The sequence below is a fragment of the Corvus hawaiiensis genome, chromosome 7, assembly GCF_020740725.1.
Source record: "Corvus hawaiiensis isolate bCorHaw1 chromosome 7, bCorHaw1.pri.cur, whole genome shotgun sequence".
Classification (NCBI taxonomy): Eukaryota; Metazoa; Chordata; class Aves; order Passeriformes; family Corvidae; genus Corvus; species Corvus hawaiiensis.
Genome location: NC_063219.1, coordinates 13,730,261 through 13,835,946, shown reverse-complemented (window position 1 = coordinate 13,835,946; position 105,686 = coordinate 13,730,261). Strand labels below are relative to the sequence as shown.

Below are 105,686 nucleotides of genomic sequence, written 5' to 3'. Positions count from 1 at the left end.
TCTGTGCATCTCCTTCCCCTCTTGCCCGCCGGGGCCCTCCCGAGACCCGGCACCCTCCGCCCCCTCAGCGCCGCGACGGCCTGGCCCGGCTTCCCGGGCTCGGCGCGAAGAGCCAAGCGGGCCGGGGGCAGCGGCTGGAGGAGGAGGGCAGGCGGTGCCCGCGGTGCTGCTGCCGCTTCGCCCCTTCCTCCTCGGGCCCTTCAGCCCGTCTTCGCGGGACGGGGCCGGGGTCTCCCTCCGCCGTAACGGGATTGGGACGAACGGGGGCAAACGGGGACGGGAGGACGTGCAGAGGTCCTGGCCGGATTTGCCTTGCTCCGGCAATGGCACATCAGCCCGGGTACAAGGGGCACGGTAGCATCTACCGCCGCTGCCTCCCGGCGCTGCCGCGTCCCAGCTGCCCGGCGGGGCAGCGCTCCCGACTCCCGGAACGCTGAGCCTCGGCGGGAAGGGAAACTGTCCCTGCCCAGGTGCAGGCAGCTGCGCTACCGCATTCCTGGCCCGGATTCTTGTCGCCCTCCGCTCCGCCTCGGAGTCACTTCCCCAGCCCCTTCCTTCCCTCCCAGGCGGGTGGCAGGCGCTGGAGCGCAGCGCGAACCAACGACGAGACCGTGTCGGGGCTGAGGGCCTTGCCCAGCGCCCTGGGATCGCGGGGTCCTGCCAGGGCCACCGAAGTGGTCACGCTCAGCTGCCAGGAATTCCAATCCTCCAATCCATGCATTCACAAACACCGAAATTGCCAGCCTGATTTTCAGCTGCTTCCCTGAAAGCCCTGAAGCCCGCATGTTCGGGGCACACAGGGGAACCGACCTGTTTCAGAAGCCAGATTCGGGGGTCACAGACTGCAACTGCTATAGCAGAGCCTGTATTCTGGCCAAGGCAGAAGGCTGCTCCCTAGCCCTTGTACAGGAGCTGCTCACTCCACCTCAGTGGATGTCGATGGAAGGGCAATTTGGACTAAAGTACTTGCATCCAGCCCTGGATCTGCTAGTCAAGACATACCCAGAGCACATCACAGATACAGCTTGCATTCAAGGCCTGGTGCTAGGGAACACCAGCACCCAAAATACCCCTAACTGCACCCAGAGCCCAAAGCAAAGACTGAAAGCATGACTTAGCTCCTGCCTTCTTCCCAGAAGTGAAACCTGGCTTGTTTAATGCTCTGTGGCCAGTGGCTGATGTACCCACAGACAGAGATGGCTGCTGATGACCAAAGTCATCAGGGATTTTAAGGCGAGAGACTGTGAGGTCTGAAATCCACGTCCACCCAGCCTAGGCACGCATATTATTTGGCACTGTCAACTTTGATGCTTAACAACATTTTTCTAAAAAAAGGGAAAAAAAATCTCACATCCCAATACCTCCTTGCTTTACACTGTAAATTTTCCCTGTAATAGAGCTATACAGAAGAAAATTACAAGTCACATGTTCCTTTGGAAGACAGTGGCATATCCTTGTAGCAGGAGTCATAACTTTTAATTCTCCCCAACAATGAGTTTCTGTGAACTAGCAGCCCAGCAGAAAGCAATCACAGACAGTTTCATTATGGCTGTCAGTTGATTATCCAAATTATAGCTGAGAGCAGAGGGCAGCCTTTTTATTATCATCATTGCTGTACAATTAGAAAATGCTGATGAAGTTCCATAAGAGCAGAAATTCTCTTTTTTGTTGGCATTTTTCATTTTTATAAGCGTTCTCTTGGGCAATATCTTAGTTGATTTGACACACAATGGGGAACGAGTACATAGGTGGGAAGGGAGACGATAAGGAGAAAATGGGGCAGCTCTCCCTTTCAGTTAATCTATCAACTCTTGTAGCCTGGTTCAGGTTTTGCCACTCCTCCAGATGTATCTAATTCTTAGAGCCTGGCTGTAAATAATGTTGTATTTGCTACACTGGGGACACATAAAATCCAATTAAGAGCCAGGTAGACATCTGTTGGCTTGCTCTGTGCTTCTGTTTCCTTTTTGTTTTTTATGAATATGTAGCAGAACAACCAGAACAAGATTAAATATGGTGTAAGTGCAGTTGATATGTTTGTTACTTATCTCTTCAGTATCATATGAGAGTACAGTGCTTTATGTGCATCCAGCATATTAGTAACAGAAAATGTGTCTGCACAAAATTTACTGTGTCAAACCCTGCAGACAAAAAAGAGTTTCCTGGCCCTAAGAAAATACTTTTTGTTGTTAAAAAACTCTTAAATTATTAAAAATCGCTTTACCTTTTATCCATGTGCAGAAAGTGTCCATGAAGCTCCACCACGCTAGACAGATCTGCTTGGGAGTTCAGCTAATCCCTGCTCCTGGCTCCAGCCCAGAGGATACAGGCATGGACTGACGAGACGTGTCCTCAGAGACATACCTTCCACCCACTGAGGTATTTTCAGCTGGGATGCAGTCGTTCCTGGTAGAAGCAGAAAGTTAAAAGGTGACAAATATTTCTGTATTTGGTTCTTTCACTGCTGATTGTGAGCACACACTGTTTACCTGGACAAACTGCTTTTGTGAAGGATACCATGACTTTTAAAAGACTTTAGAAAAGGACTAAGTGGGTTTCCTTTGTAAAGACTGGCTATTGCCCTTGCCCTTGTTAGAGGACTCAGCAGACTTTCGCAAAGAGCTTTTCAACCCAGGCTTTGGGCAGGGACAAAGCCAGGGAGCAATGATCTCGCTCTTGGCTTTGCTGGTACCAAAGCAGGGCAGGACACTCCTGCCCCTCTTGTCATAGGATCAGAACACCATCCCTGGCCCTCGACCCTTCTTGTTTGAAGCGTCAAATCCTGGTTTTGTCTGCACTGCTGACAAGTCTCCAGCTCCCAGGAAGGGAGCGGTGGGGGCCCAGTGCAGGTGACTCCGGTCTCCTGGTGCCGGTGGGCAGCCTGCCAGTCACCCCAGCTGGAGCTGTGCTGGCTCAGGCATTGCTCGAATTAGCAGTGACCCCTGATAACAAACTGCTTGAGTGAGGGGGTGCTGGGGACCATAAGGTGGTTTGCAGCAGCACAAGACCGTGCCTTACTGCCTGTCATGAGTGCAGGCACAGACATCACATTTGGCATCATGGTGCAGCCAGCACAGCAGACCCACTGTGTACTGGTACAAAAGCATGCTGGTGTTCACCCCACACAGAGGACACGGCTGCACGCTGCGCCAAGGCAGGTGTGCTTCTGCTTCCACCCGTGGCAAGTGTTTGCCTTCCCACCTGAGAGCTGCAGCTCCAGGCTGCCTGTGCTGCAAACCCCAGCACTGAGACTGACCTTGCCTGGTAACAGCACCTGGAGCGGGGGACTCCTAAATAAGAGCAAGGTCCTTGCTGCTCTATAGGTAGGAGGGACCTGGCAGGCAGGGAGGCAGAGGGACTCTTGGCCCTTTGTGAGCAGGAAGAGCAAAGTGCAAATCACTGAGACAGAGGGACCCTGGCACGCAAATCCTCCTGAAGTGCAACAGTAGCAGGGGTGGACATTTCTCATGTGTCCAGATGAATTAAAGGCTGTGACCTGGGGACAGGAATTTAAATCACTTGAATGCTTTTCACCATGCCTTGTTGAAATTCCCTTAAAAATCCTAGCTTACATCAATACAATTTGTTTTTATATACACCTGTTCAATTACACACCTTAACATATTGCAGGAAAACAAAACCATGCCAAACTGTAGCCATATCCAAAAAGTTACATGGAACTTGAAAACTTCTGAGTGAATGAATCCAAAACTTGATTTCTAACAGCGACACAGACTTTAACAACACCTAACACAAGTGCTGAAGTTTGAAAAATGCCACCAGAAGTTCAAGTAGACCAAAGTAAAATCAGGAAGATGGCTGCACATAAAACTAATTTTGCCAAACTCATCACTTATTAATTAACTATACTTGTACATATAAGTGCACATAAAATTTATGTAATTAGTTTTCTTTGGTCTCCCCAGGCACTGAGAACCTTTCCATGAGCCACAGTTGGAATACTGAGGGGATATTCCCATCCCAGACAGTGAAGTTCCTTCCATTTTATTTTCTTGGGGGGTGTAGTGCAGCCTGAAACATCTGAAACTTTTCAGATATGTAGTTTTTGAAACACATCACATTATGCTTTTTTCTTTTTTTCTCATGGCCCCTTGAAAAGAAAACAGTCCCCATAGTGAAGTTGACATGATAAATTAGAATGGCCCTGGCAAAGCCCTCACTCTTCATTTGGCAAATACTTATTTATGGACTTTCAATTTGTGGCTTGTATAACAACAAGGTGAGTGACTTTCAAAAAACCTCCCCCATGTATTGACCTGATACAGCCTAATGGGTCCTTCAGAGCAATTAGGATTTATTGTGTTAGTGTCTACTGTGTATAGAGACCATTTTAAAAACATGTGTTATTTACCCAGAAAGCAGTAATGACTGTTTAAATACAGTGAAATTGTTTCTAAAACTCTTGCTGCTCTATACATTGCAAAGAAGTTACTCCAAATATTTTTCAGAGTTAAATACTTTACTCCATTGGGATTTCCAAGCCAGGTTATTGCATGGAACATATACTTGTATGCTTATAGCTGTAAGTGAACCGAGCTCTCAGGAAAGCTGCAAAATGAGCAGCCTTGAAACATGGAATCTGAGATTTTTTTCTCAACCAAGGGGCCAGTGCGTGGCACTCTAGTGGTCTGAGCAGCTCAGGCCTTTTCCTAAATTAGAGAGCAAGGCATTTCCCATGAACTACACGAGTATTTCAGAGTTAGGATGCAAGGCTGTAATGACCAATCCTCTGGAGAACAGACAAGCAGCCTGGACTGAAGCTGGCTATAACTTACAGTTTCTGTTTTGTGGAAAATTCCAACATCAAAAAAACAACGTAAAACACACCAGTTTGTTCCAAAGAGGGCAAGCTGCCCAGACTTCTGAGCAATCCTGCAGCATCAGGAAAAGCTAGAAGGTTTCCTGTCGAAATGTGGAGAAGTCTTAGAAGCCCACTGCCCAGGAAGGCCTTAGGAGCACAGGATGGGGGAGGACCCAGAGTGGGGGACATGGAAATCCTGGAGTGACAGATCTTGCTGGGAAACTGGGCAGACTTCAGGCAGGAATCTGCCTGGTGAGCATTTGTCTCTTAGGTCCTGCCTGATTTTCAGAGAAAGTTGGTCAGTCAAAACAGAAATGTTTCCAATAATTTTTCTGTCTCTGCTGAACGGACACTTTACAAAGAAACTGCTCTTAGTATGAACATCTGCAGTTATGGGTGGTCTCTCCTGGCCTTAAAATTAAAATTTTATTTAAAATAAGTTTCAAACACATAAGCCAGTTTGACTGCATTTCTTCACTAACCTCTCAAGACACTGTGATCAAGACTTTCCAGATGCAGTGATTCTGGACTCTCTTGAGGCAACCTTAAGGGATCTTTATTGCCAAAAACTGGACACCTTTGCAACATGCCATATTGCATTAAGATCAGAAGCAATCAAAAATTATGCATTTGAAAACTTTATCCTGTATGTGTACTTATCTGTATTACCCTAGAAGAATGTTCATATACAATACACAGATGCTGTGTTTTCATGTTTCCATGAACCAGAAAGTATTGAAGCCAGAGACCTCCTGAAACAATGTCCTCTACCTGACCTTTTAGGTATTCTTGCTAAGATCAGGCACTTCAGCTTTTCCCTATCTGCTTTTGACATCCTTGAAGTGCTTGACACAGAGCAAGAAGAATATTTGGAGCTAAGATTTAGTGAGTTGTGTCATTCACATCACGTGAATGAAACTACGTTGAAACACAGATTTAAATCCCTGCATAATCAACATTTATTGGACACAATAAAAAGAGCCAGAAGCAGATGAAAAGGCAATTAGCACTAGCTAGAACTATGCACATTTTGATTACTTCCTTCTGCAAGTCATTCACGGCATAATACAATACACAGGTCAAAGTGATTTTGGAAAGGACATTGCTAGCAACCTTCCCATTCAGGTATTAGTCAGATGTGAAAGGATTAACACATGCAAGTGACCCTTACATGCTGTAGTGGAGCAGAAACGGGGAGCAGCGTCTGCAGCAGGAGCCAGAATGGTCTTTTTCCAGCTCAAGGCTGAGTGGTTGATTTCCCAGCTCTCTGTGGCCATAAGGGCAAGGACTAGTGTTAACAGAATTGGAGCACATCAGGAGATTTGCTGGGCAAAAGAAGGAATCCATTCTCCAAATCCTGTACCTCACTGCCATGTACAGCAACATCAAGCACACAGTTATGTTATCCTGCTTGGGACATGATGTGGTGATGCAAGAAATTGCTCCAAAATACTCCACAAGTCCTAGCACAGAGTTGCCAAAAATACAGATGACAAGGTTGTGCAGTCCTCTTACAGGCTTTTTTTTACCAAACTGATACAATCAAACTGATTTTGTATAAGCAACAAGCTGACAAAAAAGGTAGCACAATTGCTGCAAAGATGTGGCTCATGTAGGCCAGCATCTTCCCTATGGCATGAAAACGCTACAGTAGCTTGGCTCAGCTTTTTGCTCAGAAAAGTCTGTCCAGCTGCAGAAGAATTCACGCTGTAAATGTATTTCCCTTATGCTGGTAAATTAACTGTCCCACTATTTGGGACAAAGGAGCAGCTGAGCCCTTCTCCATGTCTCCCAGACTGGCACTGCCAAACCCCCAGCCATTACACCATCACAAGGCAGACAGGATTCTACTGGGTGCACTCACAGAAATTCCTGTGCAAGCTTCCACCTGTGCCAGGTGCTGAATGTACCTGCAGTTCAAACTGCTCTTGGGCTGAGCAGACAGGGAACACAAAAACAGAGGAAAGAAAGATAATTCTCCCTGTTTTTGCAGACATGAAAGTTCTGTGGTTTGCTTCTATGGCCAGAGAGAGCTGGGAAATCAACCCCCACAGTCCTAAGCTGGACAAACACCGTTCTGGCTCCTGCTGCAGATGCTGCTCCCTGTCTCTGTTCCACTAGAGCACACGAGACTGACAACCTCTGGCTCTCTGCTGCAGGGAGGCAAGGCTGCACCTCCCTTCAGTCAGGGCCAGACTTACTATCCTAGAGACAAAATCCTCTTCTGGTACACAAGCAGTCTGGAGGGAAACAAGGCAGATTCCTTACCTGACCAGCCAGGCTGCATCCTGATGGGACTAAACATCCCTCTTTGAGGGAGGAAGGAATAGAGCAAGGTGAGAAGACAATGTAATCCTTTCAGCTGAGACTTTGCCAAGGATGTTGCTAATTAGCAGAGAGAGGATGTGCTGTGGCTGGTGAGAGACAGACACGTTCTGTGTTGCGAGACAGCACCTTCAACCAGCTCTATCTGTGAGACACTGTGAGCTCCCTGATTGTGTTTGTATTGCAGGAGGCATCCCAGCAACACCAGCTGAGCCCTTGATGCCCACTGTGCTGCCCGCAGCCTCACATGAAACCCTCGATGGGATTTTGGACAGACAAAAAGTCTTGGTTGTGAATCTTATTTTCACTGTTCTAATACAACCAAATCTATTTTGTATAGACATTCAGAGTGGCTGTGGCTTCTAGGTCATGGAAAAAGACTGGTACTGGAGCAGCATCTGTATTTCCTAAGCTTGCCTGGGTATCTAGGAGATGGGAGAGTGTTGTACTCGTAGCTACCAGAGGAAACAAGGAGGCATTTTCAATCTCTACCAGAAGTGAGCTGGTGGTCCAGAACTGTGTGTGTGTATCTCACATGCTGCAGTTTGGAAACATTTCCAGCTGAGACTACTAAATTTGGTCAGTTGGTGCCTGGTCTAACCATACTGAGTTTAATCTGCAAGAGCCCAGTTTAAATCTGTGGGATTGTGTGTGGTTGTGCTTGAGATGAGCACCTGTTCCAGCAGCCCTATACTCAAGGATAGATGAAACACACATCCATTAAGAAGAGCCAACCAACTAATCATCAGACCCTGCAGCTTTCTCCCATAGATTTTGTTTATATTCCCTAACAGCATAAAAGGAAATTATTCTTAATTTTGTACGTCTGTGTGCTTTCCATTGGGGCTAAGATGCCCTGAATTTCTCCTCAATACTTACCACGTTTATGTAAGGTCAAACCTGCCTTGTAGCTCTTTTAATTTCGCATATTACAGAGACACAGCTAACTCTGTTACACACATAGGCCCCTGACTAAACCTAGTACAAGAAGTTCAGGAGATGAGCTGAAACGGATAGCAGCAGCAACCTGATCTCTACAGAAGTAGGGATCAAACATATTCAGCTGCACGCTAATGCAGCTGCCTAAGACAATCCCAAGGTGTGCTGGGCCAAAATGTTCTTTAAGAACTTCTGTATGTACCAATGAAGGCCTTAGTGTGACTGAGAGCTGGCATAGATGTGAGGGGAGGCAGGTGGAGGCAAGTGCTGTTTGCACTGCACAGACTTTTGGAAGGATGGACAAGGTTTGGTCTTCAGCCTGAGAAGATTCCTCACCTTTACTAAGCTGACCAAGGTGCTATCAGGCCTTTCCCTAAATAGATCATAAAAACCTGTGCAGGTGGTTATTTTATGAGCAAAGGGGGAAACAACAGAAGCAAAACAACAGCAGTGGCCTCCAAGTCTCTGCTGGGGAAAGAGGGACTGGCCACGGACAAACACAGCTCAGCCTCAAGGTGTGTAGTGCCAGGCTGCAAGAAGGGACAGGGCTGTTTTAAAGGTCTTGGACACAGGCACGGTGCTGACTCTGAAACCAAAGCCCTGCCCTGGCTGCAAAGTACCTCCTGTAATTGGCTACGAGCTTTAGAGAATGAAATCCAATTTACCTGCCACAAAGAAGAGCTTGGTGAGGCCTCCCCAGAGCCGGTGGGTAAAGGAGGGCTGCCAGTTCCCACCCCCGAGCTGCTCCCCTCCCAGTCAGATCGGAGGGAAGGGGGAAGGGGCAGCTATGGCAGTAAGTGCAGGAACAATTCACTGGAGAGCCACGGTGCGCTTTGCAGTTTGCCCACTAATTACTATTAAGCCCTGGTTCCTTTTTGTGTTCCGAGGGGCGTCTTCAATGTGGCACTGCTTCTTGGGCCTTTCATGCGGCTGGGCTAACCCCTGAATAGCGGGCTCTCCGCCCCCCCCGCTACCTCTCCCTTTTTCTTTCCCCCTTTTGCTTTTCTGATAGTATTTTCTGTCCATGTTGTGTAAGGCCCTAAATGAATCTTGACTGCCCCTACAGCCGACTGGAGACGCACAAAAGCGGCCCATTCCAGTGGCCACAGCGCCATTGTGTGCCCTAACAATGCACTAATTGGCGGTGACAATTGTGCGGCTGGGGAAGAAGAGGGGGCCGGGCGGGGGGGGTGGGGGTGGAACACGGGACATGGGTCCTTTCCAATCACTGAGGCTGGTCAATAAAAAAAGAAAAGTGTGAGGAGCGAGAAACACACTCCGCGTTTCTCCCGCGGGCACGTCCCTGCCCGTCCCAGGCAGCTTGCTCCAGGCCCCCCCCCCACCCCCCCCCCCCCCCCCCGTATTCCCACATGGAAGGGTAAAGCGAATAATTTTAACGTGTGACTATGCAGAGCAAGAGATGTGCAATCTAAAAGGGTCATCTCAATCTCCCAGGCTGTCCCACCAGGCCAGAGGCTGAAGAACTCATGTGATGAGGACACCACTGAGATATTCATGGGAAAAGGTCGCACACAAAGGCAAGAAGATGCTGGTGCTGGGGCACTCTGCTCTGGGTACATATGGGAGACTGCTCACCTCTTTCTAAACTGAGCTTAACATATCAGCATTTTGCACCAGGACAGTGGGATGCAAGGACAGGGTGTCCTATAGCACTCTGCTGGGTGCTTGTGGAGTACAAGCTTGTGGTGCTGTTGGGAGTAGGGGAATGAATCTGGGCCACATCTCCAGCACCACTGAAACTGAGGACTGGAGGGATGAAAGGGACAAGTGCCATGGGACCGAAACTGTTTAATGCCACTGTGACACCACCCAGGACTCAGGAGGGACTCACTCAGTCTCACACTGAAATATGGCAAGAGTGACCCACGGACTTTGAAAGCTATCCCAGTATGAAGTTAGCCCTGGAGTTTGAAAGCTGATGTGATCTGACAAGTGAGGGACAGATTTCAGCTCTGTTCATTAGCTTTTAAGATAAAATCTAGGACAGGAAATGGCATGGACAATGCTTTTGAGAAAGAAGTATGGAAGGCTCATCCAGTTTCCTTGGCTCAAAATTAATTTAGACAGTTTACTGACATGGGGTCACATGCTGAAGCACTTAACACCTACCCATCTGTTTTCCAAACAGCTCCTATCAGCTCCCTCCAAGAACAGTGAAGACCAGCAGGTGTGGAGCACTCTGGTTCCTGACAGTGAAAGCAAAGCAAGCCAGGCTGGCAGCAACACTCAAGTTTATGAAGGGCTCTGAACACCTCTGACAGAGGTGCTTCTCTTATTTGAAGCTGACTGACCTTTGAGAAGCATTGTCCAGAGCAGGGTCAGGAAGCAGGTCATTCTCCTACCCCTCTCAGGACAGCTGTGGGGCTGCTGTGGTAGGGAAGACTTCTACTAAATGTTTTGATGAAAAAGTATTACCCCCTGCATCTGGAAAGAAGCAAGAAAACACCTTCCCATACAGTGGCATCTAAAGAGGGAACAACTACACAGGAACCACCTCTAGTGGAAGAGCAATACTTTTCTACTAAGTCTCATGTATCGGCATGGCTTGGAGAAGAAATCTTGCCATAACCTCATGAAGAGCAGACACAACGAGCAGGGAGGACAAACTGGAGCTACAGACCCATGGACAGGCAGGCACCATGCCTGGATCTAAACTCCCGGGTGCTCTGACTGATTGGGACTGGCATTTCAGTTTGGTCCACTACATATAAACACTGAGCTCAGCTGAGGAGTCTGGTCCTGCAGCCAAAATGCTGAGCGGGAGCCTACTGTGAGCCCAGTGTGAGCAGCAGAGTTGCAACAGCCTAGAGCTGGAAGTGTGCAGAGTCCAGGGTACACTGTGTAGAAACCCTGGGACACTGGACTCTTGCCCTTTTCCCTTCATGGCCACCTGGAGCACAGCAGTTCTCCTATTTGTAATCTCTCAAATTTTATGAGTCTTTGTCAACATTTCTATGAAACACCAAAGGACATCCCTGCTGCCAGGAGGAACCCTAATCTCTCTCCACTTATTGCAAGGTGGACTTATCAGCTGTGTTAGCTCCTAGAATTTGGTGGTGCCAAAATCCTCCCCAAGACAAAATCATTAGTTACCAGCTCTAAACATAGCAAATGTGCTTCTGCTTGCCCTCCCCTAGCAGGCCTCCACACAACTCCTGCCGACAGCTATGGAAACATTCCCATGGATTACCACAGATGCAGGAGAAGGGCCTTATATAGTGAGACTTCTCTGCCTCCCCTTTGCCTTAAGCCCTTCACAGAAGTACTTTATTGTTTTATGACAGCGCAGTTAACACTTGACATAAATCTCTAAGCACAGCTAACAATGTCGATACTGTGTAAATACCTACAGTAGAGACCTGTATTTTATTACGCTTTTGCCCTCTTTTACCTGTTATCACCCAGGGTTAACTCTGTGCTAGATGCCAATTTTATACACTGCTAGAGCTCCTGTCTTCAACCACTGAGAGCCCAGCTTTGGTTCTTTGACAAACTGCAGCTTTCATTGGAGCCAGTACATCTTGGATCTGCTTAAAGGATGGAACATGCTGTCTGTTACATCAGAAACAAGTGTCCTTCAGACATGCAGAGTCCAAGCCAGAACAGGACATTTTGCAATATGTACACAACAAAGTATCCACCAGTGTCACAAGCCATTGTGTGACAATGTCTGATGACAGGATGGTGTTGGGATGGGATCTGTTTTCCACACTAGCCTTGCTTTTGTGGGCATTTGTACCCCTCCTCCCAGAAATCAGTGCAGGGGAAGGTACAAACTGGGGAAGAGACACAGAATCACAGAATAAACTGAGTTAGAAGGGACCCACAAGAATTAGGGAGTTGAACTGCTGGCCCTGCACAGCACCATCCCCAGGAGTCACACCATGTGTCTGGGAGCATTGTCCGAACGCTTCTTGAGCTCTGTCAGGCTTGGTGCTGTGACCACGTCCCTGGGGAGCCTGTTCCAGTGCCCAGCCACCCTCTGGGTGCAGAACCTTTTTCTGGTATCCAACCTAAACCTCCCCTGACACAACTTCAGGCCACTCCCTCGAGTCCTGTCACTGGTCATCGCACAGAAGAGATGAGTGTCTGCCTCTCCTCTTCCCCTCACAGGGCAGTTGTGACTGCAGTGAGATCTCCCCTCAGTGTCCTCTTCTCCAGGCTGAACAGACCAAGTGACCTCAGTCACTCCTCATATGGCTTCCCCTCAAGGCCCTTCACCATCTTTGTTACCCCCCCTTGGATGTTCTCTAATAGCCTAATGTCTTTCTTATATTGTGGTCCCCAAAACTGCACGCTCCTTGTGTTTCATGACTTTGTTGCTGCACTTCAGATATTTGCCTGCAGTGTCAGTCAGAAACAAGATTAATTTATAATCTTAAATGCTAGGAAAGCACTTTGGACTGAACTGCTCCAGTCATGCTGATTACATCTATTACTTTTCTTACACTGATTCAGTAACGTGCACTTTCTTATTTTTAAACAGTACCTAACTTTACTAATAATTCCTTCTTATTTACCTCCAAATGCATCATATTGCACCTACATGATAAACATCCAAGAACTTTCAAGTCAATGAAAGTTCAGCCCTTAACACAAGCTCTTATCTTACTTGTCTTGCTTTCCAGATGAGCCTTACAACTTCATTTTTAATATCTAAATGAATGCTAATGCCTTGAACTAAATTATAGAAAATTGGAAGTCACTTACTATAAACAATGGAATGACTTTTTTTAGCATGTTTAGGCTTCAATGCCAAGTTTCATATTTGTCTACGCTTAAAATGGATGGAATTTACTCCTGCTTGTCTTGGAGACTTTGTCTGGTTTTAATGGTGACACGATTATGAGATGCTTTTCACTACCTTCTCATAGTGGTAGTACTCAGGCCTCTAGATGGGACCACTATTTTGGAGAGTATTTAGTTAAACAAGAACTTTTTTAACAAGACAGTCCAGAGCTATGTACACACACTCCCAGAATATTTTCACTTGCCCTCAGTGTGCTTTCACTGAAAAGGTATGGTAAGCCTCAGACCTGGAAGGTTCCCCTCAGTCCCTAAGGAAAGAAGGAGGATGCTAGCTCCATTCTTTCAGAAAACCAGTCGGTTTCACATATTAACCCAAATATTGTTAATTTTGATCTGAGAACTACAAGGGTAGCTTTTTAAAAATTAATTGTCCTGACTTTAAAAGAAGAGCTAGAGCTTGAATTGGCATGCTCTTTCCAGGGCTCCAAAGACCCCATGTCTCTGCTCTGCATGGATGCTTTTTCACATCTCTTACAGGGTGAAGTGAGGAGGGGACGTGGCAGTGCAAGGGGAAGGAGATGTCATAGCAGAATTTGCTTGCCTTGTAAAGCAAATAAGGATGAAGAGAAGGTCTTGCACATGGTTTCCTTGTGCAGCTTGTGTGGTCCCGGTCAAACATTAACTCATTGCTTTTGGCTGATTTCATCACAGGGATGAAGTCCAAAGGTTCCTGCAGGAGAGAGGACTGACATTCCTGATGGACTTCTGGTCTTTCTGAGGAGGGGCAGGAAGATAGTGAAGGAGGGGAAATATCCTTCTCTCTGAAAGCTGCCAGAGCATAGGGCTGGGTGTGGAATGCTCTGGGGAGTCTCAGGCAGGGGGTTTAGGCCCATGAACTCCACCACAGCTCAGTGCTGCAATCTCTAATCATCAAATCCAGATTCAAGGAGCGGCAGAAGCTCCTTAGCTGGTGCACTGGAAGAAATAACCAAGAGCAAGAACCATGCCTGCTCCTACATCCACTGGTGTGAAAACCCTTGTAACATGGGAAAAATCCTGCCCTTCCAGCCCCTCAGTGGTCCCCTCAGTCCACCTGGGGAGATGCCTCCCTCACTTAGAGTTCAAGGCCCTGACCTTGGACTCTTTTGGCAGAAGGCAGCCACACAGTAGGCAGCTCCTCCTGCAAGCCTCCCAGGAGCTCTGTATTCAAGGGTGCCTCAAAGCCACAGTAAGCTCCCCTGGGAGCACCATTAAAAGTCTAGGAATTTGTGGCTTTCCAAAAACACGAGATTTACCTGGGAATCCAAACCCCCAGAGACCCTCCTGGCTGAGATCTGGGAACCGTAAGTATCATATTTTCTTATATTTGGATGACTTTAACCAGCAGAGAAGTATTTTTAAGAAAACTATCACTCTTTCAAGGATTGCCTTACCCATGGTACCGTACCCACCAGAAGGCAAATTAAAAAGGATGAGTAACATTTTTTTAGTGTTTATTGAGAGTTGCCTTTATACAGGAGGGACTGGTGCTCTGATGCAGTCACAAGTGAACCCAAATAAACCCTGCTCAAGTGTCAACAAGCCATTCAACTCAATGGATTTAAATTATAACATCATTACACATCAATAATAAATTAAGACTATTGCCCAGTAGTTGCAGATAATTAAAAAAAAAATCCTTGTCAAAAGTAAAAAAAACCAAAACAACAATGCAAACACAAGAACAATGAAACATACATAATGATGTTGCAAATAAGTTAACAGAGTAGCACACACACATAATGGTATTCCAAAAACTCGGGGTGCACTGCCAGCAATGCTAAAATTCACTGAAAGTGGTGCAGGTGAGCTGGTGCTCTGGCAGGAGGGAAAGCCCAGGCTGCCAGGGACCACATCAGCCACTGTGCTCTGCTGCTCACACCTGACTTTCCCTGGCTTTTAACTGCCTCAGCTGAAGTTGATTTGGAAGCTGCCTTTATCACTTAATACTTAATTTTGCTCATGAATTCTTACTTTTGCTTACCTCAAGTATAGCAGGGACTTGCTATCACTAAGGTAACTTGCTATCACAGGTATTGATTAAAAATCAGCCTGAAAGCACAGTTTAATATAAGCAAAATCAACTTGGCAGACAAGTGCATAAGCAAAACTGAATCAACAATTCCTTTTTCCACCAAAACAATGCTGTGTATTCAAGGATTTATATTGGTTTAACATGTGGACTAGACAGGAATAAATAAACAATTGAGCCACTGACACTTGTGCACAAAGTCTAATACACTTTGGTCCTACACAGCTGATAGCTCTCCAGACCTAGATATCTCTGATGCTGACCACAAGTGGCATCTCTGCAATTTGGATTAACGACCACCCTAAGAAATTTGGGTGAAATTGGCATTTTAAGATATGACTCAAGCCATCATGGCCACACCAGGTTTTTCAGGTAAAGAAGGACTTTGCACATTATTATCCAGACTGTCTCCTCACTGTATTGCTAAACTGCAGTAACAGCACTGCTGTTGTCAAACGGGATTCCTGCTACTGGTGTCAAATGTGGACTTGTAAGATCACGGTCACTATGGACACGTGGCCCAGGCTGACACGTGCCACATACTTTAGCAAATAATGCTAAAATTTCATTAACCTTCTCTCTAAGGTAAGGACGACCAAACCCTCACTGGGTCAGCCTTCTGGGAGCCAGGCTGCATTAAAATTGAGCTTTGAGGAAATGTCTTCACTCCCACAGCACTGGACCCTGCTGTGCAAGTGAGAAGGCAGCACTGTATGGGAGTCCCTGCCCACGTGGTGTGGACTGGCCAGGGGTTCCAGGAGGAGCAAAACTGCATGTGACCTGACCCTGTTTTAATTCCCTCTACTTGACATTATTATATGCACTGCTTCTGAAGGTCTTGCACAACTGCAATCTCGGGCTAAGCAGCCCAGTGAGTCTCAAAAATACACATACTAAGAACCAATACCATCTCCACGCTATCCTCTCTCATAATGCCCTCACAAAGCATAGATAGTAAACAAATTTTATGGTTACCATTCCTAGCAAGATGGAAACTGTTATGAGCAAGGGTTTCAAGCTCCAATGCCAAACATGTTGCACCACGGCAGAGCATTTCTAAAAAAATTACTCACTTCTCAAAATTTAAGGCACCAAAATGAGCAAAAGTGAGGAGTTCCCACACAGCATGGTGTCTTCAGAGCTGGTACATGCAGCCTGTAGAGCTCACTTCATGAGGGCAGAACAAGCTGATTACTCAGCTGCCCCTGCAAAGAGCAGGCACAGCCACAGGAGAGTTTCAGTTTAAGTCTACAAGTTAATCCAACAGCAGATGCAATCAGAAAATCCAAAACAGGAAGAGAGACGCTAATATACAGTACTGTAAGGCACTCCTACTGGGAAGGGAAAATTGGAAGGCAAATTATGAAGGAGAGAATGATTGGACTCAACCGGTTCAAAAAGCTACACAATGAGCCATGAAGCTCCAAGTCTGGCTATAGGCTCAGTACTGTGAGTAAGGACAGGGACACAGTGGAGAGAGAGGGGAGACTGGCTTGCAGCTGAGCAGCAGAAAAAAAAATGAGAAGATTGTGATGATTATTCAATTAATTTCTTTTATACAGATCAAGAGTCAGCTGCAATCCAGGCAGTGACCTTGAGAAGCCTAGGAAACTCGGTGGCTTCTGTTGCTAGAAAGCAAAATTCAACTGGGCAGCTTCCCCATTTCATTGTAAACAGACATCCTCTGCTCTTCTACAAAATCTTTCAGGACATTATCATCAATCCATTATAATACACACACTATCCTAATAATAAGAGAAGCCTTGACAAGAGGAGCTCTAGAGATACCCTGATGATTCACTCCTAACGGGGCCATCAGAGCCTGTGGAGTACTGTGAAAAACTTAAGCTCCTCACCAAAAAGTATCTTCCCTCACACCTGCCAATTCTTATCAATCCCAGCAGTGAGCTCATATTGATATGTCCCAGCCAGGATGTTTTGTCACATCATGAACCCATCATTTTCCACCACATAAGACAGACAAAATAAACCCCCCCAAAAAAATAGGAAGATTCCTACACAAGCAATACAAATTTCTCTCTTCATAGATTGATAATAAAGAAAGAGCTGCAGTTTGCATCCCCTAGGTAGGCCCATCTTCCCATTAAAGGAAAGGTAGATGGTCAGCTTAAAGAGGAAAAGACTTGAATAAGGATCTCTATAGTGCCCTAGATTAAAATAATACCAGGCTAACAAATATAAGTACCTGTAGAGTGTGAAGCTATAGTCCACTGCAGTGAAGCATCCTATTTCTACATTGGTAAGTTCTGTACAAATGCTAAAGCAGTAACTGGATAACAGATCAATTCCTCCTCAGTCAGCTATGAAAGCATCTTCTCTTTGAAGAAGACAAACAGCATATTTTATTATTGATTCACAATGAAATAGCATTGTTCCAATTTATTTCATGCGTGGGTAGGACAAGACTGGAAGTACTAATACATAATTTCACCTGGGGTGGGGGTGGGGTGCAGACAGAGTCGTGCAATCTGCAAAGACCCCAGGAACTTTACCAGCTGATGCTCATCCAGAAGGCTGTAGAGCAGAGCCACGTGCAGGCTGTGGGCTGCAGAACGGGCAGGGAGTAGCAGTGGGGACCAGCACGGAGCACTGTTAGTACAGCAGAGACAACCATGCAAGGGTACAGCGCTGTCTGAAACCCAAACCACCTGCAGAACCCCAGGCTGAGGCTCCTGCTTGCAGATGGCTCCTGCAAGAAAATCGACTGAGGGCAGAATTAAGCCTTTCATTATGCTTACAAAAATTGGTGACAGAATACTTTATCTTACCCATTCATGAGGAATAACTATTTTTAGATAGGAGCTAGGCATCCCTGAGAGGACATAATCTTTCACATTACAGCCTGCTCCTAGAGCTACTGTGAAAGTTTTCCAAAGTAGAAATGAATGTCTATTCATTTTAGGAACTAGCTGGTTTACAACAACATTGGATTTTAAAGCAAATAACATGATCTGTATTGTACAGTATCCTTTTACATAAAGCTCTGGGCACTGACAGAATATCATAACATGCTTTTGCTCTATGCTATTGGTAATGGCAGTGGTTTCAGACCCATGGCTAATTTCAGCAGTTTTGCCAACATCATACTATTTTTATCCTGTAAATCTCTGTTAGCAAAGAAACTGTTCTGTAATACCTGTACAAACCCAGAGCGACTCCCATGCTGTCTATGTTGTTATTCCAGAATTCAATTCCAGTATCTAACCACCCACATGACTGGTACTTTGGAGATAGGCCATCTGTCAAAGTAACTAATAGTTTGCAATGTCTGAACCTTGATTCCTTGACTCCATACGGTTTTTGACAGTGCACTCAAGCAGCCTTCTCTAAGCTGAGCTGGACATGAACAGCACTGTGAGGTATCATAAATACCAGAGTATGGTGATATGAAAACACCACCATTTTTTCTTTAATGACCTAACATTATGTCTACAGATAATTCAAAATAGTATCTGCCAGATTCTGACACTTTCAGAGCTACTGGCTTTGCCACAGGAGTAATTGTAGTGACACAAGCTGAACAACATGGGAGCGTTCTGTTTATTCAGCCAGTACCAGTGCAGTTCCTGTTTGCCTGACTAATTCTACAATACTTCCCCAGTGTTTGCATTTCTGAACACACAGGGAATTCTTTGCATGGGAATGGATTTGCAAGGAACATTATACCTTTAAGGGTGATAGCCAAAAGCAACTCATTTCACATGAGGAACAGTGAGCTGAGACAGAGACACCACTGTGTATGGGAAGTATTAATTTTAGTGACAAAGGTTCATGATTCATCAAGTTTATTAAGTATGGGAATCCCTACAGCACTTTGCCAAGAACATGGAAAAACCCTCACTTCCTTCTAAAGAATCCCAATGAAAGAAGGATTTCTGGAAAGGAAAGGCACTGGTTGTCTAATGTATACAGATATAAACATGCTTCTATGTATATAGTAGTTGCACTCAAATTTGAGAAAGCTCAGATTAAGTTACTTTTTCTTTGACTGGCAGCTGGAAAAGGTAACCACTTACATTCCAGTACAAGGCAACTCATTGTAGCATTTTACCTTTTAATGTAAGCATGATGTACCCTGTTCTTTTATTTAAAATACTTCAGCAATTAGTGAGATGCTTCGACAATCAAAACTGCTTTCTGCCTTGAATACAACAGTCTGCAGATTATATAGGAAGCAAAAATCAGTATTCTGTATTTTCACAAACCTATGTGAGAGGAGAGGAAAAAGACACATGCAACTGGCATTATTCTCCTGAAACCATTATTTGCTTTCTGTATATAGATGTGTGTGCGTATACATATATGAATGCTTTCATATGTATGTAATACACATATCACTGCAGGGGGTGAAAAAGAGTTAAGAATGTGAAATGGGGGAAGACAATCTAACTGCTCATTGAAGGTGAACTCACCATGAATTAAACATACTGCCAGTAACGACACACACCTCCCCAGTTAAATCCATCATGTACTTTCCTTTACAAAATAATTTACTGTGTTTAATACTTCCCTGTGTTCCAGGTGTGTGCAGCAGAATCATACCTCGAGGAACTTCACTCTCCACCATGGAAGAAGTCATTACAGAACTATAAATGCCTTGGAGCTCAAAGAGAATGCAGGACACAAGTTGCACATGAAAACAGCAAACTAGTGTTTCACAATTTTGGAGGTACTTTCTAACTAAAATGGGCAAGACCACTTTCCTGACTATCAGTTTAACAGGCTCAGATTAGAAAAACATTTAAAGTAAACTTCATGAAATAAAAAGAAAACCAATGTGAACATTTAAAATGCCTTAAAATTTCAGACTGGAAGGAGGAGAACCAACATCACGTTACTACGGATGAGGACACGGCCTCCCATAAATCAAGAGTGACCAGTGTAAATCTCAACGGACTTCAGTGACAGAGCTGAACTGATATTCCCAGCCTGAACAAAAAGAATAGCAAGTCCCATGCTTATCTGAATATGAAGTAGTTCACTGGGGTGGTTATAAATGTATAAACATAACTGAAGGAATTATTCTGCATCTTACATTTGTAAGCACCCCGAGTAAAGTTTGATCGGAGATCCTTTCTCCTTGGCAAGGAGATCCTCTAAAATGTAAATGTACTGATCCTTTAAGATAGTTCTCTGAAAACATGAGGAAATGGAACCACATGCCCATAACAGAAGGGGACAGTGGATTTAAATTAATTCCTGCTCTATTGGATTCTGTGAAACACCTCACCAGAACCCCTGCCAAGGCTACTAATAAATAAATAATACACATAAATAAGTAGATGATTCATCAATTCTAAATGAACAACATAAAAAATAATGCAGTCATGGCAGCAAGTATTTTCTGCCTTGAGATAAAGTCTTCTCCAGAGGTGGAAAAGAAAGTTGGGTACTTAATTAGCTAGACCTAAAGCATTTCACGTAAACCACATTTTGTATGAGAGCTAACGGCTGGACTTCAGTGCAGTTCAGCCATTGGTATTTCAAAGCCAACAAGGCTTTATGGCCACTTTGGCAGCTCTTGTTCACAGATGAAGAAGGTCAGGTAGTATTTTTCAAAAAAATTTCTGCCTGTCTAAGCTGAGAATTTGCTTGAGCTGGCAGCTGGGAGAGGGATTCTCTTCAGGCTGGCCACTGCCTCAAGGAACTCATGTGTTCTGATATGACAATTCAAACATGTTGCAAGACTCTTCAAAGTTCTCGTCCATATTCAGCTGCCTCCAGAAGGATTTCTGCTTCTTCTGCAATTCTTTACGCACACACCTGGGGCATGGTACAGCCTTCACTTTGCACTCAGAGTGGAAGACAGCACCACAGCTTTCACACCTGCAAACACAAATCAGTGTCAAAATTGAATCACAAAATAGGACCAGAGCATGCAACAGGCTTCACGTGGGCTGAGGGCAGTAGGTATGCCTTGAAATCATTCTGGGAGCTCAAAGAGCATTATGCTTCATAAGAGTGGCATTGTAAAATACACTGGCATGCCCACACCTCTGCTGGTGTAAAGCTACTCAGGACCACTAAAATAAGTTGACTTGCATCCATTTTGCAGTTGCTGAGAATCTGTCCCAGCACTTCTACTTCACAAACAAATTTTTAGAAGGATTAAAACTTACCTTCTTAGTAACTAGTATTCAGGTCTATCACTGAAAAGACTTCAACTTTGTTTTATGAAAGACAAGTCTTGCTTTGATTTGTAAATGAGGAGTAACGATATTATTTTCCAATAAGGTATATTTTAGCATTTGCAGAAATGGACTCTGTGATTTGCAACAGTCATGATATGACATATTCCTCACTGAAGCTCCAGTGGTCAGCTGTTCTGGAAAGAGTAAAGAACAGTCCACTGCAACAGCAGGAGAAGCTGTCATTTCACAAAGTGGAAAATGATACAGAAGTAGGTGATATTGTCTGCTCTGTGTCCTGTGGAAGACTGGACTAGATCAACACAACTGATCTATGTTGATCAATTGATCAACACACTGAGCTATGCTTCTGGCATTCAAAGCTGTGCTATTCTGTTCTCAAATGTGACATTAAGACTTCAAACAAATCAACTGCTCAAACAAGATGACTGGTTTACTTTCAGGGCACTGTGAGGCAATGAACTTAATGTCACAGCAGATCAAGCCCCAGTTGCAGATGGATGTTGAGCAACGAAGTATCTGGCAATCCTGAGTGGGCTACAACTAAACAATTGGACATTCTCAGCCTTTCAATGCAAATAACTATCTGTAGTGATGAGTTAAGTTGCTACAGCTTTGTAACCAAAGGAAAAAGTAAAAGGAGGACTGTCAGAGGTGAAACGTCTTAGATTTCAGTTGGATACTCAAATAATAAAAGCAACAAAACATCAAACTTTAGAGCAATTCTGAAACTCAAATAAGGGATTTCTGGTCACCCTTGGTGATTCTGTAAGACATCTTGAAATGCCTTGCACTTTTTTCCCCCTTTCTTGTAGCTATTGTATATGAGAGTCCAAGTGTCCATTGTTATAACTTTAGTGGGTTTTTTTGTTGGTTTGCTTTGAACCTATTTTTCATAGAAGTAAGGTTCTTGTCTTCAAGACTGTGAAGAAAAATTGAAACCATGAAGAAACCCCCAAAAATTGAGAAGCCATAATGCCAACTACAGTATTGGGCATGCAGTTTGACAATACTGAGAGAAGTCCATAAGCTAACAGAACCTGTTAGCTTATCAGCTGCATCTCACCTGTAACTTTTAAAAAAACTGTTCATGGTCTGGCTGCACTTGAAGTTTTATGCATGGGTCCAAACACGGCCTAAATTTTAGTAACTGCAGAGCTTTGAGAAGGCTGTGCAGAGATTTAAGGAGGCACATTTCTAACTAGCATAAACTGATAAATATGAGTAAGAAAAGGAAGGTGAATGAGGCTAAGTATAAAGCAGTGTATCTACTGGCTTCCATGCTCTCTTGCAGTAAAACTTGACTGTTGTATTTCTCAGTCCAGCTACAGAGTCTAAATCTGGTTTTGAATCAAGAAACCAGCTCGCACAGAGACATTTACAATTTCTGAGCTCAGAGAGTGTGTGTTATTGCCCTTATTCACTGAAGCACATGAACACATGCTTAGGACTCATATCCCAGTGATTTCTTTGCGATTAACGATCTGCCTTCCATTAAGTGTGCTTACGTGCTTTGCTGGGTTGGGATCTCCACAAACAGACACACTAATGGGCAAAGAAGAGACAGAAGACAGCAGTGTCTTTAAAACTCTACACCACTCTGAACTGACACTAATGGCGATTTTATCAAGCTAATTCTCCCTTGTTAGTCAGCAGTTTACAGTGCCCTGGAAGTTGCTAGAGGGTAATGATTGATGAGGAGTGTAATTTTGAGCTCTCGCATCACCACTCCCTATGCTAGCCCAATATTTCTCTACAGCAGGCATGGAAATGACAAAACCTATCAGAAGTTGCTGCTGAAATGGATTGAGCAGGATGAGAGAGGAGCCAGCACACCTGCTCTCTCAAGTCAAAGGCAATCAGCAGAGCAAACAAAGACTGATGGTGTTCAAATTAATATGAATTCATTTTTCAGAAATAAGCTCAGTGGAAAAGATTAACAAACATTTTTCCCATCGTTCAGAATCAAAACAGAGAGAAAAACTGTCTGAACTGTTATTCATTAGAGCTGGTGCAGTAGCTGAAGCTCTGCCCAGGACCCCACACTGTCAGGCACTAAGCAGAGGTAGAGCAGCCAGCCAGCCAGCCCTGACCTCACAGTCACTGCACCGGCACCCACTGCTGCCATGGTTGGTCCATTCTGGTGCCCCCACCCCTGATTGCTGCTCTGAAGACTTATTTTCTGCCTTCTCTGGTGAAGGCTGAGCCCAGCCAAGGGGTGCAGATGACAACAAAGCAGCAGCCTGGAGGAAGGGTGCTCTGACTTGGAGAACAAAGCTGCCTCTAGCTCTGCACAGGAACAAGTAGAGAGGACACCCGTATCAGCCTTCACTGCATGCTTGTGTCCCCCTCACTGACAAAAAAAGTCACCAGGGCAGGGGGGCAATGTTGATCTTGCTCTGCTTTTGTGCCAACTGGCAAGTTACTCTTTTTAAAGTGGTGGAGCTATACAACCCCAAGCCACCTACACAGCTTTATTTTTCCTCATAACAAATACAGTCAGTCTTAACTGCCCCTGGAATGCCGACTGGTTGACCATTTCTAATCTCACTGCGAGAAATTCTCCAGTGATACCAAAAACTGCACCAACATTATATTCCTTTTTAGAGTATTACAAACAGATTGCTTCCTAGATAATCTTGAGATCTAATTTTATCTCCATATGTGAATTTCATGGGGTTTTTTGTTGTTTTCAAGCCTCAATATATATAAAAATTATTTTATTTCTCTGGAGGAATAAAATATATTTTGTAGCCTATAAAAGGCTCACTTAATAGTTCACTACACTTACTTATCTTTTCCTTAACCCTTGTTGTTGTCATAGGTAATTCACAATTCAGGTGCTATTTCTGAATCCTGACTTATTCTTTGTCTAGAGGCCAAGAAGTCCCTACATCCTTTGTGAGAATGCTATTCACCACTGATAATAAGCTGATGAGCCCATAGCCATTCAGGCCTTTCATGTTTCCTTCTTTAATGAATGATATTGTGACACTGCACATTAATAGCATCTTGCTATTTTTCAAACAGTATTTGAAGACTTAGTGAACAGTGCATGTTGTTTTCATGCAGACTTGTAGTCTTCTAAGAAGGCAGCTGAAATAGCTTCCTCTCTATTTTGGTGTTTTCTCTTTTTTTCCCCTCTTTCCCGACCTAACTCAGTTTCTGTTGAGACTTTAGGGGGTGTTTTATGTTTTAAGGAAGTTTTACTTGTGCAGAGTAAAAAAAAAATGCAGAGAATTATTCAATCCTCTAAACAATTTCTATTGCACTGGGAAGTGTAAGAGAAAAGGCAAAGCTCTCCACAGCCAGACAGGCATTATAATGCTCTTATTATTATCATTACTAGTTACAAAAGAAAAGCCTTTCTACATTAAAAGCATATAATCATTCTTTGTATGCTGAGAAAATGCCGATGTTAGTATCTCCCATTAAGTCTGGGCATTTGAAACATATCAATATTTAGTAAATTGTAAATTCTGGCATGTTCTTCTCATGCTTCCCACCTATTTTTCACAGGATTATGGCTCAAGTAATTCTAGATGCTGCACGACCAATTGATTATGCTCATGTTTCTCCTCTGTACTGCACCATCTTTAAGTGCCCCTGAGCAGGATCAGGTGCCCGAAATGGTGGGTACAACACAAAGAGGCCTCAAAGACCTTTCACCTTAAACAGACAAAATAAAGCAGGGGTGAGCAACAGGTGGCCCAGGATGTCATCTGACAGACAGGGTTTTTGTCTTCTAGGAACCTTACTGGCTGACAGACTTACCAGTGGGACTGTGTTGGGATAAAGCTGCTGGAACCAAGAAGGTTTATTAGGATGCCTTCAGTCCCATGCACATGGGCTGTACCTAACTGGCTGTACCAGGTACCATTCCCACCTCACAACGGGAAGCAAGAGGTGAACTGGCTTGGCTCAAGGTCAGCCAGGGGCTCCTAGCAGACCTGACAAGGGCAAAGAGCTCCCCTGTCTCACTGCAGTGCCATATTCACCCACCACCCCTTCTTCTGTAATTTTATATATTAGCTTTCATTTTTTCATTTAAAAAATTCACTTCCCTTGTGCCAGACCTTGCACACATTTGGTCAAGTGAGTAATCCCTTGAAATGAACTTCAGCACGGATTGATTTAGGGCCAAACCCTTCACTGACTAAACTCTTCAATATCTTCTTTCCCACCATGCAGAGTAAAAACAGGATTAAATGAGGTTGTTCATTATGTTTTCCTTAGATGATGCTAAACCTTCACCAAGCATCCAAAACACTAAATCACCTGTAACTTGCCTATTAAAAAACTCAGAAGAGCAAACCACACTAGCTGAAGTAAGCATTGCCTGGGGATTCCAGCATGATTACCATCCCACACTACACATACCTGCCTGTCTGCAAGTATTTCTGAATTGCTCAGCTGTGACTATCACAGACGGGCCCTTCAAAAATCTGAGCCTTTAGCAGAACACAAAGAAAAGGAAAAAGGACTAGCCTGTGTTCACTTACAACACAAAAAAAGCCCCAAAGGCAATCAATGCCTGACACACACGTGCAGCAATATTATTCCAGTTGCCTAGAAACCAATGCAAGGAGCCTACCTAGGGAGGGATGCCCACATAGTAAATGAATGGAAGAAAGCTGGCACTAACATGACATTGATTTGTCCCTATAAGGAGCTTGTTAAGGTAATACCTTGTATGACAGACACGGCCTCTACTAGACACAGCTACGGGGTTTTTTATATACTGCACTTAAAAACTGTTAATACTTTTCAGACTTGGTTTTGAAAACTGCCTCTGAAGCAGAAAACAAGGAAGAGCCCACTACCCAGTCCCTCAAATTATTATATATCTGAAATTCACTCTAAATTATTAATTCAGTGTTCAGGGAACTGGTCGTGATTCAAAGCACAGTCATAGTTTTCCTTTCCATCCACCTGCTCATCAGAAAGGGGTCACCCTTGATAAGCCAGCAGAGCCTGAAGACACTCCTTGTTTATAATGGCATGACTGGGTCCCGGGCTGGCCCCGGAGGGTACAGAAACAACAGAAAGCTGCTGATGTGCTGGGGGAACCAATGCAGAGGGATGAGCTGCTTAGAGAGGGCAGCCAGCAAGGGGTGTACAGTGACCACCAGACTGCACTGGTGGGACTCACCAAGTACAGCACCCATGGCTTGCACCTCCAGAGCAGCTGCAGGGACCAGTCTAAACACACATGGTGTCTGTGAACACCACCACCCCTGCTGCTCTAGTAATGCCACCCCAGGATGGCCAAAGGACACACCACCCAGCATGAAAACTGCTGGACCGGGGTCTGTTCCCTTTTATGCAGCATGGGCTAGACTGAGATGCTGAAGAAGCACTGAAGAAGCAGGGAAGATGGGTGAATAAACCCCCATCCTGGCTCACCCATCTGTGCCATCTCATGCCCCTCATCCTGTCATGCCAGCACCCACTGCCAAGGTCAACTGCATCCAGCAGATGTGCAAAGTGCTCAGAGATATTAAAGCCTCACAAGTGAGGGGAAAAGTGGGAAGCTCTGGAGGGGAGGGAAAACCACCAGTGCTGCTCCAGGGAAGGGGAGCTTCAGTGTCAACTCTTCCATTGTTACATCCAGAGAAATGGCAAAGCAGGCCTTCATTTTGGGTGCTCACAGAACAACTTGCTACAGGCCAGGGCTGAACAAGAACAGCTTGATTTAACTACCTGCTCTCCTTCTACAGGGGTGTGCACAGGCTGAGATATTGCACTGGACATAGCAGCAGGAGCAATGGGATCCTGCAGCTCCCAGAGCCCTCTTGGCAAAGCTGTGTCACTCCTGATTATGGAGGGAAGCCTGTCCTCAGCTTCTTCCCAGCTGTGAGTTCAGGGATTTATGCTATATTATCTACATATATTTCCATACTTGCATCCAAGCAGGAGAACTAAGGACTGACTATTGACCTCAGTACCGTGCTCTGCGAGTTAAGCTCAGAGATATCCCGAGCCAAGTAATGTGACCTGTAAACAGCAGTTCCTAAGAAATCAGTGAAGGGACACTAAAATCAGTATTAAAACTTTTAATTTGAAACTCATGAGATTACACGTCCGCCAGTGGAGTTGAGTTACTCTGGAGCACAGAAAAGCCCTACACATGATAGATCCATTACTTGAAAAGCACTGGAGAGGCTGAAATGCCACAGAAATTCAGGTGTTTACATTGCTCAGGCACATATCCTCTGCCTCCACAACTGCCACACCACAAACTGCACTGCACCCCTCTACCTCTCCTATTATTAACAAACTGTATTCACAAAGTGGGGGTTGAAGATTTAAAAGCAGAGTCTGGCAATACTACTAACAGTAATATTAACATATTGCCCTCCACTATTATAATTTGATTCTATCACTTTGTATTTTTCTGTAAGTCTCAAGTCCAAAAATCCTGTGACTAAGCCAGGATTTTGCTTTTCATAAAAGAAAACACTTTACAACTCTGCATTAAGGTTGAAGACATGCCCACCTGGATCCAAGGTGGAAGAAAGAAACTTAACATTTAAAGAAGTAAAGTACATATATAAACAACAAATTCGTAAGGTGATCTTAGAATTTCTGAGCACTTAAGAGTTGACAGTGTTGGCTTTAATGGGCTAAAAAGCTTCAAAGAACCATATTTGGGAGACAGAGAAGTCTATCTTGCATGAGAAAGAAGAAGAAAGAATTAAAAGGTCTTGACTGGCAAGTTGGAAATATCTAGAGTGAAAAAGAAGGCACAGTAAGGAAGCTGCAAAATAGAAAGTGTAAGCAAGATAGTTGCCGTGTCCAGCCAGCGGGGAAGAGCACAAGGCAACACTGCAGAGACTTTCCTACTTGAAATAAGTATCTGCCTTTAGGCTGAACATTCTAGTTAAAAACCCCTCTGACAGGAGGCAAGTAAAACCGACCTTTAAAGCTAATTCAGCTGCAAAAGACAATACTTGATGGAAAAGCTGGTATATTTGATTGTTTTCTTTTTACATAAACAAACAAAAATAAGACAATCTGGGCCAGAAGATTTTGATCAGTTTTGACAGATTCAATAAATTAAATTACCAAGAGAACTTAACATCTACTCAGGTGCTCACACTTCCTCAGAGAAGTGCTGAGCAGATCACTTCAGAGTGCTTTGAACTAGCTATCAGCATCCGATAAGCTAAGCTCTTTCAAAAATTAGGTACTAAACTACTGGCACAACTCAGATGAGCCTGGGTTGGGGAGAGGCTTTCTAGCATAAGACAAACCAATCAAAGCAAGAGGGAAAATTATGTACTTTGAGTGATGCCTTTGACCTGTGCCAAGTTATTTCCTGCAAATGCTGTACAGTACATATTTCAGTCTCTCCACCTAGTATCTATCTTTAACGTTCTCCCAAATGCTCAAAGTTGCATTTGCCCAGTGACACAGCATCCATAACACAGTAAGCCATAACCTTGCAAAGACTTTGGCATGCACAGCCCCAGAGCCTTTATTAAGACTTGTCACTATGTGCAAAGTACATTCACAGGTCTTATCAGGATGGTGGCCAAAGATTATGGAGGCATCCAAGCTGGTTGATATAGTCAAGCCTGTTCTGTGGCAAGTCTATTTTAAACTTGGGTCTTCTGGTTTGTATCTTAAAAGGTCTACATGTCTTAACTGAGCAGCAGAACAAATTAACTTAGTAAAGTGAAAACAATTTAGCCTTGATAAATGAATATGAACACAAAAGAGCAACTCTCCATGGTTTACATACATCCACAGTCAGCGCATAAAAGGAAAGGAATGGACTAAATTGTTCTTAACAACCAAGTAACTTTACCAGCAAAACACAACAAATTTAATTGCCTGTGAAAGTAATCACTAGGATGATGACACTCAGGTAAGACCAAAACTTTATCAACTGGGTAACAGAAAATAATCTTATCATAGCCATTAATTAAATTAATGAATAGCCAATTATTAAATGCTTAATTAACTGATGGGACAGAACACACGTTTTAATGAATTATATTCTCATTCCAAAGGTAATTTTCTCAGTATTCCTTAAGATTTAAAAACTGTTAAAAATTGTTCTAAGTAATAAAACAAATACAGCCACTATTATAGGCAGCTGTGCGGCTACACAGACTTCACTTCTGTTGTTTGGTTGTTGGGTTTTTTTTTAATTTTAGGAGAAAGAAACAAAAACTCTTCCCCACATTAGTGAAGAACAAGCAAAATCAGCAACTTGAGGGGAAGTGCCTGCTTGCTAATAGGCAACGATAGCTCTAACAAGCCAATTTACAGCCAAGGATATTTAAAGTCATTGCACAACACTTGTAAATATAAAGTAAGTGATATAATATGGTAATTTTATATGTTTACTCACTAAATTTAAGCCCAGGGCAAATTTAATACAAGAAATAAAATAGGAGGTAGATGCTCAGTTTGTTTAAGTTGCCAGAGCTCCAGCAAAAGCAGAGCTGTGAGAGTTCACATTAGGTGAAAATTTGGTCCATGAAATGTGCAATTAATTCAGGAGGCTTTAAATATAGTTCTCATGATTTAAAGGCCTTCAAAAACATGGTGAAATGGTGAAATTTTGAAAGAACCCTGATTAAGTATTATATAAATACGGGTAAGACAGGTAAGAGGGAAATGAGGGACAGAAGAATCAAACTGACTGGAAGAGGCATCAAAAGGATGGGACAATTTTTAAGAAATTGTTTAACTACTGAATAACAGCTTTCATTAAGATCTGTGCAGAATGGCCACCTCCCAAGAAAAGCCAGGGAAAGGACATATCATTAGAAAGCTTATGACTTTGTGAGCCCACCCTTACATTCAAGGCAGCAAACTGTTGCGCTGTATTGTTGAGCGGGATGTAAAGAGCCTGCCAAGCACAGCCCACAGACCCACTAATTAAGTGAACTAATTGTGTTTGTTTTGGAACCGTTTGCCAACAAAGGAATGTGTCACACTGATTAGCGAGAGAAGGGTATGTAATATATGTGTATTCAAACCCTGAGGAGTGCATAACCCAGGTATTCACTCTGTTTGCCCAAGGACTGACAAAAATGACTCTCAAGCAAACAACCAGACCAAAGAGAAACTCCAGCCCTCAAGAGGGGCCCTCTTTTTCTCTCAGCTGTACCTATCTAAAGAATACCCATCCTTCATAAATTCCTGTTGAACACTGCGCCAGAAACTGCTGAGAATATTTTGGAGAGAAACAATCTCTTCACCTCAAAGCTGATCTAAGAGGCCATGAGGATGGAAAGATAACAGCCAACTGAGAGCCACCTTGGAATTGTAATGGCCACTCTGACTGCTGTCACTCTTCTCTCCAAAGAGCAAAAAAAGTCAGGGAGGTAGCCAAAAAACCAAATGCCAGCTCAACACAGACATACATATATACATACACACACACACACACACACAAAAGCAGGCTTCACTTTTCAAACATGCAGCAGAGAGCTGAAGTCTGCAAAAGCTGTCATGCACCAGCTTTTGAATATTTCTAACCTAAGAGCCCAGTTTGCTGGTAGAGTTAACAGCTCAAAAGTGAACAATCATTCAAATGCAAAAAGAAAAACATGGTCTTTGGAGTTCAGCAGCTCTTTCCTCTTTAACTCACCAGCTTCAGCCAGGGTACCTGGCAGTCCAGTACTGTGTACAAAATATGAATACTCTGCTGTAGATAGCAATTCCAGAAAACCAGGACAGAGAAAAGGGAGTTGTAGTCAATTATCTCTGTACACTGTGGACTCAGAATAGTACAACTAAATCACAAATTTGAGCTGTTTACTCAGAGCTCTGTATGACAACTGACAAGGAAAGCTGAACACATCATTAGAATTTTCAGGTGTAATTGCAAGTCTTCACATGAACCTTTTGGACTTGCCATTCCATTTGCTGCAGGTTACCCTGTACATCTCCCTATTTCTAAGCAGCCTCCTCACCTTACGCTTGTCTTTGTAGCAGTCTGTACACCTGCTTCAGAAAACTCTCGCATCTTCAAGAGATGGAAACAAACACAAAACCCCTCCACCTGGCCTTCTCCCTCATTGCTTTGGAGCTGATGGAGCTGTGTAAGCTCTTCTGTTGGCGTAACTTGCCTCCAGAGCAAAAATATGGAACTGAAATAATCTGGTTAGCTCCACATAGGTGCATGCGTAGTATTGAGATGAGAAAACGAACTCGGAAGGGAAATAAAAAATGCTGGGGATAAAAACAAGGTTCGCTTATAAGGAATACAAAAGGAGTAAGCAGAATGACAAAATAAGAAAGAGAAATATTGGAGAACCTTGCATGCTGATTGTGTTTTAATTAAAACCATTAACAAAGACCACTGTCTTTGGCATGACATCAACCATAACTTCACATTTGTGAAACATGAACCAAAGTCCTTTCTGGCTTCTAATTCACATAAAAACGGGCTAGAGCAGCTTCTGTTGCCTTGAGCTGCTGACAAATTCTATTTGATTCCAGAAGGTTTTAAACTCTGTATTTGCAAGGTATGTCTGATCTCAGCTGAAGGGCGGGGAAACATACACCCAATAATGTTTTTGTGACCAAAAATCCCCCAGACAAATCAAATTTTAAAGTAAACTTGCCTTCCCAAATGTTCCTTCACATTCTCATTAATCTTTTGGGAGTATCTTCAATTGCCTTTTATGCAGTCTCAACAGACATCTTATGTTTTATGCCATCTTAGTCTTTCTTTTTAACTCAGCCTATCTCATCATGCACCCTAGATACATTCTTTCTTTAAAATTGTTTATAGAGCTCAGCTGTACACCTTGTTTAGCTTTTATCCACTGCTTTGTCAATACATTTTTTAGAATAAGACTCTGGAAAAACAATGTGCAAACAATCTTTGAAACTCAGATCAGACTGAAAATCCCTTAAGAGTAATCCTTGGTTACTTGTAATTTAACATCTTTGTGCATGCAAGGGAATCAGATTCTTAACAAACCCTTTTAATCGGCTGGTCCCAATTGTTTCCGAAAGTGGGTCCTTGATTTTTTCCCCCTTTCAAATGTACACTTTAGAGAACAAATTACAATGACTGTATTTCAAACAGTCCAAAAAATACTTATCTGTGGAGGAATGATGTGCTCTCAGATATACTGTCTTTATGTTAAGGATGGAAAAAAATGTATCTCCTTTATTCAAAATCCAAGACACTACTGAAAAAGAGTAGTAACACTGCTGTGTTGCCAAGTCTGCTTTGGCTTCCTGTATTTTGCTTCTAGGTTTTCCATGTGACTCCTGTCCCTGACCTGGCATCCAGTACTCGACATGATGTGAAATAAAGTTTCTTTTGTTTAGTTTAGGACTGGCATACACTTATACTAACTTTGTAGCCACCTGAGAACAGCAATGTCATTAAAAAACCAACTTGCATACACAGGCACAGAGGAATAAGCAGATAGAGAGCAGAGCACTAGCCATAACATTTCATGGGAAAGACACTTCAGAATAGATGGTCATTGCTTTATAATGGATGATCCCAGTACATTATGGGCCCAGGGGCACCAGAGAACAGAAAGATGTCTGTGATAACTCCAGAGAAGTCATTTGGCTTTTCAGGATACTTTGCAAACTCAGAAGAACTTTGTATAAATCACACTGTGTGATGACATTGGGGACTCTTCCCTTTTTGAACAGCTATTCTGAGACTTACAGGGCTTTGGGAAGTAGCACTTCTCATTTGTTTCCGTGTCTGTTCATGGTGGCCTCCCTGGAACAGTGATCTACTCTAGCTGCCTAGAAATGTGCATTAGCAGAATCTAGTCCCTAATTCTTTAAATAAAAGGTCATGAGGCTGAGAATCCTCAAGGCTTTAACACTCAAATCAAATGTATGACTGACATTACCACATTGGAGTACCTGCTTGTAGAAACGTCCTCAAAGGGGTAAAGGATTTCTCCATTGTTGCAAATCTCACAGATGAAACCCTTTTGGCTACAAAGGCTGCAGCTGTACACATGAGAGGTGGCAAACTTGATCACCTTCCCCAAGAAAGGAGCCAGCTTTCCTTCAATAACCTGGAATGAGAAGACAATATTGAATGAACCCCCCCTAGAAATAACCAGAATGCCCTGAAGGACTGAGATAGTATTTATTACTACAGAAATACAGCTACGTGCTGTTGGTTAAAACAATAGGAAAGTTACTTCCCAACAATTATAGCTCCATGGAAACGCAAGTGATAATAGTAGTCAATGATCCAACAATGATCTGAACATGAAAAGTAACTTACTATCACTTTCTAAGTTTCTACATGGCAATAATATAAAACATTAGTAGTCATTTTAAGTACAACGATGCATTCATACAATAAGGTACAAAGAAGTAAATAGGAAAGGAGTTTAAGGCTTCCATATTATCTCTGACAGCTACAAACACTGCTTTACAATTTTCCCTTCTTTTTACTTTTTATGCACGTATTGCAGTTTTGTTTTTGTTTCTTTTCCTCCAAAGTACAAGTTTCTTGCATGTATTTTGTGAACAGAGTCCTGGCTTTAGTCCTTTAGTAGGACTGTGGTTCCCATTGAAAACCATTCAAATATAATGTTCTGCTCCTTGCCAAAATGAGTAACTTCTTAGCTAAAGTCTTGAAGAGGAACTGTTTTTGTTGTTTTGGGTTTTTTTTACCTTTACTGCCCAGTTCTCAAATCAAGAAGTCCCAGAGAATCCTGCTAGACCATTAGAAGTGATTAGCACTCCTTGTGTTGGTGTGGAAAAAATGGCCAAGCCATATACATTAAACTGCTAATCACAACACTCATCTAAATTTGTGACTTGGAGACAATGCCCCAATAAGGGGTGCTATTCAGGCAAAATACTTCCCATTCAGATCAAACTTCTAGAGACTTTAAGGAATTCTGCTGCTGTAGGGAATAATGAAGATGGAATAAGGCCCTAAGTGTATATTCTTCTCTCCGGGGCTTCCTGTGGTCTGAATGGCAGCTTGCCAGATTAGTGATAGAAATGTGTCATGGGATTTGATAGCAACCTCCTGTTAAAAGGAAAAAGAATGTAGTAATTGCTGACTGAAGACTTGCACAGGGTTGTGCCCTGAAACCCAAGAGTGGGGAGTTTTACACTCAAGAGTGTCAGACTCAGTTCAGGCATCCCTTCCCCAAATACGGTAACACACCACTTGTAATTTGGGTTTAGTGTAAACAAATCTAGAGAAAGCAGAGACATCAAGGCAGAGAAGAACAACAGAGAGTCTGGGAGCAAATGCCAGGTAGTAAGGAAATAAATTTGTGTTCCAGGGCAACTTCCTGCCCACTAGCCAAGAAAGCCACTACTAACAAGTACACCTGGAAAAGGAGGTGCATGGGGAGTACTGGTGTTGATGGCATGGAATGGCATGGGCTGAAATGTGCCCCTTCTTTGCCTTCAGCTCCAGCCTGCTAACAACACCTGCAACAACAGGAAGCAGCAATGTTATTGCTACTACTGCAGATAGGACATCTGCTCATGTCAGAGGAAAAATGACGTTCCTATTGCATCCTGGTATAGGAAGATCCCCTTCAACCACAATATAAACAATGCAGAGAAGCTGCTGCATGAAATATGAAAATGAAGCCATAGTTCAAGGTAGTGATACTGCTAACCTTCTAACAGATGGTCAGAAGTTAATTTAGCACCCCTAGGCTGGGGTTTGTTTTTCACTTTGAAGGAAGAAATATTTTGCTTGCAGACTCCACAGTTACAGAGGGTCTGAAAGCCACACAAGCTGAGAGTAGGGGAAAGACACAGAAGTTGACAATATTCAATAAACAGAAAGAAAGCAAGAGTGAAGCCACCCAGCTAGTGATAAGGCTACAATCAGCCTCCAAAAACTCACTTTAGGCACTAATAGACGAAATACATGTACAAAGATAATAAATAAACCACAATGCATACAAATTTTCCAGAGAATTTTTGCGCTATAGCAGCCACCTCAGGCCACAAGTGCTCAGCTTAAAATGCCAGGCTAAAGAAACACTGCAAACAAACTCTCTAAATCTGAGCTAATGTCACTGTCAGCAATGATTTAAAAGTTGAATCTCTTAAGTAACATTTTATATAATAATATATATTTTATATATATATAAAATATATTATATATAGAATATATATATAAAATATAATATATTTTATATATATATAATATATATATAAAATAATATATAATAAACACAATCATCATAATCTATTACCTTCCTAAGCACTGAGGGAGAATTTAAGACTGTACAAGGAACAAAAGCTTTCCTGTGCTGAAGAGTTCACAACCTAAGCAAGACGCATCGAGTGGGTAGCTGCCCTGAGGAGACAGCATTATTTGTCCCTCTTTATTTATTTATTTGTATGGCTTGTTGTAGCACTGTAGTGGGTGGGCTTGTTACTCTGGCCACTGCAGACATACAAAGAAGATGGTATCTTCAAAGAGCCATGCATGCCAATTTTGCAATGTGAATTACAGGCCATTTTACTGTATTATAGAAGGAAGACAAAATGCAGCATCAAATCGATGTTATCACTGGTTTTAGCATCTGTAAATTTTGTGTTATTTTGTTTCATCAGAGACCTCAAGGCTCTGTGCACAGGATGATTTTTCCTTGCAGTCTTCTCTCATTCTTGTTTGCAGCTAATAAGAATAAAATCCTCATCTCCATTTATGCTAGGCAAGCAGAAAGGAAGACTTCTACTTGCTGTCCCAAGTCTACTTGCTGTCTACTCACTGTTTTGTGGTAACAGTTCTGCAGTGAGTGTTTTATGGCTTGGGAAAAAGAGCACAGAACATGTAATCAAAGGTGTCAAAACTTCCCCTGTGACGGCCAGAGGTCCAGAGTCAGTCAGTTTAGACACCCCAGAACCACGATGGAAGAGTCCCAGGATGTTCCCAGTTGATGCTAGAATCTGATTTTGAGTTTCAAGGAAACACAGCTGATTAAAGAATAGAAGTGCGATAGTCAAATGTAATGCATTATCCAGGTATCATGGAAATTATGGGAGGAAAAGGAAGACCTCAAGGGGCTGTCTTAGCAGAGCCACTAATATTTATATCACTCTTTACAGCTCTATCTGTTCCTAAAGCCTTTCAGTGATGAAGACTTCACAGCCCCCATGCAGTCTAATCCAGCACACGTCTGTTCTCACTGCTGGAGTCGCTCCTAAGCTTTGACCTGAACCTTTCCTAAGAACATTTCAGTTTACAAAACAGAGCAACTGTGAAATTACACACTACAAGCTGCAGAAAAGTACATCACATTTCAGAAGTGTGGCAATTTAGCACAAAAACTAAGTTAAGAGTATGCCAAAGGAACAGAAACCAAAATTTTCACCCTTGACTTATCCCTTTAACATAGGGGATGTCTCAGCACACACTTGGCAAAGGCTTAAAAATATATTCCTGTCTGTTAAAAAGAAAAAAGCAACAAGCTTAAAACAAATTAAAATTTTGCTGAGTTCAGATTCTCTTCTACCTGCAGCACACATAAAGAGCAAAGTCTGTTTTCTAATCCAAATTCTTTGCAGAGCAAGCAATTGTTTAAATGGTCAAAACTATGGGTGAGAGGTGATTAATGATGGCTTCCCAGTCAGCAATTGACAGAGGGTACAATGCAGCTTTTTCTTCCTTAACTGGTCAAGGACTCCATCCCAACATCATTGTGGACACAGAGCCAGGCTGTACCCAGAATATACTGGTGTACCCTACTTGGTGACAACAGAAGGAAAACAGTTGTGTCCAGAGGTCCAAAGCAAGTTGTGTCCCTGAACAGCCCCAGTGCTCAGATGAGAATCACTGTTCATCTCTCTGGATCAGGAAAATCATTTCTCTAAGCTTCCACAAGACAGAAAGCCATGGCTTTGCACACAGCAGCTCCTGTGTGTGTCACGTTAACATGTGCATACATAAAAGCCAGGCCCTGCCCTCAAAGCACTTACAGCTTAAACCAACAAAGCAAACACTGCTTTTTACAGTAACTGCCACATATCTCCCACCTGAAATGGGACAAGCTGCATTTTGGATGAGCCTCCCATACAGGCTCCCTGCCCACACTGCAGAGAGCATCCCTCTGGCCAGAGTTTGGCTGCAGGTGCCACAGCTGCCAGGGAAGGGAGAGGAGAAGCCAGGAAATCCAGCATGAGCAGCTACATGCCCCACTGCCCAGCCTCCTGCACCTGGCTTGGGAAAGCACAAGCTGTACTGGAAAGCAAGAGGGGAAGGCAGAGACTTGTCTGCAGCAATGGGAGAAACAAAAGGGGTACACAGTATCTGAACACGTGCTGGAAGGGTGGTGACACAATTATTTTAGATGATTTCTGAAACAGAGGCTTCTCATACAAGTCAAAGCTATGAATAAAGGTAACTCAAACTTTCTTCTTGGTATATCTTTGTGCTACTGTTCAGTTGGGGAGCAGTATAATTCTGAAGAAAGAGTTGCTCAGAATGAGTGAGGTGAGGGGGAAATGCAGGGACTGCCAAACACCAGCAGACAAACCAGTGCTGGCAAAGGCTGCGAGAGTCTTGTGCAGTGGGAAGACAGGACACACGCACTGCGTTATGTGTTTCCTGACTCACCAGGAAGACAGGAGATAAAAGGCAGTGGTGGCTATGGTGCAAGTTGAAGTCCCTTTGGATATATCACATTAATATGATTATGAGGGCAATGTGTGATCAGTCAAAGTTTAACTATGTGTCAGGAGGGCTGCTGGCCCCCAGAAGTTTCCTGATCCTTCTATTCAAAGACTGGAAGCTACTCATAGTTCCCTTGCTCTATCAAGGTGATGTTTTCACAAACAAATGGGCAGCCAGCTCTCCCAGAGAACAAGAACTGTAAAGGCCATAGACCAGAGTATCCTCCAAGCCAGAGAAACCCTTCTGAGTGGCCCACTGCGTGCACAACAGGGCTGTTGTTCACAGACAACTTTCAAAAGCAGTGGGTGTTTCCCAGGGGCCTCTGACTGGTGTCCCTGTGTCCGACCTTCACAACGCATTTCTGAGCCCACAACACTGCCCTGCACTGGAGGAGAAGAGGTCCCCTCATCTTTGACACAGGCTGAGTTACAGCTCTGTCCTGACCCTCATCCCAGCTCCCTGGGCCGAGCACAGTGCTGGCAGAAGTCCACCTCCGAAGGCCCCACTGCCCAGCCCCAGCCTTGCCACTATGCAGCACAAACCCCCAGCCCCCATTGCACGCAGCAGAGAAGTCAAGTCACTTTGTCTTGCCTTTTCAGTCAACAAAGACTCCTTGTCTCCTTGAGAACCTACTTACCAGCATGAAGGAGGGTTGCACAAACCAGTCCCATGGGAGAGCAATGTAGTGAACATGGTGTTGCAATGTATGTTTTCATATTAAAAAACCAAACTAGAAAAGTGGCCAAGGGAACAGTGGCAAAACTTCTCAAGTCTGTTGAGAGTTTTAACCCAGAGAGATGGTATCCTAAACTCATGACTTATAAAAACTTTCTGTTTGGGAAACAGAGCAAGACCAAAAACTAGGCATGAAAAAACCCTATCACAGAATTAGAGTTTGTTCCAGTTCCTGAGAGTTGTTCAAATTAGAAAAGACATTAATAGAAGTCTCTGGCTGGGACTAACTGAAAAGCAATTAAATATTGATTGGACAAGGCAAGCATAGAAGACCCCTCCAAACTCAGACTGGGTTGTTTCCAAAGATGTAATATCCCAACAACTTTAGGGGGAACTAGGGGACAGATGTGTAGAAACAGAAGGACAAATGAGTTAGCTGTAATCCACTGTTGCTTCAAGTAACACCTCCAATAGCCTTCCACCCACCTATTAGATCAGGGCCACAGAAATACCCGAACTTTGCATCATGGCCACATAAATCAGTACTGAAGTCTATCAGATGTGATGAACTTTCTGGACAGGAAAGAAAAAACAGTTTTCAGACATTTCTGAGAGCAGTGAGTGTTTTGAGGGCAGGGCTTCTGTCAGCAATGCTAGCTAAGGAGCAAAAGGTACTGAATAAGACCTCCATCCCTGCAGGAGTCTACGTTGAGAATTTGAGTGAGAGTCATCAAAATGCCTACTTTGTGCATTTTTACCAACTTCTAAAAGTGTAGTAGATGTTTACATAGCATGGAGATCATAAATACCTTTGATCACCTACATTAGGACTGTCAGAACAGACAGTAAAGGGAATACAGCTTGCTGAGCTTTCAGATACACTGTTCTGCTCAATGTGAGACACTGCCAAGGTTAAGAAATCCAGATTCTCAACAGTGTCATGGTATATTACAACCACATAAAGTGTTTCTGGATTAAAATAGTTTAAAAATTGTATTTGCTACTCTGAGTAATTCCTACCATACGATAAAAAAAGTACAATCTGACACAGGCTAAACAAAACAATCCTTTATTAGGATCCAAGATAATGGAGAATCAACAGATGAAGGATATTTTAATGGAAGCTATCCAGAAACTAAGAGTAGGAGGATATATCTACACACATCTCTGGGTAGATATTCTGCCAGCTTTGGCACAAGGGGCAATCAAGCAGAGGCATCATGTAACAGAGTGCCTGGGAACACTGTCACTTCACTGTGCCTAAGTGATCAGGGAATAAACACTGAGACGGGAACTTGTGAAACCTCCCCAGCACTCCTGAATCCTGAGATTGAGACTTGCAATTTCCTCATGTACCAGAAGCACTGGAGGAAACCCTGGTTAATATCCTCGTAAAGGAGAACCTGCTGCTACTGCTCTGCTTAAGAGCCTAGACACCATGGTTAAGTATTCCAAGTAAAGTGGTAAAAATACCGTGAAACTCAGGTTCTGTATTCCTGCCACTGTGAGACAAGCTAAATTTGCCAAATGGCTTTGTGACCCCACCCTTGTAAATCAGCTTGTTAATCATTATTGTCATAGAGGTGATAAAGTTGTTTTATGAGCCAACAGTGAAGCAGTAACATTAACTACTTATGCAGGGGCTGGTGTATTTCTCTGCAGATAACATTTATTAGAAGGCACTCTCTTTAAAGACACAGGTTTGCTTCAAAACCTCCTTTTGGTGCACTGAGCAATCCATTCCTCTTATTCCTCCAGTCTGATCTACATGTCAGACACGAGTGATGTCTGGAGGGTATGGGTTAAGCGATATGAAATCCCTAAAACACCTTGAACTACAGGTTCAAATCTAAACTGGATTGTCCTGGCCTCTCCTCCTGCCAGAACAAAATTTATGATTATTTCTCAAGGCCAGACACACACTTGGGTCTATCTGAGAGACAGACATAGACAGACTTTGCCAGGAGGCACTGATGCAATGCAGAAGAAACATGAAAGGCCAAGAGGCACTGAGAAAACAGAAGGGGTGGTGGACACGAAACTCATTCATGATCCCCAATTATGTAAATTGAAGAGACAGAAAGTACTCTAGTTCACAGGAAAAATGTCACAAGCATGTCTGGCAGAAGGAAGCTACCTGAAGGAGCAGTCAACAATTGTGCACAGCCTTCCACCATCCTCTAAAGACAATGTTTCTGCCCCCACTGGTTGTTTTCTTTCTACCTCTCCAGAAACATTTAGTTTGAATCCGGCCTTTTCCTAGGTAAGCTCCAGCTTTCCCTAGACTTTAAAGCATCACAGAGAACATGCTTCCTGGACTGAATGAAAGGGCAGATAAAATATCCTGAACAGACTGTCTTCAATTCACCACTTGGATGCTCACCACCCTCCAAATTCCACCGGTGGAAGCTTTGTAGAGGAGGACTAAAGGCTCAATAATCTTTCTTCACCTCCAGGACAGGTGAGAAACATGCTTTTAAAAAAACTAGCAATGATACAAGAAAAAGCACCTTCAGAAACCTCCAGTTCGTTCCTCACCCTCCAGCACAACCAAAATGACTGTCTGATTTGTTTGAGAGCTTCTCACCAAGAGAGATCCCACAACAGGCCAGTGCACAGAACAACCAGAAAGTTGGTCCTAATGCCTGCCTTGGATCTCTTTTGCTTCAGTCAGCTATCTTTACTCTGCACTCTACCTCCTATCCTTACACTGCAACATCTGTTTCAGAAACTTTTTTCTGACAAACTCTCTCATCTGTCACAGGTAGTCTCTGTCACAAGCCAGGACGAGCAAAAGTGGACTGGGGCTGCAGGGAATATACAATGGTTGCCTTTACCTATTTGTTTACTGGAGAACAAGCAGGTATTCCCTGCATTCATTAAACATGGCAGTTGGGCATTAAAGCTGAAAGAGTAAATGGAATCTCTGCCCCATGAAGATTTCAGTGGGGTCAGGATTTCTGTGATAAAACACAGACTCAGAGACAAGCGTGCTACAATGTGCTTAGCTAAGGACAATGCAAGTTGCAGAGAAAATAAAGGGAAAACATTCCCTGGCTGGGAAGTTCCTAGTCATTTATATCTAGGGAACAGACAATGCTTGTGGACTGCTAATTTCCTTGAGGATTTTTTCTCTTCCGTTGGCCAGATTCTTAACACCACAAATTCTTGTTATGATTTCAATGCACAATTAATCTTTAGCTCAAAGGAAAGGGAAATGGAAGGAGGAAGGATGATCATGAGGTAAAAGTTGCAGAGAGGCAGATAGCAGATCTTAGGTCTGCCCCATCTTTTGTGCAATATACTAGTCAGCTGGCTTTCCTTGCTCCATTTTGACTCCCAGTCATCTCTTTCAGACTGCCTGTCTTGTTTATTTAAATTACAGGTGATCTAAGGCAAGAATGATCTCTTACTATTTGTGTGAACACACATTAGAATCAGTCACTGTGCACTGCTATAAAACAAATTTAAAAAGAACACAGCAGTAACTTTAGAAGAACCCCATCTTCTGTTGCGACAGGCATGCTGTGGGCCACAATCCCAACTCCCAAAAGCAACAATGATACACCCCACCCCACCCTCTCTCTCCTCTTCCCTTTACACCCTTCGCAGGTCCCTCGATGTCCCAAAAGCCTGTTCAGCCTGTGGTACAGGTGACAGCAGGGTGGGCACGAGCAGGCAGGGCCAGGGACTCTGTTCACCCACTGCTGACACCAGTGCACATTGTGCCGCGCTAACTCATCACCCACACAGAGCAGAGAGCAACCTGAAAGGAAACCTTGCAATAAACACTGCAAAGAACAAAAAGAACCCCACAAAACCAACTGCCAAATAAATCAAACTAAAGCAGAGCAGAGTAAATGAGTGAGATTTGAATAAACAGAAGTCAGAAGCCCCCTTTGACTTGTTTGCACCAGGCAGTCTGCACTGATGGCAGAGCCATTTGCTGTTGATGGTCCTTCCAGAGTAAACTCCTCAATATGTTGCACTTTAGTTTGGTATTAAACACAATATTCTACATATTCCAGATATTCCACAAATTAGCTCCTAACTAGAACAGGCACTGGGAAGAGGAAGAAATACCAGGTCAAGAGCAAACACTGCTAATCTGTGACAAGCACACATAGGCAGGGGGCAAGGTGACGATGGAGTTTTACATTGGCCGAGGGAAAGGAAAAACAAACTGGTGACAGTTCAAGTGAATTTATAGCAGGAGACGGAGAGGATGACAAGGTTCCTCCAAGCCCTCCCCTACTGTTCTCATTGAAAGGAAGAAATGCCAGAAATTTCAGCAGGTCTCTGGATGCAAGCTGGCACAAGTACGGAGGAGATGGAATTGTCTCAGTATAAACAACATGCCTGGAAATCACCTGTGCCAGCTCTGCAATAAGGCTCACATTTACTGTGTTTCAATTGTCTTTCCTCCTTTCTCTTTCCCTCAAGGTTTCCAGGCAGTTACATGTCCATTTTGTCACACCCCAAGTTCTCCTGATCTTGCTGCACGGATGAATTATAGGTTGTTTTAAGAAAAAGGTATTCAAGCAAAGGTTAAAGGCTGTTTTAACCAAACAGGGTTGAAAGAGTACCAGGAATTTGGCTGGTAGAGAACAGAAAGCACTTTACTTAGCTTAAAAACATACGTGACTCTAACCACAGAAGCAAATATGCATTCAGGCAGAGAGTACATATACACTTCTTTTTAAGATTAAACAGGCAATTGCATGCAGAGATATTAACTAACTCTACATGCCCACTGAGGAATATGTTATTTCATGAGTGATAGCGCAAAATTAGAAACTTTCCTGCCTTGCTTAGGACTGGATCTGGGCATTTCAAGGAGTCCTCTGAAGGATTTAGAACAAGAAAGCAACATACCAAGAAAAATGGCTGTGGCTACTCTGAAAAAAACCTCTGTGAGTACAAAGTCTATTCAGAAGAAAAATCTAAAAAAAAGTTCTTCTCTCATACAAGCAGATAGCCCTGAGCCAGTATTTTATTTATTGGGAATCTGGTTTCTTGGGATGTTAGTCCTGAAGGAACACCCAGCTGGCTCTCCCAAATCATCATTTTACATGAAGTAGAGCAATGAGTTCAGAGCCCAATCTTTCACACTGCTAACCTGCATCTCCAGTACTGTGCTTTTCATTCTGCACAGCAGAAAATAACAGAAGAAACCTGTTTAGCACAAAGCAGTAGAAAAGGGGTAACTTATATTACTGCTGCCACTTCTGTGAGCTAAAAAAAATTGAAATATCTCTGGAGATCTCAACTCAAAAGTTCCTGCAAACCACTGGCACCACTACTGGGTCATTTTAAACAGAGTTTCATTTTAAAAAGCCACACTTACCCAAGTGACCTAGATTACATATTCACATGGAAAAGGACCACAAGTATTTAACAGACCCTGTTAAAAATTATGGTTTCACACAGTGCAGGAACCAGTCCTACTACTAAAAATATCCACTAACAATCTTGCTAGATCTCTCGACTTTGCCTGCAATACCTAATTCAGATGAACTTGTCTTTCTGACAGCCGCCTGCCAAAATGCTCCCAGCCAGCTCTCCATCCCTGAGCCTGGCTGGCTCTGCCATGCTCTCTGCCTGACCATGAGCCACTCTGAATGACAGCAACTCCCTTCCCCAGCAGAGCTGAGGTAAAAAGGAAACGCCAGTAAGATCATTGCCATTACCACTAATTGTAACCAGAGCTGTCAGCACTTTGGGGAATTACACACACACTAGGAACATCAGCTAACCTGAAGCTTCCTGTTCTGCTGAAAGGCAGCTCAGTGCTGGCAAACTCCAGGGAGTGACAGAAATAAATGATGTGCCAGGTACTTTAGGATGACCCTGCTTGAGCAGGGAGGTTGGACCAGATGACACAATGTGGTGCTTCCAACCTCACCCATTCTGTGAGTCTGTGATAAAGGAGCCACAGCCACAGGAAAGCAGACAAGCTGTTTAACTGCTGCTTTGCTATCAGATCTTTTAATACTTACGAAGATGTATATTGTGTGTTTTTTCCATCCTAGGACTAGTTCCATATTCCTCTGCTAATACAGTTACTTTAGAACACTCTCAATCAGGCACAGGTCAATAAAGGATGTCATAAAGACAGCTATTAACATTTTACCATTGTGGTCCAAGATCTTTACATAGTTCATGTAGAGAACTATCTGGTATTATTATACTGGTAGTAACACACTGCAGGACTTGCACCTCTGTCACACATGCTTGCTTGGGAGGCTGGGGATGGGAACCAATGTTTTCCCAACAGTGCTGAACTCTGAACTGTGGCAGCTATGACACAGATGTAGTGCCTGGCATTTTGCTGCCCTTGTTGAGCACAGTCAATTCCCACAGAACTGTGAAGAACCAATCTTCAGTCATCTCAGCACAGGCAGGCCTGCCCAAAACCTAATTCTCCTTCCCATTTGCCACCTCCTGCCCCTCAAGCAGAAAAAGGGCTTGCCTAAAATTAAAAGGATCTGCTGGTACAGCTACATGGGTAAACCACTTTGGTAAATAAAAGTTTAAGATGATACAGCTTATATTGGATCACTGAATGAAACAAATGACAGCAACAGACTTTCTCACTGATATAACTGAGTTTGCACTAATGCTTTCACAGGCACAGCTATATCCACTAAGAGCACAGGGGTGTTTGTGATGTACCTAACTCAGTAATGCTTCTAGAACTAGAGGAAGCCTGAAGTATCTTAGCCAAACCCCATTTTTTCAATCAATACAGCCACATGCATAGGCATGTGGGTTAGATGCTACATTGCATCCCTTTAATGCATGAATAAAAAGGAACTGCTGGGCAGAGACACCACCACTGATGGGCTGGGAATTCATCAGGCTGCATGTTACAGATCTATACTAAGCATTTATCAGCAACTGGTAACTGAGGACTGAGTTATCAGAAAAGAAGCTTTCCTTCTGAAAAAAACAGCAAGTAAAAGGCAAAAGAAGTCCACATCTTGCATTCTTTGCTATTGTTGGGACTGATGAAACAACTTGTCTAAATCAACCTACAGCTTTGCATACATAAAAAAGAATAGAAAGAGCATCTCCAATCTCCTCCTTCACTTCTGTCTAGGAGGTGAAATGAAAGTACAGCGTGGGTTAAAAGCCTGGAGAAGTGAAGGATACCTAATGATTTCTTTGCTCTTCTCAGGCTTTCTAATCCTGATCTAACAATGTATTAGGCTCAAATTAGGTAGAACTTTTGTTTCATTGAAGTTCATTTTTATTCCCCGTGTCTCTTTTAGGGAGCCTTATATGTGGAAAAGCTTGACCACAAACATTAAGATTTCCCAGGGAGGAATGCTTCTGTGAGACCAACAGTCCACCAAGCCTAAAATGCTACCAGGGGCTGTAGTCAGTGCTGTATGTAATCAGTGTTAGAAATGTCAGAGGAAGATGAAATCACTGATCTGTCTGTCAATAGGGGAGACATCTTCCTAATCCCTTCAGTATAGTATGTCTAGTCTGAAATCTTTTAATCCTTTTATTTTAGGTACTGTAACTGTGGATATTCCCATTATGGATACTTAATCCTCTCAAAGATTATACACTTCTGGCCTCAGTGACATTATTGTGGCATTAAGTTCCTCATATGCACTGTGTTCTGCAAAGAAGCATTTCCATTAAGGATTTTTATGCATCCCTCATACTCACTGTATGATCTGTGCCATATTATTGTGACAGAAGTGCTCTCCTGTTCATCCTTTCTCTGCACTGTTCTTCACATTATTCATAGGTTCATCTACAGGTAGTCAGGAAAGTTGATCTGAAGTCAATAATGTTTTAATTAAATTTCAACAGATTAGTTTATCTACAATGTTAAAATGGATGAATTATACTACATTAAATCCCTGTATGGACATACACATTCAGAATGAAAATGGCCTTAATACAATTTATGTCACTTTGCTTCCAAAGTAAATGGAGATAAACCAAATGAAAGCCACTTATATTTTGAATAACAGTATTTACACAGTGATTCAATGTAATTCAACTCATCTTTTAAAATTCCCATATTTTGTCACTTCATTATTTTTCCCTGAAGGCTCCTGTGTAAACAAGTCTTCAAATTACCATCTTTTTAAACCTCCCATCTTGCTCACAATTTCCATCCTTGACATTCAGTAATTATTGCCCTTAGGTGGATCCTTCTCATTTTACTGTATCTTTTAAAGTTGGTATAACCAGGATGAAATAATTGCCATGATTAAGAGAGATTCTACAGTAAAGACCATCACAGAATCACAGAATGGGTAAGGCCAAAAGGGACCATAGTGGGTCATCTGGTCCAACCTCCATGCTCAAGCAGGATTATCCCAGATGATGTGGCACAGAACTGTGTCCAGGCAGCTCTTGAATATCTCCAGACAGGGAAAACTCCACAACCTCTGGGCAACTGGTTCCCATGCATGGTCACTGCACACTAAGAAGTAAATAAGTTCTTCCTCATGGTTTGGTGGAACTTCCTGTACATCACTGCAATAATCTTTGTACACTTGTGTATCTTGCTATTTAACATAAAAAAGAGGCAAGACACTAATTAACTCTCTGTGGATGAACCATCTGAATTTGGAAATCACCACAATAGCCCTTTCTAGACTTTTACTTCAAAAGCTCACATGTTATGTAGTGTAAGTAGCAAGAATTACTTTTCATAAGAAATACAAGACTCTTGTCTGAGTCAGCTTTGGTCCAAACCAATGTTTAACAGTGTAAAAACTGTCAGTTTCAACAAAAGCAGCCCCATAATCACATCTGTAAAATTTGAATGGATAGTATTTAACTCCTGTTGCATGAACTCTGTCCATACACACACAAAGCACTGATAATTGCATTAGTACTGTCAGCAGAGAACAGAGTTCACACCTCCAGCAGGGTTAAGATGAAACTACCCTGGACTGTAACAGCACATCATGGTCTATAAGACTAATCCATTCTTCCAGTGCACTATGTCTGCTAAACCCAGCAAATTCAGGAGTGAATATTTGCTTCCTAACAAGCGGAGATCTCCCTCTTGAAAGCTTTAATTGACTGGAATAGCCCTGGATAAACTGCCTAACAGAGATGCAGAGGGTTATCGGTGATGCAGGGCAGATGACACAAGCAGGGGTTGGAAAGAAAAGCAAGGGTAGCCAATAAGGCAGAACAGGTAAACTGTGCTGTTTGTGCCTGTTAAATCCCACTTGGTGTTTCTGCCTATTCTATCTGAACACACCTAATCAGTTATCTCATCTGCTGACACCTCCAATGACACCAGGATTCTAAGAACATGTACCCTACGGGAATGCCCACAGATAGACTTCTGAAAATTTTAATGTAGTCCCTGGGGCCTTGGTCTGCAGTGAAACCTTCTGGAGTACACGTATGCATTTGTGTGCACATACAAACAAAGACTGTCACTTGCTGCCTCTTTGCCTCACATCTGCACTACAAGCATTTGTTAATGACCCAAGTACTAGCAAATACCACTGCCTCGCCAGAATTTGGGAAATTTCCAAAGTTAGGACCATTTTGTTCCAATTTTTTTTTCTCTGCTTTTAACCGCACAGTTAAAGTCTTCCCCACTAGAGCCCAATCCGAATGGATCCAAGCAACAACCATTCCCAGACCACCAGACAGCTCAAGTATATACTCTGCTAAATTCATAATATCTAGGCCCTGTTAAGCTTGGAAAGAGATTTCTATGGGATTTCATCTTAGAATAGTATTATAAGCTGCTTCATCTACTGGCAAACAGGCATTTCAACCTTTTTGCAACTAAGAACAGACCCTCAAACACCATTTCTGAAACTCAGCTGCTTGGTAGGAAACAACCAAGTTTTCTGGGATCTTTAAAGGGAATTTGGCCAGGAAACAAATCAGAATTGAGCTGAGACTAACCAGGGTAAAGGTTGCTTATATCTGCAGATTACCCCTCTCTGCTTTTCTAATTCACTCACCATGCCTTATCTTTCCATTAATCTTTAATAAACCTTTTAGTTAATTCCCCAAACACATGCAATCTACATGACAGCAGGATACAGTGCAAAAGCAGTCCATGGATATGAGGAAATAGGCAGCAGAGGAATCAAATGAGGGAAAACTTTCAGGATTAAAACTACCCAAACTGCAGGTCAGTGCAAAATGATGAGCAACTGGGAGAAAGCAGCAGTAAAGGGGAAAGCAGACAGGAGGGAGGGGCTGTTAAGGGTGTTAGTATTTATCTGACCATTGGATTCATTTTCTCAATGGGGCCTTCCTGTCTTTTCAACTCTGGATCCACTTTGACGAAAACAGGCAATCTGATTTCAAACTTGGGAGCCTCTGAAATGTGGAAACCCCTCTCTATGCTGACAACAAGGATATAGCTAGATTAAAAGGTAAATGCAATTTAACCCACCCCAGCAGAAACTGTAATCAAATTATATTGCCTCTAAATATGATAAGTTTGGGACTGGGGCCCTCAGGGAAAGAGAAGGTGTCTTGCAAACACAAACACAAAGAAACATGTTAAAGGAGACTGCCAAATCAATGCATGAATTATGATTCTACCCTCCTTCTCTCCCCCCCAGGGTGCTTGATAAGCTGCTGATTGCTTCTAAAATATCTACTACCAATGCTAGGAACTGATTAAGCAGCTTACAAAGCACTGGGGGCTAAGAGACAGGCCCACCAGGGAGACTGCAGCTCTGGAGTTAAGTAGCTTGCTTTTTCATGGCTTGATTATTAAAGATGAGATAGCAGAACATGCTGAAAAGATGTTGAAACAGTTTTAGACCTCAGGCAACTGGCCTTTTTATTTTATATATGGAATAATTTCTACCCTGTGACTTCACCAGCCAACAAAAACCATGTTTCCCGTTGTTCTGTGGTCTCCAGCTCTGAGGGGCATCTGAGCTACCTCAACTTAATGTGTCAACTGAACATCCAGAACTGACTATGCTACCCATATCCTGCAAAAAAGGCACCACTAGAAAAGGGACACATAGGTGGAAGAAGCTTAAAACACTGTTTTACACGCCACTGCCAACAGTATTAGTGTGAACACAGAGGTGCCCAGGTCAGCTAGCACATCTCATCTCATTTCTTCTTCCACTGTGCATCTGCAGCACATTCACCTTCGATTCCCTATCCTCTCTTTTCAGCTCTTTTTTCCAAATTCTTGGTTTTTAATCTGTTACATAATAAAATTCTGCTGTTCAGGTAAATGTACTGCAAGGTGCTTGCTTAGTTGAATCAGTATCAATGCAAAGACAAATTCTGCTGGCACATTACCTCTTCCATGGTCACATCTGTCATAGTAACACTGCACAGCTCAGCTTTGTGTAGCAGGCTTGCTGACATTTTGGGGGGCGGGGGTTAGGTTTTTTCCCCCTCTCTTGTGGCAATGCTCAGCAGACTTTGTAAATAATCATATTGCACTAGGGACTTTACAAACTTTAAAATTCCTGAATAACTACTCTTTCAAGCAAAGAAATAAATATTACTTGTCACCTGTAGGCTGAGACTTTATTGAGAATTTATCGAGCAGATGAAAAATTTTCACAGCAAAGTTCTTTGTGCAGACTATCGTTTTCTTTCAGTCTCCTTCCATCCCCATTTGAACACTGATGCTCTAGGCTTTCTCTCTCTCATCACTAACCGATGCCCCTGCTAACCCATTTTTATACTAAACTACAAACCACAGAGCCAATTTGGAAGTACAGCTATTTATGCTCTGAATAGCTAGAAGGGAAATGTACAATTAGCACTGAAGATGAGACAAGGCTTCATGTGTAACAGGTAGAATTAACTGAAGACACTTACCTGCTGAAGGTCTGCCAGAGAATAAAGATGGATTTGCTGAAGAAGATACTCTCTGGGAAAGATCCTGAAAAGACAAAAATGGAAGTGTGTTACACCTTTTTGACAGGGAAACTCCAAAGTTTCCTCTCCCCACCAAATAACAGAGGAACAGTGATAGAGAGAGAGAAACTGGAATTATATCACTCTCTAAGCACCAGCTGTTTTTACAGCTTTCTGCATGGGCCCAACAGTCCCACAATAGGAATGAATTCTGTGTCAGCGTCATTTTCCAATTGTCAGGTCATATACTGAGACATTAACAGCTGTTGAAAGCTCTTCCTGACCACAGATTATGTTTCTTTGAACAATTAATGTAGTAATAAGAACAAATAACTCAAACTACACATTAGAAGTATTTCTTGTGGTTTTGAGTACAAGATTCCTGGTCTGCTACAAAGCTGTAACACAGTTTCAGATGTGATTTACAGTTTTGTAACTGAAATAACTATATTGAGAAAAAGGTCATGCAGATACTGTTCTTCCAACACAGAGCAATATCAATTCCCCTTTGCATACAGAAATGTATGTATTGGTATAGACTCTAAACTGACTTACTTCAGAAAGCAGTATTTACCTTACATAAGCCAAGGTTTCAGGCAAGACCATTGCTTATGTACTGACAGACCTGATAAGTAAAGCTAAATTACAGGACACTGAACAGAGAAGAGATGCCCTAATTAGAGCGATTGGCAGTAAAATGCAAAACTGGGTTAATATAACATCACAGAGGAAAAAAGGACATTGGAAAGTTAAGTGGATATTAGCTAAAAAAGTTTAAGAAAACCTATGTATTTGCTATAAAGATGTCAGGAATAGAAAAAGTACATCTATCTTTGTGTGCACACACAGAGAAACAACAATCTGGCTGGCTTTATTTTCCATCCACACAGAACAAATACACCACCCCACTCAGGTATCCTGGGAAGTGGAGAGTCACATTACTCTTGCAAAAAAGAAACCAAGTACCTTAAGAAGTGAAATTATTTCCCACTACACGTTCTTTTTCAGAGTAGAAATTGTATATTCAGTTCCTATATCTCAATCACATAGTTTTAAGGCAGTACAGAAACAAGGCTCTTTATATTATTAAATGCATGAACAAAGGTCTGGCAAAGACTGGTTTGTAATGGTAGAGCTGAATGGCAGTGAACAGAAAGACCACTGCAAACGTTCAAAAACACCCCAAAGATAGCAAAAGGCCAGTATGAACTTACATGATCTTGATACGAGACTGTAGAGAAAGCACACAGTAGCTCAAACGAGATTTTAGGAGCTGCAACAACATAACCAGCTAAATCACAGATCGATAGAACAAGACTACCAAATGCAATCTTGCCACAGAATACTGAATCTAAGAAATAATGAAAATACCTCCTGGTACTCCATTAGTTGTCTTAAAGAACAACCTTATATTGATAGTTTTCAAAGCTGTATGTACTGAAGGGACTAGGACTTCTCACTGCTGCTACAGTACAAAGTCTCATAATTCCTTTTGTACTTTTGAAAAAAAATTAAGATTTATTGGGGTGGGAGGAGAAGAATTTTGCAAGCAAGGCACTGACAACTGCACGACACCCATCTTATAGCACTCTTCTGGAGCTGGACTGTGCCATTGCTCCTTCTTACTCACCAAGCATATCCACCCTACCCACCCAATGCTCAGCTGCAATCTCACTAGGACACTGCCATTCTCCCTTTCAGCTCTGTAGGCTATACTATTGCTCCTTTTAGAGGGGTCTGTGTTTCAGTGGCTCTGCTGCATCACACTTTCATAATACATTTGGCACAATGTCAAAGACCACTGAAAAACAGTCAAAATCCAGACATCAGACAACATATGACAGTGGAATTGCTCATTTGCACATAGCAGACTCATTAAAAGCTAAGGAGTCAACTCTGAACAGTATTTTGAAGCATTAGTATTTTTTCAGCTCAGATAGAATTGCTTTCATTAAAATTTACCCATCATTCTCCCCTGATCACACAGGCAGGCACTAAACAGCTTTGTCAAGAATTGTATCATTTGCTGATGCCCTTACAGCACTGCTAAGGAAAACAATTAGCTAATGAAAGATTTCCTTTTTCAGGAAATAGCCTGAATAGTCCATAATGCAAAAACTGTCAACAGCTAGTATTGATGACTAACATCACATTCCCCTGCCTTCAAGGATGGCCTTTTATTTCCCTGTTTCCTGCAAGTTCTAACTCCTAGTAAAAAGTGTGCAGATGAAAAGCAAACTCATGATCAACCAAATTCCTTTGTTAGGCGAGTCTCAGCCAGCACAGGCCCCGGTAACAAATTTTATCCCTGTACCTGTCCCCTTCTTTAAAACATGCTAATTTGCAGCAATACCTCTGCAGAGCTGGTACCCAATACACCTCCTCCCTTCCAAATCTATTTTCAGGAAAAAAAAAAATAGGCATTGCCCTCCCAGTTTTACGTAATCACATACATATACACACATATACTCAGCACTCAAGTGAGGGGAGTGATTATTTCCATTGCTATAGAAACTGAGGCATAAAAAACCCCTCGGTAAGTAAGGCTGGTCCAGCTTCAGATTTGCAGTCCTGCTATTGACTTGAAAAACTGAAATTGGCTCTCTGTGGTAGGCCACAGAGAAACAGCCAAGCAGCCAAAGCTCACAAATGTAACAGCATTTACAAATGTCAGGAACCAACCGGACCAGTCCCTGCGTGATTCCCAACAACTGCAGAAGTGCAAAACACTCCTTCAACACTTGCCCACACCACCAAAGGTGGAAACCATACATCTCTGGCTCTGAAACCCTGAAATTGCCTAAAAGGAGGCAGCTCAGCCCCCACTCACATAAATGAAGTGCTTTCACTACACCTGCGGTGAGCTGAGCAACTGCTTCAAAAACAGGTCTTGCTGTGTTGCATGGCTGCAATTAAGTTCTCCTCCAGAAAATTTCTGTTAGTCCCATTTGGAAAGAAAACCCAAAGCACAACAGCTACCTGAATGTAACTGGTGAAGCACCTCCCAAAAATGCGTCTGTTCATTGCCAGTTTTTGTCAGCCTCTAGTGGATGGGGAACAAGAGTGTAACAGGCATCAAAAAACTAAACTCAAACACATTTAAAAAAAAAAATTCTTCACAAAATGCAAGCAAATCAGCTGGGGCAGGAAATCCATACAGAGCAAGTACTCCAGCAAGCAAGAAAATGTCCGATGGCCAGTTTCCAACAGTTTGCTTGCCTGCACAGGTTCTTTGAGCCTAATGAGGTCATGGCTTACATGAAGTTCTTTTCTGTAGGAGGCACACAGGACTAATTCAGAGCTTCTTGCTTCCCAACACAGACACTTCCTCTCACATAACTAGTAGGAAACTAGTGTCTATGCCATCTCTGTCCCTCTGTCATCTGCAACTGAAATTGTTCAAAGGAAACCAAAGTCAGTAGAGAACAGCAGGCGAGGTGGGGCTCACACCAATACCACACCATGGCATTAGCATCCAGACAAAGTATTACAAGGCATCAAGATCAACCTAAAATCACACTCATGTCCAAAAAATCTCACAGAGATCCAGAGCAGGCTAAGATAACTACACTTAGGAACACTTCACTAAAAAATATGTATTTAGTTTCTGCATGAGTTTGCACCAGGAGCTTTGAGCATGCCTGGATTAATATAAGGCCTTCATCAAAAAAGAGCAAAACATCAGCTTGAATTTTACTTTTCTCTTAATATAATAGTCCTTTATAAACACCAAATGGGAAATCTCTGATTAATCATTTTAAAGCAAAATAAAAGATGTCACTTTTCTAAATCTTTTGATTGATGTGCTACAACTAACTCGATTTTTTTTTTTAAGTTGGTCAATTAAAAGCATTTAATAAACAGTGGCCTTTCAGTCAAATCTTAACACAGAAAAGAAACTGGAGTGAACTAGACAGAGGTCAAACACAAGATGTTAAGACTCATCACAATAAAAACTCAAACCTCTGCAGCTTCAGAATGTGACCTGTGACCCTTGAGAGGCAAATATTATCAAGTGCACGTCCCACTAAAAGCACCTCCTAAGCTTTCACAGTTTGGAAACTGCCAGACCAGTTTCACCATTGATGAGTCACAGGACTGCTGTGCTGAAAACCTGGCTACCAGTCAGGGTTTAGCCTGCAATGAAGAAACCACGTTCAATGCTAACCAGCCTCTAGCTTTGCCACTTACTGTGAACAATGAAATCCAAAGTCCTATTGGTTAAAGGTCTCTAAATTGCTTTATTATTATGTCCTAGATATAAACACAATCAATGCAAGCAGAAAAGAAACACACCATCCAAGACTTTTGATCCAACTAAAAGAAAGAAGTGAGCATTCTCAGTTTTTCATTATTATTGTTTTCTGCTTGATACTTTGTAATCTGAATAAAATCAGGCAAGACAGAAATTTCATCTGTTCCTTCTTGGATGATCTTATCAGGTAAGTATTTGCACAAACAAAGGTTATCTTTTAGTGTCCTCCTGCAAACAGAACCACTGATAAGACTTTGCTTTTTGCATTTGGATAAAGTGTGTAATCATGGCGCTTTGTTAGCACTAAATAATTGCTCTGCATTTAAAGCCTGTTTATCACCAGAGTAGGTAATTTTTCTTCAATGGGTTAAACACCCTGACAGCTCTGCTAAAGCTACAACCAATTAATCTGCCTATGCCTGACACTACAACCAAAGTACAAACGTGATAAGTAGGGGGAACTCTTCTTTTTACAGTGCAATCAAAAGAAATCAAGTTAGCTGGCAGGTGGGCACAACCAAGTCTCCTTTACACCAAAAAGCCTCCTAAAACCTAGTATGTGAGGGGGGAGGGGAGAGGAAGCTGGCACCACGATTTCATGTGCTAGCCAGGAGTGTCTCGTCTGACCAGGCTGAGAAGTGTATGACTGAGCTGTGACTCACAGGGGACGCAGATGCCCCAGTCCAGCACAGCGCTGCATTCAGCCTCCTCTCCACCCCTCCGCAGGAAGCTGCTACACCCACAGCTGGCACAGCACCAGGGTACCAAGTCCACTTTCTCCTCCAGCCCAGTTCATACCCTGGCACTGCAACTTACACCTTTGGAGCTACTGCACCACACTACAAACTAAAGCAGCTGAAGGCCAACACATGCTGATTATCGCTGTTCCCGTGGTTATTTGGCCCTGAACAAGGGGCAAGAGCCCTCTTTGGTCCTGTCCCTGCAGCCATGAACCAGCACCAGCTGCAGCCACGTGTGGAGCAGATGGGCAGGGCCTGCGTGCACTCTGATCTCACTGAGCAGCTCCAATTTTTCAGAGTTACTATTGGGTTCTAAAAGTACAGAGGGCTACCAGTCAACTGCTAGTTATCCCAAATACACGTGGCAAGGTAAATAACATCTCTTGCTGGATTTTCTCTTGCAATTCATTTGATATGGACATTGTCAATTTAAGGTAGAGAACAGCATCAGAGGTGAGGGGGAAAGGTAGGATTTTTTTCCAGTGTTGCTTATTCTCATAGTTTTGTTCAGGCTTTTGATTTTGTATTTCCTTGGAAATCTTAGCTCCTGGAAGTCTGCTGGGAGAGAAGAATCCAAACTTTCCAGCCAACAAAAGTTATTCAGAAAAGTAGGGCCTTGGGAAATGTAGTGATTTTTAAAGTCAAAAGGTAAAAATAAATTAACGAATTTAAACCAAACCAAAACACTACATATTCATTTAATTCTTGTGGGATTATACCCAATTAATTTTTTTTCTAATTCTATGGTTTTATGCAAAAAAGCATTTGTGAATCATTTCACATTTGTGAGGTATGAACACGTCTGGTTATGTTCTGGGAACAGTCACTCCCACATATCTTCAGCCCACACTAAGTGCTAGATTTATTACCCAGCGTGTCCAGGTAAGGTATTATTTCATGTTGTTATGAAATTCCCCACGAGCATCCCTATGTTAAAACAGTTACTCTTATCATCCATCAGCAATCCTGAACCAGTTTATAAACTTCCTACTAAAATGCAGTACACCCGCTCTCTCTTCTGTGGTTCCTTGAGCAAGGTCACAGTAACATTGTGAAAGACAAGAATTACTACAGATCTAACTCATTAATCAAGTACCACTGCTACTAAAAGTAGAATGAGAACTAGAGACACAGTTTCATTTTGAAATCAAAATAGTTTAGATCCCCCAATTAACTTGAAATTAAGAACAAGAATAAGGAAATGGTCTTTGCTTTTGTCAGGCACTCTTGAACCCTTGCACTTTGCTGCTGAAGTTCTGATATAAAAACACAGGGATAAAAATGGCACAAGTCATATTTAACATGGTGTCCACATCTAACAGGAACTTGTTTTTAAATCATTATGTTTTCTTTAAAGCAAACTGGTCTGAAAAGGTGAATGAAAACTACCACTGTGAAAGAGATGTAATATGACTCATCTCTTGGACAAGGAGATACGTGTGTGACCCCTAGACTGGAAAACGCTAACGTGAACTGAAAGACCCACCTGTCCTCTGGAAGATTTATCGTGGAAAGTTCTGGCATGTTCCTCAGCTGGATGCTTACCATGGTAGAACACTAGCTTGTGTTTTTGACCTTCTCTCGACATGAACAGACAGCAGCGCTGCCTCCACCCTGGCTGCTCTGGCACACGTCTCATTGCTTCAGCTGTTTGTTAGCTCTAGTTGAAATGAAAGCTTAAATCCCACCTTAACACCATCCCCTCAGTTTTAGCCAAACACTTCTTAAGATGCTAATTTGCAAAGATCCTGCATGCAAGGTTACTTCTTCCAAAGGAGAGAAAAGCTGAAGCTAAGAGGTGGAGATAGTCTGTTTGTATGAGCTCCATCAACAGGCAACTTTATTGCAGCTAGTGCAATGAGTACAGGCACGCAGGATCTAAATAAAACAAATTGTTTGTGCGCACTTCTCTGCATTTACTTTCTCACATTTCCTCACTCTGGGTTGGTGTTTGTTCTTAACACTGGTTCCTCTCAGGATATGTAGATATTCTCTTTGAATGAGTTTCTGTCTCAACCTCTTTCCAAACACCCATGCAACAAATTTTCTTCTTCTGTTGGTCTTGCCATTATCTCAGAGCCCTGAAACCACACCCTCCTGTTTCTTCCGTGCTCAAACTTTCTTTCTGCAGTTTACTGCTTTCAGAATCTGTATCTTTGTTCTCCAGCTTTGGAATTTTTCACTCCCCAAATGGCCCAACCATTGCAAAGAAAATAGAGAGAACCGTCTGGAGATGACTTAATGACCTCCTGTTGTCCTCGGTTTGAAAGATGACATAGCCCCAGCTTCACATACATGAGGTATTTGGAGGTATAGTGATTGCATAAGATTAATCAGGATTCCCGCGATGTGTTTAGACAGGTTCCCCAATTGCCACACAAATATTTTTGAAGTAATTTACTCCTGTGTCAGAAGTGATATGTCTAAGGCCTCACTGTAGGAAGTGACAGGACTCTATTGTTCAGCATAACTGAATTTGGGCTTGTTTCACCTTGTGCTGACAGACCAGCAGGCTCAGCCAGGACCACATGTCTGCAGCACTGGAGGTGAACCTTTCAGCTCCTGCTGCCATACAGGGAGACCAAACTAGAGCCTGATAAGTGATGTATCCAGCACTGGAGTTTTGCTAGGGTAGAACTAATGTATTGCTGTTCTGGAGCTGATAGAAAAATGGTATCAGACAGAGATGAGTAACAAGAGGGAAATTTCTCCATATAGTTTCTCACCACCATTCAGATTTACTTACAGAACAAGGGCGCTGCAACAAGCACTAACGCATAAGGGAATGTGCTGCAAAACATTTACCTTGTGTCACTGCCATCTGTCTAAAGTATCTGGGCTAGCAGCACCTGAACTGGAAGTTTAGATGTACAGCTGAGAGAGCACAGAGCCCAGAGGGCTCCCCAGATGAAGCTCCAAGGTTGACCTGGGTTACCCCACCCTACAGTAGATATGCAGGCACCTGAAGACTACCCAAAAAAATCATACACAGTTCCTTCACCTTCAGAATCTTCAATCATGACAAGAACAAAGCACACCCAGAACAGAACTTGCATCATTCAGCACGGTGTCATAGAATACCCTCATTATTTAATGGACTCAGAGATTCTCACTGTTTGCTTCTCAGCCATCAATTTTATTGACTCCATCTTGGTTTGTCTGTGCCATTCATTCACCATCTGCAGGCAATGGAGGGATCTGTACAGCTCCACTTGTACTAATCCTGTGCTGGCTCTAGGTTTCAGTCCTGTATGCCTCTGCCTGAACAGCATCCACACGAGCAAGGCAACCAAAACAAGCAAGAACTTGTTCAGTAAAGAGATTTGAGGCAAATGATGTGTTGCAATACTGAGGTGACAGTTACAGCAAACTAGGCATAACAACATCCCTTGTAAAACAGGGAGCTCAGCAACAGGCTGGGAGTCTCATCTGGCTAATATCAGAGGAACACTGCTGATACATGCCAGTGGAGGGCCTTATTTGACCTCCCAGCCGAGTCCATGTTCCTTATTTTTTTCCGCCCTACAAATATAAAAGCTTAGAATCCAGTGGAGCAATAGGTGAGAATAAACCACTATAACTGACAAAGACCATTTTTATTGTGAGCCTTCTAGCTACTTTAAGGATTTCTTCTGTCTTCTCCCTTCTTCCTTCCTTTTTTTCTTCCTTTCTTTCTACTTAGTCACTTGCTTCTTCAAAGTTCACAATGCGATTGCAGTCCTGAGTTCCCTGCTAAATGCCAAGTTTCAAAGTTCTCAAAGTACCTATCTAGGCACACCAAACGTTATAAATAACATTTCCACATTTAAGCTAACTGGATCCTGAGCTAACCTGGTTTATAGCCATCTGGAATTCTTCAGAAAAAGTGACTATAAGCACTGTAAACAGTTTTGTCTTCACAGAGGACACCAAGAGTTTCCAGCTTCATTCTCATCTTCATTTTGCAATCTGGGTTGAAGAGCAAGGTATAGATTTAAAGTAGATGATAATGCAAATAGTATTAATAAAAGAAACCTCAGAGTGATCTGCTTTTCCCTAATAAGGCAGGCTCTATCAGTGTTCCAGAGGCAGCAAGGTGCCAATACAATTAATCAGTCTGTTTTTAGTTCTCTGTAGACAGCAATATTAACAGTTTGTTTCAGTCTGTTTATATGGGTCTGACAGGTCTTCAAGATGCTGTGTTCACTCTCTCATGATTAATGGTTATTCACATACTGAGGTGAAGACCAAGCAGAAAAAGAATGTTTTTAGAGCAGGACAGATAACTGGATTCTCTCTCCCAGTCTTTCAATTTTAATTAGGAAACAGTACTAAATTTAGGAATGCCATCTCACCATATTGTTTGAACTCCTCCCTTTCTTGCAACTCATCCCTGTGATGAGCCAAAGGAAAATTTAAATCACATATTTTCTTTGTTTACTTTTCAGCTGTGCTCTATAAAGTCATTACATTTATAGTGAACGTCTGCACACCAGGATACTAGATGAAGGCAGCAAAGCCCTCGGGAGCATTTTGAGCAAGGAATAAGCCCTTATGGGAAAAGAACTTTTCCTTCTTCTCATCTCTGCAAACTTCTTAGGGGACATCTGAGGGAATAACTGAGCATCAAAGTCACCTCAACAGAGACTTCACAAACCAAGAAGCAGCTGGACTCTGAGGTGTGTACTGTACATTCCTTCAGTGGCTTTTGCACTTGTAGCAAGTCCTGCTGAACTGGAGATGCCTCCCTAGTACAAAACCAAACCCTTCTTGGGCTGGGGTCCTTCTCTCCACCACACAGCTTTAACTGGAGACAGTGTGAAGAAATTCTTAGATAAGAAAAGGGAGCATTTGGAGCATTGTTTCCCAGTTACTCCTTCTGCCATTCTGGGTGTTTCATTTTGACACAGGGACATTTCCTCTCTCCTCTCTGCTCCAAGAAAAGAACATGCTCACATTCCTGTGCTAATTTTTGTCCATTCTCTGTTCTGTCTATTTCCTCAGCACTTGTCATCTCTCCATTTTGGAGGCAGATTTTGGGTTGCTCCTCCTTTGTCCTGGTTTCTTCATTAACTCTTAATTTCCTGAGATTGCTGCCTTATTTGAACCTCCTCCTCCTGGCTTTCCCTTTTTTTTCCTCTAGTCAATTGATTGCTATGGTTAGGCCTCCTTTGAACTCTCTTCTTTTACTGTCTCACCCAAGTCCATTCAGTTCCTTGCTTCCTTCTATTTTAATAAGAGAATTCGTTTCTTCAATATTAATCAGAAAGCATCATTTCCTTTCTGCTATTTCTTCTGAACAACCTTCAAAAATCTTATTTTCCTTTTAGTTTGACCAAAGAGGATGGCATAGAAAAACAGCTCTGCAAGAAAACACCATCCTCTAGAATAAAGAAGCAACCATCCTAATTTTTAAAATGCTGTAAGCCGCCCTAGCAAATAATAAGATTTGAGTAGTAACACACAAACACGTATTGCCAACTCACAGTGCGTCTGACGCAAGAACTCAGCAATGTTCTCCAAGGATACCTTGTTGTATCCTTCTCCTACTTGTTCTAGATGGCTCATCAAAGCAGTGACATAGGTTATGTACCAAACAGCAGACCAGCTCTGGCTGAGCAAGAGACCAGCATAAATCATATGTTGGCTCACGTGCCAGGGGACTACATCTGGCCTTTGCCTCTGGCTGAGGTCATATCACAGAGGAGGGCAGAAGTGCTGGAGAGGTGGTTGATTCTGCCCCTCTCATGCTTTGCCACACTGTGAGGTGTTTCAAAGGTCCCAGCAGTGATTATCTCACTGTGATGCCATGGCAGGGGGTATGAGGTAGCACATTTGACTGAAAATACACACAGCCAGAAAGCCTGAGGAGGAGTAAAAGATGCTCACCACAATGTGTGACCCCCCCAGGGCTTACAGCTGTCAAGAACAACTTCAGACGTTCAGACTCGATAAAATAATTTTCTTTGGCAGAAGATAACCCAGCTGCCCAGGGAAGTCAGCTACAAGCACATCATCTTTCTAAATGGGTAATGCCTTCAGAACCAGAGTGTGAGGAAAAACAAAACAGGCAGTAGGAGAAGCAACACAGCAGGCAAGCTCCATCCTTGTGCTGTAGGTTGGCTGTGGTTCTTACCTTCTCCGCAGATCTTCAGCCACTGCTGCTCTGCAGCTGAACAAGTAGGCTCGCAGAGATTTTAGCTGCTGTCTCAGGCGGACAACAGTTGCCAGAGGTTCAACATGCTTGTACAACATGGGATTTTCCTGCTGGATATCAATTAATGGCTCCTCATAAACATATTCCAGGAACTCTTTGGCTTGCTTTGATACCTAAAAAATAAAGCAGTTTAGTTAGACTTTTCTCCCAATTCTTTTTAAGCAGATCTCCTCCTCTGTGATTCTATGCATCTGAAAACTTAACTCTGTTACCAATTACAAATGGAGACAGTTGAGAGAGATCCAACTCTCTCTGCTTATAGACAAGTCAAACTTCATCAAGCCCTTCAAAGCTGCATGGCTACTTACTTACCCAAAGTACAATGATATCTGCAATCACATATGCTTTTGCTGCAGAGTAACATAGCTTACTAGATTTTTTTAAGTCTAAAATCTGAATAACCAGTTTCTTTCTGTTTGTTCACTGCTTTCTTTTTGGCAAAAAGCAAGTTGTTGTGCTTTTTAAAATACAGATAGATAAAATCAAATCTTATTGGTATTACTCCTAAAGTTCCACCTGCAAGAAGTTTTTCATTATAGTGCCCTGTTTTATCTCCACCTGCAAAAAGCTACTGTAATCTTGATAAATGAATGGGATTCTTGTTCCATTAGAAAAGATACTCCTGTTCCTTAAGTGAAAAGGCCAAATTCCCTCTCATTCCTGATTTCTTCATTTTATCACAGCTGGAAAAGAGAAGATGGGATTACATGAAATGAGCTGCAAATCACCTGAAACTGTGCTACAGAAATACCATTGGTTCCACGATTCAATTAGTCCTCCTGGATCTCTAAGTCAATGTTTACACTGAGACAAGGGAGGGATGAGTTAGGCTAACAAAAGTAGAAAGGGCACACACATACCACAGCCTCTTGAGATTTAGGAAGCTATTTCCCTTCTGGTGCTGTAGGTAAGAACAATACACATCCTTATAAATAGCACCACTTCCAAAACCAGCACGAGTAACTAGCTACTGACAGGGTAAGCTAGCCTCAGATGTAGCCTTTTCACAATAAATAATAAAAATCTAAGAGATAATGCCAAGGCCGGCCTTCCCACCAATAACTACACAGATAACAAGATGCGCAATTTTAAATACAGGAGACCGTAACTCCACAGGTTTCCTAGGCCCTGAAGCTGTATTAAATATCCCACCTATTTATATTAAACACCACACTATTTTATTTTTTTTTTTAATATCAGGCATGTATAAGGAACTGTGCCATCTGAGTGGAATCAGAGGTAACATAGCAACACAAGCACCTCATATTTTTGTAGAACAAAATTCTATGAACTCCAAACTTATCAAGTTTTTTAACACTAGCAATGTTGATATTTTATTATGCTTACTGAAGTGCATTAAGAAACTGCAGTTAAACAACCTGCTTTTACAATCATTAACCATCTGACTGCAATATCTCAGCAATCCCCTGACAACTTCCATATCTACAGTAATTATTAGTCCTCTTCCACCAATTAGCAAATTAAGGCATGTATTCCATGATTCCCTAGGAGGTGTGTGAATGCTTGGCACAGTGACCAGCTCCTCCCACCAGGAGGACCAGGTGCTCAGTGCTGTCTTTCTATCTCCTTGCTTTAAGCCTCTGTTGAAGTGATGGGCTCCTCATCCACCTGCCCTACTGTCTTGGGAACTGGAGGGTGGTTCATGTCCAAATACAACACTCACACCTGTGCACACCTGCACCCTGTGTTGGGCATCTCTCCTGAGGCATTAAGAGCACAGAGACAAAGAGATGCCACAATTGAGGTCCCCTGAGTGACTCTGCCATAGGTGTGCACTATGGTGACCAAGTATTACTGTGCAGCACTGGTGCTGCATGGTCTGAATGCAGCCTTTGAGGAGAGAGGAGCAAAGCACACCTTTCCCTCTCCTTGCCAATAAAATGCACCCATGGAGTGCTGATCGTAGGAAAAGTAGCTTTGCCCAGCATCACTGACTGACAGATAGGTGTCAGTCCACTCTGCATGGCTGACACGGGCACACGCATCTTTTAAAACATTAACTAACATTGCCAAACAGCAATGTTACGAGAGGTTGAAACACAGTCTTAAAATGGGAAGGGTCAGGCAGTCACAGTAATTCAGTATTTTAGTATACATCCTAGCATACCCACAGTCCCCCATCTTTACCTGGGCAGTAAAACAATCCTTTTAAATCAGTGAGGACGAGTGAGAAGATGCAAAGCGCAACAGGGTTTTAGCTTTAAATGTCATACAAGGATGGATGTTAACATTTCCAGACCTTTCCTTTCTAGAGCCTGCAAACTTATAGTTCAAAATTCAATTTACCAGAAGTCAGCTTCTCTTGAAACCTTCTGGCATAGGGAATTCATTTCCTACTGTGCCTGTCTGGCATTTTGTGCAGGGTGAAAGCCACCTGAACCAAATGGCAATACTTAGTGGGCTTTGTGTGCAAACAGGGAAAACACTTGGCCTAAGCAAAAGGCAGAAAGGGTGTTCACAAGACTGCCTCTTTTCTTTTCCCTTCACACAAAGACATGAAAAACACAAATATGAAAACAGTAGGAGACACAGGCAAAAAAGTGAACCTGGGGACTGAGCTGCTGCTTTGGTTCTGACAGAAGAAATATGTCTAAATGCCAAGTCCTTTCAAAGAGCTTCTACTGCAGCCAAGAGGATTTCTCTTTTCCTACCCATGTGCTACTAGATGTTAAGTACATTTTTGTTTTTCAAGACCCTGGGTATGGGAAGAGACAGCTCTAGAGATGTTTATTGTTTCTGTTTTTCATGACCTGTTGTGATAAAAGCAGACAAGAACCTCTCAATTTCCAAACTTACTTAATTGATGTAAGAGCTTATTCTATAGCTGCTGCTCAAATGTTGAGCTCATGAAACATAAAAAGAGAAACATGCCCAGTTACACTATAAAAGCTCATGACCTACAGTACCTTTTGGTGCTTGCTTTGCCAGAAACAGATAGGACAGACCCCAGAAACTGTGGAGGTGAGGAATAGGCGGCTGTGGAAAGGAGCACAGGTTTGCAAACCCTTCATTCAATTTTGTTTCCAATTTGGTGGATCGACAGACACATTTCAGACTGTGTAAAACAAAGAAGCTTTTGAATCCTGGAGCCCTCTTACAGTTCTGACCATCAAATGTGGTATGTGCTTATTTCCTGCAGGACCTCTTTGGGGTGTGCAGCCAGAAGCAGCCAGGAGCGCAGCCAGGAGCATGTGCCCCTCTGCAGAAGCTCCACTTTAAGGTAGTGCTGTGCTACCTACAAGGGTTTATCTTCATTTTGGGATGCTGCTGCACAGCATTGCGTGGACACACTGGCCAGTTATGGGAGGGGAAATGCTGACAAATTAAGTGATTTTCCTTTAAAAGTAAGCCAAAAGAAAATTACTACCAAGACTATCTCAAGGAAGTGAGACAACATATCTGTCTTTGCCGAATCATAGAATCGTTTGAGTTGGAAGGGACCTTAAAGATCTTCTAATTCCAACCCCCCTGCCATAGGGAAGGGACACCTTCCACCAGAACAGGTTACTCAGAGCTCCATCCAACCTGGCCTTGAACTCTTCCATTGATGGGAGAGTCCACAGCCCCTCTGAGCAATCTGTTCAAGTGCCTCATCACTCTTAAAGCAAAGAATTTTTTCCTAGTACCTCATCTAATCCTACCCTACTTCAGGTTAAGGCCATTCTCCCTTGTCCTATCACTCCTTGCCCTTGTGAAAAGTCCCTCTCCAGAACTTTTGTAGCCCCCTTTAGGTACTGGAAGGTGCTATAAGGTCTCCCTGGAGCCTTCTTTCCTCCAGGCTAAACAACCCCAACCCTCTCGGCCTGTCTTCACAGCAGAGGTGCTCCAGCATTCTGAGCATCATTGTGACCTCCTTTAGCCTCACTCCAACAGGTCCACATCTTCCTTCTGCTGGGGACCAGCTCTGAAGGTGGACAACAGGGACCAGTTGCTGTCCAGCTCTGGAGCTGGACACAGTATTTCAGGTGGGGTCTTACAAAACCCAGTCCTTCTCCCCAGGGCTAGGTCTCAATCCATTCTCTGCCCAGCTTGTACTTGTGCTTGGGATTGCACATTTGATCAACACACTACAAAGGAAGCACGCAGTTTCATTACAACTGTTAAGTGCAGAAGCCAGCATTAAGTTGACTTTTAGACTTTGCAAAATAAATAAACAAACACAAAACCTTATCTCTAACTGGAGAAAGGAGATGGCAATGTGAAAATGTATTCAAATATATATATACACTTTATCTAAGAAAAGCAGTGCTTAGTTCCCAGGGAGATATAGCATGGACAGAAATAAAAGCACACTTATGCAGAACTGAAGAGAAAAGGGAAGCCCCCAAGAAAATGACTTGTGATTTTAATGCTATACATGTATGGGATGGAGTAGAGGAGATCCAACCAGTGATCTCAGTTCAGTTGTCACATTGCCACTGTGGTAGATAATGTCCTCTTCACCTTCCTTCCCTGCCTTAATTCCTGCTCTAATAGTTGAGGATGATGTGTTTTCCTACCTGAGGGGTTGTGTTCCTTTCTTAAATACACCTCTCTCAGGACTTTGGCACAAAGACTGGTAAAGCAGCTGCACAGAATTTGCTTGTGTTTCCAAGCCACCTCATACCTGTTCTGTCTACAAAAACTGGAAAATGAAATTTCTCACTATTACAGTGAGATGACAGTAGATGAGGTTTTCAATGAATGCTTAAGCTTTAACGTCCTGTTTCTTTTTGTGCCTCAGCTGCCAATACCACAGGAAACAGACTAGAGCATAGTTTTTATGCTGCAGGTTTAGAAAAAAACCCAGTTAGTTTTCTTGGCAGTATTACTGACAGCTTGATATGAGATCTTTGCCTTACCATCCATTAGCCCCATATCAGGTCCACCTATACTACCATGTGCTAGCAAGTTTAGTCCTTGCTAAAAGCATCCAGAGAAAGAACTTTTAAATATTGGGAGGGCTTTTTGTCTCCACGCATTGCAGCTTTGCAACTTTGAAGAATCTTACATTTCACAGCGCAAGACTATCATTTTCCTGATGGCAGGCTCTGGCCACCTTTTAATAATCTCCCCATCTGACAAATTTTCTTCAAGAGACCTGCTTTTCCTCTAATAGGGCATTTACTGGTTATTTTTTCCTTTTCAAATAGCACATAATAATAATATTCGCAGACACAAAACATCAAACAACCTCCCCTAACAGTGGCTGCTAGGTCTGAAGCTCTAACATGGTCTGGATTCCTTATGAGTTTGTTATTCTTCCAGCATATACTGCCTGAGATGGCAAAACAACACTGTTACTGTGTTTGCTGGTATAATGCTTTGAGGCATGTAATCAGTGCCCCTATCTAGCAACCAAGCACCACGGCAGCAGCAAATAGCAGATTACAAAACTTTTAGAAAAGCTCTTGTGTGGCAAGTGAACAACCATAGAATTTTCTCATTATGTTACTTTCTGTCTGGTTCAATCAAGTGCTACAGCAATGTCCTTCTAGTGTCCTGAAAATGTTCATGCCAAGAGACAGGACAGACTGGGCCTCACAAATACTGCATTTGGTAGGCCAGTTTCCTATGGGCATTTCCACAATTTAGCATCCATCACTAAGCAGTGCCAATCCTTAGTCCCTGGTGGTCATGAAACAGGTACTCCTCGAGGGCCCAATAACTGCAAGGATAGGGGCTAAAGGAGAGTTTGTTGTGTGCTACCTCTCCCTGTCTCTTGAACAGCCAGATAAGCAATGATGAAAAAGATGCCACCAAGAAGGAGCATGGCTGCTGCTGTGAAGGAACACCTTAGGCCTGGCCAAGGAAACTGTGATGAAAACATGTCTTGAGTGTGGCTCATTTTGACAAGAGGGACAAAGATGACAGTATTAGCAGTCAGTGCCTGCAACCTTTGAGCTGTTGTGTTTCTATCAGCAATTCAGTTCACTTGCTAGCAATCCAACCTGGAGGAAGATTACCTTGTATTTGGAAGTGTCCCAGTTATGAACCAGCCGTGCAGGGATAAGGAAGTTGTCATCCACATGGCAGCTGCTGCAATAGTACCATCCACTGTAGCCACACACCTTGGCTTTCCCATTGGACAAACCTATGGAGCGCTGACAGCCTAGAGAAAAGAGAGGGGGAAAAGTCTGGGTTTGTACATCACGCCAGAGATACACATTCAGGATGGAGTCAGAAAAGTATTCCTCCATCTGAGGACCTTTTAATATTTTATTTATTTTACCTAAGAGACATTTCTCATTCCATAAAAAATAGAAATAAATATCAGTATTCTTGGACTAGTGCTGAAAAAGCACATGATAACTTGGGCATCTGTGACAAAGAGTTCAGACAGCAGTCAAAAGATACTTAGCACTTCTCAAGAAACAAAGGCAGAAGACTTGCTTGTGAGACACTGAGCATTTAAAAGCCATGGCCATCTGAAAACCATGGCCTGAAGCTTAGACAGGCCACATTCTACAGTAGCTCTCTTCCAGAGAGCTCCCATTTGCCCCACAACAGAATGGGCCAACACTGCCCACCTGCAGGAGTGCAAGCCAGCTCCCGCTGACAGCCAGAAGGGATGCTGACTTGGCAGGTAAGACTCAGCCACAGAATTAGCACAGCCAAGGCAAACCACAGTCAGATCATGAATAATAACTGAGCAGCAGTCACACTGAGAATGAGTAGTTCTTGACTAGCAGTAGTGACACAGCTCAATTTCCAGCAGGGTTTTTTTTTCTTACGATTGCCATCACTCTGTGTCTTACAAGATCTGAGGTCTGCCTAATACTTTTTTCACAGCTAGATCCCCTGCCTCTTCCCATGCCTTCTTGTGTGGAGTCTCTGGGGTAAAACAACGTATTCAAAAGCTGCTGCTTTACTTGGAAAGAACTTATGTAAAGTTCTCCTTCACCTGATCACCTGTTTTCACAAAACAGATAAAAACTCAATGTACTTGACACTTCTTTCTTCCAATAGTGACTAAAATAAGCCAAAAGGTTAATATAATATTAGAGTGGATGGCTGAAGACAGACAGCACAGTCACATTAAACAATCTGCTCAGGAAGTGAGGCTAAAAATGTTTGGGTAAGACACATCAAGATGTCTGCGGTTGTTAACAACACCTCTAGACACAGCACACATGATGGTATTTCTGCTTTTCCTTCAAATGCCAGTGTCCCCATATGACATTTATAGTTTCAGCCACAACACCAGAGCTCCACTCTGGCATGTGCTGTATGCTCAGATGGTCTCTGCTGCAGCTGGTTAGAAATGCTGAGTAGCAGAATCCTTGTACATCACTTTTGCAGTAAAAGCATTGGTTAAACAGAGATTTTTCAAGCAGAAGTCAAATGACCGATTGCTTTTGCCAATATAACTAATTTCATTTAGAGTAATTATGTGACTTCTCCAGCTGAAGGCATCTTTTCCCCCCAGTAGAAGTTACACTGATTCGAGGAAAGATTGCAGGTCAGCTACTCTAGGCATAAACTGAGCTCCTCCTCCTCCACATCAACTGATGTCACCATGACCCCCTCTGCTCTAAAAATCATTAGAAAACCTAACCAACACAGTTAGCTCACTTCTTCCTCTTCCACACTCCAGAGCCAGTTGGCCACTGATTCTCTGCAATACACACCACCAAATGAATCAGTATGGGATATGTCCTGTTTCCATCTCTCTCTTCCCCCACCCATTTTTTTTTTTTTAAGAAAGGACATGCAGTTTCTTACAAAAAGCAAATATGTAAACAGGTCAGTTGATAAAAGAAATAATTATGTTCATGTCTCCTCCTTTACCCTTCATAAGACCAAAGCATAAGTATTAACACATATCTCTAGTATAACTTAATATACATAATGAAAAAATGCAATCTCACCTAATAATCAAACAGAAACCCCAAATATTATGACAGTAAACTATTATAATTGTAGAAATAATTTTGTATGGTAAATATTAGCAGTGTTTTTTGCAAACCAGTACATTTGAGGCAGAAAAAAATCAGGCATCCTTTTTATAAGGGTAAAATAAATTCAAGTAATTCAGCAGTATGTTACAAAAAAAATTACCTATGACTGTGGCTTGGGATCAGAACTTGGAAACCAAAAACTTCATCTTTCCCTCATGGCAAAGCATGCATTCTCCTATCTTTTCTCTCATGTTCTTTTCTTAATAAAAGCAGTTTTCTCAGTGGTCACTTGAGGGTATCCATGGAGCAGTCCTGCTCCCCTGTGCTGTTATGGATGGAATCAGCTGGCACACCTGGTAGTAAGCCTCATATTAGTGCTATGTAGTGCATACAGATTTTTTTTTCCCCCCATCTTTTTACATGCATTCATACAGAAAGGTGAAGGTTTAGAGCAATTGATGAGACACGAAATACCAGTCCTGTCTGTCTGACATGACATTCACCTGACTAGCAGCCCTGTAAGATGCTTGCAGAAGGTACTCACATTGTTTCTAGGGAGCCCATGATTTTTATAGCACAACAGAGGTAGATCTTTCCCCTCTGTAACAGAAATAGAGAAGTATGCCCACTCCTCTCCTCATGGAGGAAGATGAAGAAATCTAAGAAGGAGGGCATTCCCCTTTCCCAAACCAAATGGGAACAAGACCTCAGAAAGCATGTTTGTGCTAGCCATACCTCAGCACAGCACGTTCTTCTGTGCCAGCCTTGCTAGAAGAAGTGGAAGGTCTGTACCATTCTCCTTACTAGCTGCCTCTGAATTTCCCGTCATTGAAAAACACTGAAGCATCTGTCTGTACACAGCTCCAACTTGAGCCTTCATTACATACAGCCATTAACTCTCCTTGGATGAAACAGACTACCAAATGTCATATATTTTCTAGCTCAGTGTGTTTGGACCAGTTGACAAAGTACTAGTGGTAAAGCTGTGTCTGAATGCAAATAGTCTCTCAACTCTATGTCATTGAAACTTATAAACATTCCCTACTAGCCAAAACTTACTTGTCTGGGGATGAGGATGGGACAGGACACACTGATTTCACCTAACTAGCACCGTACATCCCCTACCACTCCACTGGCTGCTACTTTGTCATAATGCCCTAACTCCTCTCTGTTAGCTTATTCTTGCCTTCAGTCTAAAGTCCAATTAGAACTGCCAAAATTTTAAATTAAAACCACTCACCACTTTAAGGCCTAATTTCTTGCAGCCTCCTAGAGCCAGAAACTCATTCCAGTCCATGGAGAGAGTTTTCTCCAGAGAGGAGTGACAAAGCACAGAAATGCTGGGGGCTTCCCTCCTCTTCCCTATGTCGAGCCCATAAGACCTGAAGCTCTCTGGGGTGAGGAGAGTCTCAGCAAGCAATCTTGGATGGCCTTCATCTTCAGGAAGGGTGGTTCTATGAAGAGGAGGAAGTGGAAGAAATTCCTACCCAAGCAGGATGCATTGCTTCCTCCCTTGTTACAACCCTTTCCTGAGCCCATATTTGTTTCCTTGTTCCTCTTTAGACCTAGTATTTTTCATTCCTCTTCATATCCTCAAGAAAACGTGTTCTGCAAAGCTACATACCAGTTGTGTAGTTGGCATTTGTTAGATGATAATGTGGCGCTGGCATCCACCTTACATTTTCCCCTACTTTACAAGCTTTGCTGTTTGAAAATCACCATCTTTTCCATTCCTCTCTGTTGTGATTCATAATGATGGCTATTTCTACAACCCTTTCAAATCAAGTTATCAAAGCACTGATTTTCTTTGATGTTATGCAGTTCAAAGCGATGTAGTGTGACAAACATATTTCCGAGGCATAGACCACTTATGCTACTTTGTTTTTTTAAGACGGAAAAAAATAGATCAAGAATGAGAGAGAAAAAAGAGGAAGAAGGAATAGCCATTGGCTTAATGGCCTTGGAAATCCTGCACCTGGGCATTCAGGTACATAAACTTGCCATGATGTTTATAAGAAGCAAAGCTAGGACTGATTCCTGGCTTTAAAGTCTGGAGCACCTCTCCCAGCAGGACAATCAGATGTAGCTGACCACCTCAGAGATCGATTAACACAATTCAAAAAATAGCTTAGGGTTTGGGAAGGGACCATGTTTGCAGAGAAAACACTTATTTGCCTGTATAACTAGAGAAAGCACCTTCCACAGGATGGGAGAAAAAAGCAGCACAGCTTTCACCAAACCTCTCTCACCTATTCCTAATGCTCACACAGAATATTATCTATGTAACATCTGTACAAAGGTCTGGCAAACCCAGAGCCTAATGAAAAGAGAATACCACAGTATTTGCTAGCACCTAAAATCATCCCTCCCTAAAGAATGTTACAGAGCAAGCTACAGAGGGAAGAAGCACAGCTGTAAGGTATACTGTTAGCAAAGAGGGAAGGAATCATCCCAAACCTTTCATCACGGAAAATACAACAAAAACAGCCTTGGAATCAAGGAAAGAAAATAGGGGTTAGAAAAATAGCAGCAAGAAAGTGCTGTTGGGCACAGATGAATCTCTCTCAACAACATGTCTGTGAGCAAAGCAGGAGTATCAACATCAAGAGGTTCATGTCCAAATGCAAAGACTTCAGGAAGAAAGTAGTACAGAAGGTGAGGTTAAAAAGTTGTAACAAAACTCCCTCCTTGACTTAAGGTGGTGGTCTAGTATGGAGGAGGAATCCAAGACATCTGAACACAATTCCTCTTCTGTGAAGCACAGAAAACACCACTTTCAGGTTGCTGCATACTCTTGTGGTCAAGGAAGACATACACAACTATCCTTTTTATCCAGATACCTTTCTCTTTAATCTCCAGCAAGAAAAGACTGGAGTAGCTCCACAGTGAAACAGAGAAAGTAGAAGACCAAATTAGAATCAAGTACACAACTGTTTTCCTTATTCAGTAAGCTTCTTTGCTCAGTATCAGGAAAAAGCAAGTCCCTTGTGACTGTGTGCCATAGTTAAATTTGTGACAGGTTAGCTTAGAAGCTAATTCATTTAGAAACAACATACAATACAAAGAAAATGCTTCACAGACTTCAAAAGGCTTTCAGTTTGATAAAGGCATAAAGCAGAAGGAGCACAGCAACAAATTTTCAGTGTTAGATCAGCCATACAACATTGCTCTATCACCTCAGCACAAACAGAAATAAGGTGAGAATTACTTCAGTTGCTTACCTTTATTCCTGCGCACCTATTCCAATTCACTCCACCATGGGAAAACTCAAACTCACAAGGAAGACACACCAACAATCCAGCTTAGTTCTCTCTTATGCCTACCCAGGTTTGACTTTGCATTACACTTTGTCCTTTTCCCCACCACTACTTTCCAGAGCAATTTTATTTCAAGTAAGTAATTAAAAACTTATAAACCTCCAAGCAAAGTCTGACACTACTCACCTTGCCTACATTTTTTGTGAGCTTCTTATGAACTTTAAAAAAAGACAATAAAACCGTAACAGATTAAAGTAAAAGAAATTTCTGTGCTGCAACCATGTGGGTTTGACCCGATCAAGTTATAATTACCTAAGCAACATATAAAACCCATATCATGTCAGCAGTGTACAGATTCCACTTTAATTATAAACTAGATCAGCTTCTCCAGAAATAAGGAAGGGTTCACACATCCCCAGTTGACTCCAAAGGGTGGCCCAACTGTTCCAAGTCAATGGAAAACTCGATTATCAGCTATAGGTCAGGGCTAAGTGCTAAAACAAAAGATTTTCCGTCTTCCTTAGCACCATTTGAAGGTACAATGCATAGGCCTGTCCTTCCTGTCTTACACATTCCAGCTCAGCTGACTTAGCCTACCAGTGTAGGCTTGATGGCTCTGAGCTGGGGAGACTGGACACTCCAGACAGTGACCTACCCCTCCCTACTGGAGATGTCTCACAGGTACCCAGCTTCAGAACAGCTCTTCAAGGCACATGAGATGAATTCTTCTGTAGGCACTCAGGCTTTCTTCCAATCAGCAAAGATTGGACTGTTGTAGCCATCCAATATTTAGATGGCTGGGGGTAGGTGAAGTGAGTAACACCCTTTACATCAGTCATGCTGAATGCACAGAGCGGTGACTTTCTCTAAGAATATGAACAATCAAGAAAAAAATCCCCATGTTGGAAACAAGTCAGGTGATAGCATATACATATGGGTGCATACACAACATTCTGCATGCCTGTATTGTACATGTCCTTTGTAGAAAGACAGCATACAGGCATGCTGCAGCTTACACAGCCAAATTCTGCCTTCCCAGTAAAACTAATAGTAGTTAAGCCTGCAAATATAACACCAAAACTTAAAGGTCAAAGTGTAAGCTTGAATTTCACATGTAACAGTCAAGAATAACATTTCATCAATAAATGAGAACCAAAAATCCTAGTTGTGTCAAATGACAAGCAACAAAACTATACATTTGGAAACTAGTTTTTTTATGTGCTTGGATTTCCCCATTTGAGTTTCATCAGAAGATAGGTTCTTTTACCTTTAGTGTCAAATTCTAAGAGGTGGCAAAGCTATATTACTCCCAGAGAACATGCTCTGAGGAAATTCCAAACAACTTTGAAGACATGCTTTACACATAAGCGATTGTTTGCGACCCTTTTAACACATGGCCAGTTTGCATTCTCCTATTGCATATTCTCAAATCCTTTCCCTGCGTTCCCAGGACAACAGTGCTGAGGAATAACACCATACACCTCAAACTAATCTGGTATTCTTTTCCCCCATGCCCTTAGAGGATTATTCTCTGCAGTATCTGGTGCTTTGCTGAGACTCTCAAGTGCTGCCCAACGGAAGGAAATGGGATCTACCATGGAATGACTTATTGGTAGATTCAGTAATTCACCAGCTCTTTAGTCAGGAATGGGAAATGAACACACTCCCTGGGCCGGCTCTTGAAGTCTGCCTGCCAGCTGGAAGTAAGGAGATAATGTAAGCAAAATTAATAATGGCATTCCCATTTGTACAGAGGAGTACATTCATGCTTGGTTCTACATACTGAGAAGGTAGACCAGAGAACAGAGCAAAGAGCAGGCCAGTCATTTGTGTGATTAGAACAAACACTGCTGCCAGCACCCTCAGCCAGGTCATTTAGCGAAACGAGTCTCTACTTAACCCAGTTTTCATTTCTGTTCTGCAGTTAGTTTGAAGACCACTTACCCCTGCACTGCTCCCTCAATGACTTACACTGCAGGCCACCTGGTTCACCAAGTTTCATTTATTTGATACAGCATTAACATACCTAGAAATAACCAGCTCTGTTTCTGTTTGAACATACAGCTGGGTTTGTATCTCCTTTTAACACAAGGAACAACTGTGCAGTAAGCGTGGTTACATATTTTTGCCAATGCTATTTGGCCGAATTTCTTCTTCGTCACACATCACTACCACTGCACTGCCCTGGGCATATGAATGATCCCATTTTACACAGCACAGGTATCAGAGACTATAGATGTTGCAGAAGAACAAGAAGACTGAGAACCTAAACCCTTCCTACCAGGTGGCCTCTGGTTTGTTCTGTAATTTCTTTTACATTGCCCGACGCGATCCAAGAGCTTTGCAATAATACACTGCTTTGGCATGTGACAGAAGAGGGAGAGCCTTGCCAACACACACACAAATGCCCTAGTTTTGCAGCAGTGGACCCAAAAGCAGCCATTTTCCTTCAAGGCTGCACATCTGCAAGGACACTCTGATGCCAAGCAAATGCACAGTGCACATCACAGGATTTTTTCCAGAGCAGCATTAGGACGGGCTCCTGTGATGCTGGCTTCTGTAACGCCTCTGAGATTCACACATCTTTGCTACCTCTCTTCCTCTGTCAAATTTTGTTAGAACAGTCAAGTAGATCCAAACTTTATGGGGCAAGAGTAAAATGTAGCAAACAGCATTGGAACATTAGTTTCCTAAGAAAACAAAGCTTAATTAACAGTCATGGCCCAAACCAACTTAGGAACCTTGTATAAACTGCAGCTGCAGGAAAGTATTGTGCAAATGCCTGTGGCTTTCTGGGAAGGCAAGGCCTTTAGTAGCAAAAGCTGGCTTGACTGATTTAAAAGATGCGAGCCCAGCAAATAACGCTGTCCCTTGCACACAATTCATGAAGAAGCTCTTGGTTCACCAGAGAACTGTGGGGGTGGTGTATAAATGTTGGAGTTTTCAAGTTGGAAAAATATTTCCTTTTGTCCAGATGTAGCTTTTATCCATCTCAACAAAGGTGAGACTTGGACATTTAGACTCCCTGGTTTGGGCATTCTTTTCTTTGAACTCTATGCCAAAAGATCCCTCAAGAATAGTTTTGTACAATAAATGAACCAAAAAAATCCCCAGGCAACCAACAGCTCTTTGGGGGCAGTGGAACTCATATCTAGGACCCACAAGCCAGGAAGAAACAAGGCATAGCCAAGAACAAACAGCCTATGCTTACAGTAGAGATGTGTTCACATCCAGCAGAACCGGGCTCACAACAGTACAATAAATTAGTACAAGAACCTACTGAAAACCTGCAGAGTTGTTGATGGGGCAGATTTGAGCAAGGGGTCACCTACCCCCATACAGGCAGCAAATGCTCCCTTCGAGCCTGCCAGGAGGAATATGTAGATTCATCAGCCAAGACAGTTGTATCAGCAGTTCCTCTTGCAGGACTGAGACAAAGAAGTCACTTAAACACCAGTCGATTGCGAAGTGCACATCAGGGCACAGAATAGGCACTGAACTGATCAAGCACTTATCTAAACTGCACTTCCAGGCAGCAGCAGGCCAACTCCAAACCGAATCCCATGAAGGAGAAAATCTCACTCTGTGAAGGTGCCAGCCAAATCCCAGGAGGTTCGTGAAGGACCCAACTTCTACCAAAGATGACAGTTTTCACTGTCACTTCCTCTAGTCAAGCCATCCTAAAACTGCACTGAAGAACTTGCCTTATCAGTGAAGATTAAATGGCCTCTGTGATCATAACTGATCACTGATAAACAGGTTTAATCAACTCAAGCATGTTCCGATCTTTTTCTGAAACAAGCTGTCATATGGCAAAGCACTGGGGCCCAGCAACCTTGTGTTTTGAAGCATGTAGGGCCACTGCAAATAAAGTGTTCGCTGCTACACAAATTCCAGTTGCCCTTGTTTGGAAACACTCCCCCCACTCCTCCCAAGAAGTCAGTGACCTTTTTTAAACGTGGTGTATTTTCCAAATACTAACTTAGACCATGGTTTTTTCTGCTCAGCTGGTTTGGAAATACCACTGCTAGCAGTGGAAGTTCTACTTTTAAATGAATAGAAACAGGGCATGAAAGTCACATACAAGACTAGAAGACCAAAGCCTTACATGAAGATACTTAAACAATAAAACCTTTACAGTACAAAACATTCCTAGGGGATTTTACAGTCTCAAATACAGGGAAGGTAAAAAGCTGCTAAAGCCTTGGAAGAAAGACATCAATTGAAATGAAACCAAGCACAAAACAAATACAGCACTTAGAAAAAGCACAATCCTAAAAGCCCTGGACAGGTGAGAACAATGGTTATTTGGGACTAAAAGGCGACAAGAGTGCTGAAAACCTTCCAAAGGACCTTAGGGCATTTTATTATTGTGCTGCATTTTCTAGGGTTTATCCTCTAGCATTTTTAATTCAGGGACATGCTACAAGTAAGTGTTGGGTGCAATGACAGGTCACTAAGCATTTGCTAAATTCAAGGATGCTTCTCAACTATCTGTATTTGAGAAGATTCAACTATAAGGTTTTTTGAGAATTCAAACAAAGTTGACATTACACCTGACTATTTTGTTTTGTTTTTAAATCACATTTGCCAGCTTGCAAGCTATTAGGAAACACCTTCTTTTCACTGAGGGGGGGGAAAAAAAGCATTTTACTTTTACTGCAGTAGGGACCGATTCCAGACCAACAGGCCAAGCTAGAGCAGAGGTTGCATGAGCTGGGCATGTTGCACTGGGCTGTCCCCCAGCTACACACATGATCACAGACCTAGGTGCAGAATGATTCCTTGAAAGACAACAGCTCTCCACCTGCTGCTTCATTTGACAGGGCTTCGAGCACAGGAAATAGCACATTTACTAACCTTGGCTTCTCTGCATCTAGTGTTCAGCTCAGCCAGCCAAGTCATTGAAGCCCTAATAGCAGTATTTATTCTTCTGGCAAGTGAGGAGACATGGAGAAAGCAGGGAGGAAAAGACAGAAGGCACCCCAGAAGAGGAGCAAGGAAAGCCACACAGATAAATGAAAGGGTGCAGAGCACATTTTCCAGAAGGCAGAAATTCCCACATCCATTAGGACTTGCTGTCTAAGTAACAAGAGTTCCTGGCAGACACAACTGACTTCTCTGGAAAAAATGTTTGTTTTAATAAATGACATGGGGAAAGAAAATAAAAGGCAAAACAAAAGAGAGACATCAAAAGAACAGAAGCTATGCAAAAACAGGAGGCAAGGGCAAAGGCCATTTGTCCTCCCCGTCTATGGAAAAGTGATGCCACATGACGAAGAAGTAACGATAGTGAAGGGTACCTGGGGATATTTGCTCCTTACAGACCTCCAGGATAACTGCCTACCTTTCCCCAGAATCCTTTCTCTAAGCCAAAAATATAAATAATGGCCGCGAAAGTAAAAGCATTTATAAACCCCCTGCCTCTCCACTGCTAATCAGTGGCCTGATCATTCATTTTTTCAAATTACAACAGTAAAACAGAGTTAGAAATGTGGAGAAAAGCTTTTGTATCTGCTGATCAAGCAAGACAACTTTTTTCAAACTGCCCTTCTGACTCCAGTGTATCAACAGTTTGTCCTCCCTGCCCCATGACTACATCTGACACCACCGCCCTGGCTTATATCACAAGTTGAAAAGTGCTAGTCAGACTCCAAGATAAACCTGTCAATAGCAAGGCACAGACATTCACATTCTTCCCTACCTGCTTGTGAATATCAGCTGTTTGTCTGGGAGCAATTCCTTGAAAAGCTTTTACTGAGGGAGAAAAGGAAAGGGGGATGCAGAGAGCATTTCAAACAGAAAAAAAACACCCAGGGGGGAACCCCACAAAGACTGCAAAGAGAAAATAAATTTTAAAAAGCCTGTCCCCATCAGGTCCTCCCAGCAACCTTCTTTATCAGAGGTTCATTGTCAATCAATTAGCCAAGGCAGCAGGGGTCTGTAGGAAGGGGGGTAGCTTGAGAGACAATGGTCTGCCCTGTTGTATTACTATTTAATCACTTTTCCTAAATAAATAAAGCAGCCCTGAGGTGCTGTCATGTCAAGGGAATTTATAACAAAAAACCCCTTCATTTTTCATTGGTCATTACTTTTCCTTCCCTCCCACCCCTGCAGGACTAGAGAGGGTTATTACTGTAGCCTTAAGTTCCATCTTTGTGTTGCTTGCCTTTGATTCCCACTCGGACCTTGCCACTTTCTGGCACTAATTTGTCAGGCTGAACAAAGGAGGGATTTGTACCTCCTGTAAGGTCTCAATTAGGAAAGGCTTCTGCTGTATTATGTGCCATTGGGACAGGACACAAAGACGGTAATTACAGGAATTTGCACTAAATGGCTGAAGAATTCACAGCAAAACTTTTCTTCCTCCCCCCTCCTCATCTTTCTCCAAGCTTACCCCTCCCAGCAGCCCTGGGGAAAACCACTCTCAATGCCTGCAAGCCGTAATTACCAACAGCAGGCCCCTCAGGTTAAACAGCAGCCCATGCCCGGAACGGCACAACTGCCCGCAGGGAGCAAGGAACAAGGAAAAAGGCTCAGCTTGCCCGTGTGCCTCCTCAGCACAAACTTTTCTGAGCCAAACAAGTTTCCCCAGTTATAACTAATATTATTTATTTCTTTGCACCATGGTAACAGCTCCAAGTTCCAGCCGGCTCTAAGGGTCCCAGGAAGTGGCAAAGGATCTGCTCCCACAGTAAGTGCTGTGAATCCCCATCCTTGGGGACAGAGAATCCCAGTGACCAGCTTCCCACAGACCCTCCACAACTCACATTTCTCTGCACAAGAACATTTGTTCAGTTTGGCAGACTAAAGAGAGACCACAGGAGTACTGGGAATGCCTCAGGTGTATCAGGAAAAGACATCATGCAACTCTGGTCAGAGCACCTCATTTTTGCAGGGAATACACGAGTGAGTACAGATTGATCATCCCATGTTTGGGAGAGGGAACCCATCCTTTCCCAGAGAAAAGTCTGCTCCCACACTACATAAAGCAAGACTAAAACCTGCTGCACATTGGAGACATGTATACTTCGTTGCCATCCCAGGGCCTGATCCTATTTTAGAGGAGATAATTGAAAATATTCACTTGAAACTCTCGGGAACCTCAGTCAGAGAATGTAGCAAAATATAAAAAAATGACATCAAATCATACAAATGTGGCCAAGAACAGAGGCAAAGCCCAAATACTGTAACCAAAAACTGCAATGATGCCGACCTTCATGATGCTCCAACTGCCATGCACTGTGAAGAGACAAGCAGGAACATGACCTGCAGGTGACTACCCAGAGAGCAACAAACCCAGCTTGCACCCACAGTAAATTTTGAGGGCAGTCCAGTACTTCTAGGGCCCAGGTCTCCCCTGGAAGGGATTCAGGCCAGCCAGCAGGTCCTGGGCCCACAAAGATACTCCCCTGAGTCATGTGTGGTTCCAGAGCAAAATGAGAACCCCACCCCAAAGCAGCATGGGGAGGAGGCAGGACCATCACAGCTCCCATAATACAAGAGAAAAACTCTCCAAAAGAGCTGTTTCTGATTGAGCAGACAATTTCTAAGTGAGTGTAACTAAAGCACCTCTACAGTGTCCTGCATCAAGAAAACAGCTCAGCCACCCTGTAGGGCAGTCCTGGCCCATGTAGTGCTGTATGTGCAGGATCTAAGGTTTCAGCACTGCTCATCAAAACAGATGAACCTCTGAATATCCCACAGGTTTTTCTCCACATTTTACTACAGCCACGGTGAGAGGCAGGGAACAGCTGTGCTGCTAAAACACGCACATGCTCTTTCCAGTTATTTTCTTTTCCTGCAGAAGGGGTGTAGGTGCAGATGCTGCAGCCTGATTGCTCACCTGCACACTTGAAGCTCTGAACTGTGAGCCCTCTCTCTAGAGACAGTGTGGTCAGGATGCTCAGGAAGCTGGTGGTCACAGACTGGCGCTTGGTCTTTCTAAGATCATTTCCAAAGGGCCGATCTCCAGGTTTGCTCCTAAGTGTAACCTGTGGGTTTTGAGTCAAGCTTCGAGTAGCATTGGCTGCTGCTTTCAGTGCCTCCATCCACTCCTGGGCCCTCTGACGGGTCTCTGCACGCAGGCGCAGCACATCTTGGGGAAAAATGACCTGAAAGCACGAGTCACAGCCATCCTGAGTATCTGTCTGGACCGACAGGCACACATCGACATTGTAGCTCAGCAGGGGATCTTCATCAAGCCTACCAGGTTGGAATGCCATGAGATAGGACCTGTTCAAGACAAAAGTAAACGCCTTCCAGTTATTCTGGACAGTTAACCTGTAAAGAGTCCCTGATTTGAGAATATTTTGGTACTCTTTAGTGTTTTCAGTCAAATTCATGGATAGGAAGAGCTCCATAGGCTTCTCTAATAATCCATTGGTTTGAGAAAGGTCACTGTTATTTTCAGGCTTTGGCACATTCTCCAGTTTCTCCTGCTGTCTTGTAAAAGCAGGCACAGAAGCACGCACCGCTTCCCAAAGTTTCTGTCCCCAATCCATAGTCTCCCACGAGGACTCTGCCTTCAGCTGTAGCTGTGAGCTGTCTGACAGGACAGTGTCCACCACCTTGGTTTCAATGCCACCAGTAACAGTGACCCTTTGAAAACGCATGAGTGGATACATTGTGGGAAGTGTCTGGTTGCCACTGCTGTCCAAGCAATACAGGTACAGTTTGTACTGGGAGAGCTCAGCATAACAGGTTTGCCAGTAGCTGTCATTGTCTCTTCTAACTTCTAAGTATCCCTTCTTCAGAAGATTTGGGAACACTGTCTTGTGTTCTGGAGGAAACAAAATGAGAATATTACGATTAATTACTTCTTTTTAAGTTGTCTCAAATTACTGCATCATTCCAGCTTCTACATCTCTCCTACCCATACACAGCATATCTGAGGGTAGGATCACAGAGCCTTCATCTAATAGGTTACGATTATCAAACACAAGCACTGACTCTACATTTGAGCCACCGAGAACACAGCACTTTTTACCCAGAGGTACCAAAACACTTTACAAAAAGGGAACAAAACAATTTTGCTGAGACATCCAGGACAACAGTGACAGAGCAACAAAACACTGTAAGTCTCCCAGAACCCAGTCCAGAAGTGGATAATACTATCAAGTAATCTATCGCCAGCTAAAATAGATTTTGACAGTGAGAAACACATACAAATTAAAACACCTTACCCTCTCTTTCCTGTTCCTTCCCAGGCTCAACTTCATGTTTTCACACACACCACCTCTGCCTCCCCCATCTTAAGTAGCTCAGAGGAAAAGGGAATAGTGGTATCTGGTCAGCTCCTCTCTGCTGCTCCTTCCTTTTCACACCTTTCCCCTGCAGGGGCTGCAGTCCTTCAGGTTAAACATGCCCCTGCACGAGCTCTCCATGGCCATAGTTCCTTCAGGAAATCTCCACACTCCACCATGGGATCCCACATGGGGCTGCAGGGAGATCCTGCTCCACCATGTTCTCCCCAGGGGCTGGAGCACTTTCTCATCCTCTGGCCCTCAGCTGCTCTTGACACAGCTGTCAGTGCTGTGCCCTTTCTGAGATGTGCTCTGCCAAAGAGGCCCCACCTGTGGCTGATGGGCACAGCTGTGTCCTGTGGAGGGGCTGCTGGAACTGGCTGGAACAGCCCTGCTGCCAGCACTCGGGTACAGCACCCGGCACCTGGACGGACCCGGGGAATGCAGAACTGTGCCCAACACAGCAGCTTCTTACCACATTTCAGCACGACCTGGGACCACAACATTTTGTGCAGCTCTGTTTACTCCGGAGTTTTGCTGATTTATGAGAATCAGGTCAGGAGTAGCAGACACAACCAAAACTGAAAAGTAAGAGGCTGCCCAGAGAGATTCAAACACATACACCCAAGCATCTCAGCATTTCAGGTACTTCGGAGCAGACCCTTTCACAAACCCCAGCTCAAGGCAAAGTCGAGGGGAATTTCTTCATCCACAGAAAACCAACCATACACAAGTTACTCCAGGCACTAAAGTGATGCAAATTTAAAAGGAATTATCTAAAGCATTTCTGAATTTAAAAAAAGGTTTCCATGCAAAATTTGTTCCAATCTGGTTTGCACCACCTCAGCCACCACAGGCAAGTATCATATTTTCATCTTGGGCTAGTTATGTGGCTCTATGCAATTTTTGTTGGTCCCTGCATAAATCCAGAGGCATTCACTGTCACACTGGAGTACCAACTGTAACACTTGGCACCCCAAAACAACCCAGGCCTGAGGAACAAACTCCTACTCCCATCTGAGTTCTACTTCACCTTTCCAGTAAGGGTACCTGTGATGCGTCTTGACTTACAGTGACCGAATTAGCAGACACAAGTAAAGGGCACTGCCTCCGATTGTCCATCTCCCTTGGAGTCTGCTATTCCTGGCACAACAGCAAGGTAGCCACCTGGAAACAGCTCCTCATCCACTCCCCAGCATAATTAGGTCACAACAAAATCAGCATCAATTGACCTTAACACACAGCATTACAGACCACAGCAACACAAGAGCTGTTCTACTCGAGATTTCTGCCCTGGGGCTGACAGCCTTTGAAACAGGGATAGCTGGAGGCATAAAACATTTTCAGCATCTCAGCTTAACCAGTTACACTCATGTTAACAGGCCACGCCCTAACAAGCTTTAGACACCATCTCTGAGTATACTGAGGATGTCTTCAACACAGAGCTAAGAGAACAGAAACATCTAGACTGGATGAAGCTTGGAAACAAAACCAGGTTGGAAACTACTATCCCCATCCGTACTGGGCTTCCCAGCTAATACAGCCAAGATTGCTGACCAAACTGCTCTCACCACTGCTGGCTAAGGGGTGAGTCTGTCTGTCCTCCTGGAGCACAAGCAGAGTCAGGGACTCTTGACAATTTGAGGAACTTAGTTACTGTCCAGGGGCTTCTGATACCAACTGGTGCAACCCTGGACTGTAACCTTCATTCTAAGAAGACGCTCCTGCCCTTGGCTGGAAGTACTCCTGTAGCTAATTCTGTTTCCTCTATGGGCAGGAGAAAGAATCAGAATAGCAGCAGTGTAAAGGCTTTTGCCAGTTCTTCAGCAAAGACCAACTTTGAAGGATTTAAAAGGATTAAGTAGACAAGCTCCAGTTAAACTTAATGAACATACGTGAAAAGTAATTGTTTGATATACTTAATGTCAGTATGGAAATCTCATGGGGGTTAAAAATGGGGGAAGGATGCTACCTTGCAGCCACACTAACGAAAAGGAGGCGCTTAGGTTTCACTTTGACAGCTCAGCCTCAGCTTCCCCATTCACCCAAATACTCAGAATGGAGCCTGGTTTTAACACCATTCTCAAAGCACTCCATCTACAAAGATTTCCTGCAGATATGGTTAAAACCATAACAAAAATTTTTTAAATCGCTACTTTGGCACTAGGTCTAAAAAGGTCAGTATAACTACACCTTGCATATCAATAAACTACTTGAGAGTATTTCAGCTAAGTACGAAAACTGGAAGACTAATCTATAACCCAAAATGGTAGAGAAAAAGCACACTTTGATAGCCCAAATGGATAGATATGCACACACATGGACACACTAAAAGAGAACCAATTTTGTTCACCGTACATCTCTGGCCCTGACATTCATTAGTATTTCTGTGCTAACTCAAAAGCCATTAATTTCTCTGAAACCCACACTAATCCCTTTGTAGTGCAGATAATGGACAGCCATTCTAGAGTCATCTTCCCTTTCTATTAGTCCAATCAGGGAGGCAGCGCTTCTGCAGCTCCAACTGCAATCTCTCTCGCTTCCATCAAGTACAGATGACAGTTCAAGCTTCTCCATAATAAGACAACTCATAACCTTCCCCCAGTCACCCCTCCTTCATCTGCACACAGATTTGCTTGTCCTTTGTTGAGTTAGAGAAAGGCTATCTCTCTCCCTGTCTTTCACAGAGGCACTCCCCTCTCCCTCCTTCACCCCACTCCTTCCCTTCAAGCCCTGTGAAATTGGCTCCAGTGGCTCTCGCTCTAACTGGGACAGAACCAGCAGCCACCTTGATTAACATTCAAATGCCTCGTATTGTTTAGGTCAGGGCAATAGATGCTGGCAGAGACAGGCTGAATCCATATGGTACACATACACACACACCTTACGGCTCTGCTCCTTTATCTCCTCCATGAGCAGTGTGCCAGATAATATCTTCTTACTCAGAGAGCAAATGGCACCATCTCTCTATCCACCTTCCAAACTGAAACTGCATCTCTTTTCCTCCTTATGGACACAGGCAGAGTAAATTGAAGAAGAGCAAAAAAAGTAAATAATCACAGTAAATGGCCCACATCTGAGCCACCTGGAGTTATAATTTCAAGGAAAGAGGTGGAAGAAGGCAGAGGAAAACAAAGAGAGACTCAGCAGCTGGGGACAGAATAATTATCTTCCTCAGCACCTCTCCTCTCCCTTGGGAACTTCCCGCTTGTCCCAGGTAGGAACCCAGCACACAGCACTGAAAGCAGGACAGCCTAGCACCCACCTACCACTCGCCACACTTGGGGGCAGCTGGTGCAACCAGCATCCCTGGAGAGAGAGGCCAAATGTTATATCCGCATGTCCAAAAGATACACGCTCAACTGACTGTAATTGCATCTCAGTTGGCATGGCAGGAAAACTTACTCTTTTTCCACCAAGCGTTTCTGACAACAGTCATTCCAAGTAACTTGGAAAAGAGCAGAAGCAGAGATGCCTAGTTTGTGAGGAGTTTGCATCTTGAGGGGCACTCCTCTCTGAATTCTCTAATGCTTAGTAAGTGATGAGTGTAAGTTACAGAGTTTTTGTCAATAGTTTTCCTCTCTCATTTTTACAAAACTGAGCATTTTTACAAAACATGTTTGGGACCTAAAATGCTCTCAAATTGGGTTGGGCTAGTCACCTTGGCAGGATTTGCTTGATCAGGACAAACTGTGCCTCAGATCCACAATGTCCACTATCTTCCTACTTAAAAATACAGTCTTTTTCTTCCCACCTGTTTTCCCACCTGGCTCTGCAGATACATATCTTTCGGTTTGTCACTGTGCACGTGCTCAACACAGTGACAGCTCTAGTGCTCCCCAAGCTCACAGGCACAGCAGGCAAACCAAACAGCTACCTGGAAAAAGTACTATAGCACCCACACTGCCAGGAGTGGTGGTGTTTGAAAGATAACATCCACACGACTATCAAACCATGCCGTGTTTAAAACACTGTGTTTCAAAAATCCAAGCCAGCCTTCACCATATATTACAGAAGAAGTATTCTCTCTTTTTTTGCCAGGCCACATGCCCAGAAATACAAGAGCCTGCCTTGAGTTTGCTTACAACTTCTGTCTTTGCTAGCTCTGCTTCCCACTTGTGTCTCATAGCACAAACAGGGTTTATTTCTAGCACATGAGCCATTTTACCAGCAGGCCTAAGAAGATACTGCCCCAAATGGCACAGCTTCTTTTCAGCTCCTTTTCTTTCTCAGCACATGGAAAGGATCCAGTGTCATTTTACTTGTATTAGTGGTGGAATTGGCAGTGCTGGGTTAACAGTTGGAGCAGATAATCTTAAAGGTCTATTCAAATCTAAATGATTCTATGATTCTATAAAAAAGCAAGCAGGAGGAACAGATAAGCTCATAGTATTGAGGATACTATGAAGGTAAGGAAAAAAAAAGTGAAGAGTTCATCTATGCAGTAACTGAGACAGCTTCGGAGGACTGGGAGACCTCTGCAGGCTCCAGAGGGAAGTCCTTTGCCGCACTGACGACCAACAGGAGTTGCTGAAGGTCCTCTCAGTATCTCACTGCATTCATTTAATTTGGATTAAAACCCTGAAAAGGGATGTCTCCTAAGGCTGCAGCCATTATGACCCCTTCAACCACTGCAGCAGGTTTTATCCAACCTCAAAATACATTCTTCCATCTTTTCTCAAGAATAATTAGTAGTCACAGATACACACATCTGCAAAACCTAGTACTTTCCTTTTTGCGCTTCTCTTTTCAGCTCAGCTCACAGTAGCAGCAAACTCTTTGTGAGGCTCTCTTGTAAACACAGAGGGAAGAAATAGCATGGCTACCTTGTAAAACCTGCAGAGCAGCTGAGCAGAACAGGTAAAGGAAACGGGTAAAAAAAGTGTATTTTCAGAGTACAGAAGCTCTCCTTCCTCAAAGAAGGTACCCCCGCCTTCAAACATTCCATACAGAAAGGCTCTTGGAGGGCACACAGCAAGCACTGACAACCTCGAGAAGTGGGTCCATGGGAATTTCATATCACAGAATCACAGCTTAAGCTTAAAACACTATTAGGGACATGTAAGGACGTTCAATGGCTACATTTTAATGGAGGTTCTGTGGGCACATGAAGTTGTTACACATCAAGTCCAACCCAGGAGATGTTCAGGATACAGCTGACAAAAACTAAGAGCTCTGTCTCCAGACCTGTGGATGCACTTCTATTCTGCGTCCTTTCCATAGAAAGGATATAGAACAGAGACCCCACTCTACAAGAAGCAATATATCTCCCTAAACAAACATAACAGCAGGTATACTTGCTTTTGTCAACCAAGAACACCCTTCTCTGGGATATAGCAACTATGTCACAATATAACACAATAATCTACATGTTTGTACCTATATATACACTTATACATACTTACATGTTATATGTATTTATACACGCACACATCTCCCCAAACACACTTAGGCACCTGCTTTTCATGTTTCAATATAGCTGACTTACCTGGAAAAGCCAACACAAAAAGTTCGTTTTAAGCCTTAGCAGGCCACCTACTCATAACTGGAGTCAATCCACCATATGCATACATGCACGCTTTCACAATCCCTTGATTTTCAGTTAAGCCCTGCCTTTATTTAGATTATAAAAATCTTTGTGGCATTAGCTGCTTTTCTTCTTTGTAAGTGCCCAGTCCACTTCTGGCATCTACAAAATAAATCACAGAGATGGAGACACTGGGTCAATGTTTCCAAAGCCCTGAGCACAACTTCTTCCAGTGCAGTGCTTAGGAAAGGAAAAGTAAGAAGTATCACTTGCTGAAACACCGCTTCATATGGCTCACTGGAGACGCCTGCCCCAGTCTGATAACAACACTTTCTGTACCCCTCACAAAGCTGGCAGGGATGCCTCAATATTGACAAATTGAGTGCTTTAGTTTCTGTTGTTTATGGACTGAACAGTCAGCATCACTTAAAGAGAGCAGAGATCTCAGGCCTTACAGTAAAGCTCTGTACACCCTCCTTTTAATGGCCGCTCTTTCACTTTATGAAAACTGCTTTTGTTTAGATTTGCCATTCTTCCAATAACTTCAGCATTCAAAGCTTTTTTTAAGTTTGGGAAAATCAATCAAGGAAATGATCAGAAATACAGAGCAAATGAATTTTTTTTTCTTGAGTCAAACTGAACAAGATAGAAGCAAAAAGTAAAACAAGCTCAGTTTTTTAAACCATAACAGAAATCAAGTTTAAAAAATGATCCTTAGGCAGGCAAACACACAGAGCCACATCAAAGACAACACAGCCATACTGATTTTTCTCCTTTTAAGAGTTACCTCACAGTTGGGTTTTGGGTGGTATTTTTGTGGGTTTTAACATCCAGCTCCTCTTTCAAGACAAATATTAAAACCAAACAGGAAACTCCTCACATAAACAGAAACAAAGCACCAGCACAAACCTGTGTTTCCTTGGATGTCCTCTCCCTTGGCTAATGCCAGGTAGGAGAGCAGAGCACAGTTATTGTCCTGACCAGGTGCAGGTGGCTGCTGCAGGGAGGTGCCTGTGAAGACCACTCCCCAGTTTACATGGCTGATATCAGAGCGTGACCTGTTGTGTCCTGGTTTGAACATGGAGGCTTCCTCATTCTGCACCAGGATGTCATTCACTGAGCGAGGCCTATCTCTCCGCCGCTGGCAGATCTTGAAGATATTAAAAGCCGTGGTCTCCCCTTCCCCTGCCCAAGCAAGGTTATCAGTAGCTGTTCTCCTCTGCGCTGTGAGTTGGTCTTTACCAGGGAACGCTGTCTGAGCTTTGGTTTCCAAGAGGCCATTTTTGCAGTGATCCCAGATTAGGCTACTTTTGGCTAAGGAGGCGACGTTCCTCAGGTTCCTGCTCTCTGTTATCTGATCAAATACCTCGTGCCCAACCAGTTCAGGGACCTCCTGTACACCATACACCTCAGAAGGCTGCACAATCTTTTCAAGCTTAGTATCAAAACTATTGAAAAAGTCTTCAGTCACTTCCAAGGCAGGGCTAATGTCATCCACTTCAAGAGCCTCCATATCCTTTGCTGCTGTGGGCTCAAGGCGTTGCGAAGTGTTAAGAAGATACCACATCAATATTGAGAGAAAGACCTGCTTCACATCAGTCCTTGGCACACCATGAACTTAGATGTGGTGGGCAAATACAGTCACCAACCCCAAACCATAGTGGTAGGAAGTAACCAACTCAATTTGTCTTCAGAGGGAAGACCTAACACCCACTGAACAAGTGGGCTATGTTCCCTGTAAAAAACAAGCTCATAGTGATGAAGAGTACCTGTAAAGAAACACAAAACATCACATCAGTTAAGAGTCTTCCCAGGTAAATATGTTTAATCCAATGACTCCTTTCACAGTCATAGCCCCTTCATTCAATTTTGTCCTTCAACTGGCACCAATATTATCTTGTATGCAGAAACCCTTTGTGGTTTCTGTTGCACACTCTGTATGAACTCTGTGTATAATCACTTTTTGAACTGAAAGCTGCAGAGAGCAGGATGGGGCACCAGATGACAGGAAACCAAAGTGATTTATCAACCAAGTTTTAGAAAGCTGCACTGAGAGGTAGCCACCTAAGGAATGCTTCATACAGTTTCCCTTAGGGCTCTAAGAAAAAGTTGATAAACTACAGGGTCGCAAAATAGGCCAACCAGCCTCAAATAGCTTGTCTTTTTGTCCTAGATTGCTTGAACTCCCAATTTTATGGAGACCAGCATGAGTTTTACAGCGGCTTCTTTGCCGACTCGTCTGCACGAACAGAACTGTGACATTTACCAATTAAACCAGTGCTACAAGGCTGCTGCACAGAACTGCATATAGTTTCTTTCCAGAATATCACCGTGACCCTAAGTGAAGCCATGTAGCAACCTAAGCCCCAGAGAAACAGTGCATCCTACCAGCAAAACAAAATACACTATATCCTGCACCGTCTCAAATCCACAGATCTTTACTTCCAAACTCTTGATTAACTAGTCAAAACATAAGACAAGCAAAGAGATTTAAGGCTAGAACTACTGAGAGCTGTATTCATCACCTGAGCTTACACCTGTAAGGAGGAAAGGAGGAGAGTTTCTATTCCCTGTGGTGCAGTAAGGGGGTGTCCCATTGCTGACTTCTGTCACACCAAGTTTGCTGCCATACAGCTTCTCACTCTTGAAGCTCCATCCACAGTGCTGCCATGCTGAAAGGAAATGCATGGTAGGTATGTTTAAATTGGGGTAACCTGTCAAATGAACCCTGCAAGTTCTTGAGACCTGGAGACTGGGCATTTGTACTGGCAGGAGAACAGCCTTCACATCTCCTAAAACAAATCACAGTACCCAGAGCCTGTACATGCAGAACAGCTTAAAGTCAGAGTTTTGAACACATCAGCTCAAGTCCCAGAAGCAGCAAAGCTGCATTAGCTCAGAACTCTGCCTAGATTAATACACCCTAAACAAAACTAATTAGCCTAGGCTGGGCTGATAATTAGCAGCTCATTAGCTTGTAAGTGCTGCTGAAGTGCTACCAAGACCCATGAAGATTTACACTTAGCAGGAAAAAACATCTATTAAACGGCATCAAAACCAGATAATACTTCTATTTAAGGTGGCTTTTTTTTAATCCAGAACAGTCTATTAGCCTAAGTTCCATTAGGAAAGCTGCTTAAATAGGCACCCTTTACTATAGCAAGCCAAAGGGAGAGAGGAAGGTGGCCAGCAGCACTCCAAGAAGGGGGCACAGAATTCTGTAACACAAACCAATCCCCTCCACAATCCCCCAGTGGCGTCCTCTCACCCCTGCTTCCATCGTAGCCAGCCATGACACAGTTGTGCTCAAAAGCAGCAGTTCACCCTCCCTCCTAACAGATCTGCAGTTCAGACTATGATCTCCACAAAGACACTCCAACTAAGTAACTTTCGAAAGCAATAACTAATCACATACACAACTCTGGAACATCGAGCCTTTACACTGAGATCTTTCTCCCCCTATCTCTTTGCAAGGATTCACTTTGCTAGTCTCATAGTGAACCAGGGTAGGATCAGCTTCAACAAGTGAACATAGAGTAAGACACTGAAGGTAGAGACAAAACCACAACCAGAGGGCTGAACAAAACAGACCTGGAGTTATTTCAAATCAGAACAGTATGGGAGCAGACTCTTTGCAAAGCTGTGCAACTGTGCCAGTTGACAGTAGTGGGAAATTAAGTCATCCTGGGCACATCTGCATTGTCAGCTTATGCAGCATGGAGTTTACTCCTGAAGCTCATTCCTGCCAGCAGCCCCAAAACAGTGTTCTGCTCCCTGGTACCACAGAGCTTGGGAGCTCAACGAACAGCCTAAGGGACATAATTTGGTGCAACCTGTCCACTTACTTTACGTCCTTCTGTGGCATATTTTTAAAGCAAGAATGGTATTTTGAAGTTGCAAACTGCAACAGGCATTCACTTGAACAAAACTAGCATTAACATAACCATAGGCCTGCAGTGAAGGCTACAGCCTGGTCCATTTGAAGATGCTACCTCATAGGGATGGGCAGAGAATGCAGCCTTACACTCCCTCACACAACTGGAGTGGCAATCACTCCAGAAGAGAGTGACACGCCACTGCAGCATTCTAGTGACAGCAGACACAATGTTGTTTAAGTCTGTTCTTTAAGTCACTAGAAAAGGTGGAAAGCAAGGGATAAAAATTGACACTTACATTTAACAAGTTCATTTTTAAATGCCGGAGGCTTCAAGTGGCTGAATGTTTCTCTGGATCCTGTGAGACTGGAGCTATCCAGTGCCACGCAGCCGAGTGTGGTGATGCCAAACTACAAACTGACCTCATATCCAGTAGGATGCTGAATCACACGGTCATGACAAGATGACAGGCCCCCCCTGTATCACATGGTTCACAAACTGCAGCATTCATACCTTCCAAACTAGTCTGTTTGCCCTGCTCAATAAAGACATGAAAGGTGACGTCAGTAGTGGCAGGCTCATCCTTTCCTACACCAACAGAGTTGTGCCAGTAATTCCCACTAGCACTCAGATCCTGCAATCACGTATCCTCCATAAACACAATTAGGCACTTTCTGACAGTGGCACTCAACAAAAATTTAATTCAAATGTCTGCATGGATTTGGTGCCAAGTGAAAGCAAACTCTGACATGGCAGCAAAAAGTTTCATCAGAATCTCCTCCAGGAGGGAAAGCAGTGAAAATCACTTCCTTCATGTGAAGGGTAAAAAAGGCAAACAATGGCATAACTTAAACTCCTTTTAAGTTACTATAAAATGTATTGCCTTATGTATTGTTTCTTGAGACACCTTAAATTTTCCAAAGACATTCAGTCTAAGGCAGTGAATATGAGACGAAGAAAGAAGCATCAGCCCAAACTATTAAAGACTGATGTAGCTATGGGCAACTATAAACATGGATCTCTGCTCATCCAGGCCCCTGGGAACCAGTCTTACTGAAAAAAGGATAAAGGAACATGCTGCATTGTACTCAGCAAAAACTGCTGGATACAGGAATTGCAGCAGCTGAAAAACAGTTTTCTGTATATCTGCCCAGCATGAACAAGCAGCAGTCAGATAATTAATGTGCATTTGGAACATGAGTAGTCTTTACTACTACAAGTTTATAGTGGCCCCATTACTCACATGGCTGAGGTAAACAGCAAGGATTACTAGTCATAGCACATAAGACACTGAAGTTCAGTTTAGTAAAGATTACCTCCCTTGGAGAAGCCACATGGACTTAACTTAGGTGACAGCACAGTCTGACAGCAGAGAAAAATCATGTATGACAAATGCCAAGGAACATACACTGGAAGAGATCATTTAACTTCCTGATACGTCTTCTGGATCCTCATGGGTCATGGAAAATATCCAAGCATTGCATGGCAAAATTTAAACAGCATAGAAAATGCAAGGGCAGAAAGTAAATCTCGCAGGTGGTATGTACCACCACAACAGGCACCCACAATCAATGATGTTCATGAGAAAATGCATAAGTTATAGGAGCTCTCAGTCAGTAAAAGGTAGCAAAAGACAGGTAATATATAAAGTCCCTCAAGTCTCATTGATTCTTAATGACTCTTGGGCTCAAATTCCTGGCAAAGATTTGGGTTTCTGAGAATTTTATCTCAAGGGCACAAGAGGAGTTTTACAAGCTACCTGTATGCAAATAGAGAGCAGGGGTCCCTCAGACACTGAGGAGCTTGCCCTATCCCCTTCTCAATGCACTGGAACCTGCTGCAGGAACCAGCTCTGCGTAATCTCACACCACATTACAACTGTGGGCTGAAACTCCAAGGCCAAGAAGGAAAACAGAAAGAGATTCTTTCAGTTGGGTAATAATTGAGTAGCAGAGCAAATTCAAGGCGCCTCAGGGACTTTCATTTGTCTTATGCTGCAGGCCTGGACCACTACAGTCCAGTTTACGGGCTGCAACAAACCTGAACAACAGGTCATTTGAAGAAGAGGTGGATCCATTCTCTGTTTGAATACAATCCACTGGGGCTGGAGCAGCTAAGCACCAACTGAGCTTTTCTACCTGTCAGTCTGAGCAACCTCAGACTGCGACCTGAATGTCTTCCAGTGGTACCTCACACAATCACAACCTACAGGTTTTGCTGCTACAAGGATTTCTGATCTGCTTTGTGGGTCACATCAGACAAGTATTGCCCTGAATCTAAACAGGACACACTTAGTGACAATCCTTGAAAACCAGGCTCTGCTGTGCAGAATCCCTGAAAAAAGCTATGAAGCTGATGACTTACGTGCTCCCTAATAGTTAAGAAGTTGAGCTGTATTTGTCAGGTGGGCACACCTGAGTGGGCAGAAGAGAGAAAAAGGATGCACAGATGGCCGTCACACACACAGCCTTTACCACTGCCTGTGCAGTTCTGCACATCACTGGCACGGAGTGCTTGCACAAGGAGCTGAAGAGCTGACAGTGACAGGTATTGTGGAGTGCCCGCTTTCCAGCACCACCCTGCTGCAACTAGACAACAGCTGATGCCTTCTTTATTTGCAGTATAGCAAGGCTGACCCAGCAAACACTCTCCATCTTGTTCTGCCCAGAAGCTCTTTCCAAGCATGATGGCACCTTGGTCTCTCCCAGGCAGAGCCCCCTCTCCCTCAGCTGTACAGAAGCACAGTATCATAGCTGCTGTGGATGAAGCCTCAGCATACAGCATCCCCAGTCAGAACTGTTGCACTGTGTGCCATCCACATGTAATCAAAGAGCAGTCCTGGTTCAAAACACTTCCACTCCAAGTGGTTATGAACCCCAGGCAATGCAATAGCCAGTTCTCTGAGCAGCAGCTGAAGGCTGCACTCCTGCTTGCCTGTCACACTCATCTTGGAGAGGCAACCGATAAGGAGGAATTTCACAAGGGACAACCGTACAGAGTGAGCATCAGCTGGGACTCTGTCCCTGTGCAAGCTATCACATTCTCCTGGATCCTGGCTGTATTTGTTCCCATGGCACAAGGAAAGCCTTTTCCCAAGTGATTCCAAAACCCCAGATGACCTACTGCTGTTTACATCAAGTGAGACAGAGCACACAAGCTTGTTAGATTCACCATTTCAATGGCTGGAGGAAATTTACAGTGCCTCGCAAAGAAGAGAAAACTACAGGAAACTCCTCATATACAGGGGATCACAGTTTCAAAAGGTTGCCATATGATAGTCAATGGTTGGTTCAACATCACCTGGTCAATTGTCCTTAGATCACATTTTTAAAGCCCCTCTCCAAAGGCCTCTTTCCCCAACAGACAAACTGAGAAAGTCATAGATTAAATTTTTCAGACTATCCCAACTTTAAAGTGTCTCACAAAAATACCTTTTGACTGATATTCCTGCACAAACCCACTGGCAATATTCAGGAAAAACTCACAAAAACTGGAGAAAGAGACTTCCTGGTCAGGAATGCTTGGCTACAGGTGAAGGGTGGGTAGCTGAATGTAAGCATAACTATCTCCATGTTGCAAACCCCCGTTTGCCTAAGGATGACATTAACTGCCAACACTTACCAATGAAGAAGAGCTCTCACATCCTGTCTGCTAGACCCAGGGAGAGGCAAACAGCAGGAACAGCTACAATTAACTTGGAGCCTAATTACAGTCAAGCTGGAAGATAGTGGTGATGTCTTCTACTCTACAGAAAACAAAACAAAAAAGAAACCGAACTTCCTTCAGTTCATCAACTGCAAGAAGATGAACTGAAGAAAGAAGTGAAAACAGGCAGGAAGAAGAAAGCCATGTTCTCTGAGGAGAAGCAAACCCTTAGCAAGGACACACGAGTCTGGCTCTGTGAAGCACAGATTTTTCCCGGCTGCTGATCTCACCCAGTGCCTCTAACAAGGAAGCTCCCCAGGCATCCTCCCCGTGTGGAGAACTAACATATCACAGCTCCAGAGCAGCTCATCCAGTGATGAGCCACAGCAATGCACAATAAACAGTGCTTACAGGATACATTGTCTTTAATTTTAACTGCCATTCGGAAACAGTGATTAAAACACAAAAAACACTAAGCTGCAAAGAGCACAAGAGCCTGCACCAGAACAAAGCAGGGCCGGAGGCTGAGGAGCACCCAGGAGTGGCGGAAGACAGACAACCAGAAGGATTTCTTTTCCAGAAACCGACTGCTGGACAGCTCTCCCAAGATTTTTATCACTGACTCATTTGCCTTGCAGCCATCTGACACACATCCCGCCTGGCTGTGGAGCACCACCAAGTAATGAAGGGCTGTATCACTTCCTGGGGATGAGTAACCATTTAAAATCTCAGCAGCTGGACTGGGATGAAGGATGAAGGACCTTTAGCATGGAAAGGAAGAAAAAGCCAAGCAGACCGACCACAGGGGAGTGACACACAGCCCAGGCTGCAGCCAGCCAAACCCATCAGCACGTGGGCACTTTCTTAAATCACATCAGACTGAAATCCAGACCACCCCGCTCTGCATGCTGCCTGGTGGCTGCCCAACCTCACAAAATCCACAGGGACAAAAAGAACAAAGCAGTGTAGTGATTTGGCCTGAGACATGGATCTGTGGTCTTAAACACACATGAACCCTCAAATAACAACCCAAGGGAGGGAATGATTTCTGTGCTTATATTCCAGTTTTGTCCAAAGTTGTATAACTTGGATTTTACATGCTGTCCTTGTCTATTCGAACACTGCCTGTTCTGCCAAGGCACACAGAAACCACAGAACACCTCCTGAATTCAGCACAAAGTACAGAAATTGTCAGGGAACAGGGTATCCAAGAGGGGCAATACAAACTCTTCCAGTACAAGACAAAACATGATTAAACTAGACAAGCAGGAAACAACAAACGACATGACTCAGTCTAATACTTCTAATTGTATCTGCCTCCATGGAGCAGTTTGGCTCCTGCTAGGATGTGGAGCAACTTTGTACACGTCAGGTGAAATAAAACTTTTCTTTAAAAAAACCCAAAACATTTCCATTTAATGCAAACTGAAATTTTGTAAGTACCTCCTCACTCCACATTTCCTAGGACTAGGTTGAAGAGGAAAGACAGTCAGTCCTTAAATACTTTTTCTTTTTTTAAAGTTCAGAAAGTAAGACTTTTCAGTTTGCCGTTGTTGAGCTGTGAACAGAAGTAAAAAGCACAGCTGGAAATAACAGCTTGCATTGCCCCAGAGGCCCAAAAGACGGTAAGAAACACGGCATCTCCCACAAGAACACAAGAGACCGTTTCTTCCCTGAGATCCTGGCACAGCAGTAAGAAAATACACTTGACATCCAAATCTGTACTGCACACAGCTTTCTAAGTAACCCAGATCTGCAACTGGAGCTAACTACTCTCTCCAGCTGCAGTACCCTAAGAATTAGCTGGGACAGTACAAGCCATTCTACAGTGAGACCTGGATTTCCCATAACTGTTAGTGGCTGCATGCTGACATTGATGGAAATACAGTGCTTAATAACAACCTCATTTCAGACCTCGAACTAAGCTCTTCTCTTGTTTTTCAAACAGCCAGGACCACAGTGGTTTGTCACATAAATTGGCAGAAGGAAAAGAAGCAATGATCCAAATCATTCTGAAGTTCGGTCCAAGTGCTCAGGTCCTGGCAGCCCTGCCACAACAGCTGACCCTGAGGGATGGCTGTAACCACAGGTACCACTACAGAGTTGTGTGACTACTCAGCACAAGTGCTTGCTCTGTTCTAAACTGAACTACGTCTTCATTACAGAAAATCATAGCAGAAGCCCTGTAGAAACGTCAAGGCTTCTGATGATACTGAAATGCTAACACATAACCTGACTTCAGTCTGATAAGGTCCTGACAGAATGATGTATCTAGCTACTATAGACGGATAAGAACTTTCATTCCACTATACAGTGCTCTGTTTCACATTTTAGATTTCTGATTTAAGTCCCAAATTTAATTCTTTAATTTTGGATAAATAAGATGTAAAAGTGGCAAGATGAAAACTACTGTTGCTTAAAGTGTATGGGCATTGGACCCACTAAGATTCAGAGGCTTATTCTTACACATTGCAACTTTTTGAAGTCACTTAGCACGGTATGCAATGCTGAAAATGAGATTTGCCTATAAAACTTTGTGGGATGACGGCTATTTGTGCATATTTGCAGAACAGATCAGGAGAAAGTCATGATGCCCTACACAAATGTACAGTCGAGTTTCTTCCCTTATCTTACCTCACACTGCCAGTGACCCTAGCACTTCTGCTGATGCTCCAGCTAGCATACATTCATTCCCACATAACAGAGACTCTTGTCAGGCCTGTTTGATTCCAGAAGGTATAATTCCACTGTCTGTGTCTTGGTGCCTGCTTCCTAAAAGAAGCAATTTTACTGTAAGGTAAGAAGACCACGGCATTATGTCATACTCCGGGCTATTAAAATAGAGAGGGATGTCAGCACCCTGTGCCTACACATACTGGAGTCTGACTCGGGGAGCACCCAAATTCCTGCTGAGACCGTGAGCCGGGTGAGGAAAACAAAAGCACGGAGCCTTTTTATGCAGAGGTGAACGTGTCCTTCAGACGGGCACATGACTACAGGCGTGTTTGTGCTATAAATGCAAACGCGGCCGCGCCCGGGCCCTTGCACACAGCCCCGTACGCTCGGGCGGGCAGGCAGCGCGGCGAAGGCTGCGGGAAGCCCGGCCCGGCCGCCCGCCCCGGACGGGCTGGGGAGCCTCGCAGCCCCCTCCGGCCCCGCCCCGCCCGCGGACCGAAGGGAGGATTTATTTACCTGCCGCCCGGGCCGCGCTGTGCCCGTGCTCCGGGAGGGGCCCGCGCTGGCCCGGCCCGGCGGCGAGCGCGCCCCTCCTGCCGCCGCGTCCTGCCGCAAAGCCGTCCCGGCCGCCGCGGGAAACGGCTCCGCCGCACCAAGGTTCCTGCCGCCGCCAGCGCCGCGCCCGCGGAGCTCCGGCCGAGCCGCCTCGGCCCGCCGGCCTCGCACCAGCCCTCGGAACCGCAGCAGTGCGGCTCGGCGGCCGCCGCCCGTCCCGGCAACCCACCAGTCTCACTTCCCTTAAAAACACAGCAATAGAAAAACCACAGCTTTTCCTGTATAAACATCAAGGGTAAAGTTGCACCTTTCCAAGTTTAAAGCAGCCGAGATTCTCAGGGGGCTGGCACTTGACTACAGGAGAGATGGGAAATGCAAAATCCTAACCGGATTTTAACAGTCCCAAGTGCGAGCTCACTTACCTAGGCGTGAAGGCTGCAGGAGCAGCGTGGTGCATGAATTCATATCGCCACAGGGCAGCAAAAGGATCTCTAGCAGAACCTGTAACCCAAGGAAAACAAAAGAGTTACAAGACAATTACAAATGGCTTATTTCAGGTAGCATGGCAACCCACCCGGCAATACTGGTCCTGTAAAAATAACCTCACGGCAAGAAATAGCCACGTCCGGATTAGGGATGCACCTGAATTCTGACGTGCCCTGTTCGCAGACCACCTCTGAGTAGCACCATGCACATGTCAAAACTCACGGGCATGGTGGTGTCTCGCTGGCTGCGCCCCAGGGGAGTCGGTGGTGCTGTGCTGAGCAGCAGAGATCAGGTTAGTGCTGAAGTGGAACTACATGAAGATGTGGTGCTGAATTGATTCCATAAAGAGGATTCACAATCCACAGCAAAAGGCAAGTGTTTGGACAGCTTCCACCAGTAGTTTTTCATCTCCTTACACATCGACCATTTAGTGTATACTGCAAAATGTAACCAGCACAATTAAGGAAGTTGTATTTATATAGATTATCTCACTTCACTGACAGCAGGGATAAATGAGAGCCTTTGGCACAAAAAATACCAGTTAATCTGGCTGAAAATTAATTGATCTTTGCCTTCAAGAATAACATATTACTAGACCACCATACATTCCAAGTCCTGCTCCGAAAGATGAATGGCTTCTTCACTGGGTAACAGTCAAGGATTGATCTTTTTATTCAATTCAGCTGTATGCACCAAGATCCTACAAAGGACAAGGCAGTATCATTACCTGCCACGTTATTTATCACCAGACAGCCTTTTCTCAAATGGTACTTAGACATTTATCTCTTGGGCTCCTCAAAAGGAAAGAGAATCTCAAGGACTCATGTGTCTGACAGTGTTTCAGAACTTTGCCTCTCTTTCAGTTACAAACTGAAAGTTTCCCTTTGAGGCCCAACCAAATCGTACACAGGGCGAGCTGGTCCATTACCTGTGGGGACACAGCAGTCAGGGGAGAAGAGCAGGCACGTAGTGTGTGCTGTATAAAAATCCATCTCTTCCTTTCTGATTCCTCTAGTCGATTTCTCTAGTAGAGACTTTTCTTCCTGCAGTCTGTATGCTAATGGAGAAAGGAAAAAAAAAAACCCAATTATCGACATTATCTTTCAAAGCTGCAGAATAATACTCTCAGTTCTAAAGAAGTAGGAACCTTTGAAATGTTTTTTGTTGTTATTACTATATATGTCTTTCAGAATGCAAGCTCCAGATTTTGCAATTTTCATTGTTTAAGCATATCACTGTCCCCCAACTGGAATCACAAGCTGTTTCCAGTAAGGTATACTGGCTAAAGACATAGTGGTGGTTATCTATCAGAACCTTCCACATAACTTGACTTCCAGCTTTGTCCCCGTTACTCACTAACCATCAGCACATGGCTCAACACTGAACTGTGCATGGAGCCATATGGTGGTTACCTGTATGAGTAAAAGAATTGTACCTTATTTGTCAATGTGACAAAGACATAAAGGAACCCATCTTCCTGCTACTTGGAATGTGTCAAATGTCAGTTTTTCCTTAGTTTTAGATTATGATTCTGCAAGTCTAGAGAGATTTTAACACTGTGTTGAAAGAAGGAAAAAAATGGGTCTCTTTAGTAATACTAGAAACTTACTGTAGCTGCTTTCCTTGTGGGACAGTTTGCAGTGCTCCTTCAATCTGAACATCTTCCAGGAGTACTGCAGAATCATCTTTCAAAGACCAGATCATTGCACCATGTATTCCTAAGTTTGGCTCCTGTTGAAAAGAATCCAAATATCTTTCTCAAACTGGGAAACTCTCAACAACCCTCTGGGCATATCCTTTGCTGGCATAATGTGGAAGAAGCAATGCCTATTTATTGTGGCCATTGACTGACTTTGACAGCTCATACCAGCTGAGCATTAGACCCACCGTCTTCCACTGCCTCTGAAAAAGTGGCCTTTTTTCACACGTTTTAATTACTGACTCCCTACATAGAAGCTATTTCCTCAAAGAAAGGCCATTAACTGGAACGTTCAGCACAAGATGAAGCCTTTCTGATAATTGTTCCTTGAATTCATGTTTGTGAAAATAAGTATCATCAGATGATTAAATTAAACTCCACAGCCAGCCCGGCTATACACTATTTTCACTTATCATGCAGAAGGGGAGATCAAAGAGAAGGCTCAGGTAGAATTATCCCAACTCTTCCAAGTTTGGCTGATAGCTACCCACTGAACACACTAATTAGCTTCCTGCGTGGGGTGTGCAGCACAAAATTAACCCTCCCAAAATTGGGTGGTATAACCATTTTCATGCTCTGTAATCAACTGGATGCAGATGGATGAATGTCTCATCTCTGTATAGTAAAGCAGCAGCGCTGCCTGATTCTGATTTTGGGGATTATTTGGCTTCCGTCCCCTTTGGAATTTTGTGTGGGCGCGACGAGAGCTGTCCCTGGGGAAGATGAGGAAAGGCTGGAGGCACTCCAGTCCTGCGGGGTTTCTGCCTCCCAGCTCTTCCCTTCCCTTCTGGCGAGCAGACATGCCCGTCTCTGCGATCCTGCACTGAGTAGCAACACGGCTCTCACAAGCCCCCTGGCACGGGGGCTGCCCAAACAGGGAGATGGTTTCCGAGATGGAGTTTCGCCCAGCACTTGCCTGCTTTGCTTCCTTGGGCCCTGGAGGGCAGGAGTGGCGGGCGAAGCAGCGGGCAGAATAGTCTATTCCCACTGCGAGCCCGCTGTCCTCTCGTGAGCACACACACCCACACAACCAGAAAGCTCTGCTATTCTTCTGCTAATGGGATTGGCACCGCTTAAAGCAGTCTGCGAGGGTATTGTCTGCAACCACAGCAAGAGAAACATTATTCAAAGGCTATTCAGACCCCAAAAGAAGCGGCAGAGCAGAGTAATTATCGAAGACTCTCCATTAACGAGGGCATCTTTGCTCTTTGTCTGTGTTGGTTTAATAAGGGCCACTAATGGGGCCGGGGGAGGGGCGCACTAATGCTTCTAAACAAACCTCCTTCCCTTCCCCACCCCCGCACTGTGAGGAGAGCTGCCTTTATGGGCAATGACAGCCGGGCTGGGAGTTACCATATTGCAGAGTGACCTTCGGGAAAACTTAGTGTGAGCCCAGCCGCATTCAGCCCCATCCCCACCGAGCTGCTTGGAGCATCGTTTGGGTAGCTGTTCTCTTTTTAGCCTTTCCATATTTCCCGATGCTTGCCAGACCCTTTTGTACACCTTCTGCCCGACCTCCCTCATGTCATCTTGTGACCCTTCATGGCTAGACACGACGGCCCTGAGTGGCAGTAATGAGGGACGACAGTGCAGATTAAGTTCTCGCAGCAAAACCTGGGGCTGCTGTCCATTATCCAGCAGCTGTGAGTGGGAGATGCTGCTGGGAAGGCAGGACTGGAGCAGCCTCCCCTTCCCACACTGCCAGAGAAGGCAGGCTGGGATTTAGCATGGGCCAGTGTCTCCTGCCTTCCGGCTGTGGGCAGTTCTCTGGTGATGAAGAGATGGACTGAGGCAAAAGCAAGCATGAACCTCTATCCTGACGTTCTTCAGAGCCGCTTGCATTAGCACGCAGCAAAATTTTTCTGAGGGCTCCTAAACTGCCTCCATCTTCAACCACCAGCTGTAAGGGGCCAATTTTTAAGGCCATATGCAATATTACAGGGTCAGGTGCATGCTGGTCACTAAAACAATGAAATGGGGCCAAGAGGTCTCAGGAGGCCTCTGCAAAAGACCACATTGAAAGAGGGAACTGTAATGGTACACACGGATACGAATGATAAACTATACAGCCTTTTCCAAGGTGTTGTGGATATAAGGCTGAAAACTGCTAGACTCATTTTTAGCCAATGAGGAAGCTCAAGAACAATAAAAGGAAATTATTCTCCCAATATTTGGGAAGGTTTTTTACTGATGCCAAGCCATGGACACTGTGCTATTCTATCTCACCTTCAAATAGATGTTTGTACTGTACAACCAGGCCATGGACTGGAGAGACAAAGCAGTGCCTTTGTGCCTATACGTTTGCAGGGCACTAGTCTTGGGAACCTCACTGCTGAGCCTCTTTTGGTATGATCAATTATTTCATTTCATTCAGCTGAGGTATGGAATAACAAAATTCTCTGCATAGGCACCCACCCAGTCCTCTCCACTTAGGCAAATGTCCTGATACTAAAGGTTTATCACAAGCAGAGGAAGAAAGGTATGTGGAGACAGACTCCTCACTTCTTAAATCACATGACTCTTGTTTGAAGAAACTGCCTCCACAAAGGATTTTACCCTTGTTTCCTCAGGGCTTGGTAGTTTTGAAATTTTCATGATTTTGGCCTTTTCAACATTTCACCAGTAACTGCATCTCTTCTAACAAAAGAAACTTCTCAAAGGTGCTCCTCTGAACACCATCTCTATAGGATCAAAACACCTCAGAACAACCTTGCAGGTCAAAGAAAGAGCAATCACCCTTTACACACAGAGAGCTAAGCCTCAGTGAAATTAAATAAAACCTAAAATTCTTGCCAGAGCTATGAAGTTGATACAGTTCTTTCTCCAGAGTCTTATTGCAGTGTATCAAGATCACTGGTATTCCTTCTCCCTCTTTTGAGTCACACTTCAGAATCACACTCCTGATACAGAAAATCCATCCTGTTTTCAGCATTTCATTCTTTGTGTTAATCAGTTTCTGTTTATATTCTTTTTTTTTCTTCTTAAAAGAATAATCATTAAACATGCATAAAGCAATGATTACTAGTAGCACAGGACCTGGCCTCTGGCATGGGTTTTGCTTTATAAGTGTCTTTAAAAGTCCTCCTTCGTTGCCACTAGCAGATAATACTGCCAGCTTTGTTGCAAATGAAGACAATATTTGAACAAAAACAAAGCAGCGACTCAGAAGGAAGAATTGAAATCTCATTTATATCCAAAGCAAGGGGAAATGAATAGAGAGGTGAAAAAAAAAGTTAGTTTATGGCTTGGAAGAAATGGATACCACAAAAAAAAGTAATTGCAGCATGTAAAGAAGGGATGGTCAAGGCAGAGATTTGTCATGAGAAAGGGGAGTTTTGAGACCCCACATGAAGGAAAGCTCAATGAGCAGCTTGTGCATGCAGACTGAAATGAGATGGTCCTTTAGAAGGGAGGAGAGCTCACCGTATCTTATCTCCCAGTGACAGAGATAGGATGGGCAATGAGAGACTGGTGGATCTAGTTCTTAGAACTTCAGCCAGACTAGGACAGCTGAAGGTGAGGCATCAGGTACAAAAGAGATGGAAACTCAGCAAGCAAGGTCTTGGAAGCAAAGCTTTGGTCTAAGAGCCACCATCTTGTCTGCAAGTCTTTGTCCAACTTACTCTCCTTCAGGTCTAGTTCCTGCAGTGAGCAGGGAATGACTACATCAGATCTCATCAAGCCAGTTCTATTTAGCCTTGCTCTTTACCACCTATAGTTTAGTACAGAGATATTCTCTCACCACCTTCCCCCTTTATTTATTTATTTTTATTATTATTAATTCTGCTAGCATTTGAAGCTAACAGACAATAAGTGGATTCATCCAAGTTATTCTACTTCACTCTACTGTTGCTATCCTGTTACACTTTAAATAAACTAACTGGGATCTGATCTGAATCCTACTAAAACAATGAAAAGGCCTTCATTGGCTGTGTAGTTCTGGATTGTGCCTCGAATTGCATTTGATCTCATTTAATGTAGACTTGTGCCATTTATTCAATTGCACCTCTGTGTTGAAACCCAGGGGAAACTAGACTGGAGTAAGGAGGAGTAAAGTATACATTTCCAGAAAATCCTTTGTGTATGTTTGCAAGGAGAAAGACATATTATATGGGACAGGAAGCAGCTATTAATCTCTGCAAGTGCATCCTGGCTTAGTTCAATGCAACTTCCCTGCTTTGTCTTTGTATCCTTAGAGCTCTTCTTTCTCTACTAAACAGGTCTTGTTCTGCCAGCTTAGCAAAAACCTGTCCCTCTAATGCCCTCAACTGGTGTTTCCTGCACCTCCTTTTCATTCCTGCAGGCCATTCTCCTGGATAACAGGAGTGGTACAGAGAAGCACTCACTCAGCAACCTGATAGACCAAGGGCCCACTAGAACAGGGGGGACAGTAGCAACCATGTGACATTTTTGCCTGTCCATGTAGCCCCATTTGGAAAGGTTTACAGGCAGGAATGCCAGATTAGGGTGGTGACTTTCTGCTGTTTCTCCTCTGGTATGCCATGGGCTTCCTGTGTGAGTTTAAGCAAGCTGCTTTAGTCTCCACCTCTCAATTTCCCTGTCCAGAAAGGGGAATGCTGCTGCAGGGATACATTTGAGAACACTTGAACTCTACACTGATAGAGACTGAGAAATCAATTTGTTCATTAAATCCTGTCCTGACCAGGAGGGGCTTCTGTATGCCTGCACCGTGTTTAGCCTCCCCACCTATAGGCAGCCTTAAGAGATGCTGCTGAATGTTCAGTATTCTCATTTCCTGAGATGTCTTTTGCTCTGCTCTACCTATGAACTCTCCCTGCCTGCCTTTGCTCCAGGTCCATCTCTCTCCTTGTCCTGGTCCCACACAGTCCCTTGGCCTTTTGTGACCTGTTTTGGTGCAGTTCATGGTTTCTCCAGCTTCCCAGTCATAGGCATAGACCTTATTCTGATGTCAGGACATTGCTCACTTGCCCTGTGAGGTCTCTAATACAGCAGAGGAGTATCTATACCACGGGAGGCAGCTCAGTGCAGAGATTCCCCTATCCAGCACCAATCCTGCCAGCTTTGGGACTGGGAGGAACACTGACACCTCAGTGCTGTGTAACACTTCACTCATCTACCTGTGGGGCCCTGTGAGCAGCCATCCTGCACCAGAGCCTGGGCCAGTCCCTCTGCATGGCAGCACAACCGTGTGGAGCCTCCAGCCAATTCAGGGGTGTCTCACAAGACACTGCTTGCATTCAGTGTGGATACAGCCTATGTGAGCTCCTTGCTGGGATGCAAATGCTGTGGGAAGGAAATACTGAAACTGGAGTGAGATGAGTGAACAGATGTTATACAGCAATAACTTCCACCCCAATTCCCGTGGAAAGCCTTGACCCAGATCCCATCTAGAAGAAGTCTGAGA

At 43.4% G+C, this 105,686-nt stretch overlaps 1 protein-coding gene across 4 annotated transcripts; it reads right to left on the bottom strand.

Moving 5' to 3' along the window:
- Window positions 1–14,332: 14,332 nt before the first annotated feature.
- On the bottom strand, window positions 14,333–98,668 carry PLEKHM3 (pleckstrin homology domain containing M3). Of its 4 annotated transcripts, XM_048309558.1 has the most exons (9): window positions 91,538–91,753; window positions 89,890–90,036; window positions 88,274–89,133; window positions 80,439–81,374; window positions 67,401–67,546; window positions 61,354–61,547; window positions 50,205–50,268; window positions 32,966–33,123; window positions 14,333–20,774 (listed from the first exon to the last, which is right to left on the bottom strand). In XM_048309558.1, exons 3-9 carry the CDS (start codon window positions 88,929–88,931, stop codon window positions 20,597–20,599), a joined length of 2,334 nt encoding a protein of 777 aa, XP_048165515.1. In that variant the 5' UTR covers window positions 88,932–89,133; window positions 89,890–90,036; window positions 91,538–91,753; the 3' UTR covers window positions 14,333–20,596. The 4 variants fall into 4 exon arrangements, with proteins under 4 accessions (XP_048165515.1, XP_048165516.1, XP_048165514.1 ...); XM_048309559.1 differs by lacking the exons at window positions 89,890–90,036; window positions 91,538–91,753 and adding an exon at window positions 98,538–98,668; XM_048309557.1 differs by lacking the exons at window positions 89,890–90,036; window positions 91,538–91,753 and adding an exon at window positions 98,077–98,157.
- Window positions 98,669–105,686: the final 7,018 nt, after the last annotated feature.

What these genes read in the sequence shown, in the direction of transcription:
- PLEKHM3 (XM_048309559.1), bottom strand. Translation starts at nt 88,931, where the DNA reads ATGTGGTATCTTCTTAACACTTCGCAACGCCTTGAGCCCACAGCAGCA. An exon ending in GGGACACTTCCAAATACAAG is followed by an intron (nt 61,548 to 67,400) that starts GTAATCTTCCTC and finishes TTTATTTTTTAG; the next exon opens with GTATCAAAGCAAGCCAAAGA. An exon ending in CTCTGGCAGACCTTCAGCAG is followed by an intron (nt 33,124 to 50,204) that starts GTAAGTGTCTTC and finishes TTCTCATTCCAG; the next exon opens with GTTATTGAAGGAAAGCTGGC.